General features: G+C 41.6%; 10 protein-coding genes, 1 long non-coding RNA gene and 1 pseudogene across 17 annotated transcripts; 3 read left to right on the top strand and 9 right to left on the bottom strand.

Moving 5' to 3' along the window:
* The first annotated feature begins 8,001 nt into the window (after nt 1-8,001).
* Nucleotides 8,002-13,337, top strand: LOC135521263 (RNA-binding protein MEX3A-like). The gene is made up of 2 exons (XM_064947186.1): nt 8,002-8,474; nt 12,117-13,337. Exons 1-2 carry the CDS (start codon nt 8,054-8,056, stop codon nt 13,244-13,246), a joined length of 1,551 nt encoding a protein of 516 aa, XP_064803258.1. The 5' UTR covers nt 8,002-8,053; the 3' UTR covers nt 13,247-13,337.
* An 8,155-nt stretch (nt 13,338-21,492) lies between these two features.
* LOC135520238 (ras-related protein Rab-11A-like) lies at nt 21,493-31,825 on the bottom strand. 3 transcript variants are annotated; one of them, XM_064945638.1, is made up of 6 exons: nt 31,747-31,825; nt 31,479-31,535; nt 28,716-28,911; nt 28,046-28,239; nt 27,003-27,083; nt 21,493-23,246 (listed from the first exon to the last, which is right to left on the bottom strand). In XM_064945638.1, exons 2-6 carry the CDS (start codon nt 31,516-31,518, stop codon nt 23,107-23,109), a joined length of 651 nt encoding a protein of 216 aa, XP_064801710.1. In that variant the 5' UTR covers nt 31,519-31,535; nt 31,747-31,825; the 3' UTR covers nt 21,493-23,106. The 3 variants fall into 3 exon arrangements, with proteins under 3 accessions (XP_064801710.1, XP_064801712.1, XP_064801709.1); XM_064945640.1 differs by adding an exon at nt 30,463-30,549 and having other exon boundaries at nt 31,479-31,808; XM_064945637.1 differs by having other exon boundaries at nt 31,479-31,808.
* A 1,394-nt stretch (nt 31,826-33,219) lies between these two features.
* On the bottom strand, nt 33,220-39,305 carry LOC135520236 (ras-related protein Rab-25-like). Its single transcript, XM_064945635.1, has 5 exons — nt 38,907-39,305; nt 35,508-35,703; nt 34,599-34,792; nt 34,078-34,158; nt 33,220-33,810 (listed from the first exon to the last, which is right to left on the bottom strand). The coding sequence occupies exons 1-5, from the start codon at nt 38,941-38,943 to the stop codon at nt 33,683-33,685; spliced, it is 636 nt and encodes a 211-aa protein (XP_064801707.1). The 5' UTR covers nt 38,944-39,305; the 3' UTR covers nt 33,220-33,682.
* A 420-nt stretch (nt 39,306-39,725) lies between these two features.
* Nucleotides 39,726-44,564, bottom strand: LOC135520237 (ragulator complex protein LAMTOR2). The gene is made up of 4 exons (XM_064945636.1): nt 44,370-44,564; nt 44,038-44,200; nt 42,039-42,128; nt 39,726-40,258 (listed from the first exon to the last, which is right to left on the bottom strand). Exons 1-4 carry the CDS (start codon nt 44,435-44,437, stop codon nt 40,202-40,204), a joined length of 378 nt encoding a protein of 125 aa, XP_064801708.1. The 5' UTR covers nt 44,438-44,564; the 3' UTR covers nt 39,726-40,201.
* A 613-nt stretch (nt 44,565-45,177) lies between these two features.
* On the bottom strand, nt 45,178-51,310 carry LOC135520234 (ubiquilin-4-like). Its single transcript, XM_064945634.1, has 11 exons — nt 50,960-51,310; nt 49,782-49,933; nt 49,534-49,685; nt 49,138-49,400; nt 48,663-48,821; nt 48,341-48,566; nt 48,036-48,175; nt 47,839-47,922; nt 47,572-47,687; nt 47,288-47,468; nt 45,178-47,057 (listed from the first exon to the last, which is right to left on the bottom strand). The coding sequence occupies exons 1-11, from the start codon at nt 51,104-51,106 to the stop codon at nt 46,899-46,901; spliced, it is 1,779 nt and encodes a 592-aa protein (XP_064801706.1). The 5' UTR covers nt 51,107-51,310; the 3' UTR covers nt 45,178-46,898.
* Nucleotides 51,311-53,009: 1,699 nt separating this feature from the next.
* LOC135521261 (transmembrane protein 176B-like) lies at nt 53,010-59,269 on the top strand. Its single transcript, XM_064947185.1, is given in 9 exon segments — nt 53,010-53,783; nt 53,901-53,993; nt 57,131-57,329; nt 57,456-57,520; nt 57,522-57,564; nt 57,836-57,892; nt 58,078-58,287; nt 58,589-58,709; nt 58,901-59,269. Coding segments are annotated over 7 exon segments (738 nt in total). The 5' UTR covers nt 53,010-53,783; nt 53,901-53,993; nt 57,131-57,155; the 3' UTR covers nt 58,969-59,269.
* An 11,543-nt stretch (nt 59,270-70,812) lies between these two features.
* LOC135520233 (protein rapunzel-like) lies at nt 70,813-90,484 on the bottom strand. Of its 3 annotated transcripts, none has more exons than XM_064945632.1 (3): nt 90,322-90,484; nt 72,744-72,833; nt 70,813-72,359 (listed from the first exon to the last, which is right to left on the bottom strand). In XM_064945632.1, the coding sequence occupies exon 3, from the start codon at nt 72,307-72,309 to the stop codon at nt 71,134-71,136; it is 1,176 nt and encodes a 391-aa protein (XP_064801704.1). In that variant the 5' UTR covers nt 72,310-72,359; nt 72,744-72,833; nt 90,322-90,484; the 3' UTR covers nt 70,813-71,133. The 3 variants fall into 3 exon arrangements, with proteins under 3 accessions (XP_064801704.1, XP_064801703.1, XP_064801705.1); XM_064945631.1 differs by lacking the exon at nt 90,322-90,484 and adding an exon at nt 85,486-85,607; XM_064945633.1 differs by lacking the exons at nt 72,744-72,833; nt 90,322-90,484 and adding an exon at nt 85,486-85,607.
* LOC135520232 (uncharacterized) lies at nt 85,988-90,268 on the bottom strand. The gene is made up of 2 exons (XM_064945630.1): nt 89,744-90,268; nt 85,988-88,075 (listed from the first exon to the last, which is right to left on the bottom strand). Exon 2 carries the CDS (start codon nt 88,004-88,006, stop codon nt 86,822-86,824), a length of 1,185 nt encoding a protein of 394 aa, XP_064801702.1. The 5' UTR covers nt 88,007-88,075; nt 89,744-90,268; the 3' UTR covers nt 85,988-86,821.
* A 5,068-nt stretch (nt 90,485-95,552) lies between the features above and the next one.
* Nucleotides 95,553-121,475, top strand: LOC135520231 (uncharacterized). 2 transcript variants are annotated; one of them, XR_010452359.1, is made up of 3 exons: nt 95,553-95,708; nt 120,627-120,703; nt 121,183-121,475. It is a non-coding gene; the product is annotated as an uncharacterized LOC135520231 (long non-coding RNA). The 2 variants fall into 2 exon arrangements; XR_010452360.1 differs by lacking the exon at nt 95,553-95,708 and adding an exon at nt 119,049-119,260.
* On the bottom strand, nt 101,383-103,055 carry LOC135521260 (protein rapunzel-like; annotated as a pseudogene).
* A 1,066-nt stretch (nt 121,476-122,541) lies between the features above and the next one.
* LOC135520230 (uncharacterized) lies at nt 122,542-131,323 on the bottom strand. 2 transcript variants are annotated; one of them, XM_064945629.1, is made up of 8 exons: nt 130,877-131,323; nt 130,621-130,695; nt 129,896-130,183; nt 129,599-129,695; nt 124,765-125,674; nt 124,547-124,616; nt 124,109-124,283; nt 122,542-123,118 (listed from the first exon to the last, which is right to left on the bottom strand). In XM_064945629.1, exons 2-8 carry the CDS (start codon nt 130,673-130,675, stop codon nt 122,965-122,967), a joined length of 1,749 nt encoding a protein of 582 aa, XP_064801701.1. In that variant the 5' UTR covers nt 130,676-130,695; nt 130,877-131,323; the 3' UTR covers nt 122,542-122,964. The 2 variants fall into 2 exon arrangements, with proteins under 2 accessions (XP_064801701.1, XP_064801700.1); XM_064945628.1 differs by having other exon boundaries at nt 130,621-131,323.
* An 81-nt stretch (nt 131,324-131,404) lies between these two features.
* LOC135521259 (uncharacterized) lies at nt 131,405-133,349 on the bottom strand. Its single transcript, XM_064947184.1, has 4 exons — nt 132,766-133,349; nt 132,251-132,667; nt 132,067-132,163; nt 131,405-131,836 (listed from the first exon to the last, which is right to left on the bottom strand). Exons 1-4 carry the CDS (start codon nt 133,136-133,138, stop codon nt 131,635-131,637), a joined length of 1,089 nt encoding a protein of 362 aa, XP_064803256.1. The 5' UTR covers nt 133,139-133,349; the 3' UTR covers nt 131,405-131,634.
* Between the last annotated feature and the right edge of the window lie 9,215 nt (nt 133,350-142,564).

The following is a 142,564-nucleotide window of genomic DNA, read 5'->3' as shown; positions in this document are numbered from 1 at the left end:
GTTAGAACCATAATATCCTATGGTTCTAAGATGAATTTAGCCTTAAGATGCCCATCTACCATGGGTTAGATGACATTTTCACTTTTTCCCATTGCACTGATCAATTTTCCCATTGCATACAGTATAACAGCATTTGGTGTCATCAGATTTCCATAAAATGCAATAATTGAAATCTATCCATAATGTTGTTTGTTACAAGGGTCTGGATTTAATATACCTATTCTAATTGCTAGAAAATAATGACTATGCTCATAGAATTTAAATAAAAAATGTGTAAATACAGAATCTGCATTAACATTAATACTGGAGGCTACACTGACTACTTTATTACCTACATTTATCTGTGGTTCTCTTTTGTTTTCAAAACTGGTCGCCAAACAACCTATGGGATCTCCACACGATGTGTAATATATGTAGGGTCACAAAGCCAAGCCTTGGCACACATATCCATGGTCTCACATCACCTCTGAGTTGAGACTCAATTAACTTGAAAAATAGTTATCTGGTCCCCACTCCATGTGCATTCTGGGCTTGACATTGGACAACCAAATCATGCGAGCAACACTCTCCAGAAAGAGTGGTATCTTTGACAAATTGTCTTTCGACATTCAAACTGAGGAAACAGGTGACAGCGCTAGAGAGTCAGAGGCTCCTAGGACACCTAGCTGCTGCAGTCCATTTTGTACCATTAGGTTTGCTCCACATGTGGCCAATACAGCGCTGGTATAACAGAAGGGACAAACACAAAAAGATGACCATTTCAATTAGTTGCTGGAGAGAAATACAGTGGTGACCCCTAGCACTTCAAACTCCCAGTTCTCCTAGCCACAGGTCACAACCAGGTGTGACGAAGACGCAGGAAGTCAGGAATCAGGAGCAGTCTGAGTTTCATCAGAATGAACATAGAGTGAATACAAAAACAGGAGTAGCATCTGAAGATGAAAACAGAACAAAATACTGCCTGATGGGTGATACATCAGAGTGCTAGATAAAGGGGAAGTAATAAGGGTAGTGATGAAGTCCAGGTGTGCCTAATGATGGGGCACAGGTGTGCGTAATGATGAGTTGCCAGGACCGGTAGTTAGTATACCAGCGATGTCACGAGCCGGAGCAGGAGTAGACGTGAAACCCGGGTGACTTTGACCCCAGATGCCTTCCTACATGGATGGGGAGCAGTCTTGAACCAGTCAGTGGTCCATGGTGTATGGTCAGCACCATGGACAATGGCTACATAAACGTACTGGAGCACCAGGAGGTTCACCTTGCACTCTAGCACTTCCTCCCAGTACTGAGAGGACAACATGTACTGATAAGGACACGGCACATCCTGTCAACCCAGATAAGTGAGCGTACTGTGAACCTTGTACTTATCAACCATCAGTGAGATGGACGTAAATAGTGACCTTCCACTCGTGATGCTGTTGCACCCAATTGAAGCCTCATGTCGTAGGTTCTAGCTTTCAGCTTGCTTGTGTATACAGTTGTACACAACAGTTGAAATGTTGTGTTACCCTGTTTGGTAATTATATTATGTTGCATCCTGTGGTGGAAATAAGGACATCCCAGGGACTCACCTGGAATAAGTTAAATGGTGATTTATCCCACTCTGCTGTCTGAAAGACAGCCTTTCCCATGGGTCTTTTGGTGACCAGTTACGAAAATGAAAGAAAATGTTAGATTATGGATGTAGCCTTGGTTCTCTGAGTCGAGTAATGGGTCGCCAACCTTTCATGTCATTCCTCCACCTCCGTGGAGTTAAGTGAATTAATAGACAGTAGGTTATGCCACACCGCCTTTTATAGTGACAGGTCATGTAGGTACAGTAAGGGTGTGGCGTGACTGTATACATCTTTGCTATTAAGTATCATCACGTGAAGGGGAAGGAGTTCCCATAAGTAATTTGGCGGCCCCTTACTCTACTCAGAGAACCATGGTTACGTCTGTAACCCAACGTTCTATGTATGTACACTGCTTTGTTAAGCATTATGACTTTGTTCACCTAGAATAAACACACAAAAAGACCAGAAAAAGTACAAGAGATTAAAGTAACTGTCAGTGGTGTAAAGTACTTAAGTAAAAATACTTTAAAGTACCATTTAAGTAGTTTTTTGGGGTATCTGTACTTCACTATTTATATTTTTGACTACTTTTACTTCATTCCTTAAGAAATATTGTACTTTTTATCCCGTACACTTTCCTTGACACCCAAAAGTACTCGTTACATTTTGAATGCTTAGCAGGACAGGAAAATAGTCCAATTCACGCACTTATCTACCAAACATCCCATGTCATCCCTACTGCCTCTGATCGAGCGGACTCACTAAACCAACATGCTTTGTTTGTAGATTATGTCTGTGTCACGCCCTGATCTGTTTCACCTGTCTTTGTGCTTGTCTCCATCCCCCTCCAGGTGTCGCCCATCTTCCCCATTATCCCCTGTGTATTTATACCTGTGTTTTCTGTTTGTCTGTTGCCAGTTCATCTTCTTTGTCAAGCTTACCAGCGTCTGTCCTGTCAGTGCATGTCTTTTCCCAGCCTCTCTGTGAAAGGCTTATTTAAGAGTCCTTTCCCAACAATGCAGCGTTAAAAAGTACGAAAAAATGTATAAATAATAATGAACTAAAAATGTAATAAAACAAGAAATAGTAACACAATAAAATAACGAGGCTATATAACAGTACAGAGTCAATGTGCAGGGGTATGAGGTAATCTCCTTTTCCCGTCCTCTTGGTTATTGACTCTGCCCGTCCCTGAGCCTGCCTGCCGTCCTGTACCTTTGCTCCTACTCTGGATTATCGACCCCTGTCTATCTTGACCTGTCGTTTGCCTGCCCCTGTGGTTATTATAAACATTGTTACTTCACACATTCTACACTCGGGTCTTACCTTGATCCCTGATGGTCTGAGTGTTGGAGTGTGACCCACGCTTTCCGGAAATTAAAAAAACAAGATAATGGTGCCATCTGGTTTGCTTAATTTAAGGAATTTGAAATGAATTATACTTTAAGTATATTTTAAACCAAATACTTTTACTCAAGTAGAATTTTACTGGGTGACTTTTACTTTTACTTGAGTCATTTTCTATTAAATTATATTTTACTCAAGTATGACGGTTGGGTACTTTTTCCACCACTGGTAACTGTCTAGGGAAAGTCTGAGTTTTAAAAGTTTATATTCTGTTAACATATCCAAAATAATGGAGAAAAAACACTTGTATCTCAAACAGACCACTTCAAAAAATGCTTGCTAGTTCCCCATAGAGGATGATGAGCTGGCCAATCAGTGGTCTACTATCATTAATATTTTTAATGATCGGTATACGCCCACACCGTTCTGTTGGGGTACTCCCAAAACATTCCCAATCTAATCCAATTGTATTTGTCACAAGCGCCGAATACAACGGGTGTAGACTTTACTGTGAAAGGCTTATTTAAGAGTCCTTTCCCAACAATGCAGCGTTAAAAAGTACGAAAAAATGTATAAATAATAATGAACTAAAAATGTAATAAAACAAGAAATAGTAACACAATAAAATAACGAGGCTATATAACAGTACTGAGTCAATGTGCAGGGGTATGAGGTAATTAAGGTAATATGTACATATAGGTAGGGATAAAAGTGACTAGGCAATCAGGATATATAATAAACAGAGTAGCAGCAGCGCATGTGAAGTGTGTGAAAGAGTATAAAAGAGAGTGTGTGTGTGTGTGTGTGTTTGGCGTGTATGTGTGTGTTGGAGTGGTGCCATCTGTGGTGTGTATGGGTCTAGTGAGTGTGCATAGAGCCAGTGGAATCTAAAAAAAAATAACACAGAGAAGCTGCTTTTTAACATAATTCATTACCATTATTTTAAAGGAAAACTATTTTACACATAGTAATTAATTATAGGCCATATTTGATAGAAATCTAGAAACACTGGACAGTTACTGAAGTCAAGCTCAGCCTTAAAGTATCTTATGGGTGATATCATCAGAGAGTGGGAAACATGAGGTGAGGTGAACCATACTCATCACTAGGTGTGTCACTACCTGCTGAGCATCGATGTGGTCAGTTTGCTCAGAGAGAGAGAGGGTGGAGTGGGGGGGGGGTGACCTAATACCCGAGAAAAGCGATGAAGTCATAGCCACCTGACTCATATTCCCAGCTGAGACTAGCTTTGTGTGTGTGTGTGTGTGTGCGTGCAGAAGAGAGAAAGTGAGTGAGTGTATGCCTGTCCAGGGAGTTGTTGGGGGGATCATGCCTTTAATAGCGAAAGAGGGTGTTGAATAAACCTTGGTGTGGATATGTTTGTCATACCAATCCTACCACTCTCCTGTTAAACACATTCCCTCACATACAGTAAATGGAGCTTGCCTTGTAGTGAGAGAAACTCATTAACAGCCTCACTTACAGAGAAGGTTTATGGGTATGTATTTATGGATTGCCGTTCATTGAGAAAATGCTGCCGTTTCATTGACAACTTCTACCGTGTTCAGTGAACAAACACAATCAATTGGATAAAGTCAGAGACAAATAAAACCAGCAAAGACCCGGTTTAAGTGAATAACATGATAAGTGTCATGTTTGTCTGAGTCAAGCTAACTGATTATGGTTTATGTGAAATAATCTGCAATATTAAACTGATCCTCTTACCAAGGATTCTATTGCCGTCTTGTCTGCGCAAAGATGTTGCAACGCAGGGCTTTTTAGGCTATAGTCGGCTTAGAATGAGATATTAGTGCAAGATATGACATGGTGACATCATATGCAGGACGTGTTACGTCATCCACATGTGCTGGTTCACTGTATGACATCAGCATGAGGCGCCAGGCCAACATCTCCATTGTGCTTATAGCATCATTCAGGCAACAGCAGGGGAACCAAACATGTCATGAAAGGACATCTGGACATGAAAGTCAAAGGGATGCCCCTTGGGGGTTTCTTAAAGATGTCTTTACACTCCATTAAGTCCACTTTGAGAGACAGACACTGTCCATAGGTGGATACGGTGTTTGCATGGGTTGTTGGACAAAGAGATTGGTGTCTGTCTCTGTGGCACAGTAAACCAAAGCCCGTCCCCACAGATGCAGCTTCCCTTTCAGAGGATGCAGAAGGGAGACAGGCCTAATCAAACAGCCAGATGGTCAAGATCCTTGAGAGTTTTTTATGTGGGCATGTAGCATGACCTCAGCACTCTGGGTTTTATCAAGCATCCTCCATACACGCGCAGCTGATGAGTTCGTACACTCAAACTACTAGGTAATAACGTCTGGATGTAAACCAGACCTGCTGTGTCTGAACTTTTAGCAGCATACTGAGTACTGGGGGTGGGTTCAGATCCGTATCATCACAAACAGGCCCATAACCCAGACAGACTGGGATGGGGGGAGGGATTATCCCTGATCAGTCCTCATTATTGATTGGGCCTTGGGCTCCCTGCAGACCCCATTAATGGAGGCAGATGACCTCTTGGACAACACCGGCTCTGTGTGTCACTGAGAAGCTGTCCCTTCTCCAGTGTCTGCCCCAGAGTCTCTCCCCCCATCCTCACACTCTCCCCAGTTCTCAAGCCTCTCCGCTGGGTTAGGGGATACATACCCCCCAGTCCTTTATTCATCCCCAGCAATCAGGCTGTTGGTGCTGTTGTTGTCATAGTTGCATTGGGGTTAGGTGGACTAATACAGAGTTTTGAAATCCTGTATTCCTTTGTACATATTAGTTCCCTTCTCCTCATGGGCCAGCCTTGGGAGTTTAGACTCTCTCCTATGATTATGCACAGGTGCACCTGAACTGACCTTTGTTGTGACAATGTCTTTCAACACATGACATAGCCTACTCATCTGTAGTGACTCAGTCAGTGTCTCATGTGAACAGAAGAGAAAGTTTGGGGATTTCATTCAAATGTCTTTACAAGGGATTAATTTAACTATTTACTAATTACAGAGATTATGGATGAAAAAATGTGCTAATCTGCAGACTCTGGCACATTTACAGTACATTGATGTGAACACTGAAATGTTTACCGATACATGCAAACTGTCCCTGCTAAATAAATGGCGTATAACTATATAATTAAATAATTAAATAATTATTCATTCAGTAATTGTTTCTCAGTTTCAAACATACTCAGATTTTAAAGGTTGTAAAAACAATTATGGCGTAAACATCATCATGGTTATAAATGAGTGTTTTTATCAATGTATTAGGCTAAACATTCATTATGAACACGTATTCCTGCTCAACCACATTATTAGGTATAGCTATTGTATAGGGATTTGTGCCCATGAAATGAGTGGCAGACTGTCTTGATCACATCCCAAACGAAGGAGAGTTGTTGTTGTTATCAGTAGTGTAATGCATGACAAGGCCACATACAGTATATGGTGACAAGTGATTAATTGAACTCACTCAGTGGGGTTCAAGTCCTCAGATAATCTGTCTAAACTAGTCCAGCCAAACCATATCCCCTCATGAGAATACTAAGAGACCATCAAATCGTCCGATGATATTCATAAACGGTTAGGCTAACTATAGTTTTGTCAGTGCTGAACATATCACCCATTTGAGGGTGGCTTTTGTGACAAACGTCAAGGTTTCCACAGTTAGTTCGAAGGACACCAGAAACAGCAAGATAACATAATTGCTTATGCGAGATGCACAGTCAGAAGTAATGGAAACAGTCAATTACCGATCAAATGAACCGTATCATCGTTGGTAAGAGAGCAAGCACAGTGATTACCCCCACAGCCCTGCCATGCGCACCCACACTGCGCCCGCGACAGGCACGATAGGCTACATTAGAGATAGGATACTGTTCCGCTCCATTTCACTATTGAGAGTTTGTTTTGCTCACTTGTGAAATGAGACGTTGCGACCGTTTAAATTAAAACACTGGAGATGAATTAATTAATTAATGAATTGTACTATTATTTGTATTATTATTATTACTACTAAGCACATGTGTCTTTGTGTTATTATACAACCATGCCGCCAGGCGTGGCTTCTCTCGAGGACATTTTGGTATGTAGATTTCGCGAGGCAAACGCGGTTCTTTGTTCGCGCCAGGCAAGCAATGCTGCAAGCAAGAGCTCTGCTTACGGGAAATATGTAAGGACCTTTTTTAAGATCCCTGCTGCACAGGGTCTGCAACGCCTGTCTGACAACTCCCTTTCTCCTCTCCTCTCCTCCTCACCCCCTCCTCCTACGTTACAGCCCCCATGCGCAACGGCGCCCGAGACAACAACGCGGTGACCTGCCGCAACCCACGACGAGTGGGGTGGGCGGACCCCCGAAATGCCACTTAACTCTTTCATTCACGATAGTAAAGAATAACGCAAATCCTCCCCATACGGTGAACGAAGTCGTTAAGATTCCACAAATAAACTCCATCCAAAGTCCATCCATCCCTCCATAGGCTACTGCTGTGCGTCCCACCATAGACAATACAACATTGGAAATATACCAAATCAGTACACTCTGGTGCCCAAATAGTCACTTGAATCGGGAAACAATCCTAAATGGATCCACTTTTGACATTTTATTGAGGGGGAATTATTAGGCTATAGTCCATGCATCCTTGTGTAAGTAGCATACAGCACAAAGACCGTTGCGGTCTCGCATTGCAGGGATGTGGAATGAGTAGCGTGGCTTGGATCGAACGCATGGCTGATATGGACAAAGAAAAGGTGGAGGGGATATTTTTATAGTTTTTTCTATACGTGGGGAAAAACGCGAGGGTTGGTTTCTGAGATGCCACAGGCTTGGGAAACTGAGACGGAATGGTATAACGGGAGGACGGCTCGTTTTGTCTCAGCAAGGAGGGGACTGTATACCAGACGGGGTGGAGTGATACATCGCCTAGCCCCTCTCGGTGCAGACGGCCTTGTGTCCCGTTTGCCTAGAGCTGGGAGAATACTGTATCGCAAGTAGGCCTATAGCAGACAGAGAGAGAGGCCGGTCTATGGGAGGGACTAGCGCAAAGGGAGAATTGGAAGAAGGAGGGGGCGGGGAGGCGGCACGGGTGCTGTTTCTCCAGTCTCTTTCCCCTGTCTTTGTCTCACACTCTTTTGTTAGCCATGCCTAGCCTGCTGGTTCTAGCAGGGATCATGGAGAAAAATGGGGGCTACGGAGGGGATCTAGCCGGCTCCGGGTTCGGAAGCGAAGGTCTCCTAGTGCCACCGGACGAGGAAGAAGACGAATCCCGTGCCCTGAGGGTCGCGCTGGGCCAGCTGTCTCTACTGGGGCTTGGTGAAGGCGAGGACGGTGGCGGGGCTCCTGGAACGGGAGTACAGGATCGGAGTAACAATAACAATAACCATCACAACCATACCAATAATATTGGCGGAGGTGGTGGTGACACAGGGCTTTTGCAAGGGAAGAACAAGTTATGTGTCCTGTACGAGGGTTCAAGTGAGACGAAAGGACGAGGCTGCAACATAACAGAATGCGTCCCCGTGCCCAGCTCGGAACATGTGGCCGAAATAGTGGGGAGACAAGGTAAAGATTCCAACCAAATGTTCCTATTGAAAGTTATGTTGCTGTTCAGAGGTAAATGTGTCTCCCAGTAGTTTGTAGGGTGTTTTGATAATGCTCTAACTGTTACGTTAGCTGGTGTTATTGATATAGAAAAGGGAGTGGTGTTATTTTTTGTTGTATTCTACCACTCTTTGACCATGGTAACAAATCTGTTTCAAGTTAACACACAGTGGCAGAAACTGCAACATTGTTGCAACTAGGCTCGGTTCAATTGTCCGTCTAGTGAATTTCAAATGTGGGGAGACACAAAGCAGGACTGTAACCGTTACCTCATGGGCGCATTATTCTACATCCAGCCATCAATGTCAGCTCACAGACGCACACTTCAGGCAGGGATAGCACTTGCTTCCTTTGTCGTCTGAACGCGCGAGACTGTTAAAAAAAAACGCAACGTGCTACGGGTAACGGAGGAATCTCGTTCGCCCTGAAATGTTTACAAATTATGTATTGTCTTTATTGTGAATATAACTTGTATTTGAGTGACGATTGGCGTTTTCAAGCTGTTGTTTTCGGTTTCGTAAATTCTAATTATGTTCATTGTTTTTGTTGCTGACTGCCCCAGTGACACAATTAGACAATGGCAAAAGTGTTTCTCTGTTTTCTCTTTTCTTGAGCAGTTTAAAAGTGAATTCCCAGATTTAAGATGGATATATCTGTATATTGAGTAATTGTCGAAGACCTCAACATGAACTTGCATGACAGCAGCTGTCAAACAAAGGTGTGAAAGTGAGAGGGGGGTGAGGGGAGGGGTACATTATTAGGCAGTGTTATTCCTATGATCCTAGGAATCGAAGCGTGACTCAGCCAGAAGTTGAACCAACGTGTCGAGTTGAATGTTGTGTGGTTCTTCTATTTTCGGATATAAGATAAGAAAAAATAATAACAAAATATGTGGCCTTTTTAAAACCTATTGCCCATATTGTTAGTGATCAACTCAAAATGGCTATTTATCAGACTGTAAATATATTGATTCTCCAGATTGCTTGTAACCTGTCCAACTCTCAGAACCAGCAGCTCAAGGTTGTTGATTTTTATTTATTTCTTTGTGCTTACATGGGTTTTTGTTTGACTGCACCTATTGTTGAGTGGCTCTGTTGTGATGAGTCCAAAAGATACAGAGGGGTTGGTTAGACAAGCAAGGATAAATGGGTGGGTCAGAGGCACTGGGCACTGAAAGGGAGTCACACCCAGACACCCAAACCAAGGGCTCCCTTACCTAATGGGAGGGGAGGGGAGGGGGGTGGGGTGTAGGTAAGGGAAACCAATTCAGCCAGTGAATCCTAATTCAGGTCCCCACAATGTCAAGTGGGTCCAAGGCAACAGAGACCATTTGCTTCAACTCCATTTTTCCACAGAGGTGGGGATCTGGTTTTTGTAGTGCCGTTAAGTGCCCTCATCTTCCTGTGCGTCTCCTGTTCGTTACTCTGAAGTGTTTTAATAGGGTAACTGAAGACAGCCGGAGGGTGGATCCACTGAGCACAAGTGCAGCAGAGAGCTTTGTGTTGACTGAGAAGTGCTGATTTAGGGGATTTGGGATGAGCTCCTTTTGATTCAGGGTCTCGTTAGTTAGTTCACATTTAACGCCCTCCTTCCCAGGGTCGACTACTGCCTGGTGAATCTGGCAAGTTGATGTCCTGTCCTGGAGAGGCAAGTATTAGCGTTTTGTCCTTTGTCAAAGTCATTTGAATTGATTCTGGAGGATGATTTTGTGTCGTCTAGGGCTGTATTATTACGACTTTAGGTCAAGGGTGGGTTTGCTGTGCATGCGCCACTAACAATGCACACAGTACTGGAAAGCATGCTCTCCAAATGAAAGACATGGCATACAGTTGTGGAATGATCTAGAATGATCTCATTTGCCTGAAGGAAATTGTAAAGGTTCCAGTGGAGTACTTTTCTTTGTCTCCTCTGTTCATAGTTTTAAAGTTTTACGTCGCCTAATTGCTCTCAACTTAAATATCTATTCACCTTCCTGCTACAAAGGATCACAAAAACTTACATCTATCCTAAGTTAACACATGGTTTAATATACTAACATTGTGGTTATTACATGAGTTATAACTATCATACATATTATAAAGCTTGAGTGTTCCATCTAACACCATCATGCTTGAACCCCAACTAGTATCATCACCGCCATCGTCCTCAATAAATAAATAATATATGTAGTTTGAACTCTTCAGCCCTTAGAGCCTCACTGAGTCACTCAGTCAGTGCCATCCAGGCTTCGGAAGTTGGTGCCCTAGTAAGTGGGGCTATTTAGTAGCATTAGGGAAGCACATTTCCCTCGGTTAGAGGTGATCATGACATTTGATCCACACTGCTAAAGTCCCTGCCCAGGGACTGCAGTTGAAAATAAGCAGGTTGACTAAAACGGGCACTTTTACAGTAATGTTGATTAATGTGCACTGTCCCTGGTAAAACAACATTTAATAAAGTAAGTCAAGTAAAGTGCATTTAGGCTACTGATGTAATGGCGTGCTGTGATTTGTAGTGCTACTCAGAAAGACGAGCTGAGACCTGACCATTGAATAAATTGATAGTTATTGTTACCAGACCACGGACATACATACGCCTCTTAAAGACCCTGCTAAGGGGAGACACTCGGGGATTCTTTGGGGTGGAACGTAAACTTGCATTTCAGAATGAGAACGGTAGCTGCACACCTGCGTATATATGTCACCACAGGCTGCCGTAGTGGGGCGTTGCATCCTGTTGGGTGTAATATACAGAGTACGGCTGTGTTTACCATATCCCTCTTGACCTCAAGTGCTCTTAACAACCCTACTCTACAATTATATATTTTTTATTCTCCTCTTTGTATTATTACAACGTCTCAGTATTAGAGACTAAGGTAATTTGACACGAAATAGCATTAACCTGTACTCTCTCAGATCTAGGATCTCGCTAAAAGCACTTAATATAGTCAGCCTTTACACACTGATCAAAAACAGAGCAAATGCACTGCAATAAACGACCCAAAAATGATGCATGTGTGGGCCGGAGGTACCAGACTTGTCAGTTCAAGGAGAGGGGCTGGTTGTTCGTGGCAACACTGTTGATTGCATCCATAACTGTAGCCATAGCACAGAATAGTTCTGATGTCCTTTGGAAACAGGTACAATATCTCATCTGTTTATCAATGTTTGTACATAGGAAATCAAATAAAGGGGTATTCTAAAAAGAATTTGACGTCTACAATCTCTTCAATTATTTCAGATTGTACAGCCGATTGAGACTTGATGCCATGTGAAAACATGTGACTTAGTAATGATAATCAATGCAGAAATGAAAAAAAAGTGTAATACTGTAAAATGTTGTAAAGGGGATAAAGACTGGTGACCATTTCTGGACTGTCTAAAAACTCTGAAGTTGCAAGCATTTTAGACCAAAATTTGCCATCTTTTAAAAAGGTATGTCAAAGGTCAACTATCAATTCTGTCTTTGTTTCCATAGAAGAGGAAACCAAAAAAATAGCTTTGTATTACCAAGTAGTAGTAACAATCTCAGCTTTTTCAAATTCCTTATATTTGAAAATTGAACAGAAAATTGAATTCATTGTGACCTTGGCCATTTTCAAACTTTGCATTTTTGTTTCTGCAGGTTGCAAGATCAAAGCCTTGCGGGCCAAGACCAACACCTACATCAAGACCCCCGTGAGGGGCGAGGAGCCTGTGTTTCTCATCACGGGCCGAAAGGAGGATGTGGCCCTGGCCCGGCGCGAGATCATCTCTGCCGCCGAGCATTTCTCCATGCTCCGAGCGTCTCGCAACAAGCTTGGCGTGTCCTTCAGCGGTTCCCCGCCTGCGCCCCTGCCGGGCCAGACCACCATCCAGGTGAGGGTGCCCTACCGCGTGGTGGGGCTGGTGGTGGGGCCCAAGGGTTCCACCATCAAACGCATCCAACAGCAAACCTGCACCTACATCGTCACCCCTAGCCGAGACCGTGACCCTGTCTTCGAGATCACGGGATCACCCAGCAACGCCGAGAGGGCCCGTGAGGAGATCGAGGCGCACATCGCATTCCGAACGGGAGGTCTGCATGACCACAACAATGAGAATGACTGCTTGGGGCCGGATGGCGGCAGCCCAGTAGGCTCCGGGGGTCTGGAGAGCCGCCTGCAGCAGGTGTGGGGTCTGCAGGGGGACCAGCGCAAGCCATTGACCAGTAGCTTCCGCCAGAATTTCTCAGATGCCATGGTTGGAGGAGGGGAAGGAGGTGGGGTAATCTTCAGCAAGGGCAACTTCAACAGCCCTGGAGAGAAGCCCTGCTCCTACTTTGGCTCAGAGGGCACCCAGAGTTGGGGAGACCCAGACTACCCAAAACAGGTGGCCTTCTATGCCCAGCAGCGCTCCAAGAGCTTTGGAGGCCTGCCCCTGCCCCTGACCAGACTCTCTCCAGGCCTTTCTGACCCCTGTGGAGGGAACAACGGCAACTCCTCGGGCACCAGCATCACTATTCTGTCTGGCTCTCCTCATGCCCAGGCCCGTCGTGCCCACAGCGAGCCAACCTCGGGCGTGGGGTTCCCTGGACGCCTCCCTGTACCGGACTCGCCACCGGCCATCCTCCGGGACTGCATGACCTGCTTCGAGAGCAAAGTGACGGCCGCCCTGGTGCCCTGCGGCCACAACCTCTTCTGCATGGAGTGTGCCATCCGCATCTGTGAGCTCAACCATCCAGAGTGCCCGGTGTGCCACACCCTGGTCTCTCAGGCTATCCGAATATTCTCCTAAAAAACACCACGTCAGTTTTTATCATTCGTTTTATCACAGTGTTTGTTTGACAATTATTTACTATTATTATTATTATTATACTTTTCTCAGAAAATTTTAAACAAACAAGCAGATATTTTAGAAGGCACTGCTTGCTTTACTAAAAAGTATAAGAAATATTTTGACTTTTTTCTTTTATATATATATATATATACATATATATTTTATAAAAGTTTTGTTTATAAGAAAAGTATAGTACCTAGCATTTTTTCTGTTTTTTTTACTGCTGCTGTTTTTCATTCACGAATCACAGTGTGGGCGGAGTAGATAGGAACGTGAACAGTTTACGATTCAGATTTATTTTTACCATGAAGTTGTTTTATATGGAGGAAAGGAAGGAGGTGATCATTGAGGTTCAGTTTAACTCCCTGGTATCTTATCTGTACCTGAATGATATAGGAAGTCAAAATCAAACAGAAGGAAAAATATTTAATCTTTCATTGCACCTTACAATCGTCTTAGTTTCGGATAGTCAGATTAATGATTGTCAATCATCCAGAAAAATGACGTAGCTGATGAAAAGGTAAATCCCCCAATGTGGCAACAAAAAAAAATGGAACAAACTGTGATATTGTCATTGAAAGTCTAAATTTGTTCCAATCAAAAGACAGACTATTCCATCATTGTCACCTTTCTGACATTTGTATCCCTTTACAAGCTCGTTGTTATACCTGGTAGTCCTCCCTAAACACCTGTAAGAATGGTAACAATATAGGACAGAAACGCCTTTCTTTATGCACATATGTTTTATAGATTTCGTTTTTCACAAAGAGGTGAATGAATGCTATACATTGTATTGCTGAAATGTTCACTTCTGTCACACCTTGAATATCACTGCAGTTTGGTGAAAAGTTTCAGCGATGACTGTTCCTCGTGGCAATTGAAAAGCATGTTTCTTTCGCCGGTGTTAAGCACTGATTTCATTTGTGAGGCCAAAAGCCTTGGAATTCGTCCAGTTGGCTAATTTGGGAGATCCGTCTCCCCGACGGACTAGTTTCAAAGCCAGCTAATACCCACTTTATTGTCTTATGTGGTAATTTAGCTGTTATCTGAACGATGTAAGACAAAAACGAGAGCCACTTTTGACAGGCATCTCTCTGAGGTTTGCGCAGTTAGAGCAACAGCCATTAGAGTGGACAGAAGCTGAGGAAAACACTGAGCTGTTCTCTGAATTGGTAATAGAGTGTGCCTAAATGGGCAAAAAGCTCCTAGAATACAGTACCACCATCCACAGAGCTCCCTCGCCACCCCCGTCCAGCAGCTTTGTATTTTAGCTCAGAGGCCTATAATTATCAGAGCTGTGCAGGAGCAGGTGTTTAATAGTGCACTGTGGATGTGACCTCAACTTGGAGGTCTTTTTTAGCCCCCTCTTTTTCTATTTTCTTTGGGAGTGCCCCCCCCCCGGCTTACTGTTCGATCGCTGGCTATTGAAGGTAGAAATGACTGCAGCCGACCCACAATGCATTGCCTCCCTGTGTGGGGCGTATTGTCTATGCCCAGTGGTGGCGTGGGCCCGGAGTGCTTGGACACGGCCCGGAGAGACTCATTGAGAATTAGGCAAATTGTCCGGTCCAGGTGCGGACTGTGCGGGGGAACCTGGTGCTGACCGCCCCATCCCTCTGTCACAGGCACAGAAGGTCCAGTCTGGGTGCAGCTGGGCGAATGGGACCCCTCCTTCCATATCCCCCTCCCTCTTTCCTTCTCTGCTGCTCTGAGATATCCCTACTGGGGAGAGGGGCCTCCTTTGTCCCAACACTCAGGAAAAAAGCAGCATATGAAATAAAGAGACCAACTGAACAGGCTGCCAGCTCTGAAATGAGAGTGAGGGAACTTTGGAGAAAGAAAGTGTCAGTAGATACAGTAATTACCTAGTGTAAATTCTGCCACACAGATCCAATTCTTTGACATTTCCCACTGAACTAGATGTCTCCATGTGTTCTCAATAAGATAAGGGTATGAAAGCATGCAGACATATATCATTTAAGAGTACGGGGAGTCTGATCACCCCACCCCAATTTGGATAGAGGCCTTTGTGACAGAGCGAGTGCAGATCGAAGTTTCCATAGAGAACCCCCCCCCCCTTTATCTCCCGTCTGTATGGGACATCCTGCAGCTGCCCACTCACCACAATCACACAGGCTTAGCCAATGGCAGGCTAGCACTGGGCCTTCAGAATGAAATCAGACGATTGTAATTGACAGGAAAGCGGAGGAAACGCCCCATTTAGCCACCACTCATGCTGAATCAAATTACACACCCTTTGCCTCTGCCTTAGCCCCAGCCTGGGGATTTCATAGGGAGGGGGTGGGGATTAGAGCCGTTGGAGGATAAGAGGGGGGCTTTTGGGGGTGGAGAGAGAGATGGCTGCTCCCAAAGAAAAGAGAACCTGCAGATCTAGTCTTTGTGAGAGGGGTTAATTCTGTGTCTTCAGTGAAGGGGTAGTTAGAAAGCTGCTGCCTCATGTTTGCTGGTGGTGGCAGGTGAACAAGGACATGCTGGTGATTCAGCTGGTCTCCCACTAACACTGCATCAGATCGCTCTATTGCGTTTTTTCAGGAGAACACTTTTGCTCAACTTTTGTCCATCAAAATATGACGAATAGTTACAATAGACTGTTGTCCCTAGTCTAGGCAGCAACAGAGCCCCCCTTTTCCCCATTGTATTGTCAGCAGACCACTCCTGTTGTCCGTGGACTGTGAAGAAATTGTACTTTCAGAGTATCTAAATTCTATGACATATATAGAAATTAATTTAATATTTATGAATGGGGAGAACTGCACAGTGGTTTGGTCTGAACTTTCAATGACAATTTCAAGGCAGTATAACGCTGTTAAATGAATATAGTATTTTCTATTATTTTTTATTTTGTTTTAAGCCTTAATATTTTGTATTAAAATATTAATATTTCTTTCACTTTGGCATGAAAGTTTAGTGACATACAGTAGGCCTTCAATAGTATTGCCCCTTAAAAAAAAAACTTTAACGTAACTATTTGTCAGAAAAGAATGTGAATCAACCGGGTTGGGTGGGATTAAATGGAATTGGGAAATTAGGCTCATAAATTTAATTTTAATTTTACCTTTATTTAGCTAGGCAAGTCAGTTAAGAACAAATTGTTATTTTCAATGATGGCCTAGGAACAGTGGGTTAACTGCCTGTTCAGGGGCAGAACGACAGATTTGTACCTTGTCAACTCGGAGGTGTGACTTTACATTAAAATATAGAGTAAAGCACCTTATGAGAAAACACATAGAATTATTATCAAACTGACCGCTGATGGTGAATATTTCTTCATAGATTTTGAAAGCCATGCACATACTGTAAGGTTTCCCTTTCATGTTTTTCTAATATAATTATTGTTATTCCTTGTAGTAGTGGTATTATGGGAGACCTCTCATCCATTCAGTCAGTACTGATGACTTGGTTGAGTTTGCACTGGTTTAATGAGGGCTTTTTAGAGAGTCTCACTGTTTTAGAGGCTGTGGGAGAAATTTGCATTGTGCTTTGAGAAAGGATTCTGTGCATCTGTGTATATATATATCAGTAATTTACGTCCAGTCAAATGCCTGCTATATAAGTGGGATTCTGATTACTTTTACAAGGTGAAAATATCATTTTGAAGTTGTTTGTTTATGGACTTTGAAGATCACTTTATATATATATATATATATACATATATATATATACATATATACATATATATATATATATACATATATATATACATATATATATATATATATATATATATATACATATATATATATATATATATATATATATAAATCAATGTCCCCTCATCCTTAAACATAAAGACTATATTGATAGGCTACTTATATGTATGGATCTATTACACTTAAGCATTTCATCAAGTCAAATATATAGATAAGAATACCACAATACCACATACTGTAATGATGAATACAGGGCTGTATTGATGTTTCCACTGATATATACCGATACATTCTCTCAAATATGTAAAGACACATGTTCTAAAATATTCCTAGATCCTTTTGGATGAATCAGGTTTTATGTACATTAGGATGAAAAGCAATAATGTCAATACTGCAACAGTAAACAAAAGAGCCAGTTTAGTAAGTTCAAAGAATTCAGCGCCATCCATAACACAACCTTGATTCATTTGGATATTATTCCATTTTTGTCTATCTTCTAAAAACGCATATGGATTTATGCCAATTTAGGATGAGAAATGTAATTAATTAGTATCGGTGTCAGGCACAAGAGCATGTTTTTGTTGCTTTCCTACGTCTTGCTTTTAGAAATTTTTGACTGCTTAATCCCGTCTTTTTCACATTGAATATTAATAAGACAGCAAGCATACCTCAAATACAGGGTGTGCCAACACCAGTGCAACCTCAAGATTTCCTCTTAGTATCTGTGGAATTTTGAGAACACAATACCTATTATTTGGAAGAAACCAATTGCATTGTAAAAGTAAGCTTTTCAGTGTACATACAATGCTTTTCAGGAACATAACATGAACAATTGAGGCATTTCCTGTCTGTCGAAAGCAGGAACTCATAACTCCTATGGTGATAGATTGGTGTTTAAGTGACAACTTAAATCACACACTAAAGTAGACGCAATGGTAAAACAGAAGGTTGGATTATTTCCATAGGATCTGTCCAAGACCTCTTCCATATGAACGTATACTGATGCCCAATGCATTGAGCCAAACATTTATCACTTGACAAAATAGCATTTATTTAACATGTATTACTCTGTATTTATTCATGTTTAAGGAGAAACATTTATAGTTACCATAAGCATATTTTGAGAATATATTTCAGTTTTTAGATTGGTTCCAAAACATGTTTTGTAACTGATTTGATGGCACAATTTAATTATTTCTTTATGCTGTCTGTTATAAGTAGTTGTCATTATCCAGCTTTTAGCTGATTTAAAATAAAAGGTCAAAAGGTAGCCAAAGAACAAAACCTTGGGAGAGGTTCGAGGACATCGATAGGAATTATATTGCTGATCATAAGCTTATAATTCTACGAATGTTAACACATTTTGCCCTTATCATAGTTTGGATTTATTGATGAAGGTGGCTGAGGTCAATACAATAATAATCAGTGTTTGTTTTTAATAACCCACTAGTGATAGTTTTGTCAAAGTCGTACAGCATACAAGCTTCAGTCAATATCTGTGAAATGGAGCTTGTCTCAATAAAGACATCCTGTTTCAGTTTGGTCTTGTTTTATGCTACAATAGCTTCAGTGATCAACTACCCAATCACTGCCCAAAGACACCAATCCTAATGCGTCACCCTCTTACGTTGTGTTTATATTGGTATTATTGCCAACTTGGATTTATAAATAATTATGTCAATAAGTTTTGTTTCATCATCACAGCTGTTAATGTGAAAAGGCTAGACTTGTCTTGGAAAGTTGATGTTTCTTCAGAATGGGGCAGGAAAACATACTAAATTAGAAAAGGAAGGGGTAGAGATTTGTATTTGTTTACAATTCTGCTCAAATTCATGTTATATTGCAGCTGAAGGGCTAGATTCGTCTCAAAGACCCCAGACTGAACAATAGTTGAATAATGCATAAGATAGTTAAGATTACACAAATACCCTGCAGTACCTTGTTTAAAAAAACAATACTGTGGTTTTCATTTAATATTGTTTCTAGTTAACTTTATTCACCATGTCAAAGTATGATAGTTGAAGTTCAGTACAGTACATAAGAGTAACAGTAAAATTAAGATCCCATGGCATTAACATATTTCATCAACATAACCACAAGGTGTATAAAAAGCTTTAAAGAAATTAAGATGGACATTTATTTAATTCCATATATTTACCTTGAGGTGTAATTGGTATAGAAATTAAAATAATGACTGTCTTATAAGATGAGGTATAGCTTGATATATGCACCCACTCTACCAGAATATGAAGTACTCCACTTCCTTTATTGGAGAAACAAAGATGGCGGTGAGATAACTCTTAGGGGGATTTTTTTTCAATTGTTAGTGTTCTTTACAATATATTAAAGTAACCATAGAAACTCTGAACAGTTTTCTTCTCTTTAACAAATGTACAACTCTTTATGCATTATTTATAACAATAATAGCACCCCTTTCAAGGAGTGATAGGAAATCCTTTAAATTGATGCACTTAAGCAATTATTCCGACCTATCATAATCACAAGATGAGCAAGTAATGCATTTGAATGTAAAATAAATTACCAGTGCACTCCTTTTACCTATTGGTTTATACATTTTAAAGTGAGCTGAAAATAAATTGTGAGAAGGTTTCATCGCAGTCTATATTTGAGTTCATCCACATACATTTATAGAAAGCAACTTAAAAATAATAATATTATTAGTTTCTTAAATATATTTTGCTAACATGGGTTATTATTTCATAGAAAGACGGGGAATAAGTCAGTTTCTGGATGTTATTTATGAAAATCTTAAAATGAAGAAAACATATGAGTAACCTCAAGAAATGTGGTTTTTAGTTAAAAATTCAAAAAGTTAATATATTTCTAAAACACAGGAAAGTTGGTTTCTGCTAACGGTAAAGAAAAAAAAAAATTATTTATGAAAGTTATGGACTCGCCTCCACTATATTTCATTGTAAATGAAATAAGAGTTGATGTGGGTTCCCCATAGCTTATATTTTAACTTCCGATATGCACTATTTCAAAAAACACCAGTGCATTCACAGTGGAATTATGACAGAAAATATATTTTTAGGATTTGGAGGTATTTTAGTCACTGAGCATCAATTCCATGCCTCAATTACACCTTTTTTTCTTGCATCAGCACTCTTTCTCTATGCTGCCTGCTTACCTTTCCCCTTTGACTAACCCCATACTGACTGGCCCCATTACACATTTCCTCTGGAGTCTTAACTTGCTTTTATTATTCTCTAACTTTTTATGCTAACACAGCTTCAGTTGTGATTGCAATGCTGAGAACGAGTGATTAAGGTGTCCCGCAGGGGCACATGTAACGTATACAGATACAGACACATTCATGTCTACTACTTGGGACCCTTTGTGATTGGTAAGGCAAGAGAGGGCATCATCAAAGCCTTAATGAAGTATTACCTAAAAATTGGTCTCAAATTTCTTTGTGAAAACATGACAGGGTGGGAACTGAGCTGAGTGATCAATAGATTAGCACATAGGCACACTGTGTAGTAGATCTATGGTAACCAGCCACACACACCAACACATTCATATCCGTACTAGTTTGCATGTATCTTGTATGGTCACTTAGACTGGATAAACACCACAGATGCTATGTGTTTGGTTTTAACACAAGGGGTCTGGGGCTGGTTGTTCCTTGTAGATTTTCATAGTTGGCGCCCCTTCAGAAACAGAAAAAAAGGACAAGTGTTTCAGGTGAAGCAAAGAGAGACCGTTTCAGTCCCCATGTGACACTCAGTATTTTGTCCTTTTCATTTTCTCATCACAGTTTTATAAAAGGGGAGGAAAGCTTGGTTGTCATTCCTTCACATATGGATGAACCTGAAATGTATTTATTTAAATCTCAAAACTAGGTAGTTAAAAGTGAACATTTGTCGTACAATTCAACATGCCAGGACGGTATATTTTCCGCCACCACTGACCGAAGCATGGGGACTAAACTGACCTTCCGGCCTTCACGTTGTCCTCTTCTGAAGGGGCCACCGCAGTCTGACAGTTTGTCTTTGGTAGTGTTTCTTCAGATTCTCCCGGCAACGTAGAAGTGTTTCATACCGGTCTTATAGTGGTCTTTGTGCATTAGTTTTGGGTCAGCATCTCCTGGCTTTAGTTTCTGGTTTCTCTGTGATCAGTGAGAGAGGGTTTGCCATGTGGCTGGCCATCACTTTGATAAAATAAAGTCTTCTTTGAACTGTTACAGTGTGTCATGCCCGCAAGAGGCATGTGATATTGCAGGTTTATTTCTTAGCACATGTTGTGAATCATTTTTGACATTTTATTATTGTATCTGCGCCATATTAGTTTTGGTTTCTGTTATTTTTTCAAAGATTCAAGATGTATTGTAAATGTTTCTAATAAAACAAAAATGAAATTGTTTCCGATGGATGCTCTTTGCTTTGTCTTGAGTATTTAAAAAAGTTGCAGTTGTGAAATGGCAAACAAGTACCATAAGTGAATTACCATACAGTAACACCACAGTATGTCATTTTTCATTGAAAAGTAGGCAAAAATAAGAAGCAAGACTTAAGAAATTACATTTATTTATACATGTGCAATCTAAATGTATACATGAGAATTAACATTTTAAAAACCTAACCTTTACATCCCAATTTACTATTGGGAATGCCACAAGGGGAAAAAAAACTCAGCAGGATAATGACTGTTTACACTGTTGACCTTCGGCTGTGGTAATAGCACCCTCAAACTTTACCCACACCTCCCCTCTTTTGCCAAACTAGCAGATCTATAAGGGCTAGTATCCTCCCTAGTGCTTACCCTTACCAACAGAACTACACACACCCAGAAAAAAGAGAAAATATAACCATACAAAGAGACCTGGGAAACTCTTAAGGGATATCCCAGAAGGCATGATATGGGTCCAGTTACATACAGTGGATAAGGGGGGGGGCAGTAGAGGAGTTCATTTACAGTAAAACAAGCCATCTTGTGTACATCAGAGACGCAGCAGGGCTGAGTGCCCTTACTACCCATCTCTTGCAACATGAGCTGTCCATCCATCTAGGACAGCAGGCCGCAGGGAGGGCTCCACTCAGACCATGGTATATGACCACCACTCCAACCAATATCCCCTCATCACCCTCACATATCTCCACAGTCAAGGAGAAAGCGACAGTAATTCAGTTAAACCGGAAAAGGATGGTTCACGGTGATAAAAGGATAACACCCAAAAGAGCAAGACTGTCTTTTTTGCTAACAAAGAATAGGCCTATGTGAGAAATATTGCTGTGCACAAAGTACTTTGTAATGAGTTTCAACAGGGAGGAAAATGTTGATCACAAAAAAAATCTGAAGAGCAAACTGAAAAGTTCTTCACGGACCCCCATTTTGTGCAGTTTAGATTGGCTTGACATTCGACCAGGAACATTTGGGATAAGATGGCTTAACTCCTCGGTTCCCCATTAGCCAAGAGTAGTTACATTTAATAACTGTATCATAAAAGGATTTGATTACCAGTGAAATCAAGAACAAAAAGAGAGAGGACACCCGTCATATATATATATATAGTAAGCAGCTTCAGATCAAACCCACCCAGCGTTGCATGTTAGCACAAACCCTTTGGTCAAACAAGACCTCAATATAGTGTGAAATAAATATAATTGGGACAAACTCAAATATGTTTGGGAGGAGCTGCCTGACAATGGAGAGGTGGTGGTTACATTTCAGTGAAATCAGGTCTTCACTGCCGAATCTTATTGCCCCTTCTCTGTGCTGGGGAATTGGGTGTGTTCACAGGCTTATTAAATTGAGCAGACAATATGGGGGGGGGGTCAGTTCCCAATGAGTGAGAAACTGGAAAGATATGGAGGACCATATCCAAACATGCTTCATTTCTCAATTCATGTAAATTAATTCATGTCCTCTTTCATATTTAAAACCAATCAAGCCAAGGCATAACCATAAAGCTTATTGAATTAGATGAGGACAGACTTCTCAGAGGAAACAATGCATAGAGGCTATGGAAACACTTGGTTGCCCCCTTGGTCTCCCTGTCCTTCTGTCTCCCTGTGTATCTCTCCACTTGTTTCTGTCTGCCTGTATCCTTGTCTCTAGGTTTCTCCTCCTTGTCTCCCAGTCCTCCCTCCCGTCTACTCGTCTGTCCCTGACAGTAGTGAGGCATCAGTTGTTCTGGCAGCAGGCACTCGACTTGGCAGCGTTCTGCGTGGGCTGCACCGTGATCGGCACCACATTGGAGTTGGGCGAGAAGTCGGCGTCACTGCGGCCCGTCATTTGCCTCTGGGACACAATGTTGTAGATGGCTGCAGGAGACGGACAGACAGGTGAGGACACAACAGTTGCTGTTGGGTTGTTTGGTGATGAGAAACGGAGAGTTTCGTCAAAGACTACAGTGGATACAAAACTGAGAACAAGATGGTCATGCAATTGGGACCTAACAGCATTTCACTTTCCAGGGTTGTGTAAATAAATAACAAAAACATGAAATGGAGACAAGCTATCATAGAAACCAGCAGCACCCCGTGGCTCCTGGGGATTGAACTTCTGCACCTTCCCTAGGATTACTCTTGAGTCTGGCAGGCAAATCTAACTTCAGACTGACTCATACATGCCACTGACTGGCTGGCGAATCCCCAAGTCAGTTCCCTGCCTCTAAATCAGCAAGAGATTGAAAAAGAGCAGACAAGATGACCTCAACTAACCCGTGACCTGGTATTTCAACCACTAGCTACAGTCAACATGCTTCCCAGGGCAGGGAGTCTCTAGTTCAATTCCTGTGCTTGAGCACTGCTATGCACTCTGTTGTTCCCTCTTAAATAAGCTAATTAGAACTTTCTATGAATAACACATTTGTTTAAGAGTAGAATTATGAAGTGTTCAACTTCGGGCAGCGGGAATTGTATGTGGAGGAGGAAAGCAGAACACATAGCAGGGAGCATGCCGACAGCCCTATATCAATTGATTTGAAGGCCTCACTCAGTGAGGCTTGCTCCTCAGACACTCTTGGGTTTGAGTCGGCCGTTGCCCATTTTTAATTTTATAGCGGCCATGCATTAACAAGGGCCTTTCTAAGGTGTGGCTAATACGTCAATGCCTCTCAGTAAGTTGCTCTTGTAGAGGTACTTAATGTGAGTTGTGCTGGGTATGAGGGACTAAATTGTGTCTTTTTAAAACGATGAGACTTCTGGAAAGAAGCGCTAAACTACTTCTATACTCGAGTCGAGGCAAATTACACTGAAACATGCATGAGAGCACCAGCTGTTCCGGACAACTGTGTGATCACGCTCTCCATAGCCAATGTGAGTAAGGCCTTAAAACAGATCAACATTCACAAGGTCGCAGGGCCAGACGGATTACCAGCATGCGAGCATGCACTGATCAACTGGCAAGGGTCTTCACTGACATTTTCAACCTCTCCCTGTCTGTAATACCAACATGTTAAGCAGACCACCAGTGTTCTTGGGCACAGGGACTAAGGTAACCTTCCTAAATGACTACCAACCCGTAGCCTTCACGTCTGTTGCCATGAAGTGTTTTGAAAGGCTGGTCATGACTCACAACACCATTATCACAGAAACCCTAGACACAGTTCAATTTTCATACTGCCTTAACAGTTCCACAGATGATGCAATCTATTGCACTCCACACTGCCCTTTCCAACCTGGACAAAAGGAACACCTATGTGAGAATGCTATTCATTGACTACAGCTCAGCGTTCAACACCATAGTGCCCTCAAAGCTCTTCAAAGGACACTGGGACGAAACACCTCCCTCTGCAACTGGATCCTGAACTTCCTGACAGCCCCCAGGTGGTAAGGATAGGTAACAAGACATGCGCCACACTGATCCTCAACACAGGGGCCCTTCAGGGGTGTGTGCTCAGTCCCCTCCTGTATGCCCTGTTCACTCATGACTGCACGGTCAGGCACGACTCCAGCACCATCATTAAGTTTGGCAATGACAACAGTGGTAGGCCTGAACAACGACAAGACAGCCTATAGGGAGGTCAGAGACCTGACCATGTGGTGCCAGGACGACAACCTCTCCCTCAACATGATCAAGACAAAGGAGAGGATTGTGGACTACAGGAAAAAGCGGACCGAGCACGCCCACATTCTCATCGATTGGGCTGTAGTGGAGCAGGTTGAGAGCTTCAAATTCCTTGGTGTCCACATCAACAAACTAACATGGTCCAAGCACATCAGGACAGTCGTGAAGAGGGCCCGACAAAACCTATTCCCCCCTCAGGAGACAGAAGATTTGTCATGGGTCCTCAGATCCTCAAAATGTTATACAGCCGCACCATTGAGGGCATGGTTGCATCACTGCCTGGTATGGCAACTGCTCGGCATCCCACCGTAAGGCACTACAGAGGGTAGTGCGTACGGCCCAGTACATCACTGGGGCCAAGCTTCCTGCCATCCAGGACCTCTATATCCGGTGGTGTCAGAGGAAGTCCCTAAAAATGGTCAAAGACTCCAGCCACCCTAGTCATACTGTTCTCTCTGCTACCGCACGGCAAGCAGTACCAGATCTCCAAGTCTAGGTCCAAGAGGCTTCTAAACAGCTTCTATCCCCAAGCCATAAGACTCCTGAACATCCAATTAAATGGATACCCAGACTATTTGCATTGACCCCCCCCCCCCTCTCTCTTTTTCTCACCACTGCTACCCTCTATTATTATCTATGCATAGTCACTTTAATAACTCTACCTACATATTACCTCGACTAACCGGTACCCCCACACATCAACTCTGTACCGGTAGCCTCTGTATATAGTCTCGCTATTGTTATTTTACTGCTGCTCTTTAACTACTTGTTACTTTTATTTAACTGCATTGTTGGTTAGGGGCTTGTAAGTAAGCATTTCACTGTAAGGTCTACACCTGTTGTATTCGGCGCATGTAACTAATACAATTTGATAGCTCACAGTTGTATTTCAATGTACATATTGCGACCTGGCCAAAAAAAAAAATGCTTCAGTCTTTTCCTGGCAAACAGCAGATCTGATTGAGGCTCACACAAAGTGTCGTTGTCTGAGTGTGCCAATTACAGATGCTTTTGACCTTTAAAAAATGTCAGGTACTGTTCAATTTACTGCAGAGTAATCTTACAGTAGAGGCCTTGTAATAACCTGAATTTTGCTGCCATCTACTGGCGGAAGATGAGCCACCACTGAACAAATGGACTACAAAGCTGAGTACAAATCATTTATAAACTAAAGAAACGTTTGGTATGGCCGTTGAAACGTTTGGTATGGCCATTAATAAGATGTGTGAAGAGGAGACCTTTACTTGGACTAGCAACTCTTTTTAAGCCTTTTAAGTTAGAGTAGGCCAGCTCTTTCACAAGATGGCATGATTCTGTGTGCACTACAGGGTGAACACAAGTTGCTTAGGGGCAATTTCACTTCAAAAATGTTTACCAAACAAAAACCATAGATTTTTTTTATGCATAGACTAATTTTAACTATTTCCACAGAAAAGGACTGCACAGATACAAAGTTTGGTAATAATAAAAACAGATTTTACTGTAATTCTGCAGTTTCCAATAAATGTTATTTTATAATTTACTGTATAAATTGTTAAATGTAGTTACTGTGCATAGAATTGTATGGTTTGTTAAACTTTTAAAAATCAATGGTTTTTGTTTAGCATACATTTAAAAGTAAAAATTAGAGTCGGGGCAATTCCATCATTACCGAATTACACTGTTAAAAACCACAAGCAGTCCTAGTGGATATGGTAGGCAGCGTAGCATGGTATATTTAAGCAATAAGCCCCGAGCGGGTGTGGTATCTGGCCAATATATCACGGCTAAGGGCTGTTCTTAAGCACGACACAATGCAGAGTGCCTGGACACAGCCCTTAGCCGTGGCATACTGGCCAGATACCACAAACCCCTGAGGTGCCTTATTGCTATTATAAACTGGTTACCAATGTAATTAGAGCAGTAAAAATAAATGTTTTGTCATACCCATGGTATACTGTCTGATATACCACGGCTGTCAGCCAATCTGCAGTCAGGGCTAAACCACCCAGTTCATAATGTACACTAACCTGTGAGAATAGTCTGGAAAGCCAGCTCCACATTAGAAGAGTCTAACGCCGAGGTCTCCAGGAAAGACAATCCATGCTTCTCTGTGAAAGTGAAAAGAGAAAAAAACGAATAGAAAAAAAACAGGTCATATTCATTGTCCGTACTAGTAGGCACTTCATAAAAACAGCCACCCAGTCATCATACATCAGCAATGAGGCGATTTGCAACAGCCACCACAGTGTAGACTAACTGATAGAGCAAATATAAAAATGGCAAAGGTGACCCTTTGTAGTCGTGCTGCATGAGCCAACCTTAGTAACCCTAGTAACAAATCAATAGCAGAAATTGAACGAGAGCCTGTGGATTCACATGGCATGCTTGTTTACTCTACACAATGACGTCTTCTAGAACAATTTCATTCATTCATTCATTTATATTTATATATAAATAATCAGACACTCTTATCCAGAGCAATTTACAAGTCAAAGTGTATTCCATGCATGAAATAAGACTCAAGGTCATAAGCACTTGAAACATTATGCAGAGCTACAAAGGAGAAGTGTGATAAGCTGCAAATGTCACATTGGAGTGTGGAGAGAAGCTAAAAATCACAGTGGAGTCAACTTGACTGGCTTTTTTTCTATTGCTGGGGATGTGAATTCAGAACCATGGGCTGTTAACCACTGACAGAGGCAGCCTGATGTGGAGACAACAGAGCTCCCATCAAAGAGCAGCCCCTAAGGGGAAAGTAGACAGTGGAAGGCATTCCCTTGTCCACTGCGAGGCTCAGGTGCATTACTTTCCGCAGATTATTTTTTAAATGTGTTTAAAATGCCCTTATTCCAATTTTGAAAGCAAGATTATGGCCATATTTACCAAAACATTGGTATTGTATTCAGATTGCCATATCGCTTTGTCTACTGCTATTGCGAATGTAAAAGCTAAAATTATTGAGGGAGAAACAACTCTCCTGTACTGTCCCCTTGGCTTGTAATGCTTTGGAAGAAACAGCACAAAAAGATTAACAAGATGGCGATAAAAAAACTATATGATGTGAGGATACCTGCTAAGGCCTTGGCCTCATCCGTGGGCACAGCCCTGAGGTGGCGCAGGTCACTCTTGTTTCCCACCAGCATGATGACAATGTTGCTGTCAGCGTGGTCCTGCAGCTCCTTCAGCCAGCGTTCAGCGTTTTCATACGTCAGGTGCTTGGCGATGTCGTACACCAGCAGAGCCCCCACTGCCCCACGGTAGTACCTACACAGGGGACAGGAGAAGGGAAATAAGTTTTACTGGGAGCAGTGGTGAACAGAACAGCTGAGCATGGGCTGAGTCAATGGAGTGGTAGATTTAGTTTGTCGTTCCCTACATGAAATGCTATTGCATACATCATAAGCAAAGGACTCAGTTGTCAACAAGATGAGAACATTTGAAAATTAGCAGAAGTAGGCTGGAATGTTCTGTACGCACAAATATCCTCAATGGCTGGGTTTACACAGGAAGCCCAAGTCTGATATTTTTTCCATTGATTGGTCATTTGACCAATCCCATGAGCCCTTTACACATCAAATCTTTCAGAGCTCATTTGTGAAAGGGATGAGGGTATTGGTCAAATGACCAATTAGTTAAATAAAGATCAGAATTGGGCTGCTTGTCTAAACACTGCAAATATGTCAAAAGGTGCCTAACATAAAACAAACAAATCTATGCGTGTGAGCTGTGTTAATACTCACGCTGAGGTGATGGCTCTGTAGCGCTCCTGTCCTGCCGTGTCCCAGATCTGGGCCTTGACAGTCTTGCCTTCCACATGGATGCTGCGCGTGGCAAACTCCACCCCAATGGTGCTCTTGCTCTCCAGGTTGAACTCGTTGCGGGTGAAGCGGGACAGCAGGTTACTCTTCCCCACTCCAGAGTCCCCAATCAGCACCACTGGAGCACACAGAGAGGATCGAAGGCATGAGTCAGACAGACACCACCAGAATAACAATACATTACGCTACCCACTGTACAGGGGTCTACAAACAACTTATTTTCAACGATGTAGGAACAGGGACACTCAGTAGGGTTAAAACAGGCGTGACAAAAAAATAGTGGTAGAAGATACGACAGCTCCTGATTGGGTCGCACCATGTGTCTGCTGTTCTGTTAGTGATTAACGGTCTATGAGAGGGCCTGACTATACTTGACTGTAGTTCAATAAACAATATTTGTGTTTTTGCTGTAGACAAAGCCCCATGACGTAAAGTTTTAACCTTTGCGAGGTAGCACCTAGGCAAAGTATTGTCATGAATGACCGAAGTTTGATTTAATTGACCAAGAAGATGATGCCTTATGTAGTTCAGCCTATTCACTTAGCACCACCACTGAACAACGCCCTTATGGAGCAATTAAACATTTGGCACCTGTTCCCGTTGACACCCATTAATTTCCAAATACAAGGTGGGGTGTTGGGAAAGAGAATTTTACAATGACTGAAATCCAGGTGAGTCAGGAGGAAAACCCTAACTCAAACTCACCACCCTGTTATTAGGAAATGCTTGTGTGTTGATGAGGCCTTATTGACAAATAGCCTACATTCTGTGGGAGTAGGACATCATACAAGCTAAGCATGGAACCTCATCACATGAAAATGCTACAGTGGCGCAACAGACAGTTAGAAACCTGCCTACCAATTGACAATTGTGCCGACTGACTCAAGCTAGGAAAACCTAACAAACGTTCCACAGGAAATCCATTGGCAACTCTTCACATCAGCTCGTAACATGAGAACTGGGACTATGTAGTTCCAAGAACATCCTTGTCATTTGCAAGAAGGACTCTGAACTACAATTCCATTAGGCTAGTCTATCTGGTAACAGTGATAATACGGTGGCAGAGGAACTAACAGCAGCATTATGCAACTTTCATTGTACCCGTCACCAGAAACATATCACCACCAATTTAGGCTAAGGTATTGTGGAGGCTGCATTCCAGAGTTCTGAGGGATACAACCATTCCACAATAATTGTTATATTCTTGAACGCCATCACTACATAGCATAGGCCTAAACAGTGTAGTCTAGCTTCCTTACAAATCCTAATTCTATTTCCCAATACAGTATAAGGAAGTTATTTTAAGAAGGCCTATCTTATCTGGAAGTCGAATCAACAAGAGAGCATATGTTATTTTTAAAGAGAGCACTCAGTAGGAGTCCTTTAAACAAGAAAGCTGGTCAACTTGCTGTGCAACACTTACAAGCGCCTCGTCGGGAGTAGTGATTCAACCACTCACCTGACTGACTCATGCCTAAACACTGAGGGTGCAGTAAAGAAAGCAATTAAAAGCAGGAAACTGGAGGGGGATGAACCTACTGGTTATGTGGCCTACTGACAGTCCTCACTTTAGGCTCTATGGGGCAGTGCGTTCTAGCTGTGTAATCTAATCAAACTTCACTACGGTCAGAGGCCTTCTGTATAGGGACAGACAGACAAACACACTCACTTGATTCATGCAGGTCTTTCCAGTTTGACAACACATGCTTGTTTGCGGTTCTACATTTGAACAAAGGACCCTGTGCACTTTATTTCCCTTGGTCCAGGACAAAACAAACCACGAGGGAAGTAGTTAGTGTAAGTAAGTACAGGTGAGCAGTAAGTATCCACTTATTGTAACATACCAACTGTTGAAGTCTTACAAAATGTAGGCCTACACATTCTCATATGTAAGCCTAACAATAGGCTACAGTGCATGTGCATAGAAAAGTCTGGGAAAGGTACAACTAAACATAAAACATAAGGTTCAACAAGTCATGTTGAGTAGGGACCAATAAGCTTTCACTCTGTGCTATCTGTTAGATGAATTAGGCCAAGGTCATCTTCATTCATATGTGAACAGATCGTGGAGATGACTGCCTTCTCTAAACCTAGAGTGACCCACCACTAAACCAGGTCAATGGAATCCCTACAAACAGAATGGTGCTTAAAGGCTAAACCATGTGGACACTGGTCACCTTAGGGCAATCCGTTTGAGTAAATGTAGTATTTTGAGGTGTCATCCTGCCATTGTCAGTGGGCTATATGACTCCTGTTGACCAATACTTCCTCTCCTGATGATTGCGTCATAGGCCCACCACAAGATGACTAAACAACAGATACCACTTAATGGATAGTTACTTGGTGCTTATTAACTGAGTGTTTAGTGCTGTTGCAATCAATTAAGCCTACTACAGTTGTAGCCATATTTCTACTGAATGGAAACAATAGTTTCAGCAATTCAGAGTAAAGTTGTTACTGTAACTGGTACCGCTACGCATTTCCTCGTGTCATTGAGAACTGATTTTGGCAGCGCTCGTTACATATTTGCAGCAAAACAGTCCGAATAATTTTGACAGGCCGGAAGCGGGGACAAATTAAATGTATTACATTGAAAGCGGTGTGCCGCTGAACCAACTGTCGGTCGAAATTACTACACTCAAAAAAATGGCAAATGTCCTAGTAAAGTATCGTAAAAACACTCACCTTTGAAAAGATAGTCATATTCGTCTTCTCTATTCGTCATTTCTTCAACGTTTCTACCTATGGAAATGTGAAATGTTCAAACCCTCCCGTGGTCGTTTCTCTGTTCAATTCGACAAAACTTATTGACCATTTATCTCGCGACCGACCGCTTCCTTAGAACGAATAACCGAGTCAAAAAGGTACATTCGCACTATATCAACACCTGTAATATATTATTCGATTATATGTATCCTATTTCTCTATGAACATTTTAAAGACAACAAACTACCTTTCACAAACTTTCGACTCCTCTTCCCGACCACTTGTAATGTGCCATTTCCGAGCGACGTAACGTCGAGTCTCTAGCACCGCCCTTTACCCAGTTTCGACTGGCCAATCGAAGACTGATACCTGTCACTAACTTTCCTGTGATTGGTCTACATTGTTGTCATTCATTATTTGCCTCCACTGATCCTACTCATCGCTTCTTGGGTGACGTCTTCAGTCTCAAGCCTTCCCAGGTATGCTGATGCCGCGTTCAAAACACCTGGGACCTTGGATCTCGGGAATCTCCGACTTCGGACTTCAGTGCGTTCAAGACAAATGGGAACTACTGCACACAGCTCAGACACCCATGCATACCCCACAAGACATGCCACCAGAGGTCTCTTCACAATCCCCAAGTCCAAAACAGATTATGGAAGGCGCACAGCGTAGAGCCATCACTACGTGGAACTCTATTCCACATCAAGTACTCATGCCAGCAGTAAAGTTAGATTTACAAAACAACTAAAAATACATCTTATGGAACAGCATGTGAAGCAACACATACATAGACACATGCATACAAACACACGATAACATACAAATGTACACATGAATTTTGTGTTATATATATATATGTGTGGTAGTAGAGGCCTGACGGAACACACTTAATATGTTATGAATGTATTGTAATGTTTTTAAAATGTATAACTATCTTAAATTTGCTGGACCCCAGCAGCAGCTAACGTGGATCCATACTAAATACAAATACAAAACTCGGAAAAAACGAGTTCCGACTGGGAAAAATATTTTTGAACGGTCATCCAACTCGGAATTCCAGGTCGGGAACTCGGGCCTCTTTTTACAGCTCCGACTTTCGACCTGAAGATCACTGACGTCAGGATTTGAACACGTTTTTTTTCTTCCGGGTTCCCAGTTGTCTTGAAAGCACCATGAGCCTCAGGTTTAATTGATCATTGGCACGGTATCATAATGACGTCACAGCACTGCAGCAGGTGAACTAGGCTACGCTTATGCAACTAAATATATACAATATATACTTCTTTGTCAATCTGGATGTAGGCCTATCAGCCTATTTGTTGTATTTTTTTGCACCTTGGGTCTGAAAAAAAGCTCTATAAATTAAATGTATTATTATTATTATAGGTTTAGCCAAGGGCTACTTATGAGATCAATATGGTCAATGTCTGATCATTAATGGGATAACTTCATTAGATTCAAAAGTGATCCTCACAGATTGAAAATGTAGGCTATTCCATCATATTCTCATCAATCAGTTGCTGTTTGTGTATTATACTTATTGGCATATGCATTTTTAGATGTATTATAATGGAATGTGTGTATAATGGATTGGCTATTATTGTGAGGGAAATCAAATGTAAAAAGTTAAGTAAAAAGGCAAGCAATAATGCACCTGGCACTTGAGTGCAAAAAATATTCCTGTATTGTTGTAAAATCACCTCACAATAAGAATAAGCCGTTTTGGAACAATTTAAGCATAAAATAAAACAATTACATGTTACTGTACATTAAGTAAACAGAGCACAAACAACAGTGACAGCATATTTAATTAATCAAGTTGTGTGTAAAATTATTAACATGGTTTTGGCACCTGTTGTCCAACCTCAGTCACTAAAAATACAAATATTCTGTACATCAGTTGACCACCTTAAAAAAATGTATCCTTCCAAACAAAGTTGAATCTTAAAAGTTAACAATCTTTGTTTGAGACATTTTTTATATTCAAATGATTTCTAGATTCTTTGGGGAAATGTACCATGGACATCTAGCCATGTACTTACATCATCTTTAGGAATGGAAAACTCATTCTGTCTGCCACCATGTAAATGTGTCACATCAGAGGTCTTGCTCCGCACCATTCTTTTGAAGAATGATGCGCGCGCGCCCCCCCACACACAGTCACTGGGTGGTTTGTCCCATCAGAGGTTCCTACAGCAGGGCTTCTTCTCTTCGGGGTCGCCTGCAGCTCTGGGGACAGGGCTGGCCAGAGACACGGCACTAATGGACCCCCGGGTCACCTCTTTACTGCTCACCTTCCTGTGGATCTCTGATGGAATAGGCACAGGGATACAGTATGAAATGTGGTGCAACAAACAGTGACAAAAAACATTGACCACAAACTGCCAGTGACACAACTGCTTACACAAAACAATAAATGTGGCACAAACAATTTGTTCTGCAATGCCAACTTTCCGGATGAATTACTGAGCATTGATTGCGCTACTATTACACCAAAAAAACAAGGTTAGCTAGAGAGCTAAAAACAAACAAATCGATAATAGGGTTGGTACTGTAAATATATAAAGTAAATTACCTCCAAGGACATTTTGGAATGCTGTCTCAACATTTGTGGACTCCGAGGCTGATGTCTCTAAGAACAATAGGCCATTCTTTTCTGCAAAGAGCAAGAGAGGTAGTGTTACAGAGTATTTTGTCATAATTTAGGTTTGCCAAATTTGGGGTGAACTAGTGACTCAAGCCCAGTGCTTGACATGGACTAAAATAGACTCTGGTACTCATTTTGGGTGCCGGTACTGTTTATATTTACAGTAGGTGCAGGAGCTCAACAATACCTTGGAGCTAATATTCTATTTGAGGAACAGGAGCTCAAGCAGTAGAACATTTGAGGTGCCGGTACTCAGCTCCCAAGTCAAGCACTACTCAAGCCTTGGACCAATAAGTTTTGACCAATAAAGTCTATTGGTCGATTGGCTGTTGTGAATATTAGTATATTAGCAATGCAAAAACACAATTCACTATAGAAGGGAACAACATTTTGAAGTTATATGCTTTGTGTTTATCCTAGGATATATTCATTGTGCCTGGCAGCTGTACCTGCAAAGTCCTTCGCCTCCTCAGTGGGCACTGATCGCTCTGACCCCAGATCAGTTTTGTTGCCCACCAGCATGACTACGATGTGAGGGTCTGCATGATCATAGAGCTCCTTAAGCCAGCGCTCCACACTCTCATAGGTCAGATGCTTGGTGATGTCATAGACCAGTAGCGCTCCAACAGCTCCTCTATAATAACTAGGTAGAAAATATGAAAGCAAAAGAGGTGATGAGAAAAGTCAACACCTTACCAATAACCTGATGTTTTTATTCATATTGATACAGTATGTGATGGGTTATGCCTCCGAGTATCCATATCCCATTTTTCTCTTGAAATGCCATGGAGGCCTCCATAGTATGATACATGATTGAATCGACAAAAGATTTATAATATTCTAATCGACTTGTTTTTAATTATAGAAAGACATTTCTAGGGAAGCAAATGTACATGAGGGAATTATTCAGTAAAGTAATTACTAAACTCTGGACAGAGAAGAACTAATCCTGCAGTGGTATAGCATATCCTCAGATTTGTCTTGTCATTAAATTGAATGGACACAGTTTTATTGTTTTGAAACGTGTTTCCATGCCATTAACCCTTCCAGAGTCTTTATAAAATAACAAGTCAGGAATTTCTTAAGTCAGAGAAGAAACATGTTTGAGTCTGAATGTTTATTGAGTATGTCCAGCCAAATGGATATTTAGACCAAAATGCACAAGTAGTAAATGACTGGAACAGTGAACCTGCTGTTTGTTCCTCCAGGCTATCTGGGAAAAATGTGAAACCAGTGCCTGTCCACTTGGAGTGTTTGGGGCTATGATACCACCCAAGATGCCCACACAATAGTGAGGAATTGTCCCTTTGTGTGTGTGTGTGTGTATGTGGGTCCACAGTTTCACCCAGATTACTCACGCGGAGGTGATGGCCCTGTACCGCTCCAGCCCAGCCGTGTCCCAGATTTGAGCCTTGATGGTGAGACTTTTCAGTTGAATTGTGCGTGTGCTGAACTCCACCCCGATGGTGGTGCGGCTGTCGTGGTTGAACTCGTTCTTGGTGAAGCGGGAGAGCAGGTTACTCTTGCCAACGCCGGACTCACCTATCAGAACCACTGGAGAAGAAAGAAGGGGGAGAGGAGGGCATGAGTTCTAGTGCACCAGAAAGATGTTGTAATATGTGCTTTACATCCCCAGTAAGTCCCCATTATGTGAATGAATGGTATGTCTATCATCTAGAAAGGGGACTAGGCGTGTTTCATCCTACACATAGAGTACTTTATTTTGCCATAGTGCAGATGCACAACAGTATCAGGCATAGAACCTCAAGGTGCCATTTCAGGGCACAACACGTATGGAATTACAATGATGAGAGTAAGTAATGGTTTTTACACACAAAACAACGATTCTTCAATGTATCTCTTTTTTTACTGTTATAATCTCACTCATGTCATCCCATTGATTAATACCAACTCATAACTACAATAAGGCTGCTCCCTGCACTTCATGCACATAGTGTAACTCTTAGGTGAGGCCTAGGTGTGTCCTCAAACAGCCCACTCAATTTCACTAACCCTACCCTAAATCCTCAGTCTTAGTCTGCTGCTCATTGTTCCCATTATATCATTAGGACTCTCTTCACAATGGTGTTCTATGACAGAAACAGCACAACACCCGTGCAAATGGTTAATTGGCTAATTATGTTAAGTGAGGAATGTAGAACAAACCATCTGAGAAGTAGCATCAAAATCATGGCTCAGGTGTCTTTAAAATGAATTATCATGCTTGTTCATGTTAATTATAATCCAGCAAATGGGAGCTAATATGATATTATTACGCTGTGTAGGTTAAGAGATAAGAGGTATGTAGTATATACAGTGATGAGGGGTCAGTTGTTGAAGAGAACCAAAGGAGAACCAGAGAGGAAGGGATTTATTGCATTGCTCTTGGGGAATTTCCTGTAACAGGCCTTCAAAAGAGGAAACAACTCAAAATCTGGTGGTACAGTTTACGCTGATACTTCCCTATATCTATCTTGCTGTGAGCAATCAGTCTACTGAGTCCAAACAGAAGAGGTACAAGGAGAAATAAAGCACCCTTGTATGTTTCAGTGACTCATGTCTTTGCTTAGAGTGTGAGCAGCTGACTCAAGTAAGCCAAGGCTGGCTTTCTGACAAACATATAGGAAAATATGACCACGTCACAATAATGACACCATGATTTCAACACAGCCGACTGAGCTGAGCCAAACACCAATTCCTGCTTTACTCTCAACCATGAGAATGTGAGCTGAACCAAGATAGACATCCAAGTTCCATGACGCACCAGCAAGGAAGATCTAAGAAATAAGTACCCTGGAAACCAAGAATGTGAAAAAGAGCAGTGTGCAGAAGGTTAAAAAAAGTCAGTTAAGAACAAATTCATATTTACAATGACGGCCTAGGAACAGTGGGTTAACTGCCTTGTTCAGGGGCAGAACGACAGATTCTTACCTTGTCAGCTCAGGGATTCGATCTAGCAACCTTTTGGTTACTGGCCCAACTCTAACCACTAGGCTACCTGCTGCCCCAAATATGCAAGTATATGCGAGTATTGATTATCTTCCCAGCATGCTGATTTATGCTGCAGAGCTTTAAACAGGCAATACCTTATTTGTCAAAAGCAAAAATGTTGGAGTCATGCCTGTTCATGTTCCCAGATTTACATTATAAAGCAACTATCCAGTTTCTGGTCTCCGAACCCAGGTAAGATTTAACCTGAGGTGTAAAGCAGCAGGAAAGAATGGTTATGATGTTCTACTTTGGTTTGTTTTGGGTAATTGTTCACTCCATTGGCAGATCATTGTTCTGCTTTTAGTAGGTGAGATGAAAATGTGGCCATTTCCCCTCCCATACTCAGTAACCTCTTATGCAAACAATACCCCTGGTTTCCATGGCAAATAGGACAAGAGGCCTTGAAGCACTCTACTGGCCTGGTTTGACTTTATTCTGAGGAAAAAGGGGATTAAGTAAATTGCAGAAAACTCCCCCTTATGTAATAATAATTCAGTTTTACGACTGAGCAGTTCCCTCAGCATATTTACACACAAGATGCATTTACTTTTAGACAATCAAAGCAGGGAATCAGTTAGATTTTACTTCATGATGTCTGGATGGTTTCAAAAATAAAAAGTTATAGTAGAATTAGGCCTAGTCCTTCGTTCCAGAATGAATGGCAGAAACTTACATGTGGATCAGTGAAAACAAACTAAATTTGACTTTGTCACCTTCCCCCTGGCCCAACCAACTGGGTTTTCTTGTTTCCCTACCGACAAATCACTTCACCTCATCATGCACAACATCATCTCCTCTACCATGCCTGCAGCGTATAGGCCTTAGGTCATTTAGTGTAACAGTACACATGTTTCTCTAGTGTGACTATAGACATAATGGAAAGAGTGATAGGCTCAAACATTCAGGAACGTGTGTTTTCCTGGAATGACATTGACAAGCTTGTGAAACGCACCACAATAACAGTTGGAGGTCGAGAATGTATTCAGTTACAGAGAAATAGCATTCAAGTTCATAGAAATAGCAACATTGTTGAAGTAGCACTGTACTGACTTGTAAAATACCAACAGTAGCATATTAATGAACCTTAAGAGGCATTCTTAAAAGCACTGGATAAAACTCCTAGACCTGGGCCTTTATCCATAAACTGTCCCAGAGGGAGTGCTGATCTAGGATCTGTCCATACAGGGTTATTCATCATGACCTAAAATGCTAAACCAATCCTAGAAGAGCACTCCTACTCTGAGACGCCCTGCACTACAGGACTGGCGTAAACATAATTGCCAATATTTATTGAGTGCATGCACTAGGCAAGACAACTTGCTTCTGAAACAGGGTGTGTCCTAGACTTTTTCTGTAATTTCAACACAGGTGAGAGTGACCTGCATCCTATTTGTGTGGTAGATGTGTTACTAACAATCTACTGTGTGCTTTTGATACTGTGCTGGCACTTAACTTCTAGCCTTAGCATACACACACTAAGTGACAGAACCCAATGGTTGTCTGTACTGAACAACACTGCACTAGCTCTACTACAGAAACAGTAGGTTTCAGAGTCACTCTGTTGACATACACACTATATCATTATTGTGGCTCAGTTAGAATAGCATGGATCTTGCAATGCCAGTGTTAGGAGTTTGATTCCCATAGAGGACCAGTAAGCAAAAAAAAAGTCTGACAATGCATGCATTCACTATTGAATAAGAGTGTCTGCTACATTATGTAAATGTAAGACATCAATCTGTTAAATGTGAAAGAACAAGACTCACCCTTAAAGACAAAGTTGTAGGCCTCATCTGATCCCATGATGTACCCCTTCAGTGGTGCCACAATGTGAAGCCTTGTCTTCAAGTCGAGCTCTCAAAGTGTGAGGGGAGAAAGGAAAGATGACACTGGCCCAGAAGCCACTCACCCTAATCTTCAGATTTAAAAGATCTGAACAAATACTTTGCAAGTCACCTGCCCCCCTCTATGTTTAATATAAACTTAGATTGTTTACAAGGAACTTGCTCCGCTCTGCAATCAGGTAGTTCTGCTGAGGAATGTTGGGGGTTGGGGGAGTGGCTTGGAGTAAGTCTTTGGCAGGTTGAACAGGTAGGACAACAGCATGAGCAACTGTATGAAAACAATTGCTACATGCCACCTGGTGGACAAACCAAATTAGTGTCTTCAGGAAATTACTGTTTCCCTATCCCTTTTTCATGGTGAGAGACAGTTCATTGCTTCCTCTGAGGTGCATTCACTATGAACCAAACGGAAGCAAACTAAACAGGGAGTGACCTACCTGCCAAATAGAACCTAATTGTTGCAAAACTGTTTCCCTTGCTAAATGTTTTGCTACAGTATGCAACTAATGAATTAACCAACCCCTGGTTCTGTTAATCTCAAACCAGGAACACAAAGCAACAGTAAAAAGGACCTAGAAACAGTGTTGATAAAGGTCTGAATTGTCAAACAGAAACAGATATATAAGTAATAACAATACTCTCAAACAATTGGCAAGGTAATGCAATCTTACGTCTGTTCAGCAAACCTGTAATGCAAAAAAACAACTTGGTACCCCCGGAACAAAAAATCTAACGTATAAATCAAATACATAAAACCATTTATTTCATATCCCTGAAGATACATTTTTCAATTGATTTTTCAATTGAAAAAAACAACTTATGGATAGCCTGTTAAAGGGTTATCATACATTTTATTGCGTGGCAGCAACAGACAACTGTAAGATTCTGACTAGGGTAAACAGTGAATGCCTTAACGTTAAAGTGTCAGCATTTTCAGCAGTCCTCTTGAATCTCAAAGATTTACCTAGCCAGCCTTACACAAAGTATGAGCTTGACTTTTGAACTGCATGCCACAAAAGGCCAAATTACTAAAAACTCAAGCATTAAGTTAGAGCATATTGAGTATAAATATAGTAATCAGAAGATAAATACTCAGTTCATTCATACACAGACTGCAGTGGTTCATGAAGACCAGGTAAAGCATTCACATCAGCAATAAGAGTTCATGTATGTTCAGGAAAGACAAAATGGAAGACAACGCTCCAGCCAGACTTCCCCTATGATGCAGCAACTTGGGTTAAAGGTTCCTCCAGATAAAGCACCAGTGCTTCAGCCTAAAAATACCACACAGACAGGAGAAATATGCTTAGTATGGTATTCAGACATGATCTGTGCTCATGGCTCTTTAAATTACATACAGTTGAAGTCCAAAGTTTACATACACCTTAGCCAAATACTTTTAAACTCAGTTTTTCCACAATTCCTGACATTTAATCCTAGTAAAAATTCCCTGTCTTAGGTCAGTTAGGATCACCACTTTATTTTAAGGAAGTGAAATGTCAGAATAATAGGAGAGATAATTATTTATTTCATCACATTCCCAGTGGGTCAGAACTTTACATACACTCAATTAGTATTTGGTAGCATTGCCTTTAAAATTGTTTAACTTGGGTCAAACGTTTTGGATAGCCTTCCACAAGCTTCCCACAATAAGTTGGGTGAATTTTGGCCCATTCCTCCTGACAGAGCTGGTGTAACTGAGTCAGGTTTGTAGGCTTCCTTGCTCACACACACGCCATCTCAGTTCTGCCCACACATTTTTATATAGGATTGAGTTCAGGGCTTTGTGATGGCCACTCCAATACCTTGACTTTGTTGTCCTTAAGCCATTTTGCCACAACTTTGGAAGTATGCTTGGGGTCATTGTCCGTTTGGAAGACCCATTTGCGACCAAGATTAACCTCAAGACATTAGTCAGGAAGTTGTCGCTTCAATATATCCACAGAATTTTCCACCTTCATGATGCCATCTATTTTGTGAAGTGCACTAGTCCCTCCTGCAGCAAAGCACCCCCACAACATGATGCTGCCACTCTCGTGCTTCACGGTTGGGATTGTGTTCTTTGGCTTGCAAGCCTCCCCCTTTTTCCTCAAACATAATGGCCAAACAGCTCTATTTTTGTGTTTATTTTTGCGGACATTTCTCCAAAAAGTACGATCTTTGTCCCCATGTCCAGTTGCAAACCGTAGTCTGGCTTTTTTATGGCGGTTTTGGAGCAGTGGCTTCTTCCTTGCTGAGCGGCCTTTCAGGTTATGTCGATATAGGACTCATTTTACTGTGGATATGGATACATTTGTACCTGTTTCCTCCAGCATCTTCACACGGTCCTTTGCTGTTGTACTGGGATTGATTTGCACTTTTCGCACCAAAGTACATTTATCTCTAGGACACAGAACGCGTCTCCTTTCTCAGCGGTATGACGGCTACGTGTTCCCATATTGTTTATACTTGTGTACTATTGTTTGTACAGATGAACATGGTACCTTCAGAGCTTTGGAAATTGCTCCCAAGGATGAACCAGACTTGTGGAGGTCTACAATTTTTTTTCTGAGGTCTTGGCTGATTTCTTTTGATTTTCCCACGATGGCAAGCAAAGAAGCACCAAGTTTGAAGGTAGGCCTTGAAATACATCCACAGGTACACCTCCAATTGACTCAAATGATGTCAAGTAGCCATGACGTAATTTTCTGGAATTTCCCAAGCTGTTTAAAGGCACAGTCAACTGAGTGTATGTAAACTTCTGACCCACTGGAATTGTGATACAGTGAATTATAAGTGAAATAATCTGTCTGTAAACAATTGTTGGAAAAATGACTTGTGTCATGCACAAAGCAGATGTCCTAACCGACTTGACAAAAACTATAGTTTGTTAACAAGACATTTGTGGAGTGGTTAAAAAACAAGTTATGACTCCAACCTCAGTGTATGTAAACTTCCGACTTCAACAGTACATACTTGTTCTCTTCAGGAATAAGTCATTAGTGTTTTGTAATACAACACAAATCAAATACCTATGTTACCAATGTCACCCACACTCAAAGTGTTCTTCCTCACCTTGGCTTTAAGCATTCCAAAGCCCACAGTCTCTTTGGCATACATGCACAACAGTAGGTTAGCTACCCGTGTAATAGCCACCCTGCCTTCCTGCAAAGACAAGACAAGAAAGGAATAGATAAAAATGCATGCACATTGAATTTCAATTGACCTTTGATGGTGATTAGAGGTAAACCGATTAATCGGAATGGCCGATTAATTAGGGCGCTATTTCAAGTTTTTCATAACAATCGTGTGTTAACTGCCTCGTTCAGGGTCAGAATGACAGATTTTTACCTTGTCAGCTCGGGGATTCAATCTTGCAACCTTACAGTTAAACTAGTTCAACGCTCTAACCACCTGATTACATTGCACTCCACGAGGAGCCTGCCTGTTACGCGAATGCAGTAAGCCAAGGTAAGTTGCTAGCTAGCATTAAACTTATTTTATAAAAAACAATCAATCAATCCTAATCAATAGTTAATTACACATGGTTGATGATATTACTAGTTTATCTAGCGTTGCATATAATCGATGCGGTGCGTATTCGCGAAAAAGGACTCTCGTTGCTCCAATGTGTACCTAATCATAAACATCAATGCCTTTCTTAAAATCAATACACAGAAGTAAATATTTTTAAACCTGCATATTTAGCTAAAAGAAATCCAGGTTAGCAGGCAATATTAACCAGGTGAAATTGTGTCACTTCTCTTGAGTTCATTGCATGCAGAGTCAGTGTATATGCAACAGTTTGGGATGCCTAATTTGCTAGAATTTTACATAATTATGACATAACATTGAAGGTTGTGCAATGTAACAGCAATATTTAGACTTATGGATGCCACCTGTTAGATAAAATACGGAACGGTTCCGTATTTCACTGAAAGAATAAACGTCTTGTTTTCGAGATGACCATATTAATGACCTAAGGCTCATTTCTGTGTGTTATTATGTTATAATTAAGTCTATGATATGATAGAGCAGTCTGACTGAGCGGTGGTAGGCACCAGCAGGCTCGTAAGCATTCATTCAAACAGCACTTTAGTGTGTTTTGCCAGCAGCTCTTCGTTGTGCATCAAGCATTGCGCTGTTTATGACTTCAAGCCTATCAACTCCCGAGATTAGGCTGGTGTAACCAATGTGAAATGGCTAACTCGTTAGCGGGGTGCGCGCTAATAGCGTTTCAAACGTCACTCGCTCTGAGACTTGGAGTGGTTGTTCCCCTTGCTCTGCATGGTTAACGCTGCTTCGAGGGTGGCTGTTGTCGATGTGTTCCTGGTTCGAGCCCAGGTAGGAGCGAGGAGAGGGACGGAAGTTATACTGTTACACTGGCAATACTAAAGTGCCTATACGAACATCCAATAGTCAAAGGTTAATGAAATACAAATGGTAGAGAGATGAATCGTCCTATAATTCCTATAATAACTACAACCTAAAATCTCTTACCTGGGACTATTGAAGACTCATGTTAAAAGGAACCACCAGTTTTCATATGGTCTCATGTTCTGAGCAAGGAACTGAAACGTTAGCGCATATTGCACTTTTACTTTCTTCTCCAACACTTTGTTTTTGCATTATTTAAAAAAAAATTGAACATGTTTCATTATTTATTTGAGGATAAATTGATTTTATTGATGTATTATATTAAGTTAAAATACATGTTCATTCAGTATTGTTGTAATTCTCATGATTACGAATAATATTTTAAAATTGTTTAAATTTTAAATCGGTCGATTAAAATCGGTATCCTTTTTTTTGGTCCTCCAATAATCGGTATCAGTATTGCCGTTAAAAAATCATAATCGGTAGACCTCTAATGGTGATACTACCTCCCAAGCTGCCAACTAGCCGAGGTCATAATTTTCTACCACTATTTAGATAACGTTATATGGCATACAACAGATTTTCTCTGGAGCCTCTGACTGTGATACTCAATGGATAATCAAAGCAAGGCAGAATTATGAAAAAAATAACATTTGGTTCATGCATAGTAACTAGACCATATAGTTCAAACTCTAACCATGCAATCCATCAGAATGAATTTGAGTTTATCTTCGTTAAAAGCTTGATGCCCATTCTTGTCATAGGCCGACCAGATGTTGCTTGCGATGGCAGCGGTCACACGAGCGTCAGTGTCCCCATAGCCAGAGTAAGCTAAAAGAGACCCTTCATTGTTTAACAATCTGCGGGGAGAACATGCAAATACGTTAGCCAAGGAGAGTGTTAGCTAAGAGTTACCTACATGTAGGTAGCTGTCGTTAAAAGTCATCTTAAGAACAAATTATTAGCCAACTTAGCTAGATAGCAAAAAAAGAACGCTATATTCACGTGCCTCTGCCACTCAATACTTACAGTGTGCTTTGTACTCCGCTTGTATTTGCCTGGCTGAGAACTTGCGTCAATGCTTTTGGCCGCAACATGGTTGGAATGAGCAATACTTTGCAGCAACTCGATTAATTTAGGAGAAATTATGATGAAATGTATATTATCACCCAGTTCAGTGACTTCTTCAATAACAACACAATCCAGTCAGCTGACCTCTTCAACTTCCTGATACAAATCGTAATGCATTATGGGAATGGCACTGGCAGTGGGCGCGTTCCAGACGATTGAAACCGGTCACTGGAATAATATATTAAAATGCACCAATTCAGCTCAGATCTGCCCCAATTATAGAACTGATATCCTTTTCATGTTGCCCCTGAGATGTTAAACACTTGTCCAAGTAAGGGGACTGGGGGAAAATCTGTATTAGAAGAACAGAGTTAGCTACAGTATCCTGACTGGAGCTAATTGCAGTTATTGAATAAAGTCACAATATGGTATATCAAGGGCACAAAATGTCATATATCCCCATCATATTTTCAGACATGAGATTCCGATCAGTTAAAAAATTATAATAGCTACCCCGAGTAACCTCTGCGGTGAGGCCGGATGAATCTAACAATTGCATTGCTCCCAACTTCACAGCCCAAGCATAATTGATGAGATTGAACTAGCCCCAGTCATTTGTTTATAATTTACACAGCTTTCCTTTAGCCACCATTTTAGACCAGGATCTTCAAAGTGATATGAAATTATCATAAACTGAAGATCTAAGAAATCCATGCTTTTATACATTTTGTCATCATGGAGGAAAATAAACAAATCCAAGCTCCTCTCTGGTGAATGTTAAAACAGCTTAATGCTTAATTGCCATTAAGATATTTCAATGTTTATTTCAGTTCACAATTTATATTTTCAAGCTTGGTCCTTTTATGATCTACCAAATATGCATGGTCACCACTATAACTTTCCCACCTCTCAAACTACACACAATTCCCATTCAAGTTGAACAAATCATCCATATCAAGTTCATATAATTTCATAACATACACAATGTAGACAAGTGTTAATCACACCTGGTCCGAGGGGGTTGCAGTCAGTGTGAACAGGCTAAGTCTACAACATTAACTACTCATCAAGATCATGAATAGCTGAATCACATGTGATTGCGCACTCAATTCCAATTTCACTTTGCCAAAAGGGTGCAGATTGGCATAAGCTTGGGCTAAATGAAGTTTCCACCACATTTCTCACTGCAGTCCAGTCCAGTGCTTTTAAATCTGAGGTGGGGTGAACAAGTGTGCATTTTGAGGATTAAGAATCTGAATTCAGCATAGGGTGCATCCCTCCAGGATCAGGAGTGAAGACTACTGGTGTAGACCATGCTTCTGAACTAAATGAATCACCACCACACACTTGATCATGTTTCTTGAAAGGTATTATTAGAATAGATAACAGAGTGACTCCAAGAAAAAGGCAGCGCTGAACAGATGTTCTTTAACTGTAGGTACTGCAACTAATATGTATGGGTTTAAGAAAAACTATTCTCTATGCTATTAGTACACTTTGTCATTATAGATTTCACAAATTATTTTTTGAATATATTGCTGAACCCAATACATACATTTTTATCAGGCACTAAACCGCTGCTTGTATGAAACTAGACAAAATGGTTAACGTAAAAGGTGTCTGCATTTTTATCATTGCTCAGATTAAAACATTGAGGTCTTATCACAACCCATAATCAGAGCCTAAACGGTTGAATAATTTACACTCAATAGCATTCATTGACTCAATGTAGCATTAACTACAGAGCTCACCAAGCTACCTTGCCTGACCTTCCAATCTGAAAATCATCCCTTCCAAAAAAGCTGAAAGTGTACAGCTGAACCAGGGGCACTATAGTGCTCAAACAGAGAATTCAACAGCCAGGATCAGTTTTGAAGGATGTCGAGAAATGATTAAAGCAGAAGGTAAACTGAAGGTGAGTGGTAAAGAAAAGAGAAGGTAACTTCTACAGCTCCTGTAATAAATACTAGTCAATCAGGCATGATAGAGTGAAATTAAGTATAAACAAGCAGGTTCTCATGACAATGAAAGAATGAGTGATTCCTCTGACCTATGATTTCAACTCTCATATTCCTCCAAATTTCAACACGTTACCGGCTAAACACAATCCATTAAGATGGGTTAAGTCGGCAACCTCATGCATGTCCAGCAAATGGGCAGTCATTTCAGAAATAATCTCCCATAGTCAACAGAGGAAGTAGTCATGTTAGTGGTGGTGTCATTTTGCAGCGATGTCATCATTCCACAGGGTTGATATGAGATTTCTCCAATAGAAACTTGAATCTGAACACCCACTTCCTGCCCCCATATCTTTCCTACTTTTCACAGATCAGCCAAAGAGATGAATAGTAATTGGAATTCAGTTGAGTCTATCTGAGGGGCTTGTCAGACTGTGATGAAGGACTGTGTTCATTTGTAAACTCCCACACCAGCCCTCAACCCCCTACCTAACCCCTCTCTCCCAGTAATTTCAGGGGGCTAAGGGAGTTAGGAGGGCTGGGAGCCCAGCAGTCTCTCAATGGCAGCGTTGATGTCTCCCCCCGTGGCGATGAGGGCCTGCAGGTTGGCCTCGCGGTTGATGAAGCCCATGGCGCTGAGCTGGTCCAGCTGCTGCTGAAACCGCACCTCTGGGGTTACGGTCTGGGTCTGCGAAGGGGAGCATAACCAAAGTGAATTTTTATATGAGTCTACATGGAAAATGTTGCTGGGGTCCTATTTGAGTGACTGTTAGGAGACAAGTCTCAGTACCAGTATTAATTGGTTTTAGGTCAATGAGGCCAGTAGAAACACAAAGCTAATGCTAACCCACTGGATAATAGCAAAGTATAGTTACCAAGTAGGAAGTCAGAAATTATGTTTGCAGCTCAATGACATACCGATGAGCCGCCTCCTCCTCCAGCAAACATCTGTAACATCTGCTGCATGAGCTGCTGCTGCTGTTGGGATGGGTTAGTGGCAGCAGTGGGATTTGAGCCCTGTGTTGGGGGAGGAAGATTTTCTGGGGCCACACTGCCTCCTGTGGTTGGAGGGATCACTGGGATCCCACCAGGAGCCAAACTAGGAGAAGAATCATAGTTTAAGTGGCATCATCAATAAAATCAAATGTATAAAGCACGAGTCTGTCCAGTAAGCATCTACTGGATAATAGATGGTACAGTACCTGGGCATGAGTCCGGGGGCTTCCGTCTGTAGGGTCTGCAGGCCCTGCTGGATCTGCATGAGAGCCTGCATGGCCCGGGGGTTAGTCATCACAGACAGTGACTCAGGATTCTGCATCTGTAAAATAACCATTTAGTTGGTCAACCCAAATGATGTTCCATTTAGTCACAGTCAGAAACTCAGCACCTTCCATAACAGTCTGTCGTCTTTTTTGTTGTTGTTGTCAGTATATGGAACTAAAGTGTATAACTGGAGACAGAAATCTGACCTGTTGGAGAAAGACCGGCATCTGATGTCTCAACTGTTCCTGTAACTGGGGGTTTCCGGCAAAGAGGGGGTTGTTCAGCATTGCCTGAGGGAATTAGTAAAGAATTAAGCAATGATTCTACTCTTCACACAAAATAGCCTAGAATATTCATCAGGACTTCTGAATCCTACTGCAGAGAGGGCTGAAGTTGTGCAGACCTGCGAGGCGAGGTCAGGGTTCTGCGCCAGCGACTGCATCATACTGCGCATGTAGGGCGCAGAAAGCATGTTCTGCATCAGCTGGGGGTTCTCAGAGATCTGCTGCATCAGACTCTGCATGCCAGGGCTACCGAACACACCTGGACAGATTATAGGGTGTGGAGTGAGAGATACAGACGGATTAGCTAAGCAGCAAAACAAGGGTTATACTCAAATGTGGTATGTTAATACAGGTGTAAGGGGAAATATAGTTTTTGCAGATTGACTAAAAGGTGAAAGTGCTTCATCTGATGTGGTGGTGTTACCGTTGCCCAGCCCAGAGGCGTTGATGCCCAGGGGGTTCGAGGCACTGGGTGCAGTCCCGCCAGCGGAGGAGGTTGTTGTCGTGGAGGCACCAGTCCCCCTGATCTCTGAGGGGGTCGTTCCAGGGGGTCCCCAGGGGTTTGGTAAGGGCTCCCTGTTCTCTGTTCTGGAGGGCTGCACGCCAGAGTCCAAGTTGCCCCCCAAAGCAGAGAAGGGATTGTTTCCAAACTATGGATGGGAAAAAAGTGGACTAAGCCACACAACCAGACTTGGATTCAAGACAATTAGATGTCTACATATGGTATTTGCAGGAATAATAGCTACCTGCTCTCTAGCGGCACTGAACATAGGCTCCTGGATGTCTGTGTACATCCTCCGGAGGGCGTTGTAGCCCCCAGGGATGCTCTCCAGGTTGCTAAGCGCCCGGTCCTGGTTACGCATCATCTCTTGCATCATGGCTGGGTTCCTTGCCAACTCCATGGTCTGAAGAGAGGAAGGGAGTTAACATTATGCATCTGTGCATGATCCTCCTCACATCCATTCCTCCCATCGTTCTGGGAGTGGTGCGGTGTAGTTTAAGGGTTTGGGCCTATGTAAATTGCACTGTTACATAGACCCCTTTTTACATTTCAACTACATTGTAAGCTAACTACATAAACAAGCAAAATGGTTTGAGTAATATGCTCTTCGAGCATAGGTTCTTAAGAGAGATTCAAATAAAGCCAAGACACACTATGATTCCCCAAAACCAATTCTATGACACCTTGAGCAAAGGACCCATCTGAGCTCCAGACTTAACCTGTCTCATAAGTTCAGGGTTGTTGAGCATGTGGGAGATCTCAGGGTTGCGCTCCATCAGCTGCTGCATCTGAGGGTTTGTCACAATCATCTGCCTCATCAGGTCTGGGTTGGACATCATGTTCTGCACCAAAGGGTTGTCCATGATCTGAGACAGCATCTCCGGGTTGGACATCAGCTGTCTCTGCATCTGCTGCTGCATCTCCATGAAGTTGGCCGAGCCCATGCCCATGCCTGACAGGCTAGATAGGTCACCAAACCCACCTATGCAGACACAAGGGGGCGGTGGATTACTGGAAGGATATAGGTTAGTGCCTAGTTGTGTGGATGTTGAGTAGTTGTATGGCGACATGGCCGTCTTTCTGTGAGATGGTTTGGTGGGGACTGGGTCACTAACTCAGTAAGTTGGGTGGCTGTGTGGAGGCTGGGGTAGGCCCAGTGCCTGGTGTTGTGCTGTCATTGGGCGCTGGGCTGGGGTTAACGCTGCTGTTGGCCTGGGGGGTCCCAGAGCTGGATGCCGAGGACTGGGATGTGCCACCAACTGTAGCCCTGGAGAAAAAGTGAGGTCATTATCAACCTGAATGTTCCCATTATCTCACACACAAAATCGTGTCACTAGAATAGTGGGCAAGAAAATCTTCTTACTTGGGAGCAGTCTTGATGACAAGATGAACAGTGAGTCCGTCCTTGATGCCGTGTTGGTTCAGTGTGTCTCCATCCTTTAAGATTTTGCCAGCAAAAATCAACACCAGCTGGTCCTGCTTGGCATTAAACCTTTTGGATATCTCCTCTTTAAACTGTATGCACGAGACAGAATGAAGTGGCCGGTGAAGACAAATGGGAATAAAGAGGATAGTCACACACCCAAATCATTCAATGTTGGTCAAAATAACAAGTTATCTTGGCTTAGCTAGCTAACGTTAGCTAACGATGTGAATCTGCTAGCTGTCCTTTTAGTTTTATAAAGAACAATGAGGTCAAATATGAATGGTTTATGGAATCACCAAATACAACATTAACCATGTCGCCAGCCGTGAATTTAACGATCAGTTTCCCGAGTGTGGGTATAATTTGTGAGACGTTCCAACAGGATTCTGTTCCAAAAACTTCGTAAATAACAAGGTTGCCAACAAACAACGCATACAAAGTTGTATAGCGGCAGAATAAGATACCGGGTAGGGAGCGGGCTATTTCATAAAAATAATTCACTCACCACGTTTATTCCGAAAAATGTCTGTCCTCACTTTGGTAGCCTACGGACAAACATTAAGAGTAAGCTACGTGGTGAGTTGATGCCTATTCGGCAGCTAGGTGAATTGATCCTGCTACTTTGTATGCGTTGTTTGTTGGCAACCTTGTACTTTACGAAGTTTTTGGAACAGATTCCTGTTGGAACGTTAAACAAATTATACCCTCCCGTTTCCCGATCGGCTTTCACAATGGCCGGAGCCTCCGTTGGCTACCCGGTTATCAGCTAACCTGATCGCAGCTAAAGTTAGCTAGCTAGATGAGCCTGACAGAGACGTAGCTGGCTAGCTTACTCACAGGCTAACGTTAGCTAGTTGCGTAGTTAGCTAGCTCATGCTTGCTTTACATGTCTTTACACAGTGCCGATTGTGCAAAACATTAGTAAAACTACTATTAGGAACCGACTTAAGGAAATGGACAAGTTGAAAATAAATATTACTAGTCAGGAAAATGAGATGATTCTTCCCTGTTAACATCGTAAACCTGCTCGGTAATAGTTGGCTAGCTAACTTCGATTTATGCTTATTAGCCACAGCATGACTTGCATAACTGACTGTGTAAACAAATGCGAATACCTGTGCGACAGAAGAATCCTCCGATATCGCGATCTCCTCTTTATCTTTCGGAGTTTTTACCGTGACCACGATCATGGTCCCGTCTGAGGCAGCATTTTCAACAACGTTGGAATCCACAGTGGGATCTGTGCCGCTGTTCTCCGCCATCTTTACTCCTCTTCAAATTCACTACATCCAGAGAGGAAGAGGTGAAGCGAGAGGTTTTACTCAGCCCAAAATCTGTCCACGAAAATACGATTTGTTTGTATGGTCATTAAGTGTCGAATTTGGTCAGCAAAATTTTTTATATTTTATTTGCTATGTGAGGATTATTTGATCAAATAGAAGTTTCGTAATGGCGTACCAGACGTGGCATTTCGCCAACTTTGAAAAAACGACTTTATCGGAGTTGTGCCTGTTGTCATAGAGGTAGATAGAGGACTCATCATATAACACGTTCAAGCATGGACATTGCCATTGAAGGCTTCTACCGTTAAAGCGGCCAACTAGGTGGGGATTCCTATGAGTTGGGAGTTTTCAACCGATGAAGAAGAAAATCATGTACTACTTTAAATGGAGTTAGCCTCAAATGTGCTGCCAATGCTGTTACAGACGCTATAATATCACACACACAAAGATGAGTCCTCTATCTATCTCTATGGCCTGTTGTTGACACTCGTATCGGCCCTCTCATTGGCTAGAATTGTGCCACGTGCTCTCGCATCGCCCGCCTTCCATCTTTGAGGACATGTAATTCCATTGTTATAGCGGTCACTTTACTATCTCGTCAATAAAATAATCTTTGCTACACCACAAAACTAGCTAACAAAATTCTCAAGCTGAGATGAAAGCAGTATTACCTTAGGTTTTTGCCAACGTTGAAGTCTAGTGGTGTGGAGGTGTCATTGCATTTGGCCAAAATTTATGTGTACTACTCAATTATGTATATAAACCCAGTTCTAAATCACTGTCAAATCTAAAATTGTAATGCTGAGAAAAAAAGTGGGCAAATACTTTATATATTAAATATTATATTTAAAGGGGCAATTTGCAGTTCCTACGTACATTTTTGGACCCCTAAATTGATTCTTGAAGAATATAATTTATGCTTTAGTTCAACTGTCACACCCTATCAAACCCAAAATATATAAGATTGTTTACAAACATTGGAGTAAAACAATGTAAATGTAAACAAACACTGCAGCCTAAAAACTTGGTTAAAAATAAAATGTTAATATCATGGATGGTCAGTCCTTGCACCATCATGTTTATGAATGTGAGAGTGGTTTACATTTCTCCAGGCCCATCCCACAACTTTTTACCACACCATAACATTTACATTTACATTTAAGTCATTTAACAGAGGCTCTTATCCAGAGCGACTTACAAATTACATAGTTGGGGTGTATACCTTATTGTTTTAACTGCAGATTGTCCCTTTAAAGTATTGTAGTTGTTTTGTGCGGTAATGAACATAAAATCCCACATGCATTCATTTAGTTCTTTAATGACATGAACATTAGGGTTTGAAGGTGAATAACAGCCTATCATGCCTAATAACTCAATCAGAGCACTGCACGACCTAATGCATTTTTCCTAAAGTAATATCATATAAAAAAAATATTAATGAAAGCTGTGACGGAAACAGGACGTTTCGGTAGTCTTCAATTTTATAAATGCCAACAGATAATTTGTTCATTGGACATAGTGGGATCTTTTTGTGTCGGTAAAATTAATTACGCGAGAAAAGGCGGCGCATGGAAAACGCCTTTATGCGCAAATATTGATTGGATATAATAATTGTCACATACAAGTACATTTGGATGTGGAGTGCGCGCAGTGGGTCATGAGTTAAAAAGTTTGGGATCCCCTGTAGATAATCATTGTAGGCCTACCATCTTAACCAGGGGTGTCAAACTCATTCCATGAAGTGCAGTCTGCAGGCATTCGTTTCTTTCTTTCAATAAAGACCTAGACATCCAGGTGAGGGGAGTTTCATACTAACTACTAACCTTAATTAGTCAATGGAGTACATGGGTGGAGCGAAAGTCTGGCGAGAATCTGCCCTCGGTGGAATGAGTTTGACACGTGATCTAAACTGCTGTGAAATACATTTTCCAAAACCAAAAATATTGCATTTTCAGCTGTTTGAAGCTGGTGTAGCCTACAAAACCGAAAGTAAAAGACGCAAAAACTAACCTTAAAACCGGGAGCCATAGCCCACATAAAACAAGTCTACCGCTTCTTAGTATGAAAAGAATGCACTCACTACTGTAAATCGATCAAATATGTAAAACATCTTAGACTTACTTTCAATGAGAATGACAGTAGCAAGTTACCTACTGCAGCTTTAAGCGAAAAAGTACATTGTGTGTACACTACATCCTCACGCGTGGACTTTTATCCGCAACAAATTTGTTTGGTGGGAAAATCATTTTTCTTTCTGTGGATTTTAGAATATTCGCATGACAGTCTGTATCCAACTGGCTGGAAACCTACCGACGTGGGAAAATCTATATATTTTTCTTTCTGTGGATTTGAGAATGTCCATATGAAAATCTGTCGCCAATTGGCTGGAAACCAAGCTAATGACATTCTTAACCAGGCTCGTCTCACATTTGTGACTGTAGATCAAGGCTGAGAATGTACCATTTTTATTTAAAAAAAACATGTGATTAACCTTTGTCAAAGACGAAGGAAAAACACTAGGTTAACACTATTAGACCAGCCTATCCTTTATCAGTATGCTATAATTTCTTTGCCAATCTGCAGAGGTCAGACCACCAGCACTTTTGTGAAACTCCTTAGGCTGGAGCTGTATGTGATTATCCCGGTCTTTAGCCAGGTGAAACATTTTATTTCAGTCTTGGTAGAGGAAAGCCATCTAGAAAAGTTAGGCTATATAGAAAATCAGGAGTATGATTTTTGGATTTGCATTATATTATTCATCTTTTTTTGGCAGGTTGTTGCATGTTTTCCTCCTTTAACATGACCATGAGGACCACTGAGAAATGTCTGTTGTGCCACCTCTACAGTACATGTTACTGCTTTTTGTGTAAGTATGGCTACAGGTATTTAAAATAAGTCCCCATTAATTCCAGAACAGATATTATAGCGGTGATCTGTTTGTTATTCGATGCAAATGCAGTACGCCACAAGAGGTTTTTGTGCTGGTCAAAGGCAGTCAGGTCTGGAGTGAACCAAGGGCTATATCTGTTCCTGGTTCTGTATTTTTTTTATGGGCCATGCTTATTTAAGATGATGAGGAAAGCACTTTTAAAGAATAACCAGGCATCCTCTACTGACTGAATGAGGTCAATATCCTTCCAGGATACCCGGGCCAGGTTGATTAAAAAGGCTTGTGTTTTAGGGACCGCTTGACAGTGATGAGGGGTGGTCGTTTGACCGCAGACCCATTACAGACGCAGGCAATGAGGCAGTGATCGCTGAGATTCTGGTTGAAGACAGCAGAGGTGTATTTAGAGGGGAGGTTTGTCAGGATGATATCTATAAGGGTGCCCGTGTTTACAGATTGTACCTGGTAGGTTCATTGATAATTTGTGTGAGATTGAGGGAATCTAGCTTAGGTTGTAGGATGGCCGGGGTGTTAAGCATGTCCCAGTTTAGGTCACCTAACAGTATGAGATCTGAAGATAGATTGGGGGCAATCAATTCACATATGATGTCCAGGGCACAGCTGGGGGCAGAAGGGGGCAGATAACAAGCAGCAACAGTGAGAGACTTGTTTCTGGAAAGATGGATTTTTAGAAGTAGAAGCTCATTGTTTTGGCACAGACCTGGATAATATGACAGAACTCTGCAGGCTATCTCTGCAGCAGATTGCAACTCCGCCGCCTTTGGCAGTTCCATCTTGTTGGAAAATGTTATAGTTAGGGATGGAAATTTCAGGATTTTTGGTGGTCTTCCTAAGCCAGGATTCAGACATGGCTAGAACATCCGGGTTGGCAAAGTGCCAAAGCAGTGAGTAAAACAAACTTAGAGAGTAGGCTTCTAATGTTAACATGCATGAAACCAAGGCTTTTACAGTTACAGAAATCAACAAATGAGAGTGCCTGGGGAATAGGCGCTGCAGGGTCTGGATTAACCTCTACGTCAACAGAGGAGGAGTAGGATAAGGGTACGGCTAAAGGCTATAAGGACTGGTCATCTAGTGCATTTGGAACAGAGAGTAAAATTAACAGGTTTCTGGGTGTGGAAGAATAGATTCAAGGCATATTGTGCAGACAAGGGTATGGTAGGATGTGAATACAGTGGACGTAAACCTATGCATTGCGTGACGATGAGAGGTTTTGTCTCTCGAGACATCATTTAGACCAAGTGAGGTCACCGCATGTGTGGGTGGTGAAACAAAAGGGCTAGCTAAGGCATATTGCGCACGACTGGAGTCTCTACATTGAAATAAGACAATAATCATTAACCAAAACATAAGTGGACAAGACATATTGACATTAGGGAGAGGCATGCGTAGCCGAGTGATCATAGGGACCAGTGGGAGGTTCGGCGAGCTGGAGACACGGCAATCCAGACAGCTAACAGGCTGGGAATAGCAGAAGGGCCTTAGGGGGGAATGTTGAGGAGCTGGTTGGAAAAATGCTAAAGATGTAAGGGTGAAGTCTGACCTGCCAACTATGGCTGAGTCAAGAGGAAAGATGATATTTGTACAGAAATCCAGCTTTAAGCTGGGCATTCCTCTCTTGGAAACAGACAGCAAGGGTTCTTCAGTTTGTCAGGAAATGACAGGAATTCATTGTATGTTTATTATTCATTGAGGGAAGGGTTAACCTCTCAGTTCCTCTAAACTGAGGAGGTACTGTTGGGAACTAGCTGAGACTGGTTGAGCCCTCCCTATCAGCTACTTCCCTGTAAGGAAACCAAACTGTGTATCAAGCAGACTGGTCTACCACTGATCACATAGGACCTTAGAGGTGTCCATCTCAATTGCCAGGAATGGAGGAGCTCACTTTCTCTAAAAATATGCATTTGTTGTTGAATAATACATTTTGAGTGAATTTAAATGGGTGTGTAGTTTCATGCTCTCAAAAAGAAATGTAATCAAATGTAATTACAAAATAGTAAATAAATAGATTATATTGAACAGTTCATACTGCACATTGAAGCTCAGCAGTTATAAAATCTATGCAGACATTTGTCATGGTTTACATTCTCTCGTGAGTCAGCGGGAGGGATCTGAGTGTTTCAGAACACCCAATGGTTGAGTTCGTTTTGCATGGCCGAATGCGCCTGGTAGGCAGAGTATGCTCATTTTAGACCATTCCATTGTTCTTTAAGTGAAATCTCCAACCACCCGGGGCACCGGGACATGCAAAATGAACTCCACCACTGACAGACACATATGTAACTCCTGGATAGTAGTTTATTTTACAGTACTGTTTAAGCTGTTTTACTGGGACATTATATGGTATGGGTACTTTCTGCTGCTAACTAAAAATAATTAAACACTATTTGTACGTACGTGTAGCCTACTTGGTACAAAATGGGTGGAGCACTTTCTAATGCAAAATGGCTGCCATTGATGGCATCGCCCAGTTGGGTGCTATACATTGAATGTGAGTTTCTCCCACATATCTAAGTAAACAATCGGTAGCCTAAATTCTTTACTGTAAAGTGCTGCAGAAATTTGAGCTGTACTGAATTGATTGAATTCATAAGTTAAATGAGCAACATGGTCATACAATTGCTGTTTCAAGTAATTTCCCAGAAGAGGGGGTTTTATGATGTGCACTTCCTGCTCAGGCATAGCAGAGGCTCTACACCCACTCATCACCACACTTTATGACATGCCCTATCATCTTTCAATGAGGCAAGAGATTACCGCAATGAAGGAAAGCAAAGCAACAAAATAATGGGTAGATTAACTTTAATGTTGTCTACATGGGATGGAACCTGTTTGCCACTATGACCCAATTAACACTGTAGCAGTAACAACAAGAGTGCCCTTATTTAGGGCAGATTCAGAGCTGTACAATTCCAGAAATTCTCTAACAAAATGAATAGTTAGTCCTTTAAAAAAAGGTGTGCCCTACAGATGCAACACAGACATTATCAGATGTTATTGGAATGAATGTGCACCTTTTTGACCTTTGATTACTTATACAGCATACACACTTATTTTAACATTACGATTATTGTTCTGCCTTCCTTTTGTTTTAGAGCTATGTAACCAAGAGTGGCCAGCATGTCAGTGACCGTGACCAATGGCAAAGGGGTGGCTGTATATACCGTGAGCGCTAAAGAAGGAAGCAGTTGGCCCCTGCTGTGTCAAATACTTGGGACCCTGTGCTACAGCCCGGCAAGCTCTGTGTCCCAGGGACCTTGGAGGCTCCAAGCAAATTGCCAGTCAGCTCTAGGGGTGGGTGAACTAAAATACACACACACACACACCACACCACAACATACATGTCTATCACCACTAGGTCACAATTGTCATCAGAAGTGAGAGGGAGTTATCTAAAATGATTATTTTTTTCTTTCACAGACTATACAGATCATGGTGGGAGTACTCAACATTGGCTTGGGAGCGATCCTTGTTAGCACTGATTATTACACTGGCAGGGTATAGGGTTCCTTATTGGCTTGGTGGTGTGGTAAGCTTACTTTATTTTGTTATCGTTTACCATGTTATCATGTTTAGTATGAAAGCACATGATTTCACTTGGAGTTATAACCGCAGTAAACAAACCAGGAAACATATAAGTAACTTTATTTATTTAAAAATTTTTTTTATAGAAAATGAAGGGTTGAAGTCAAATGTCTGTGTATTTTCTTGTGAGTTTTTTGTTATTTTTGTCAGGACAAATAATGTGTTGATTGTGTAGGTTGTGCGCATTTGATTTTGATATTTCGGTGCCTTCTTAGTTTATAGCAGTTGGCATCATGTGTATATTGGCTGAGAAGTTCCCCAGTCCCTGCTTGGTGAGTTGTTCATTGACCTTAACTCTCTCCTGTCAATCCTTAGCCTCATTTCCTTCCTCCATTGAACAATCATTCAATCTGATCCAGTTGAATTATAATCATCAACTGAATATTTGAGAAAACTAGTATTCAGTGGTTTACTCAATTGAGTCAAACTGGTTTTATATTCCCTGATTGTGTTTTAGGTGGGCATCAATATGTTGACAAACATGTCAGATGCTTCTCTGGCCATTGCTGGAATTGTGCTGGCAAACTGCCATTTCTGGTGGAGTTGCAATGATGACGACTACATCTGGCGAGATGACTACTATGGCGGCCAGGTGAGACAACTACCAAGTCATCTGCAGAGGAATAGACTCTTGGCGAAATGCAAAGATGCCAAGCAGGTTTCACTGGTGAGTGCTTTTGAATGAAGTTTTTTAATGATATCCATCATGTGAGGAAGGTGTCCCTTCTCTGTTCTAAGTAAAATATATTAACATTTGATTACATGGATCAAACTGCTTAATTTAGTAATGAATATGTGTGTTCTTAAACAGAGATGGTGGGTTCCATGTTTTAAAGCACATTCTAATAGCTGGTATGCCAGTCTGTTTCTGTATTTTTCAGTGGTCACCAACACCGCTATTTAGGTAGACAATCCGGTCAACTGTCAATATCTTCAAATCCACCTCCATGTGTCTGTTCTACCATTAGATGTTGATGAATGCCTTGGACATCGTGCTCATCGTCCCTGCAGTCCTTCAGCTTTGTGTCACCATCAGCTCTGCGGTGTTGGGTCTCAAGGCTTTGTACAAGGATGGAAAGGAGGGAAAAGGTATGAACAGAGAACCCTTGAACAGAGCGAATACAACGGCCATACAAATGGAAGTAGAATACGGATTTGTACACACACACACACACACACACACACACACACACACACACACACACACACACACACACACAACCAAGATAGTGTTTGTTGTGTCCTCCCAAGTAATGTGTAACTTTGCTCTGATATGTTGCAGAACATCCAGGACCTGGAGCAGTATAAGCCTCTGCTGGAGGAGGTCACCACTAACCATGCAGCTTAAAGAGCACAGATCTGATATACTTTATTGTCCACGAGGGTAAATTTTGGATGATTTAGTCGTGCTGCTTCCACATGAAATCCATAGAATCAAATGTATTCTACATCAATGGAATATCATCATCATACACGCCCCCACACATTTTTTGTTTCATACATACAGTATGTAGTACATATAGTTAACATACAACCAGTGTCAAGTCACAGTAAATTAAGTATGTCTTCATGCAGTTTGAGTCATGTTTTTTGTATTTGTCATTTTTACAAAACTGAAAGGAAAAATAAAGGGGAATATATCAAGTTAATTACTGAATTGATTGTTGTATATTATTTATTTTTTGTATTTTGATATTTTCTTACTGTATTACCCCTCCCCCCCTAAAAAAATATAATAATAATAATAATAATTAACAAACTGTCTTAGCTCAACAGTTTCAAAACCGGTTTCCTTAACATTGCCATCAGGTGGCAGTCATTCCCATACAAACATACACCATTGGTTGCTCATAGGTTATCTTGGAGGCAAATACAGGTAACGAAAATGCCAACATAAAGTGTCTTCAGGTCTAAGCCCACAAGGTCGCAATATCTACTAAGTTAAGATATGGAATTGTTTTCAGATGGTCATAAAATTAATAAGTTTGCCATTTGAATTTGAGTACCCCTGTAGGTATATATATTTATATATATATATATATATGCATATATTTGATGAAACATTGAATTTGGCCTTTACTGCTATAACCCATAGAAACAATCTGATTAACACATTTGTATATGGCAAAACAGACAGTCCAAAAATAAATTGTAAGGAATAAGGTTTTGAAGTGTCTGTCCTATACACTGGCGTAACACAGTTTCTCTGGACCCCCGCAAGGTTGGAGTGGAGTGGGGCTCCCACTCCCTAAAATAAACACAATGTGTCAGCCAGAGTCACTCACAAAGTTTAGACTACCAACCACTGTCCATGGTGCTGAAATTAGGACATATCTATGTGGCTGCCTATCGGATCGATGATAGTCTTTCTGTGGCGACGGCATGTAGCCAATAACTTTGCTTTAGCAAATGGATACATGTTTATTGGTAGGCCTATTTGGTCGTCATTTTCTCATGTTAAGCTTAACATTTCACAAAACTGTACACAGTTCCGCAAGTCTGCCATCATTAAAATTATGTCTGGTGGCAATAATATAATCACTGGTTCAGTAATTAAAGTTGGAAATTTAAACATTGCAGATTGTCCACCCTCAAAGCACTAGTTTACTATGGATTGTTTCATTTTGCAGTGTACGCTACTATCTATAGCTATGTACATTATTTAGCTGCCATTTCGCTGCTATTATAAACTTTTTATAAAAAATTACACATCAAATAGCCCAACAATGAGGAAAAAAGTATTCAGCTCAAGGATAAATGTAGTCATTACTTATTGTTGAACTCAGCAGGTTTTGTCTGGCTAATAGCATACACAAATGAGCTGCAATCAAAGTCAATTAGATGAAATCCAACTTGAGAGGCTCCTTTGGTCTTCAAAATTCTTCCTGAGATGTTGTGCATTATACTGCATGTCCATTGCGCTGCACACAATTGAAACGTAGTCTTGAATGATGCATGTATCACAATTCCAGTGGGTCAGAAGTTTACATACACTAAGTTGACTGTGCCTTCAAACAGCTTGGAAAATTCCAGAAAATGACGTCATGGCTTTAAAAGCTTCTGATAGGCTATTTGACATCATTTGAATCAATTGGATGTGTACCTGTGGATGTATTTCAAGGCCTACCTTCAAACAAAGTGCCTCTTTGCTTGACATCATGGGAAAATCAAAAGAAATCAGCAAAGACCTCAGAAAAAATGTAAGACCTCCACACGTCTGTTTCACCATTGGGAGCAATTTCCAAACGCCTGAAGGTACCACGTTCATCTGTACAAACAATAGTACACAAGTATAAACACCATGGGATGAAAGTACTTTAGTGTAAAAACTGCTAATCAATTCCAGAACAACAGCAAAGGACCCTGTGAAGATGCTGGAGGAAACAGGCACAAAAGTATCTATATCCACAGTAAAATGTCGACATAACCTGAAAGGCTGCTCAGCAAAGAAGAAGCCACTGCTCCAAAACCTCCATAAAAAAGCCAGACTACGATTTGCAACTGCACATGGGGACAACGATTGTACTTTTTGGAGAAATGCCCTCTGGTCTGTTGGCCATAATGACCATCGTTATGTTTGGAGGAAAAAGGGGAATGCTTGCAAGCCGAAGAACTTCATCCCAACCGCGAAGCACTGGGGTGGCAGCATCATGTTGTGGGGGTGCTTTTCTGCAGGAGGGACTGGTTTACTTCACAAAATTGATGGCATCATGAGGGAGGACATTTTTTGTGGATATATTGAAACAACAACTCATGACATTAGTCAGGAAGTTAAAGCTTGGTTGCAAATGGGTCTTCCAAATGAACAATGACCCTAAGCACACTTCCAAAATTGTGTTAAAATGGCTTAAGGACAACAAAGTCAAGGTATTGGAGTGGCCATCACAAAGCCTTGACCTCAATCCCATAGAAAATATGTGGGCAGAACTGAAAAAGCGTGCGCGAGCAAGGAGGCCTACAAACCTGACTCGGTTACACCAGCTCTGTCAGGAGGATTGGGCGAAAATTCACCCAATTTATTGTGGGAAGCTTGTGGAAGACTACCCAAAATGTTTGACCCAAGTTAATCAATTTAAAGTCAATGTTACCAAATACTAATTGAGTGTATGTAAACTTCTGACCCACTGGGAAATAAGAAAATAAATAAATAAAAGCTTAAATAAATCATTCTCTCTACTATTTTTCTGACATTTCACATTCTTAAAATAAAGTGGTGATCCTAACTGACCTAAAACAGGGATTCTTTACTCGGATTAAATGTCAGGAATTGTGGGAACCTTAATTTAAATGTATTTGGCTAAGGTGTATGTAAACTTCCGACTTTAACTGTATATGTCAATAAAAATAAATTATGTGCCGTTTGCTTAATATAATTAATTTTAAATGATTTCTACTTTTACTTTTTATACTTAAGTACATTTTAGTAATTCCATTTACTTTTGATACCTACGTATATTTAAAACCAAATACTTTTACTCAAGTAGTATTTTACTGGGTATTTCATGTGAAATATCATCACACGTGAAGTGTTCCAAAATCACATGGTTCAACATGATTTCACAAGTGAAATAAAATGTTACATGTGCAAATCATAACACTCAAACTCTGAAGATCTTCAATCCTTTTCAACTCAGGTGTGCAGAGTTAAATCACATTTTATGTTTGATGACAACAACAGTTGCAAGCCTGAAAATGTATGGACCTTGTGCAGAAAACATGCTGCACTTCATTTTGCCCCCAACAATCTTACTACCTCAAAGAAGCATTGGCAGAAAAAGAGAGCAAAAAAAAGGGAAAAAAGACCCCAATCAATGTATGAAGGATTGGAGGAAAATTACTCTATATACTGCAAGCATGTTGTAATGTTCAAAGGATAGACTGTAACTTAGGTAAACTTACATTTAAATCAGTTCCCTTTGAAGCTTCTCCGAGGGATTATCTGTATTCCTCTTTACATAAATAGACTGTCAGGTTCCTCATAATGAAAATTCAATACATTCTCTGCAAAGGGTTTAAACTTGGCTGTACTTAGTCCCATAACCTTGTGATACATCTCAGAAAGCCTTAACTTCCTAGTTTCTCTATGCAGTACCTCTGTGAGGGCCTTGTGATGCTGCCAGTGAATTTCTGGAGCCCACCATCTGATAACCATTCAGTTATTTCCAAGGAGACAAGATTAAACAAGAGACAGGGTGACGTTAAGGTGATAAGTGCCAGCACAATGTATCCCTGCATGGCGTACACATCTTTTCGTTGCCTCGTGATGTTTTTCTGCGTTCCTGAGGTCACCTGATGGGCCGGCTCAATTATGGACTGTGTGGACAAATCATATTCATGGAAGAGTAATTTTGGTCTGATTGAAAGCATCTCTCAGCCTATTCACCAGTCTAGCATGGTCAGCCCCCTCTTGAGTATGGACAAAGTCTAGCCTGAGAGTGGAGCCATCCCATGAATGCAGAGGACACTTTGTGTTAGGTCAGGGATGGGCAACTCCAGACCTCAGGGGCCTGATCGGTGTCAGACCTTTGACCCAGCTAACACACCTGACTCCAATAATCAGCTAATCATGATATTCAGTTTAGAATGCAATTAGTTTAATCAGTTGTGTTTGCTAGGGACGGGGGAAAAATACATCACTCTGGTCCCCAAGGACTGGAGTTGCCCATCCCATTGTTACTTAAAGAATTTAAACCAAAAAGAAATGCAGATGTCCGCAGAATATTGCATCACAATTAAATTCAGATTGTTCAAAAAGTTGTTGAAGAAGCGATGACCATGGTGTCACAATATGGACACTGAAATCAAAAGGCAGGCATTAAGTCAGTCTAATCAACACTGTTCTTGATTTCAGATGGTTTATGACAAGAAGAAATGAACAATGAGTCTAGAGGTAGACACAAAACGGTCTCTAGACTGCTAGGACAAAAAGTCAAGTCTGATCTATAGAGAATAGTCAAAATTACTTAACAGGTAAAAGAGAAATTAACCAGGATTCAGATGGGAAAGAGATGGGCCTTCAACAGAACCCTGTGGTGCTCCAGAATCTCCATCATGATATTACATTAAGCAAATAATGATCATTCTGCACAATTCCCCCCCATTTAGACAGGCCCACTTAGACAGGCCCATTGGCATTTACCCAAATTGTCAGGATCTGACACATACCTATCAAATATTTTCATGACCTAATGTCTTAATATGTGTTCATTATTAGCCTGTCTGCAAGTCTGTCTCTGATTTGGCCAATATCTTGCCAAAAATGTCAATGATGCTGTGAAGCATTGCTGAATTCTAGAGACTATTTGTACCCATGCTTAATCATTGAAATGTTTTACTGAAAATAAACTTCACAGCAAGGTTATTATAGTTTTGTGATTTTCTATGAGTTTTATCTAAATTAGTTTTAAAAAATATATTAGAAATTCAGTTTCAGTTAGTTTTCAGACTTGGATTTATTAGTTTTTTATTTAGTTTGAGTTTAGTAAAATAATTTATATTTTGTTATTTATTATTTATTTTCAGTTTTAGTGTTAGGGACAGAAAATAACCTTATGTGTGGGAGGTTCGGAGCCATTCATGTGTTGTAGGCCTATAGTTTGTGTTTTCTGGGGATGTCACTTCTTGCCACTGGGGATCAATAATACATAAGGTCAAGGCATAGATTTGATTAAGTGTAAATTATGAATCAATCTTAATATGACGTGGATTTAAAATGATAATCGTCGGTTCTCCACTCAGATTCAAACATTTCTGTTGCGCAGTTCAAAGCTATTGCTAGCTCTGGTTGATGTTGGTCATGGGTATTCTCTTGCCTGTTCTGTAACAGCTTGATAGCCTTGACTATGTTTGCCACGTGATCTTCTCTTCTCGTATGTCCTATGCGTCTATTTGCAAAGCAATCAACCCATTTACTCTAGCAACGACAGGAGTTTTACATTTGGGATCAAGTGATTGATTGAATTTTCTGAAGGCTGGTTCATCGCACAGTCTCGTGGACTTGCCAGACTGGATGAATAAATTAACCAGTGCTGCCTCTCTTTTTTTTACTCAAATAAATTGGGTTGCCATATTTCTGCTCTTTTCATGCAAACCGCTAAAGTTGGTTATCCTAGCAATGCCGTTGACGTGCATCTACTAATAACTGGTGGCTGTCTCACCTTGTCTTTATCCTGAAATTGTTTGTATGGTTCTTTGTGGGCACTGTTCAGGTGAACTTTGAGGTTGGTTGGGTTTTCCAATTTATCTCTGTTCCACACATGCTGCTGACACTACAATACATTTACTTTTGTCTTTTCCTGCAATGAACTCAAAACAATCTCATACGGGGCTTTACCTTTTGCTACCGCCATTGTTCAGGCTCACAGTCAGCGATCAGATTTCTTCCCTGTTAGCGACTGATAGCTATTGATAGTGATGCACAAGCTAGGCCTATTTGAAACATCGCCATATACTGGCAGCATTTATCACCCAGATTCAGAAGCTTGAAAACCCCATCAGAAAAAAACTTGAAGACCCCATTTGAGAAGGAAAACAATTACAGCTAAACATAATTGATTGTCTTGCAGTTAAAGATAAGTTTCACTAAAGTTGAAGTTTTTCAAATGTTTTTCTGAATTATTTTATTTCAGTTTACTAAATTGTTTTTCCAGTTGTGGTTTTTATTTTAGTTTCAGTTTTCGTTTACTATAACAACCTTGCTTCACAGGTTTTTCAAATATTAAACATAGAAAGTAAAACATATTTGATGTGAGTTGGTATAGATATAGTAGTTTATGTAACATAACAGTTTATGATACATTCGTTTCATAGTTATGCTAGGAAAATGTGAACTAGCTAGCTGGTGTGCTAGTAGTAGCCATTGTGCAATAACTTCACATCCCCTGAGACCTGAAGTGGTGTTGCTTCCAGTCTACCACAACCATGGGTTGAGTGTACAAAACATTAGGAACACCGTCCTAATATTGAGTTGCACCCCCTTTTCCCCTCAGAACAGCCTCAATTCATCGCAGCATGGACTACAAGGTGTCAAAAGCGTTCCACAAGGATGCTGGCCCATGTTGACTCCAATGCTTCCCACAGTTGCGTCAAGTTGGCTGGATGTCCTTTGGGTGGTGGACCATTCTTGATACACATGGATAACTGTCATGCGTGAAAACCCCAGCAGCGTTGCAGTTCTTGACACACTCAAACCGGTGCGCCTGGCACCTACTACCATACCCTGTTCAAAGGCACTTAAATATTTTGTCTTGCCCATTCACCCACTGAATGGCACACAAACAATCCATGTCTCAATTGTCTCGACGCTTACAAATCGTTCTTTAACCTGTCTTCTCCCCTTCGTCTACACTGACAGAAGGGATCAGAAGGGATCAATAAGGGATCATAGCTTTCACCTGGAGACACCTGGTCAGTCTATGTTATGGAAAGAGGTTGTGTTCCTAATGTTTTGTACAGTCACTGTAGATTTGAGAGTACAAATTGTAGTGTGAGCTTGGTCAAACAGAAACAAACTCCAATACAGTTTCCTAAATATATAGTCTAATTTTCATGTAGAACACATAATTTATATCAACAAAACAGAAACATTTCTATCAGTTGATTCATCGTGAGAATAGTTTTGACCCTGCTCTTTCCAAAGAGGGGATATGCAAGTTCTGTGCCTAAGATATTAAAGCCACATGGCTTACAGAGCACGTTGGGTGTTTTCAAACTATAATGGCATGGCCACAGCTTCTGTCCCTCAGATAGCTCTACCCTGTGACTCTGATTGTTTTGCTATGTCATTGAAAATACACTGCCCCAAAAAATAAAGGGAAAATCTTAAATCTATAATGTTAAATCTATGGGGGCGCTATTTCATTTTTGGATAAAAAGGCGTGCCCGTTTTAAGCGCAATATTTTGTCACAAAAAGATGCTCGACTATGCATATAATTGATAGCTTTGGAAAGATAACACTCTGACGTTTCCAGAACTGCAAAGATATTGTCTGTGAGTGCCCCAGAACAGATGCTACAGGCAAAACCAAGATGAAACTTCAACCAGGAAATGAGCAGGATTTTTGAGGCTCTGTTTTTCATTGTCTCCTTATTATATGGCTGTGAATGCGCAAGGAATGAGCCTGTCCTATCTGTCGTTTCCCCAAGGTGTCTGCAGCATTGTGACGTATTTGTAGGCATATCATTGGAAGATTGACCATAAGAGACTACATTTGCCAGGTGTCCGCCCGGTGTCCTGCGTGGAAATTGGTGCGCAAATCTCAGCTGCTGGTATTTTTCCATGGGATTCTGAGACGAAAGCAGGCTTCCACGAACGGCATATAAATGAAGAGATATGTGAAAAAACACCTTGAGGATTGATTCTAAACAACGTTTGCCATGTTTCGGTCGATATTATGGAGTTCATTTGGAAAAAAGTTTGACGTTTTGGTGACTGAATTTTCGGTTCGTTTCGGTAGCCAAATGTGATGTACAAAACGGAGCGATTTCTCCTACACAAAGAATCTTTCAATAAAAACTGAACATTTGCTATGTAACTGAGAGTCTCCTCATTGAAAACATCCAAAGTTCTTCAAAGGTAAATGATTTTATTTGATTGGTTTTCTGGTTTTTGTGAAAATGTTGCGTGCTAAATGCTACGCTAAATGCTACGCTAGCTATCAATAGTCTTACACAAATGCTTGATTTGCTATGGTTCAAAAGCATATTTTGAAAATCTGAGATGACAGTGTTGTTAAGAAAAGGCTAAGCTTGAGAGCAGGCATATTTATTTTATTTCATTTGCGATTTTTAGAAATCGTTAACGTTGCGTTATGGTAATGAGCCTGAGGCTGTATTCACGATCCCGGATACGGGATGGGTAAGTTCAAGAAGTTAAACAACACAATGTAACTCCAAGTCAATCACACGTCTGTGAAATCAAACTGTCCACTTAGGAAGCAACAGTGATTGACAATAAATTTCACATGCTGTTGTGCAAATGGAATAGACAATAGGTGGAAATTATAGGCAATTAGCAAGACACCCCCAATAAAGGAGTGGTTCTGCAGGTGGTGACCACAGACCATTTCTCAGTTCCTATGCTTCCTGGCTGATGTTTTGGTCACTTTCGAATGCTGGCGTTGCTTTCACTCTAGTGGTAGCATGAGACAGAGTCTACAACCCACACAAGTGGCTCAGGTAGTGTAGCTCATCCAGGATGACACATCAATGCGAGCTGTGGCAAGAAGGTTTGCTGTGTCTGTCAGCGTAGTGTCCAGAGCATGGAGGCGCTACCAGGAGACAGGCCAGTACATCAGGAGACATGGAGGAGGCCGTAGGAGGGCAAAAATCCAGCAGCAGGACCGCTACCTCTGCCTTTGTGCAAGGAGGAGCAGGAGGAGCATTGCCAGAGCCCTGCAAAATGACCTCCAGCAGGCCACAAATGTGCATGTGTCTGCTCAAATGGTCAGAAACAGACTCCATGAAGGTGGTATAAGGGCCCGACGTCCACAGGTGGGGGTTGTGCTTACAGCCCAACACCATGCAGGACGTTTGGCATTTGCCAGAGAACACCAAGATTGGCAAATTCGCCACTGGCGCTCTGTGCTCTTCACAGATGAAAGCATGTTCACACTGAGCACATGTGACAGACGTGACAGTCTGGAGATGCCGTGGAGAACATTCTGCTGCCTGCAACATCATCCAGCATGGCCGGTTTGGCGGTGGGTCAGTCATGGTGTGGGGTGGCATTTCTTTGGGGGGCCACACAGCCCTCTATGTGGTCGCCAGAGGTAGCCTGACTGCCATTAGGTACCGGGATGAGATCCTCAGACCCCTTGTGAGACCATATGCTGGTGCAGTTGGCCCTGGGTTCCTCCTAATGCAAAACAATGCTAGACCTCATGTGGCTGGAGTGTGTCAGCAGTTCCTGCAAGAGGAAGGCATTGATGATATGGACTGTCCCGCCCGTTCCCCAGACCTGAATCCAATTGAGCACATCCGGGACATCATATCTCGCTCCATCCACCAACGCCACGTTGCACCACAGACTGTCCAGGAGTTGGCAGATGCTTTAGTCCAGGTCTGGGAGGAGATCCCTCAGGAGACCATCCACCACCTCATCAGGAGCATGCCCAGGCGTTGTAGGGATGTCATACAGGCACGTGGAGGCCACACACACTACTGAGCCTCATTTTGACTTGTTTTAAGGACATTACATCAAAGTTGGATCAGCTTGTAGCGTGGTTTTCCACTTTAATTTTGAGTGTGACTCCAAATCCAGACCTCCATGGGTTGATAAATTTGATTTCCATTGATAATTTTTGTGTGATTTTGTTGTCAGCACATTCAACTATGTGAAGAAAAAACTATTTAATAAGAATATTTCATTCATTCAGATCTGGGATGTGTTATTTTAATGTTCCCTTTATTTTTTGAGCAGTGTATATATCACATTGAGTACAATTAATTTTTCTGATCTGTAACTCCTCACCTTACATGCAGATTCAGGCAATCCTCCAGTGCAGTATCAGCCCTTTCCTCAAACATACTATACTGTGGTGACCAAAGACAGCAAACCAAATAAATCAAGATAATCTATTTTAACATAGTAATATCCATCTTTGATTTTATTTAATACAGTAATTTGTGTGATAAGAGTAAGGCATATTGATAGAGATACTAGAATAAAACAATTCCTTTTCGATCAGAGAAAACATCTTGAACATTTTATTCCCCTCATTTTCTAAAGAAAACCACACTAACATGCTACTCTGTATGATGTGATGATAGTGCCTTGTAGATTAATTATATTATCATTTGTGTTGTTTAGGGCTCAGATACTCATATGCTGACAAAGTAATATAGACATGGTTTAAAATTATGCAATAATGCCTGAGGGGATGCAGTATATGGCCAATATACCATGGCTAAGGGCTGTTTTTATGCATGATGCAAAGCGGAGGGCCTGGACACAGCCCACAGCCCCCATGGTATATTGGCCATATACCACCAACCCTTGAGGTGCCTTATTGCTATTATAAACTGTTTCTCAATGTAATTAGAGCAGTAAATATGTATGTTTTGTCATACCTGTAGTATACTGTCTGATATACTATAGCTGTCAGCCAATCAGCATTCAGGACACAAACAACCCAGTTTATAATGTTGAATATGGAGTCCTTATTACTTAGTTTAATGGGGTGCAATGAATTGTGTTCTTTTCATCCCCTTTAAAAGGATTTAAGTTATTGCCAATGGCTAGTTTGTAATATGCAGGATAAACCACCACTTCATAATCATTAATTTATTGCATTTACAGTACCAGTCAAAACTGGTACTGTATATAGCCTCTTTCCAGATGCTCCAAGCGCTGTAAGGAGGGTGTGTGAGTGGGGGGGGGGGACTCACCTCATCCACCACCAATGTGAAGCACCCACTTCAGATCAACATGTTTTGTAAAATAAAATATAAAAAAGTAGTAACATCCCTCAGAAAATAAAAGGTGCAAACTACAGTGAATATATGGAAAGTGGAATAGGTTAAACATTATGATACTAAATGTAAATACTTCATAGGGTTGTGGAACTATGGACTGAGTCAAGATGACCTGTGATACCAACATTTCTGTTGCACATGTGACGAGCGTATCTATGCTAGGCATTCATGAGCACATCTTCACAGCAATAATGTCTTAGCATGCCTTTGTAGTGGGTTGATTGATCTAATCACATGGAATGGGAGCAGGTTCACTGAAGCAGTGTGTTCCAAAATAACAGAGACAGGAATAACAAAACACAATGTCAGTTGAGTTGTTGTCATATCACAGGAGGTTGGTGGCACCTTAACTGGGGAAAACAGGCTTGTGGTAATGGCTGGAATGGAATAAGTAGAATAGTGTTGAATATATTCCGTTTGTGCCGTTCCAGCCCTTTCTATGAGACGTCATCCCCTCGGCAGCCTCTACTGTGTCATAGGAATGTAAATTGCAGCAGCTGAAAATGATTCAAAGGTGCTGTTTTTTTGTTGTCGTTTTTTTTTTTTTACATATAAAAATATGTTTTTATATGCATTTCTAGTTATGCAAACTTGAGGGATTTCTTTTGACAAACATTAGGATTTTATATTTACACACTTCATAAACATTATGTGATTTGGTCAATATAGAACATGTATCAAGACATAGATTAATTTAGATTCACAGAGGCGGCATAAATCATGACTAACACAGTTATTATGTGTGGTTTATTTGAAAATGTAAAGCAGATTTTATTTACACTATTTTAGTAGGGGGCATACATAAAAGAAAAACATTACAAAGAATAGATTAACAGGTAAAACAGTCTTTGGTAAGTATCATGCCTTATAAATGTTAGCCTATGTTCCTCCTCATTAGTATAGCTGGGGATTAGAACTCAACTGAGAAAGAGAGAAAGTACTTGGCAATGTCAGTCTTAGTGTAAAGATCAAAATTGGACTGAATATAACATTGGGTGCTAAGGCTACTTATTCATTCATTTTTAGGTAAGAAAAAAAGTCAATTGTAGTGAACACAAACATAGAAGTTCTTGTGCTCCTCCCAGTAGTGTAGCTCTTCGGCAAAGCTCCAGACACAGGCCAGGTCTTTGCAAGTCTTGACCGTGTGGACTGCACATGGACCTGGCAACTGCTCAAACAGGAGCTCAGCTGTACCCACTATGGTGAGTTTCTTCTGACCCTGGATCAGCTGCTGGATGTGGGCCTTGTTCAGAGGCTCGGGCGAGGCACTGTAGGACACCATTACGTTCAGCTTCTCGTCTGTCGCTGGCACCTGAAAGCGATTTTTTCCTGTGGGGCACTGGATGTCTTTTTTGCTGGAGAACAGGCCTGAAGGGGAGCTGAATATACGGACAGACCAGCACACCCAGTCATACTTTCTCTTCAGCTTCTCCAAAATGGCGTCTGCCAGCTGCTGGTTGCTCAGGTCAGAGTGGTCCCTAACCAACCTCCGGGAATCCAGTTCAGCCTGCTTGGGGAAGCTGGTGATGCAGTCCTCAATGACAGCATTCATTTTCACCTGTACATCCTTCATCTTTTCACCCCAGTCTTGAAGAAGCTTCTCTTCGTCATCGCAGTCCTTTAGTGCGGTGTAGCCCATCAGAGCGATGAGGCCTATGCAAAAGAGGTTCTTCAACCTGGCACAGAAGTCTTCCATTGCGCGTCGACTTTTCTCTTCATAGTTAAGAGTAATTTCCAACACTGACTCTCCAGAGAAGTTGTCTCCCGTCACGGCACTATAGAGGGTGTGTAGGTTTTTGTCGCCACCTGTTTTGACAAAATGCTCCATGAAAAGCTTCTTCTTGACCTCACGAAACTTGGGTTTGGCATTTAGGATGTCCATGTACTTGCGGAACTGGTTGGAAATGTTCTCCTCTACAGAAAAGTAGGCAGCGTCCGCTCCGCTCTTCTTGATCTCCTCGTTAATACGCTGCATCTCCTCTGAAACCACCTCCAGGCGTTCACGAACCTTCTGGAACTGCTCCTTCATGAACGCAGCTTCCTTGCTCTCCACATTGTCCAGGGCCAATTTCACGATGGGAGCAGCGATGGCGAAAACAGGGAAGAGGTCACCTGCGATACTGGCCACCACCTCAGCTCCCTGTTCAAACACTTCCATTACAGTCTCTACCACGTTCTTCTTCTCTGCTACGATCTTCTGTAGCTGGCCGGCCATCTTTGCTGGTATTGTTATTATTCAGTGCACAACAAATAACAGTATAACATCTGAAAGAAAGAGCATAAGGACATGGTCAAAAGGATGTGTGAACTCTTATTTACATTAGACATGATAAAGTCTATGGTCTACAGAATGACTCGACTAAACTGACACTTAATAATAGCAGTTTACCAAAGTCAGTCCTGGGGCAGCACTGAGTTTGTGAAACGCTGGTCTATAGAATGACTCTTGACAAAGACAGAAACCTTTCTACTGACACTTAACTAAAGCATTATTGAAGATCCATTTAAAATATAGACAACCAATCATCCCCCAGTTCAAGCCCTTAGTTAAAATTGAGGAAATGTTCAACAGCAATACCAAAGTCTTAACAATTAGGCCCATATAGTTGATTACCTACCTCCCTATAGAATATTAGTATCTGAACTTACGTAGAGCTGTTCAGGTATTGTTGAACTGTGGCCTGCTTCCTTGCTCAAACTCTCAACTAGAGTGAATCCCTGCTGGTCTCACAGTGAGAACTGATAAAGAAAGAAAGAGGGAGCAGTGTAAATTGCAGTACACAAGCAAAGCCTGCTGGGAATATAGCTGGACAATCAAAGTGAGCAATGAGGCAACAATGCAAAGACAATTCACCAGTGAGGGAAGACACGTAGGGGTAGATACTCTATGGAGTTTGAAATGTGTACTTCAAGGCAGTGTTTTAATGGTTTTATGGTATAGAAATGTTTTTTAAGTATTTACCATTTACTGTCTGCGTTATACACTCAATTCAAGTGTGTTGTATATCACATCAACAAAGTGCCAAATGAGGAAAAAACAACCAACCAATGAAGATCTGAAATACGGTTTGAAGTATGCACAGCAAGCAGGAAGCCAATTAGTAACTTCAAACACTATGATGCACTAGAGCAGACTATGACTGAAGGGGTGGTGGATTGTAACTGTACATTTGAAGAAATCACATGCAGTATCTAGCATTAGAATAACATAATACAAGCAGGAATTAAGACTAATTTCAGCCTGGAGGCCATTGTAGATTAAATACTATCATTGTTTGTTACAGAAGTAGTGACAGAACATTTATTATACCGCATTTAAAAAAAAAATGTAATACAGTATAACGTATACACCTCTGCTGCAATAAATCATTGCAAATTGTATTTGACAACTGGCATGAAATTACTTTCAGGTCAAAGTACACGGTTGCTCGCTCAGCCAGTCCAGTCAATGCCACGGAGAGTGTGGGAGTGATAAACTGTCTGTTAGAGATTAAACTTGCTGAGCAGGAGTGCATTTTCCACAAAAATGCAAGTAACCACAGCAACTAGACAACGGAAACTATTCTGTCAGCGTCTCAGTCTGCCTTTCTCTGCTGCTGAGGTCTGGCCCAAGGGGGTTTACACTGCAAAAGATCAGGGAAGATGTCACCATCATTTCTCAACCTGATCTATCACCTACATCTACAGCTGTCAAGGGAGGCACAGTGTTTATGGCCGTAGAGATTGGTCTAAGAAAATGCAAGAACTCTAGAACAATCTCAATACAGCCAAAGCTGACAACTCTCACGCATTTGACCCTCTTCTCACACCACACATCTCGCATTGAAAAGTCCAGATTTAATTTTTTTAATTAGTTAGTGTGTTAACATTTCAACTGTGCTCCAAATTGTTTTGAAATTGGAGAATCTGCGCCACTGAGGTATAATAAGAACTGAAGAATGCGTCCAAGATGTCCGACCGTTGTTTTCAAGATAAACCTACTCAAGTTCACATACGTCGATTCATGGACCGTTAATATCCAAGTGGCATCACATTTATACGGACAAACATCACATGTGCACAGGGAGCAGTGTCGACGTCATACAAACCCATAGCAGACATTGGATGAATATAAAAATGTACAATTGGCCTCAGCAGCAATTATTTGAATAATTTAATGGATGTTTTGTGCACAATGGCGATGACTAAAGTGTCTTATTAGGAATTTTCAAATCTAACTTCTCTATGTATTCGACCCCGAGTGGCACAGCTGTCTAAGGCACTGCATCGCAGTGTTTGAGGCATCACTACAGACCCTGGTTCGATACCGGGCGGTATCACAACCCGGCCGTGATAGAGTCCCATAAGGCGGCACACAATTGGCCCAGCGCTATCCGGATTAGGGGAGGGTTTAGCCGGGGTAGGCCGTCATTGTAAATAAGAATTTGTTCTTAACTGACTTGCCTGGTTAAATAAAATACAAAAAACAAAAAAAATGTGGCAGTGTATGGAAAATTGTCTTTCTGGGCTGGCATCCGCTAAACTACAGTCCCGAAGCAAAACTGTAGGAGCAGTAGAAACCATGCTTCTAGACCCGAACCCTGGCCCCTTGATCTGCGTCTGCAATTTAACATTACAAGCGGAACCTCTATCATTGAGGGGATTAATCTCGCCTGGGTGCGCAGGTAGCCGTGTTTTGCATAGGCTGAAAGTTGATTGCATTTGGAATCAGGATGTACCCCGGTGCCCCGTTCAAAGCCCAGGGTTAAGTCGGCTCAAAATGAATTAAGCACGTGTAGTAATTAGTAGGGTCCTGTGTTTGCCCATGCAAAAGTGATTGCTTTTGATAAACAAAAGGCTTTATCTGCCTTCCCAATGAAAAATATTTGAGAATTTTCTGACATTTATTTTATGGAAAAGAGATTTCTAGATGATGCACCATGCCGTCTTGTCGACAAAACGACAGAGCGCCACAGATTATTCTTTGATTTGAGAATGGCGCTCCTTCTTCCCCGCTTTCGCCCGATGGCGTGACGGCTCCGCATAATCGAATCCATCCATTGTCTTGCCATAGCACTGGGAGCTGCGGCACATTGAAGCATTTGATTGGTCTTGGTTATGTAAAGGATCAAGGGGACTGGATGCGCATTTTAAAGAAACGCTCCTCAAGATGAGAGTGGAGTTGAAAGGAGAGAGAGAAAGTTCTCTGCTGAGTTTATAAAACTGTAAAAAGAGCAGCACGGTAGCGCTGTTTTATGTACAATGTTGCCAATAAAATTAGGCTTTGTTTGGGCTCCCGAGTGGTGCAGCGGTCTACAGCACTGCATCCCAGTGCTAGAGGCGTCACTACAGACTCTGGTGCGATTCCAGGCTGTATCACAACCGGATGTGATTGGGTGTCCCATAGGGCAGCCCACAATTGACCCAGCGTCGTCCGGGTTAGGCTGGGGTAGGTCGTCATTGTAAATACGAATTTGTTCTTAACTGACATGCCTAGTTAAATTTAAAAAATATAAAATGTTGCTGTTATTCCCGTCCCTATAGAGAGAAATAGTAATGCTGTATTTTTGTGGGCACTCCGCCATGGTTAGTTGGACAAAGCCTATGGGAAAGATAAATGAAGTTTTTGTAGGGTTTTTGTAGAAGTGCCGAAAATAAGGTCTGTGGTAAACAAAGACTGAGGAGACCTTATATGTTTTGTTCTATGAGATAATGTTCCTCAGCTAACGTCACTTTTTGAGAATTTTTAACAAATTAATTAATAAAAAGGTCATGTTAACTGACTGCTATTATCTCATAAGACAAAATGTATAAGATCTCATAAGCCTGTACCTCAGACCTTATTTGGGACGTTTATAAAAAAAAAAAATCCCCATAGCTGAACGAACTAGAGGTAACTAATTTCCGGGTTTTAGGACTATAAACTGGCGAGCTCTATTGCAGAATGCAGCCTTTTGACAGCACATACTAAAGTAGATTTAATCCGCACTTGCAAGAGTCCCCTTGTTTTAGCAGGGAAGTTTGGTAGGGTGACCTTTTTGGTCAGATTGTGAACTCAAAAGTTTGATTCAAGAAGAGGGGGGGGGGGACAATACCAATACCAATTATTTGATTAGAGAGGGTGTAGGGGCAGATTTATGTAATCTTGTCTTCAGGAGATTTTATCTATTTAATTTAGCCTGATCAGTGGAATAATTGTAATTCTTAACAATGGGGTAAAATATAGGGTAATTAGTGTGCTTGACAACAATGACACTTATTCCCCATGCTTATTTTTATTATTCCACTTCTTCCAATTTTGACAGTGTAATCACACATTTGAAATCTGATATGCCTATGTCTGAAAATTAATGATGAAGCTATGTATTTTTGCAGCCATTAATGGACAGTTTTGAATAAGTCACACAAATAAGCATTGGATGTTAAATACTCCAGGCCTCAAATATAATTTTTCACATTTTACTATTGTGCAGACAATAACACAAAATAAAATCTGTATATAGCGTGTGGAAATTAATTAAGGAGGTAAGGCAATAAATAGGCCATGGTGGCAAAGTAATTACAATTTAGCAATTAACACTGGAGTGATATATGTGCAGATGAGGATGTGCAAGTATAAATACTGGTGTGCAAAAGAGCAGAAAAAAAATAAAAAAAATATGGGGATGAGGTAGGTAGTTGGTTGGATGGGCTATTTACAGATGGGCTGTGTACAGCTGCAGCGACCGGAAAGCTGCTCTGACAAGCCGATGCTTGTAGTTAGTGAGGGAGATAAGTCTACAACATCAGTGATTTTTGAAATTTGTTTCAAGACTTATTTCTGGAAAGATTTTTAAAAGTAGTAGCTCAAACTGTTTGGGCATAGATCTGGATAGTAGGACAGAACTCTGCAGGCTAACTCCGCCCCCTTTAGCAGTGACAGAAAATGTTGTAATTGGGGTTGGAAATTTCAGAATTATCGGTGGCCTTCCTAAACCACGATTCAGACAAGGCTAGGACATCAGGGTTGGCGGAGTGATCTAAAGCAGTGAACAAAGCAAACTTGAGGAGGCTTCGGATGTTAACATGCATGAATCCAAGGCGTTTCCGGTTACAGAAGTCAACAAATGAGAGCGCCTGGGGACACACAGAGCCTGGGTTAACCTCTGCATCACCAGAGGAACAGAGGAGGAGTAGGATAAGACTAAAGGCTGTAAGAACTGGTCGTCTAGTGCATTCGGAACAGAGAGTAAAAGGAGCAGACCTCTGGGCGTGGTAGGATAGATTCAGGGCATAATGCACAGACAAGGGCATGGCAGGGTGCGAGTACAGTGGAGGTAAACCTAGGCATTGAGTGACGATGAGACAGGCTGCATCTCTGGAAGCGCCAGTTAAAACCTGTTATGGCTGCGATCCCCGTACAGGGACCAACATCAGGGGACATTTCAGAGTGACAACTAAAAATACAACTTCGTAACATTAAACATTCTTGAAAATGCAAGTGACTTACACCCTTCAAAAGATTAGAATATTGGTAATCAAACTATGTTTTCCAATTTAAAATGGCTATTTTAAATTGAGAGAACAAATCCCATGCTTTTGTTTGAGAAGAGCAATCAAGAACAGAAACATTTTCCGCCATGACAGTTTTTACACATTCACATCTGAAGGTAAAATTATGACTTACATTCTGATATCTTACTCTTATTTCTCTTCCTGAGTGTCCCATTGATCAAATGAAGTGCCGTTTTCTTTGATAAAATCCATTTTTATAGCCTAAATCGAAACATTTTGTAAACCGATTGTGCCGTGAATTCCATCTCTATCAATTTTTTACGGAGCATTCGGCGTGATTCGCCCCTGTAAACAATCGTTTATCTAGTCATGGTGGGTTTCAGTGCATTCCTCTGGATGTTTGCAACACAGCCAAATGTCATTGTTTTTTTCTGCGGGGAGAATTGACCGAAGTGAGCTGATTTGAAGACAACGATAAATGACTACCTTACGCACCAATAATTTTAGTGAAGCTTCATTGATTGACTATATTTCTGCCAAATGACCACTGATCTTCTTGAAATCTAGCTGTGTAGATAGCCAATGAGCTGAGGTAAACGCCAGCATGTAATGGTTTGGGGTTGAACCACAATTCCTTGTTTGTAATCGCACGCGCAGGCAACTCCATTCTCGCCTTGACGATCAGAGGATTTGCTGTAAGGCTTTTTACGCGCAGCTGTATTTCGGAAAGTTGTAGTTTCAACGATTTCATTGAAGATATCATGGCAAATAAATCATGTAAAGCGAAGTCAAACTAAAGTGAAAGTGAGACTGATTTTTTGTTTGAGGAATCTTGGAGTGTTATGACTCAAACAAACTGAGGAGCTGTTTATGCAAGGACAGGACGTACTTCTGGACGGGTAAGTGCTAATGCCGTTTTATGAAATATAAAAAGATATATATTATATATATAAAAATAAAATAATTTTTTTTTTGCAATGAAATGTGTAGTGTGTGTGTGTGTGTTGGTTTGTTTGGGTGTGTATATATATATATATATATATATATATATATACACACACACACACACACATACAACAATGGCCGGAGTTGAATGGAACACCTTAGTGACTGTTCCCTCTGCTCTATACAATACATATCTGTTTATTTTATGTGATGATAAAAGGCTCATACAATACAAATTTTTTAAATGTTTTCTTTCACAGTGATAGCGACTCCGACTGGGGGCCCCCGGTGCCAAGCTGCCCGCTCAACCTGTGCCCCCAGTGGTGTTCATATGCCACAGTTCATTACTGCAGGCATGACTGTGCCTCAGGGCCAAAAGGGCACAGCATGGAGGCGTCGTTGTGTTCTGTGTCGCATGAAATGCACCACTTGTTCAGTTTGTCTCTGCTTTACATCAGAAAGAGACTGCTATGGGACATGGCACAGGCAGCAAAATATTATGACGAGGACTTCCAAGGGGTGTAGTGTTTGTTTTGTTTTTTTCTAATATTTTTTTAAACATTTTTTTTTGTGTGTGTGTGTGTGTGTTAGAATTTTTGATATGTTGTATATAGTTATTTGCACTACTGTATATAGTTATAGGTAATTTCACCAATTCGGCCACTTGGGTACATTTGGGCAACTTGTGTGGGACAAGGGTGACTTCATGCTAAATGTCATATAGCTCACCCATTACTGAAGTTATCAGTCTGAAACTTTGCACACCTACAGTTGCCCTCTTGTGTTATCCATCAAAATTATCTCCAGCATCCTATCTGACTGTGTGGCTATTCTAGTACATGTGAAAGATGATACTACAACAATAAAAAACAGAAAACGTATGCTCTTTCTCTTTTCTTCCACCACATCTACTGTGTTATATTCTCCTACATTACATTAACAGTTTCACAAACTTCAGAATGTTTCCATTCAAATGATACCAAGAATATGCATATCCTTGCCTCTGGGGCTGAGCTACAGGCAGTTAGATTTGGATATGTCTTCAGGCGGAAATTGAGAACAAAGGGATGCAGCCATAACAGGTTTTAAACTAGGTGTGGTCTCCGCATGTCTGGGGGGTGGGGCAAGGGAGCTAACTGAGGCATGTAGAGCGGAACTTGGGGCTCTGCAGTAAAACAAAACAATAAGAGCTACCCTAAACAACAGTATACAAGGCATATTTACATTGACATAGGTAGAGTAAGATTATGGCAATGATCGTCAACTAGTAGGGTTAAACCACCTTAATATTGATATCTATTAGATTTTTCTTAAAGGTTGGTTGATTGAGAAATTAATTGTTATAACAAGAACATTCTCAAACACCCAACACTTGGGAAACATAGACCAGGAGTTGCCAACCCTCCTAGAGTGCAAGCAGGATTTTCTTCCAGCCCTATTTGAAAGAGTTCACCCAAATGACAAAATCCAAAATGGTTGTGTCTTCAACTAGACTGCAATCTATGATTTGGTTTCACACTGCCTTCAACCATTAATATTAGAATTTCTTGTGCAGAGCGTTTGTGTTGTGGTAACACTCCCATCACGTGTCACATACAACTGTCCACCTGGGAACAGGTATCAATCCCTGCTTCCAACCTTCCCACTGCTTTTCCCAATGTGCCTGTCTCTCCATCTCATTTCATTACCGTCTGAATAAAGTGTCAAACTACCCCAAAAATCTAAAAGTAACAAAGTCGTTGAATTTTGAGTGTTCATTTAATGTTCAAAGATTCCGGAACACACCTGACCTGTGGTTTTCATTTTTAAAAATGTTCCACTCTTAGGCCTAAACCATGTCAAAATAGGTAGAATAGCAGGAAATGGGCTTTAAAACAATACAATTTTCATGGGGGAGGACCCCCAGACCCCACATCTAGGGGTTGTGTTAGGGGGCAATGAAATTCACATAGCAAAATGTCTTCAAAGGTTGGCAGCCCTGTCAATATAATTGATTAGAATGTATAATCCAGCATACTAAATATAAACAGATGGTCTGATACTATTAGATCAGCAGCTATCATAAAACAGATGGGGCAAATGGCTTTGAAAAAGACACGCCTCTCATTGATACAACATCTGCATTAGAAGCCAGCTCAATGATGGAAGCAGAATGTCATGCATTAGGATAGAAAAACATCCATCTAATTTGATGTAGCCATCCACACTGCCATGCTAAAAAAACTAGACATTTCAGCTTCCATTAAAACCTTAACTCCCAGGGGTTGTCTCATTGTCTGAGTGTATGTGAAGTATCTCTACCTCCGGCGCCGACAGAGATGGCCGCCTCGCTTTGTGTTCCTAGGAAACTACAGTTTTTTTTACATGTTATTTCTTACATTAGTAGCCCAGGTCATCTTAGGTTTCATTACATACAGTCGAGAAGAACTACTGAATATAAGAGCAGCGTCAACTCACCATCAGTACGACCAAGAATATGACTTTCGCGAAGTGGATCCTGTGTTCTGCCTTTCACCCAGGACAACGGAATGGATCCCAGCCGGCGACCCAAAAAAACGACTTTGTAAAAGAGGGAAACGAGACTGCCTTCTGGTCAGACTCCGGAGATGGGCACATCGTGCACCACTCCCTAGTATACTTCTCGCCAATGTCCAGTCTCATGACAACAAGGTTGATGAAATCCGAGCAAGGGTAGCATTCCAGAGGGACATCAGAGACTGTAACGTTCTTTGCTTCACAGAAACATGGCTCACTGGAGAGACGCTATTGGAATCCGTGCAGCCAGCTGGTTTCTCCACGCATCGCGCCGACAGAAACAAACATCTTTCTGGTAAGAAGAGGGGTGGGGGCGTATGCCTTATGGCTAACGAGACGTGGTGTGATCACAAAAACTTTCTGTTCACCTGATTTAGAATTCCTCACAATCAAATGTCGACCAAGGGAATTCTCTTCGATTATAATCACAGCCGTATACATTTCCCCCCAAGCAGACACATCGATGGCTCTGAACAAACTTTATTTGACTCTTTGCAAACTGGAATCCATACATCCTGAGGCTGCATTCATTGTAGCTGGGATTTTAACAAGGCTAATCTGAAAACGCTAATCTGACTCCCTAAATTGTATCAGCATATCGATTGCGCAACCAGGGCTGGCAAAATCTTGGATCATTGCTATTCGAACTTCCGCGATGCATATAAGGCCCTGCCCCGCCCTCCTTTCGGAAAAGCTGACCACGACTCCATTTTGTTGATCCCTGCCTACAGACAGAAACTAAAACAAGAAGCTCCCACGCTGAGGTCTGTCCAACGCTGGTCCGACCAATCTGATTCCACACTCCAAGACTGCTTCCATCACGTGGACTGGGATATGTTTCGTATTGCGTCAGACAACAACATTGACGAATACGCTGATTCGGTGTACAAGTTCATTAGAACGTGCTTTGAAGATGTCATTCCCATAGCAACGATTAAAACATTCCCTAACCAGAAACCGTGGATTGATGGCAGCATTCACGTGAAACTGAAAGCGCGAACCACTGCTTTTAATCAGGGCAAGGTGACCGGAAACATGACTGAATACAAACAGTGCAGCTATTCCCTCCGCAAGGCAATCAAACAAGCTAAGCGTCATTACAGAGACAAAGTAGAATCTCAATTCAATGGCTCAGACACAAGTGGTATGTGGCAGAGTCTACAGTCAATCACGGATTACAAAAAGAAAACCAGGCCCGTCAAGGACCAGGATGTCTTGCTCCCAGGCAGACTAAATAACTTTTTTGCCCGCTTTGAGGACAATACAGTGCCACTGACACGGCCTGCAACGAAAACATGCGGACTCTCCTTCACTGCAGCCGAGGTGAGTAAAACATTTAAACGTGTTAACCCTCGCAAGGCTGCAGGCCCAGACAGCATCCCCAGCCGCGCCCTCAGAGCATGCGCAGACCAGCTGGCTGGTGTGTTTACGGACATATTCAATCAATCCCTATCCCAGTCTGCTGTTCCCAAATGCTTCAAGAGGGCCACCATTGTTCCTGTTCCCAAGAAAGCTAAGGTAACTGAGCTAAACGACTACCGCCTCGTAGCACTCACTTCCGTCATCATGAAGTGCTTTGAGAGACTAGTCAAGGACCGTATCACCTCCACCCTACCTGACACCCTAGACCCACTCCAATTTGCTTACCGCCCAAATAGGTCCACAGACGATGCAATCTCAACCACACTGCACACTGCCCTAACCCATCTGGACAAGAGGAATACCTATGTGAGAATGCTGTTCATCGACTACAGCTCGGCATTTAACACCATAGTACCCTCCAAGCTCGTCATCAAGATCGAGACCCTGGGTCTCGACCCCGCCCTGTGCAACTGGGTACTGGACTTCCTGACGGGCCGCCCCCAGGTGGTGAGGGTAGGCAACAACATCTCCACCCCGCTGATCCTCAACACTGGGGCCCCACAAGGGTGCGTTCTGAGCCCTCTTCTGTACTCCCTGTTCACCCACGACTGCGTGGCCACACACACCTCCAACTCAATCATCAAGTTTGCGGACGACACAACAGTGGTAGGCTTGATTACCAACAATGACGAGACGGCCTACAGGGAGGAGGTGAGTGCCCTCGGAGTGTGGTGTCAGGACAATAACCTCACACTCAACGTCAACAAAACGAAGGAGATGATTGTGGACTTCAGGAAACAGCAGAGGGAACACCCCCCTATCCACATCGATGGAACAGTAGTGGAGAGGGTAGTAAGTTTTAAGTTCCTCGGCATACACATCACAGACAAACTGAATTGGTCCACCCTCACAGACAGCATCGTGAAGAAGGCGCAGTAGCGCCTCTTCAACCTCAGGAGGCTGAAGAATTTTGGCTTGTCACCAAAAGCACTCACAAACTTCTACAGATGCACAATCGAGAGCATCCTGGCGGGCTGTATCACCTCCTGGTACGGCAACTGCTCCGCCCACAACCGTAAGGCTCTCCAGAGGGTAGTGAGGTCTGCACAACGCATCACCGGGGGCAAACTACCTGCCCTCCAGGACACCTACACCACCCGATGTTACAGGAAGGCCATAAAGATCATCAAGGACAACCCACCACCCGAGCCACTGCCTGTTCACCCCGCTATCATCCAGAAGGCGAGGTCAGTGGAGGTGCATCAAAGCTGGGACCGAGAGACTGAAAAACAGCTTCTATCTCAAGGCCATCAGACTGTTAAACAGCCACCACTAACATTGAGTGGCTGCTGCAAACACACTGACTCAACTCCAGCAACTTTAATAATGGGAATTGATGGGAAATTATGTAAATATGTCACTAGCCACTTTAAACAATGCTACCTTATATAATGTTACTTACCCTACATTATTCATCTCATATGCATACGTATATACTGTACTCTATATCATCGACTGCATCCTTATGTAATAAATGTATCACTAGCCACTTTAACTATGCCACTTTGTTTACATACTCATCTCATATGTATATACTGTACTCGATACCATCTACTGTATCTTGCCTATGCTGCTCTGTACCATCACTCATTCATATATCTTTATATACATATTCTTTATCCCCTTACACTTGTGTGTATAAGACAGTAGTTTTGGAATTGTTAGTTAGATTACTTGTTGGTTATTACTGCATTGTCGGAACTAGAAGCACAAGCATTTCGCTACACTCACATTAACATCTGCTAACCATGTGTATGTGACAAATAAAATTTGATTTGATTTAATCACTAAAGCAGACAAATGATCCAGGGTAAAGTGATGGTGATTGTACATTTTCAGATGTGCAAGAATTAGGCTTAGACACTAGCCAACACATAGGTTGAATCAAAGTCGTTTACACATGATTTCAATTACATTACGTTGAACCAACGTGGAATAGACGTTAAATTTACGGCTGTGCCCAGTGGGTACAGACTCAAAAGTGCTATAGCTGTAGCTCTACAAGGGAGGCATATCTCAGGCCAAATAATTCACCAAATAACAAGCAGGCCAGTCAACCTTAAAATGTACATTAACTGATGTCCACTGAGAAGTAGTTAGGCCTACTGAAGTAATAATTGTCAACATCATAACTGATCCATTTGTATATTAATATCTGGCCATCAAGATAGACATTTTATAGTGTCTTCTTTTCATGGTTTGAGTCCTAAATTAAATACAATCATTCAAAGCTGCAAGAATAAATGGCAACATTTGAGTGGCCCAAACAATCAGTAAGCTACAGTATCTTTGTCGATTGAGGACTAGTTGAGGGAGGTGGCCAAATCATCCTGTGAAACTTGCTCACATATACACTGACCAGCCATGACTGGCTGCATTTAACAAATGGACATAGCTCTTTGCAAGCCGAGAAGAGAAAATCATATTACACTTGTTGTTGTTAAAAGCTGTTCATGTAGCCTCTTAATGGGAACTGAATCGATTAGCTCGTTCAACAAAGGCTCTAATTGCTTTATTTCAGTACCTTGTTTAACTCCCTATATAGTCTGCATACCTCGTGGTTTAATATGATAAGGCCTTGCAACAATATGTCAATTGATTAAATTCAGCACTGTTGCCACCGCAGTCGTACTTGTATCGTGACAATATATAATTATGGCCACGAGAAACACTTCCTGGAAAGGCCTGCACATTATGTCACCGATTCTAGGCTACCAACGCCCAACCACTGTTTTCACAGAAGTTGTGCACATAGTTACATTGTGTGTTTTGCGCAACTTACAGTAAAACATTGCGCATTTAAATAATAGCCTCATGACATGATAAAGTAATGTTTTCAAAGATATCGTAGGATCTCAAAAAGTCATGACCATTTTGACCAGTCTCGTCGTTAAAGAACTGCGCAACTAATGAAAACAGCTGCGATAACTTTTGGAAAATATAAGACAGAACTGTGTAAGCCTATTGAAGAAACTTTTAAATGGTCATATGCAATTACGTTTGGCTAAAAACTCACCTTTTCATTCGCTTTAGTTTGAGGAAGAAAAGCAAATGATTTATCCGATCTGTTTTTCTCTTCCTATTGGTCTCATATTACAGTTAAAGTGGCACACCCATCGACAGAAGCTAAACTTGGGTGGTGGTTAGACAAGTTGTTGAACAAATGATAGCATATTTTCCTGGTCAACATAGAAATTATAATAAATTACGCTCCTTTGACAAATAACTGACAAAAGTATTTTACCAAGACTATTATAACATTTGCTGAGGATAATTGTGTTTATATTGTGTGAGCTAGTGATTGTTTAGGGAGTAATGTAAATAAACTGTCATATATTATCAGTATCAATGTTTATGACTACATGTACCTCTGCTTAAACGTTTTAACATACAGTACCCTCGTGTTTTTTTTTTACATTTCTTCAGCTGCAGATAGAAATATAACTTAGACGTCCTAATTTACTATTGCATAAAATTCCTACTGTACTCTTGCATAATGATGACAAGCGATAACAATGTCCTTTATATTGTGGTTTATTATGAATAAAGAAGACCAAAAACATGAGAAATTATAAGGATATCAAATGTGTGAATATAGACAGAGATGTAATGTTGTAAGGATATAGATTTGGACAGTGTGATGCATCTATCAACAGCATTTTCCAACAGAGCTTGAGTAAGTCCTCAGTACATTGATGAGGAGAAATGGTTGTTTGCTGAAAGCTTACATAACACATTATTACGCTGACTGGTGTGCTAATTACAGTATGGTCATCATGAAATACTGGAATGCAGGTAAAATAAGGTATCTTACTATTCTATTTGGTAGGAGGAAGTACTATGTTCTCATATGTTGGCATTGTTGTTGAGTAGCGCCACAGCCTGGCATAAAATGTCTCATATATGTCCATTAATACACATATACAAATCCTGATAGTTTAAACCAGGTGTGCCAAACTCATTTTGCCCAGGGGGCCGCATTCTGTCTTCAAAGAGATAGAGGCGCCGTACTAAAAATTGGTTATATTTCTTTGCCGTGAAATTTTGCATAAGACAGTCTACTATCCATTGTTCCCCCCCAAAAAATCTGGACCCTGCAGGCCATGTGTTTGACACCCCTGGTTTAAATTATCACAAACTACACAAAAATCTATGAGGCCAATAAACAAATAAAAATGTTGCAGTCTGTAACAAGAGATTATATTTCACACAACCACTCTAGCTAAAGCATCAGCTAGGTTTGCAATATCAATAAAAACACCTCTAAACTCAGTTATAAACATTCATGAATTGTATTTGTAGTTTTCCCCATTATAACTACTCTATTTTCCATTGCACTGTGTAACAAAAGGCTACTCAGGATGAACACATAGGTAAGCTTTTTTGTGTTTTCCATAGTAATAACAATCCTCTTGGAAGTTGTTGGACTCCACCACTTCCTTATAGTGGCTGACAGCATGGACCAAGCAGTTGGGGAGACTTCTGCTGAGGACCTGAGCCACATTCATCATGTTCCCCTTCAGTTTCTGCCCCTCAATCTCTTGCTGGATCTGACCCTTGTTGATAGGCTTAGGCTGAACACTGAAAGAGATCACCACTTTGATGTTGTTCTTGGTCAACACATCAAAGTAATTAGCTCCTCCTCTACTTCCATGGTACTTCTTTCCAGCTAGCCAGTTGAAAAAGAAAATGCGCTCCTTGTCATTGAAGACCCTGATAGACCAGCTCACCCAGTCAAATTTCTTAATAAGGGTGTCTAATAGGGATTTGGTGAAGTCAAGGTCAACACTGCCAGGTTTCTCCTGAAGATGATGTTCCATGTCCAGTTTGGCCTGATCTGCAAAGTTTTCAGTGCAATCGTCCACCGCTGCTTTCATGCGGTTCTCAACATCTTCCATACGCTCCTGCCACTTCTTCACCATCTCATCCCCCACAACCCCTTCCTTGAGGCTGGCGTAACCCATGACAGCAATGATGCCCACCACAAAGAGCTTCTTAAGCCTGGCGCAGAAATCTTCTACCGCCCTTCTACTCCTTTGTTCTGTGGAAACCACTGTCTCCAGCATGGGGTCACCTGAGGTATTGTCCCCGGTAACGGCATTATAGAGCGCGTCCAGGTTCAAGTCCGCGTCCGTGTTCTCATAATGGCTGAGGAACTTCTCCATCTTCTTCTCTTTGAACTTGGGCTTGGTGGTGACAAAGTCCTGGAACTTTTCGTACTGGCTGAGCATTTGTGCCTCACGGTCAAAGTTCTGCTTATTCAAGGAGGTCCTCTGCAGCTCCAGGGCGATTTGTTCGATCTCAGCCTGGATGCCTTCCAGTTTCTGGTTGACCATGCTGAACTGCTCAGTCAGGTAGCGAACATCCTGCCCTTCAGGGTTGCTGAGGATCTCAGAGGAGGCTACGAACACAGCCTCAAGGACGGGATGGAGCTGGCCCACAGTGACTGCCAGGACTGCGGAGGCCTGTCCCATGATCTCCACTCCTTTCTCGATTTTGCCTCTGTTCTGCACGAGCCATTCTGCCACACTGGTCATTTTGAGGGGTCTATCACAAAGTAACAATAGCCAACAAGGTCTTCAAAGATTCTCCAACTATGTTGATGTCTGAAAGAGAAACAAGAGGAACAAACCATAAAGCTCTTGTGGAGGTTTGTTGAGGTGAAATAATACATTTGTTAAGGCAGCAATATCCGATTTTGTGTACTTTTTTCTTCTTCTAAGGATTAGCTAGCTATTAGTTTGAAAAAGTTTGTGTTGGAGATTGGAGACTCGATCATCATCATCTCCAATGGTGTAAAGAACTTAAGTAAAAATACTTGAATGTACTACTGAAGTCATTTTTGGGGATATTTGTACTCTACTATTTATATTTTTGACAACTTTTACTTTTGCTGGACTACATTCCTAAATAAAATAATGTACTTTTTACTCCACACATTTTCCCTGACACCCAAAAGTATTCGTTATATTTTGAATGCAGGACAGGAAATTGGTCAAAGAACATCCCTGGTCATCCCTACTGCCTCTGATCTGGCGGACTCACTAAACACACATGCTGCATTTGTAAATGATGTCTGATAAAAACAATTTAAATGGTGCCGTCTGGCTTGCTTAATACTAGGAATTTGAAATGATATATACTTTTACTTTTGATACTTAAGTATATTTTAGCAATTACATTTACTTTTGATACTTACATATATTTTAAAAACCAAATACTTAGACCTTTACTCAAGTTGTATTTTACTGGGTGACTTTCACTTTTACTTGAGTCATTTTCTATTACAGTATCTTTACTTTTACTCAAGTATGAAAATTGGGTACTGATCGTATCCAACACAGAAAATATGAACAGCGTCTAACACAGACACCAGACAGTTGGAGTCAAATAGAACAAGCTACTCTCAGCAATAAAACAGATGGAGAACATGTTGGGACATGCAAGAGTCTAGTTTCATGCCACACCCAGAGTCTCAGGTATATGACAGGACTCGATCACAGCTTCGGTGGCACTGACTCACTTCAAAACATGATTTAAAATAAACATACTGAATGTTTATGGCAACTCAGAGCAAACATAAAAAGCAGTGTGTGTACTCTCGCTTTATGACGTGGAGAGTTGCGCAACATTGCAGTGCTGGCTTTTTGGAGTTGAATTGACAAGCCTAACAATAGCCAAGACCCAAATCAAACACAGATGTCCACAACCTGGGAAAAAAGGGGATTTTCAATGTAAAATACACAAAAGAGATGAGCTCACACATATCTCATTCCCCTGAGACAATATCTACTACAGAAAAAAGGCACACCCAGAAGGAAAAAAATTCCCCACTGCACTTGTTCTGTAATGAAAAACACACTTTTCTCCCACACACTAAAATATAAGTTAATTGAAATGCAATTGTGTCATTGAATTCACAGCATCTCCATGTACAATGTAGCATCAGTCATTTACATTTTTATGAAAAACACGAAATACAGATTCATATGTACACCCATAGACCATGGGCTTACCAGTAATTGCTGGATGGCAAGATGAATGGTGTCATTTTACATGCTTTCCCAAGGTCTACCACTGTACTAATTACGTCAGTACGTCAATCACCAGTTATTGCTATCCTATTTTTAAATTACACAATGTCCAAAAAATGGTGTTAAGAGTATATTCAATAATTGGAATTTTGATGTAATTTGTAGAATTCACTTGTGACTCATCACTACATTGAACTGAAAGCATTTTAATAAAAAATAATAGTGAAGAAAAATACTTACTGAGAAATTGTCTTGGTTTAGGATATGTCAAGTCTTCACTTGTAAAACAAAAATAGTTGACTGTGAGAATGCTAATCCAAGGGTACAATTAAGAGGAAGAAAAAGGCGAGCCCCAAACTATTTTTGTAACCGAGGAGGTATTTTGCCTTCTTTTCAATATCACTCAACTTCTCTCAAATCCTTTGAACATAGGAGTGCTGAATAAAATCTTATTTCTACCGATTATTTTCCATTCTACTGGGGGAAGAAACAAGCCTAAAGAACTCTTATTGAGACCACATCCTTGAGTGATGAGATACCAGCAAGACCACATCCGTTAACAATGGTATCCCAGCATCTCAAATTGCACTTGAATTTCACCTGTTTGCCTTGTCAGTGCACAAACAAAGTGGATCTTTCAAAACCAGTTCCTCACTTTTTCATATGTCTCAGAGGTAGCCTCTACTTCTCAAACAAGATCAGTTTGTCAAATGATAGAAATTCTGGGTAAATAAAAGTTGACACCCTTGATGCTAATTCAAACTGCCCAGATAGTTAAACAAAATGGAGCACGATAAAGAAAAGAGGAAGAAACTCACCTCTGATAGTCCAATAAAGTATACAGGGGTGCAGTCCAGTTATCCAACAGTCCAACTGTGCCTCTGAGCACCAGCCTCCTAGTGTTGGGATGTATATGTAGTCTCTCTCTCTCTTCTCTGTCTCTCTCTCTGTCTCTCTCCCTCGGCACTCCCCCTTTGGAACTCCTCCATCCCCTCTCTGCATTCCAACAGGAACCCACTCTGAGGGATGAGGGGCAGGCACTGAGACAGATAACATCTTGTAAACACAGCCCATGCAAGGACACCACTGCCATTCACACAAGGTGTGAAGGATTGTGTGTGTGTCTGTGTGTGTGTGCATGTGTATGTCCAAGCGTTCAAGTGAGCAAGAGAGCCACAAACAAAACCCTGCTTGTTGTGTCTCCATTGAGGTTGCTATGGCCACTGCTTCTTGCCTCTTTTAATAGTGTGCCTGCTAAATGCCACTGAGTTCTGTAAAGTAAGCATGATGTTTTACAGATAGGAAATTGCAGTTCCCTAAACAGAGGCAGTTCTTAGTATTTTCAAAATAGCACACATAAGGGACATCAGAGCTAAAACATGTGTAATTTTGAACTCTTTTAACCTTGAAAATGCATTATCACTGAAGGCAAGCTATTGGACATTTGGATTGAGGCGTAGTAATTTGGAAAACACCCTGTATAAGTTGGAATACACCCTGGAGCTGCAGTGCTCTCAGAGTCACTCCGTCACAGTGCTGAGCAGAGCAGTGAAAGGACCTTTGTGTCTCTGCATCCACACCATGGGAGACAGAGCTCAGCCACTGTCTTTGTGCTTCAGCTCTGACTGTAACGCACACTGTCTAATATGACCAATCAGTCCAGTTAACACTGGAGAGAAGAAAGAGGCAGAGATAGAAGAAGAGGAGAAGGGGTTATGTGTCGTGAAGTCAGGACGGTCAGTCATATTGAAGAGGATTTGGTACCCCCCAGTGTTTTTTGGGTCTCCCTGTATCGTTCCGCTGTCAGATGTCGCACTCTGCTAACTCATTACCATCGGAAAGGGGAGGATATGCTTAGCAGGGACTCAACGGTATGTGGCGTGATGGGTGGTATTGACTGACGCTGGGAAACATGCTGACTATGAGGTGTCAGTGTGATGAAGCAAAGCTTACTTCCTGAATCTTACTTCCCAAATATTCCACATTACGTAATTTGAGATGTCCCCTATCCTGTCAAAAATTACAGTTCACTATCCAGTGTGCTAAAATCCTAAATCATTCATCCATTACCCATTTACCAGCCGGTTTTGTGGTTCATTTTTGAAGAAAAGTGAACTGAAAACTACCGATTGGAAACTTCAGAAAGATTCCATCTCACGTAAAATCTTTTCAATGGAAAATAGGGCCTCATTTAAATAAACATGGCATTTGAAGGTGGATTTAAGCATACAAGGTGGAACAATTGTAAAGTCTTTAAAGTAATGACAACTAGGTGAACAAGGTGTGCCAGATAGGTCAATATATTTTTAGCTGATGTTTTGTCTGGTTTTACTCAGCTAATAGCCATAACAGCTTAATAATCCTGTTCAACAACTTTAATGTTAATAAACAGGTCGAATAAGCATTGTTTTGTCTTATTATTTTATGTGCATAGTGAATCTGCAGACATTATGGCACACTTTGAACCTTTTTGTCTTCTCTTTTATGATCCTTGGATGCCGGTTTAGTCGGTTTAGGTTTATAACTAAAATCTCAACAGAATCTCATGATTGATGGTGAGGCACAGAGGCACATGTCCAAATGCTTATGCTGCTATCCCTAATAATTCCAGACTTGATTAGTATGTACAGTATATTTCCTCAAATGAAAATGAAAGTGTATGGGAAATGTTAATGCTTGTGCTATTTCTGTGTTCTATTCATGTGCTGTTCTAAGTAACACATTTCTGTGTTCATGCAAGTGGCTGATTGTACAAATCCTCACTATTAGTAGCTGCAATTTGGCAGTACGCCCAGATCTTGTTTTGAGAACGAACAAGAAATCTCAGTTTCAAGGTCTCAACTTAGAGAGAAAGAAGCCTCGTGAGGTATTGGTCTGTCACATGTAATGAACCAGTATTGGTCTGTCACATGGATGAAACAAAATGGTAATGGTTAATTAATTATGTTAAATTATGCAAATATAACTTGTCTGTGTATAGCCGTATATAAGACAACTGCTGGGTCTGCCCAGGCAGAGCTCCTGATTGACATGTTTACTATGGTTCATTGAGTTGGTTGGAACCTCTCCAGCGCTCTAACAATAAACAATGATTCATTAAGATTGACTTCGAGTGCCCCTATGTATGAATTTCCACGACAAAAGGTTATAGAAGAAGAGGGGGTGAAGATAATGGAAGGCTGTGTTTGGGCAATAAATACACATATTTTTGGGGATAGACATGATGTCCTTGGTCTATAATTTGTTAATGTTAATTAAGAGAGGACTTAGCACCCGTCTTTCCTGGATTTGAGCAACTCCCATGTGAAAACAAATGTGGGTTGGTATGACAGTTTACTAGAAAAAGGGTTGAGCAACAAAAATGAAAGTGCTTCTTAGGCATAGTGGCTGCTATGAGACGTGAGATACTGCTGGAGGCTCCAAGGTTGGGTCACAGCCAGATACTGTAGGTGCATCAACATCATATGTCTGTATCATCAACATATGTGAGTGCTAATATGAGCATAAAATGTGACACCACAATATAATATCACTTCATGGCACGGTATACTGCTTAGTTGATCACTTGATCACTTGATCACTCTGTTGTCGCTAAGAATTTTCCGGCACTGCATTCAAATGAGCCTCGTGATTTACATAAATTCACTGAAAACCCACAGTTTTCCTTCTCTCTTGCTCGATCAAATGCTAAAGCACCAGACAGAATAAATGTCCTACTACTGTAGATCCTACGACTGCAACATTGAAAAGTACAAAAATGTATCCGAAATGCAGCCATACACAATAACAACCATTGTTTTATATAGCTTAATAAGACAAGATAGATATTGGTCTCCACTACACATAAGTATATTTGAATTGCAGCTATAAGCTACACCTAAACTATAGCCTAATGTAGCATATTAAAACTATTTTCCTGTTACAAATCATCATTTCCTGCAGCAGGATTATTTTATACCTGAGATGGAACTGGACAAATTAAGATCCTACATCCCACTGGGCACAACTTGTTGGATCAACGTTGCTTGAAGGTAATTTGTCAAGGTATTGTGACATGGAAATTTCAACCACAGGGTTATGTCATCATGGTAACCAAATTCCAACATAGACAAATATGTTGAATTTGTACCTTACTGTATATCCGCCAACAGAAAAAAACCGCAATAAACTGGTCAGCAGCTACTGGAGAATTGATCTACTTACAGATATTCATTTGGTCTCCCATCCAAGATTATAACCAAGCCCTTCTTATGTTTGTTACTGACTATTACCAATGTGTTATCGTGTGAATGATTATTGAGAGATCTCTTAATAACTAAATAGATTCCCTGTTGCCATCAGAGTAATTTCAAAGGGTAGGTTTAACAGAGCAAATTAAATGTAACCATACTTTCTAAGTCATATATCATCAATATTTAGGCCTATATTGCATTTGCGAAGTCATCAACAGCGATTGTTTCAATTCAACCCAGGGTTCAAGAAAAAAATAGACAATAGGCTACATACACTGAGTATAACAAACATTAGGAACACCTTCCTAATATTGAGCGGTGTGTGGATTTGATTAGCATGTACAGTATATTTCCTTAAATGAACGGTTATCAAAGACGCTTGTGTCTTATCATGTTGAATGACTGTGGAAATAGAAGATTACCTCAATGATATTGACTTTACTTGATCTTTCTGACCTTGGCCTCTAGCTCTAGTGTTTCCTCTTTGCCACAAGATGTCACTTTAGCCCACTGGAAACCCCCCCAGTGTCTCATCCAAGACAGAATGTACCACTTTGCAGGAGAGGGGGTAAAATGTATGCAGGGTGGTTGTTTGGGCAATAAATATACACTTTTCTTTGCATAATGTGGATAGACATGATGTACTTGTTCAATAAATAGTTTGTCCTGAATATGGTTGTGTGAGGGAAAACTGGAAGAGTCTTTCATGTCATGATGAGAGGTGTGTGGATTTCACACTACCCCCTGATTGACACAATAGTCTAGTTTGTGGGTTATTGTTGCCCCTGACTTTACTAGTATTTCATTTGCAGGCAGTTTAGAAAGATTATACAGTCATTTACTATGACTTATCAGCCTTTGACAAACACATGAAAATACTGTCACAGGTCAAAACCATTTGCTGTTTATATGAAAAGAAACCATCCTTTATTCCGCATGACCACAGTTGTGTTACTTGGAATGAGGGATTGCTATGCAAACAAAAAGTTGTTACTTTTCAGAGAGGACTTAGCACCCGTCAACCCAGATTTGAGCAACTCCCATGGGAAAACAAATGTGGGTTGGAATGACAGTCCGTTAGAAAAATGGTTGAGCAACAGACATGAAAGTGCTTCTCAGGAATAGCGAGTGCTGTGAGATGTGAGATACAGCCGGAGGCTCCAAGGTTGGGCCGCAGCCAGATACTGTAGCTGCATCAACTGTGTCATCAACATACATTACCTTCAGGAAGTATTCACACCCCTTGACGTTGTCCACATGTTGTTGTGTCACAGCCTGAATTTACAATGGATTAAATTTAGATTTTTTTTTTGGTCACTGGCCTAAACATAATGTCAAAGTGAAATTATGTTTTTAGATTTTTTTAAACTAATACAAAATTAAAAGCTGAAATGTCTTGAGTCAATAAGTATTCAACCACTCATTTATGGCAAGCCTAAATACGTTCAGGAGTAAATATTTGCTTAAAAAGTCACACAATGGACTCTGTACCCCACACATACAATTATCTATAAGGTCCCTCAGTTGAGCAGTGAATTTCAAATACAGATTCAACCATAAAAACCAGGGAGGTTTTCCAATGCCTCGCAAAGAAGGGCACCTATTGATAGAGATGGTAAAAAAAGCAGCATCGAATATCCATTTGAGCGTGGTGAAGTTATTAATTACATTTTGGATGGTGTATCAATACACACAGTCACTACAAAGATACAGGCATCCTTCCTAACTCAGTTGCTGGAGAGGAAGCAAAACGCTCAGGGATTTCACCATGATGCCAATCATGACTTTAAGAGTTTAATGACTGTGATAGGAGAAAACTGATAATGGGTCAACAACATTATAGTTAGATACAGTTATACTTGTACCAGTGTTGTGTTCCAGAATGTTAATTTGTTTTACAGACAGACAGACAATCTTACACCATACAAGTTGCAAAGGTGGAACTTGCAATGATATCATTCTCAAAGGACAAGGTAAGGAACTGAAACAATTTGACGGATCTGTATTGTATTTTATCACTGCTAAAGTTCTGGAGTGACTAGTTGTACATACAGCATGTAAGAGAGTGAGAGGTGAGTGTGTGTGGGGTGAGTGAGAATAAATAGAGAGAGAGAGAGAGAGAGAGAGAGATAGCTAAAGTGAGAAAAAAGAGAAAAAGAGAGAACAGAGAGAGCGAACCGAGAGAGCACATATCAATATACAGATTACAACTTTAATTTGCTAATGGGTTTATGGACAGACAAATAAAAGGAAGCCCGGGGGGCTATTTATAGTCCTGCTACAGGGAACCACCCAGACTGAGGTTGAAGCTGGTTCGCTACTGTACATGTAACAATTTTCCTGAAAGTCTACCATCTAATTAGGAAGCCACACAGCCAGACGTGGATTGTTTAGATGGGGATTCTATGTATATTCGAAACTATTACTTCCCGTGTGTTGATGATCATAGATCGCTGCTGTGTGGTTTCCTGATTTCCCTTCCTCCATTTCCTCTTTCTCATGCTTTCTCTCACACTCCCTATACTCCCCGGGGGGAAGGCCTCTTAGTACAAAAGTGGAACTACTCTGTGTAGTTTGGGGAGGAGGGTAAGTGTGGGGGAGGAGAGAAAACAAGAAGTTCTGGCTAATATCTCATAGAGAGAGAGAGATTGGGGAGGAGGGTAAGTGTGGGGGAGGAGAGCAAACAAGAAGTTCTGGCTAATATCTCCTAGAGAGAGAGAAAGAAAGAACTTTTGTGAGTGTAATGTTAATTGTCCTATTTAACTTGCTTTGGCAATGTAAACACGTGTTTACAATAAAGCCCATTGAATTGAATTGAGAGTGAGTGAGAGATAGAGAGAGAGAGAGAGAGAGAGAGAGAGAGAGAGAGAGAGAGAGAGAGAGAGCACAAAATGAGGTGGAAACTGAGCACTTCCTAACCTCCTGCCAAATGTATGACCATATTAGAGACACATATTTCCCTCGGATTACACAGATCAACAAAGAATTCGAAAACAAACCCAATTTTGATAAACTCCCAAATCTACTGGGTGAAATACCAGTGTGTCATCACAGCAGCAAGATTTGTGACCTGTTGCCACAAGAACCAACCAGGGAAGAACAAATACCATTGTAAATACAACCCATATTTATGTTCACTTATTTTCTCTTTTGAACTTTAACTATTTGAACACCACTGTTTTATTAGACATTATATGACATTTGAAATGTGTTTATTCTTTTGGAATGTCTGTGAGTGTAATGTTTACTGTTCATTTGTATTGTTTATTTCACTTTTTTTTTGTTTACTACTTCACTTGCTTTGGCAATGTTAACATATGTTTCCCATGCCAATAAAGCCCTTGAATTGAGAGAGAGAGAGAGGGGGGGGGGGGCATATAGAGATATCGATGACACAGACAAATCTGCTGAGATTCTTGGCTGCTAACGTGATGTATGAACCGCTATGAGGAGAGGAATTTGTCTGGGGGAAGTCGAGGCTATACTACTAACACACACTTCATGGGGCCTTGAGGGGAGAGCATTGAGGGCTCGAGGGGAGACCGGAAGTGTTGCCCAACATGAGGGAACTGTTTGAGGCAGTGCAGATGGTGAAAACACATGTTTTGTATTCCCTTGACACACTTTCTCTATGGTATTTCACCATAAAGATGAGTTCTACAGACATTCCATTCACTATTTTATAGAGTCCCATATACCACTGGTCCTAGAGAAGTGCGTAGCTGAACACTCACAAGACTTCAGCCCCAACCTCTATATGCAGATCCTCCAGCCAGGAGAGAGACCTTTTAGAGAGTCGATCCTGAGTGCTGGGCTGGACCTGCAGCTGTGTGTCACTGAACAAATGTTTTAATGCTTGTTATGAGATTAGCCCACTTAAAGAGCAGCGGGCTGGTCAATGGTCCACTCCGATGGGTAATAACATTATCCTGGCTGGGATTGGCAGAGACAGCTAGGCAGAGCCATCCTGCCATTGATCCAGACCCTACAGGGCCACTCTGATGCTGCCCTCCATCAAATCATTCATTTGTTTATGTAATATTGATATTGGCTGAGATCTCTATACAGGCATTTGGACCTACTAGATAGAGTTTATTAGAATGTCTAAGCAGGTTAAAATATTAAGTCTAAGAAACCTGTTGCTGATTGTTCGTTAATGTCTCCTAACATTCGGGGGCTCAACCATATTGTGGAAACAACATGATGGATTTTGTTTCCTGTCTACTCAATGCTGATTTCCACAGAGTGGAAGTATAATAGGCATAGATTCCAATGGAAATGTCAGCTGTCGCTTCTTTTCTATTTCATCCGTATCTAGGGGAAATTTGGAGATGGAAGACAGGGATCAAGACTCTGATTTTCAATAGTGCCACTGCTTACATCAGCTACATGCGGTCCTGTTGAATTATGTGAATCTTCTAATTCTTTATGAAAGTGAAAATAAAAATCAAGCATTTTCAGGTTTGGAAAGGTTTAACATTTTACCACATATTGCAAATAATTTGCAAATAATCTGGTATTAAAAGTCAAACATAGTTATGCACAATATATGTTAAATAGCCTCAAATTGTAATCGCTAACTACTTTGAGACAGCTGTAGATTGTGGAGAATCACCATGCAAAACCTGTAACCCTGAGAGTCTTAGAGTTGTTAATATATTATACTGTATACTAATATACTGTTAATATATTTGTTGATAGCGCCCTCTGTCGTCAGAGTAGCACTTCTCATTCATGATGGAGAAATCCAGATAATCTTTTTAAACAGATGAACAAGGTAACCTTGGCTCCTTCACCACAATGTAGATTCCCTCAATAGAGCAGCCTAGCAAACAGAAGCTTTTGTTGTTCCATAGTGGCAGTTGGAATTCATGTGCTTTCAAAGGGAAAGCTCTTTATGCAGTAGTAGAGCTCCATGGATCAATGGATTTTACCCAGGAAAGCACACAGAACCACTAATGAAAACAAGAGGTACCATGTGCTTAAGCTGTATGGTTTTCTGCAATAACAGCTGAACTAACCACCAACCTACAGTAGAGATAAACAGACCATGGACAGTAACAACATGGCTCCAATCCTGTATTAAAAAACATCAACAAAAAAACACAAACTCAAATAACCTATGAATTGAGAAGTTGCAATTATTTCAATACTTGCCTTCGGAAAGTATTCAGACCTCTTGATTTTTTCCACATTTTGTTATGTTACAGCCTTATTATAAAATGTGTTAAATTGTTTGTTTTCCTCATCAATCTACACACAATACCCCACAATGACAAAACAAAAACAGTGAAATATCACATTTACATAAGCATTCAGTCGCTTTAATCAGTACTTTGTTGAAGCACCTTTGGCAGCAATTACGGCCTTCTTGGGTGTGACGCTACATGCTCGGCACACCTGTATTTGGGGAGTTTCTCCCATACTTCTCTGCAGATCCTCTTATGCTCTGTCAGGTTGGATGGGGAGCATTGCTGCAAAGCTATTTTCAGATCTCTCCAGAGTTGTTCGATCAGGTTCAAGTCAGGGCTCTGGCTGGCCTACTCACGGACATTCAGAGACTTGTCCTTAAGCCACTTATGCGTTATCTTGGCTGTGTGCTTAGGGTTCGCCCTAGTCAGAGGTCCTGAGCGCTCTGGAGCAGGTTTTCATCAAGGATCTCTGTGTACTTTGCTCTGTTCTTTGCCTTGATCCTGACTAGTCTCCCAGTCCCTGCCTCTGAAAAACATCCCCACAGCATGATGCTGCCACCACCATGCTTCACCGTAAGGATGGTGCCAGGTTTCCTCCAGACGTGTCGCTTGGAATTAAAAGGCCAAAGAGTCCAATCTAAGTTTCATCAGACCAGATAAAATATTATCTCATGGTCTGAGAGTCTTTAGGTGCCTTTTGGCAAACTCAAAGTGGACTGTCATCTACCTTTTACTGAGGAGTGGCTTCCGTTTGGCCACTATACCATAAAAGCCTGATTGGCGGAGTTCTGCAGAGATGGTTGTCCTTTTGGAAGGTTCTCCCATCTCCACAGAGGAACTCTAGAGCTCTGTCAGTGTGACCATCTGGTTCTTGGTAACCTCGCTGACCAAGGCCCTTCTCCCCCGATTGCTCAGTTTGGCCAGACATACAGCTCTAGCAAGAGTCTTGGTGGTTCCAAACTTCTTCCATTTAAGAATGATGGAGGCCACTGTGTTCTTGGGGACCTTAAATGCTGCATAAATGTTTTGGTACCCTTCCCCAGATCTGTGCTCCGGCACAATCCTGTCCCGGAACTCTACGGACAATTCCGTGAACTCGTGGATTGGTGTTTGCTCTGACATGCAGTGTCAACTATGGGACCTTTTATATATAGGTGTGTGCCTTTCAAAATCATGTCCAATCAATTGAATTCAAGTTGTAGAAACAACTCAAGGATGATCAATGGAAACAGGATGCACCTGAGCTCAATTTTGAGTCCAGTAGTAAAGTGTCTGAATACTTATGTAAAGAAGGTATTTCTAAAAAACTGTTTTCACTGTGTCATTATGGGGTATTTTGAGTAGATTGCTGAGGATTTTTTTTTATTTAATCCATTTTAGAATAAGGCTGTAATAACGTAACAAAATGTGGAAAAAGTCAATGGGTCTGAATACTTTCCGAAGGCACTGTATATATTATAGCAAGCTATGCTAGGCTGCATGAAGAGCACAATTACGTCCAGGGATGCCATGTTTACCCCAACTTCCCTGAGGAAAAGTTGCTAATGGAATTAAACTTTTTTGCATTGCATTTCACCAGTAGTCTGCAGGACAGGTTTGTGGTGTGTTTGAAGAGAAGTGCTCTTTCATGGTGACTATTTAACACACCCATTGGTCTGCAGCTTTTGATCTCTTTTCAACACCACCTGTTTTTCAATGGTGGTATATGTATGATCAATGAGACCATTCTTATGGAACTCATACCCTTAACTATGAAACTCAACCTTCAGAGAGGAGCAATGTTATCCCATAAAGCACCCTAGTAAACAACAAGAAAGATCCTAACCCCTGTTGTCCTCACACATCCCATAGACACATTAAGAGAGGCTGCATGGAAGATAAGGGGATGATTAAAATATATATATTTCCTACTGCACTGTATATTACAGACTGTACTCAATGAATTTTGACAGGCTTGATTAACGATAGCATAGCACTGAGGCTAAAGCCCTGGCAGAACCCTATAGCTACTCCACCGACCCAGAGCTGCTGGCCGTCTCCACCGCTCTCCACCTCCAACACGGCTAATGAGTGATTCCATCATGCTGATCCAAGTACTTTGGAGCTCATCTTCAGCATATTAGCGCAGCCAACGGTCATTCATAGACTATAAAACCAAAGCTGTGAACAGGAAATGCTGACTTATGTGTAAATATCAATTCAATTAGTAAGGGCCCCGGTGAGTGCAGGTGCACTAGCTTGTGTTAATGGCAATAGACATCAACATGTATAAACAAGACAGGCAAGACACACTCATATGTACATCCAATAAACAGCTGATGTGTTGCCATTTATTGTCATGAAGCATAATGACAGATGTAGAATTTAGATTATGTTTTTATTATGACTGAATTGGTACGAATTAGAAAGATTAGTCAATTCAACATCACTTCACATCCACGATCCATTGAGTTAAGCTATTGAACTATGAGAGAGTATTGAGTAACATCTGGTCATAAGCTATGGTAGGAGTTAGTCACTTATAATAAAATGCATATACAGTTAATTAAATACTCTGCAAACACTGGGCTATGTAACACTGCCTCAAATTAGCAATACATTCAGATTTCAATACAGTGAATCTAATTGCAACCAAAGTTTCTTGCTAGGACAAACTGCATGGTGTATTCACAAAACCTAATCACCATTTACCATAATTCCCCACACACCCTCTTTAAGGTGGTCAATTCAGAATTTAGAATAACCACCCAGGTTGATAACATAATGATCCCTATTTGTCTGACTTGTTGCACCTCTATCAGCGTCACTATGAGTGTACACACAGCGCCACATTCTTGTGCCTCTCCCAATAGTGGCAGTCCTCTGGGAAGCTCCAGTTGGCCCAACTTTCTTTGTGGTTACTGACAGCATGCACCACGAACCTCACCATCTGCTTCCCCAGGACCTCCATCATGGCCCGGGCACCGCCCTTCTTCTCTGGCCCCTCCATCAGTTGTCGGATGCAGTCGCGTGGCACCGGTTGGGGACCGGTGCTGTAGGAAACCACCAGGTAAGGTATCATTCACCTGCAGCCCCTCAAACAAGTTCTGACCGGCCATGTGTTGGAAGTGGTCCCTGGCACGCCAGTTCCAATAGCTGCTGCCAGAGTGATTGACCAGTCGGACCGACCAGCTCACCTAGTCGTATTTCCTGGTGAGGAATTCCTGTACTTCATGAGCCGTGTCCTGAAGATTGCGTTCCTCTTTTTCCTGGAGAAGATGCTGAGCGTCAAGGCAAGCCTGTTCAGGGAAGGCTGCTACGCAGGCCCCGATGCATGCCTTCATCTTTGATTCCACCTCCCTGATTTTGGTGCTCCAGTTATGGATGGTTTCCTGTTCCTCATCTGGTCTCCTGGTGAGGGCACAGAGACCCGGCAGGGCAATTAGGCCCAGGCAGAGGAGCTCCTTCATCCTCACACAGAAGTCCTCCAGTAGGCGCCTGTTTCTCGCCTCATACCTGAGACAGATGGAGAACCAACCACTGAACCGTTGTTAATAACAATAAAAGTAATCACCCTATTTTCCATAATCACAAGTGAACAGTTCAAATTCATGCCAAGTGTTCTGAAACTAAAATACTCAACAAAGCCATGCTTCACCAGTGCATAAAGGCTCATTTAGCATGGTTAAGAACACTTTACCTGTCCACCACCTCCAAGATGGACTCCCCAAAGCTGTTGGTGCCCATCAGAGCATCATACAGCACATACAGGTTCATCTCCCCTCCGGTGCTCCAGAAACAGCCTCTTCTTGACCACCTGAAACTGTGGCTTGGCCTCCAGAATGTCCATGTAATTCCAGAACTGGTTCCTGATGCTCTCCTCCACCGAGAAGTACTGGGAATCCAGTCGGCCCTTCTTAATCTCACAGTCAATGTCCTCCTGCTGGGTGGACAGTACATCCAGCTTGTTCCTCACCGCCAGGAACTGCTCTTTGACATAGCAGACCTCTTTGCTCTTCACGTTGTCCAGGGCTAGTCGTAGGACAGGGGCGGCTGCCTCACACCTCAACCTCTCACCTCAAAACTCTCCATCACAGCCTCAACGGCCTCTTTCTTCTGGGCCACCACCTTCTCCAGAGGACTTGCCATGCTCTGTAGGGAGAATCTGTAGGGAGAATCAATATGGCGCCATGTGTGAGTTTTCCCTCCATAGTAACACAGATAAAATTATCAATTTCGATATCACTATTGGACATTTACAAATAAGATTGAGAACCTTGTTTATATACCAAAACATACATTTATGGGCCACATCACAAATAAATCTTAAAGGGGCAATCACCAGTTCCTACACACATTTTTGGAATCATAAAGTAATGATATGTACGCATTGATTCCTGAAGAATATAACTTATAAATGCCTGAGTTAGTTCAACTACCTTACTGTATCAGAACCCAAAATATGAGCTGGTTTAACTCCAATGCTTGTCAATAAACTAAATATAAACAAACACTATAAAGTCTCAAAACATGGTTAAAAGTAAAAATATTATATAATGGATGGTCAGTCCTTATGACATTCTCCCAATCTTCTTCTGGATCATCCAAATGCTCTCTAGCAAACTTCAGACGGGCCTGGACATGTACTGGCTTAAGCAGGGCGACAAGGCTGGCACTGCAGGATTTGAGTCCCTGGCGGCGTAGTGTGTTACTGATGGTAGGCTTTGTTACTTTGGTCCCAGCTCTCTGCAGGTCATTCACTAGGTCCCCCTGTGTGGTTCTGGGATTTTTGCTCACCATTCTTGTGATCATTTTGACCCCACGGGGTGAGATCTTGTGTGGAGCCCCAGATCGAGGGAGATTATCAGTGGTCTTGTAGGTCTTCCATTTCCTAATAATTGCTCCCACAGTTGATTTCTTCAAACCAAGCTGCTTACCTATTGCAGATCCAGTCTTCCCAGCCTGGTGCAGATCTACAATTTTGTTTCTGGTGTCCTTTGACAGCTCTTTGGTCTTGGCCATAGTGGAGTTTGGAGTGTGACTGTTTGAGGTTGTGGACAGGTGTCTTTTAAACTGATAACAAGTTCAAACAGGTTTCATTAATACAGGTAACGAGTGGAGGACAGAGGTCTGTGAGAGCCAGAAATCTTGTTTGTTTGTAGGTGACCAAATACTTATTTTCCACCATAATTTGCAAATAAATTCATTAAAAATCCTACAATGTTATTTTCTGGATTTTTTTTCTCCTCATTTTGTCTGTCATAGTTGAAGTGTACCTATGATGAAAATTACAGGCCTCTCTCATCTTTTTAAGTGGGAGAACTTGCACAATTGGTGGCTGACTAAATACTTTTTTGCCCCACTGTATAACCTTTTTTCACTTTGAAAATTTTGAGTAGGTTGTGTAGGTAGATCTGTAGGAAATAAATATAGATTTTAATCACTTTTTAGTTTTAATTTTAAGGCAGGAAAATGTGGAAAAAAAGTTCAAGATGGTTTAGACTATATTGCATGCTCAACATTTTTTAGGGTAAATACATATTGATACCCCTGTTTTCAATACTCTAGCAGCCTCCCCTTGTGACGAAAACTACACCGATGTAAGGGGTGCATACTGGAGGCAGAGAAGTCAGACACAGCAGAGCAAAAACTGTGTTTCCAACGGTGCAGTTTAATAATAAAAACCCACCGGAAAACAGAACAATCAATAAATGGGTACATAACCCGATGCACACCAGAATAAACGTGCACAATCACTTACAATAAACAATACAGGACAAGGACATGGGGGGAACAGAGGGCTAAATACCCAACATGTAATTGATGGAATTGAAACCAGGTGTGTGGGAAGACAAGACAAAACAAATGGAAAATGAAAGGTGGATCGGAGATGGCTAGAAGACCGGTGATGTCGACCACCGAACGTCGCCCAAACAAGGCTGCCTCGATACCCAGAGGAACCAACCCGGCACCGACCGGCAGTGTGACCTCTGCGGCCACAGATGTTGCACGAGCTGGAACCCCCTCCGGTCTCCCTGCGCACCGTCCCTCCCAGCTCCATGGGTATCGTCAGAGAGGGGGTGCGGGAGGATAGATGCACCAGACCCAGATCTGAACGTCCGCGGGTAGCCAGCAGGTTATGGACAGGACCGCCCGCTGGTCGAACGTGAGGGTGGTGTCTCTGCAGGCCAACCTCACACAGACTGCAGAAATCCCCTGCAGTCCCCTGCCTCAGAAGGAATAGGCATTCACCCGCCGCTCTACCCTCGGGTGGGTGGTCGAAGACTGCCCGGAAGTCCTCAAACTGGTCATCTCCCTCTCTCCACACAGCATTAGCCCACTCCACTTTCCTGGTGAGGCACGAGACGAGGGCGGACACGCTCTCACGGCCCGAAGGAGCCGGGTGGACGGTTGCCAGGTACAAGTCCAGCTCGCAGTTCGCAGCCGTCCCATTGTATTCCTGGGAGAACTCCCTGTCTCTCCCAGCGGTCCATTGTCTGGACAACGTAGTCCATGGCGGTGCCAAGATGGTGGAGAATTGCTGCATGCTCCCAGACGCGCTCCTCCACACCTATACCTGGGGTACCTGCTCCTGCTGACTCCATACGTTTGGTCCGGTATTCTGCAAGGGGTGCGTACTGGTGGCGGAGAAGTCAGACACAGGAGAGCAAAACGTCCGCTGAACGTCGCCCGAACAAGGAGAGGGACTGACTTCAGAGGAAGTCGTGACAACTGATCCTTTTTCAAATTATATTATTTATTGTATAGTATTTTTTTAAATCACGGGTGCCAGAAATCATGGAACTGACAGCATGTATTGCCCCTCATCATCATTTTGAGATAAACCAAGTTAAAATGATAATACTATTGACTCAATATATTTTTATGCAAAAAATCTAATAGAAGTGATATTTTACATTCAATCTTTATTGATAATGCTGCATAGTACAACCATGCAACAAAGATCATAACAAGCATTAGAAAGCATAGAAATGGCATCAGTAACACTGGAAATCTGAATAGTGGGGTTAATAGCACAGAAGAGATCAAATCAAACTGCAGTGCTTTAGAGCACAAGAACAAATGAAGTAGAGAACATAACTTTGTGAACCGTTTCTTAGGCAAAGACACAGTTAAGGGGACACGGAACATGAACCACAGCGTAAGAGGAGACATTGTTGGTCAGTTATGAGAGGATACTGAACAAAATCAAAACTGCTATGGCAAATTAAGATATATAACATCCCCAAAACATCTAGAAAACATCCCCATAATGTCTTTTAGAGTGATTTTTGATAATCTTACGCTACTTTTGGTGTAAATGGCTTCAAAATATGAAAATAATACAATATAAGTGAAAAGAAAGAGGGTCACAGAGCAAAGACAATTCCCCAGAAATGTAGTTATTTAGGGTGTGTTCGTAATTTGTGCGCTCTGGACATTCGTATATTTAGAGCGTTGTCAAATTCTCTGTTTGTATATTCAGAGCGTTTCGCTCTTGGAGCATTTAGAGGGCACAGTGGACGCTCTGGCCAAGGTGTAGGGTTGATCTTACAAGTCATGCACCCAAACTAACTGGCTAAAGTTGACTAGCTTGCTAGCTACTTAAAGACACAAATAGGAGAAAACCTCACTCTGACCATTTTACTCGCCCTAGAATAGCTGGTTAGACTGTTTTCATGCTGTTTATAGTGTTGGTGACTAACTGTGCTGCTGGCAACAATCTAATTATGTTTTTTTTGCAGACGTTTACTGACACAGGTCATATTCAACAGGTGTTGCGTGTTCGTAGATTAATCAGTTATTCTACGCTCTGACACTCAGACGAGAGTGCTCTGAAATCGGAGTAGATGGTCAGAGTGAATTTACGAACGCACCCTTAGAAAAACAAACAAAGATTTGTTCTAATACTTAATTTCTCTGAGATACAAGAGAACACATAAGAGAGGAAGCACTTAAAGCTAATGTTTACTTTGACCTTGTATTTCTGTGTGTTTAGAATCATACTGCACTTGGTTGGTTTACAATCACAACCATCATAATGTAGTGTGTTCATGAAAACAAACTGATACACCTTACAATATGGTTGAAAAGGAAACAGTAGTGTTTTTGGACAGTATAGTAACCGAGTTTTGGTGTTACATTGAACAGGCTACAAGTGTTTAGTGTTACAGTATGACTTTCATCCCACTGACTTCATTATCTGGGTGTAAGCTTTTTTTAACCTTTATTTAAGCAAGTCAGTTAAAGAACAAATTCTTATTTTCAATGACAGCCTAGGAAAATGGGGTTAACTGCCTGTTTAGGGGCAGAATGGCAGATTTGTACATTGTCAGCTCAGGGATTTGAACTTGCAAGCTTTCAGTTGCTAGTCCACCACTCTAACCACTAGGCTACCCTGTTGTTGAATAATTATGGAAGCAACATGATGCTAGTGTTGTGTGTGTGTGTGGCATTAATTATTGGATTCCCTCCATAAATACATTCTTAGATAACTTTGGATATTTTAAGTTAGATTTTACAGTGCATTATTTATCAATACCTTTTAATGCTATTTCCAATTGAATGCTAAATAATAGTTAATTTAGGTGCTGAAAATAAGTAAAGTAATACTAATTAACCCACAGTAAAGTCCCCCAAAAATGTATTTAGATAATTAGCATGTTCTGTTAGTGTCCACAGTGTAGATAATGTTTATTTATTTATTTGATATTGAAAGTGCTAGGTTGCATCAGTGGCACTATTAGATTTGCATGGAGTGTATGTCTGTTCAAATAGATACCCATTATGGTGAATCTTACATTCATGGCCTAGTATGGTTCTCAATCAGAGGCAGTTGTCGTTCGTTGTCTCTAATTGAGAATCATACTTAGGTAGAATTTTCCCATCTGTGTTTTGTGGGTGATTATTTTTCCGTGTCAGTGTTTGTTCCACACAGGACTGTGTTGGTTTTCATTTATTTCTCTTGTTCCTTTTGTTTTCTGTGTCCAGTGATATTTCATTAAAATATATTATGGACACTTACCACGCTGTGCATTGGTCCGATCTGTCATACTCATCGTCAGAGGAAGACGAGAAACGTTACAACCCCATAGACTTCCAGTCATTGCGCTAATGCTAGTTAGCATTGACTCGCATAACTACATCTAACTTCCTTCATACTGGACACAGACATAAAAATGGTCTGACTCTGGTGAAGTAGATAAAGGGCCTCGTTGCCAAAATCCTAAAATATCCCTTTAAAGCCCTCATATGTCACCCGACCCTGGGAGTGGATGAGGATCAGTTCCCCTCACTCTGGGCCAGCACCTCAACCATCTTGGCCTGAATCTTCTCCACCCTGGGGGCCCATTTATCCCTGACTTCAACATTCACCCTCCCCTCTGACCCCGTATATGCCATTAGTGTCATCAGACCCATGCGAAAGATATTAGCCAATTGGGAACACTTTTTCTCCATGACGTCTCAGTTTTTCTTATAGTGCTCTAGGTACACCTCCAGCAAACCTCTTTGTTCAGAAGTGTTATGTGTCTAGAGCTAGGGTAAGCTTGCCTCTCTCATAGACCCTCTGGAACTCTGAACTCATTTTCGATCTGTTCCACCATGGTGTTGCGGGCGGTGTACTGGTGCTTGGTATACGCTTCATACTTTCTGTACTTATCATTGACCTCGTTCAGGGGAATCTGCTTCAGAATCTGCTGGTTTGTCTTGGAGATGCTTTCCAGCTTGGTGTGGATTTGGCCAAATTGTTGGACGTCCAAGTCTTGGGTGAGGTGTTTGGCTCATGTCTGCAAGTAGTGCCAACTTTATTGAATGTGAATTATGTGGGGTGATTTACTTTAACTTGTATTCAGAATATTCACAAACCTTGTGAATCCTTGATAACTTTTTATTGTGTACGCACATTCGGCAAATGCATCTGGAATTTAGCTGAATAATAATAGAATATTGTCATACAGCTGAAGAACAGATTAGTCTGCTCTTTAAACACCGACTGAGTCTTTACAACATTGAGACAACATTATACCCCTTATTTTTAACAAACAGAACAAGTATTCTGCTGCAGCCAATGGCAGATGGTTGCTGTCCAGTTCTGAAACTGGAGTTTAAAATACCATATATGCCCCACATTAGATGGAGATGTTAGTAAATAAATACTATTCTCAGAGTATTGATGAATGTATCAATTTGTATGCAATCATTGGAGGGGATTACGTCTTTTGATATCAGTGAGATCTACAACTAGCACTATTACATCTGAAATTGTGGACAAAAATATGTGACTGTGCTAGATACATTCAATGTCCATTGATTTAATCTAAAATTAGGATAAGTAATCGGCTCTTACCAGAGTCAAGTAGCTGTTTCCATTCTTCTGGTTCTGTTGTAGTACTCTTGGTAGTTGTGGTTCTGTAGTAGTAGTAGTAGAAGCAATAGTACTACTAGTCTTGGTATTGTCGTTCTGTAGTAGTAGTAGTAGTAGAAGTAATAGTACTAGTAGTCTTGATACTTTGGTTCTGTATTCTCTGAACTCGCAGCCTTTCATCCATCAGTAGACCTTGGCCAGTCCTCCGTGCCATGTAAGGGCAGGGTGTGGGAGTGGCTCATGCATACACAATGCTGATTGGGTTACGGGGTAAAGGCTACTCTTCAATCCACTTTTTATTGGTTCACTTTCCAACTTCGCCAACTTCCCTGGAAAGCTTTCAGTAATGTGAATGGAACTAGAGGAATGAGGAGTGACAATGACAAAGTGCAAAAAGATTTTTGAAATATTTTGTGCTTTTTGGGGCTGTGTCTTCAGAAGGTTCAGATAGAAATGATCTTGAAAGTTATGATGCCAGATGACGCAACTGCACACACAAAGCTACTGAGATGAGGATGTCCATGGTTGCTGTTTCAAGACAGCTCCTAATGTAGCACATGGGGATATGTAAATCTTACTCCTCAACCTGAAGTGTCCCCACTTGCGCCAGCTAGCTATTTGTGTGGCGTGACTGGTAAGACGCTTTGGGAGTGCGGTCACGTGCTAGCAAACAAGAGATCCTGGGTTTGAGCCTCTGTGTAAGGCGAATTAGGAGGAAGTGGTACTCGCTAAGCAGGAAGCGTGACGTCCATTATACTAACACCAGTACTACAGCTGTCGTGTAACTGATACCCATTGTCGGCTAAGGGGTGCACAGAGGTGTAGCAACAGCCAAAATAAAACTGTACACAGCACAGTAAGTTTACGTAAAACCGAAATGTAGGTAAAATAGTGAAAGATTTAATCAAAGTGGAGATGATATGTAGGCTACATTCAGAAGTGTCAGAGCCTTTGTATCATTGCTGTGAGTAAAATTCTGAGTGAGTGGAGGAATTGTAATGGCTTACACTGAGTCACAGCTCCTGGTCTGGGACTGTGATTGATGTAAATAAATAACATGCACATATTACTACTAATCACAGCTTAAAGTGTCCATTCCATTTCCAGTTGAAGGTGTTAACAGCCGTCTCTGTCAGTGAAACCTAAATCAGTGTGCTGCTAAGAGCTTTGCTTCCTCCACTGTCCCTGCATACCCTTACTGGGCTAAAACCAGTGGTGCTCTAATTGCAAACACACGTGACCGCCCTCCTTGATAATTTACCAACCAGTTGCGCTATGGAAAATGATCCGATAGCACTATTGGCGACATTTAAGCTAGCTGCGTGGAGTAAGCGTATGGCACTTTCTTACCTCCATTACATTAGCATAGCAGCCCTCCTTTCAGCACAAGGCCGATGTGAATGTGCCTTTATGGAGGGGTCTGGTAGCTCCAGTGAGGAAGTCATACATTTTGAGTGGTAGTTAGAAGCAATGGACGCTAACAGCCACTGGGCGGGACACTGAATCATACAGAGAAGCAGAGATGACAGAAAATCTGAGCTCAATTTTGGTGGAAGAGAAACCTGTTGCAGGGCAGCAAGGTTGACTTAAACTGTAGTGTCAGATGATGCAACTGTACAAAGAGACACTGAGATGAGGGTGTTAACCGCTGCCAACAACCGTAACACAGCTATCGAGCAACTGAGACATAAAGTTGTAGCAACAGACAAAATTATGTTATACACATTGCAGTATATGTTTCCATAAAACACCCTTATTATTATGACAGAAATGTAGGTAAAATAGTGAAAGCTTTAATCAAATTGGAGTTCATCTGTAGGCTATACTGTATAGCTGATCCTTCAGAGACTCAGGGCACTGCCCTGTTTGAAGCAGTTGGTCTAGGCCCATGTCCTGAAACCTGAAATACAACCAGTATTTCCCAAATAATTAACTTATTTCTGGTCATTTGGTAATTTGGTAATTTGTATTCAAACAACATATTTTGCCTCATGAGTACAAATAAAGCAGCTGCGATGGTGCTTCAATCAGGAAGTGGGCAGTTACTCTCACCACTCTCCCTAAGTGGAGCGGCCATCTTTACAGTCTCTAGACATGCACATAGCAGAGCAAGCTAAATACATTCTACATGTTATCTCACACTAAATCTTTACACAGTTTACCATTTGCATGTTTGCTCTTTATTTGAATAATTTTGTGTATCTTACTGTTCAATCATCACAGCTTCCCATCTTTCCTTACAGAGCACAGCCTGTGAAACAGTTTGGGCACTTCCCTTTGGAAAACAGCCCTGAGACCAATGTAGAGCTGGCAATAGCTGACTAATTAACACAATAGACAACAATACAGTTTCTTCTGGAGTTTTACTGACTTTGTGCGTACTAAATCCAACCCACATCTCCTCTGCAGTAGCACTGAGCCAGCAACTCCATTCCCTACCCAGCTATGGCTCCCCCTAGCCGTGCTTCCATATTTCCTTAAATATGCACAGCATAATGGCCTGTCCCGCCCTTCTCTATAACATTATAGAGAAGCACCTGAAAATCTCAATTTTTCTGGATACATTTTGAGATTAGAGTCTCTATATACCCCATTTCCATCCAACGGCACCCTAACCATAGTGGTACATAGCTTTTCTTACCTTTACAAGGTGCCTCTCTCTATACTTCTCTCTCCCCAAAGTCCCAACCTCGATAGCCTCGTTCTTCTTCCCAGAAATCCCTCCAAAAGAGGCACTTCCATGTAAGATTTATGTGTAGGAGTGCTCATATTGGACTCAACCATTATTGTAAAATATAGAAGGCCCCAGATGCTCAGTAAGGGCCTATTTGGGTACATAGTCCCAGAAGTGCCAACATGTCCCTTTCAAATGGTATGACACTGGCCCTATAGTAAATAACCCTCCCCTAACTCACTCTGTCCTCCCCCCCAATGGCTTTCACATCATATGGTCCATCCACCAGTCATACAGCCAAAACTGAGAAGAAATTGTCACTTGCTGCACAAATTAGCTCTCAGAGAGTTTCCACTGGGGTTTTGTAGATTCACCAAGCCTTGGAGCCTCTTAGAAAGGCTCAAAATCATTGCTAAGGGATATTTTGGACACACAGAGACCCCTTTTTATTGAAACTGACCATTTGAATGCAGAGGAAAATAAGCTGGTGGGAATATGATGCAATCAAGCAAAAAGACAGCACCGTCTCCAAGTGTCCATCTCCAAATGTATCCAGTGGGACACTGAGAAGGTAATTAAGCTCCTGAAGTTTACAATGTAATTTTTAAGAAAGTTTTTCTTCATATATTACTGAACAAATCGTCAATTTAAGGGGTGGTGGATGACAAATGACAATTTTGGGGTCCGCGCTTTGAAAGCCCAACAAGTAAGCTCACTAACTGACACGACACACTGTAGGTGCACAAGGTAAGGACTTCATTCTTGTTCAAAACTATATGTATATACATAAATAAACAATTTCTTTAAATAATTTGAAGGTGTCATAATATCAATGGTGTATCATCTTAAACTTAAATTATACATATTTACCATATAGTCTACAATATACACCTACCACTTTTTTATAATATTTTATTCAGCACTAGCCTTCAGTTGACTACATGGTCCTGAAACTAGATAACATGCTAACGTTTTTAAAATAAACTTACATAAACGTTGTCTTTAATATCAGAAAAATAACAAAACATAGCCTAGCAGTTTAAGACTTGACTGAACTAAATTTGATACAGCCTACCCTGAATAAGCAACTATATTTCAGGATCTGATAGTAGGCATCAAGACATGAAATGGGTATGCTTTAGAAATGTCCAGTGTTTTAAAAAGAAACACCAAAGTCTTATTTCCAAAGTAGAAGTGGTGGTAAAACAAATGCCAGTATTTTCCTGCGAGTCCAGACTTAAGCTGATACTTGTCCTAAAACAATAAGACCCCCAAACCAGTCGTCAACTGCCCAAAGCAACAGCAGATCAATCCAAACCTTCAGGGTCGAAATAGGGCGTAAAACGTGGTCTTCATTTTTATAAACCGTAAATAACAAACTCCTAAACACCTGCCCAGAATGAATCTCAACACTACAGCACAGATATGCTATTTAAATTAAATTATGTATTCGTAAACAATGACACATTTTATTCAATCGAATAAAAATGAGACACTAGGTACATTTACCTAGTGTTGTCAGAATATGGAGACAGGTTTCAGCGCAGGACTGGAGATGTCAGTTGCTGGCACGCACTGAAATGTATCCACAGGTACACCTCAAATTGACTCAAATTATGTCAATCAGCCTATCAGAAGCTTCTACAGCCATGCCATCATTTTCTGGAATTTTCCAAGCTGTTTAAAGGCACAGTCAACTTAGTGTATGTAAACTTCTGACCCACTGGAATTGTGATACAGTGAATTATAAGTGAGATAATCTGTCTGTTAACAATTGTTGGAAAAATGACTTGTGTCACGGACAAAGTAGATGTCCTAACCGACTTGCCAAAACTGTAGTTTGTTAACAAGACATTTGTGGAGTGGTTGAAAAACGAGTTTTAATGACTCCAAACTAAGTGTATGTAAACTTCCGACTTCAACTGTACCTTTTGAGCTGTCTGAATGCTCCTGACTAGTGGTTATTTTTTAAATAAACTAAATATGCTTCTCTGCTAAAATATGGGTAAAATATTGAAAGGAATGTGAGTCTTATTCAGTACATTTTGATATTGCTTGCATTTCTAAAGTCTACCAATCTTGCCAGCAGGCATGCCAGCGAAGATGATAATTAGACAAGCTAGCTACTCTAACTTGATTGATTGCCTCAACCTATCTGGGATAGCTAAAGCCAACTTCATATAATTACTAGGTGGCTAGTAGTATTCCTAATTTTATTACATTCAGATGATGTGTCACTGATCTACACAGAATACCCCATAACCTCAAAGTGGAATTGTGTTTTTAGAAATGTTAACAAATTCATTAAAAATTCAAAGCTTTCTTGAGTAAATAAGTATGTTTTTGTTATGGCCTAAACAAGTTCAGAAGTAAAAATGTGCTTAACAAGTCACATAATAAGTTGCATGAACTCACTCTGTATACAATAATACTGTTTAACATGACCACCCCATCTCTGTACCTCACACATACAGTTATCTGTAAGGTCCCTCAGTTGAACAGTGATTCTCAGGCACAGATTCAACTACAAAGACCAGGAAGCTTTTCCTATGTATTGCAAAGAAGGGCACCTATTGGTAGAGGGGTATAAAAAGCAGACATTGAATATCCCTTTGAGCATGGTGCAGTTATTAATTGTACACTGTATCAATACACCCAGTCACTACAAAGATACAGGTGCCCTTACTAAATCAGTTGCCGGAGAGGAAAGACACCCCTCTTGGATTTCACCATGAGGCCAATGTAACAGATTTTAATGGTTGTGATAGGATGTAGGATGGATCAACAACATCGTTACTATGCAATAGTAACATAAATGACAGAGTGAAAAGAAGGAAGCCTGTACAGAATAAGAAATATTCCAAAACATGCATCCTGTTTGCACTGAAGTAATACTGCAAATAAATTGGCAAATACATAAACTTTTTGTCCTGAATTAAAAGCGTTATGTTTGGGCAAATCCAACCCATCACTGAGTACCACTCTTCATATTTTCAAGAATGGTAATAGCTGCATCATGTTATGGGTTGGCATGAACTAGGGAGTTTTTTAGGATTAAAAGAAACACAATAGAGCTAAGCACAGGCAGAATTCTAGAGGAAAACCTGATTCAGTCTGCTTTCCAACAGACACTGGGAGATAAATTCACATTTCTACAGGACAATAATCGAAAACACAAGACCATTCATGCACTGGAGTTGCTTACCAAGACATCATTAAATGTTCCTGAGTGGCTTAGTTACAGTTTGGACTTAAATCGGCTTTAAAATCTATGGCAAGACTTGAAAATGGCTGTCTAGCAATGGCCAATAACCAACTTGATAGAGCTTGACACATTTTTTTTAAAGAATAATGGGCAAATATTGTACAATCCAGGTGTGCAAAGCTCTTAGAGGCCTACCCAGAAAAACACAAAGGTGTAATCGCTGCTAAAGGTGATTGTAACATGTATTGACTCAGGAAGTTTAATACTTATCCAATCAAGATATATTAGTGTTTTATTTTCCATTAATACAAAATGTATATACTTTGTCTTCCACTGACATTACAGAGTATTTTGTGAAGATCATTGAAAAGTAAATCAATTTGAATCCCACTTTGTAACAAAACAAAATGTTTAAAAAGTCAAGGAGTGTGAATACTTTCTGAAGGCTCTGAAGGCTCAGCAAAAAAAGACACATCATCTCACTGTTAACTGTGTTTATTTTCAGCAAACTTAACATGTGTAAATACTTGTATGAACATAACAAGATTCAACAACTGAGACATAAACTGAACAGGTTCCACAGACATGTGACTAACAGAAATGCAATAATGTGTCCCTGAACAAGGGGGGGATAACAGTTACAAAAGTAACAGTCATTATCTGGTGTGGCCACCAGCTGCATTAAGTACTGCAGTACAGATCCTCCTCATGGACTGCAGCAGATTTGCCAGTTCTTGCTGTGAGATGTTACCCCACTCTTCCACCAAGGCACCTGCAAGTTCCCGGACGTTTCTGAGGGGAATGGCCCTAGGCCTCACCATCCGATCCAACAGGTCCCAGACGTGTACAATGAGATCCGGGCTCTTCGCTGGCCATGGCAGAACACTGACATTCCTGTCTTGCAGGAAATCACGCACAGAACGAGCAGTATGGCTGGTGGCATTGTCATGCTGGAGGGTCATGTCAGGATGAGCCTGCAGGAAGGGTACCATATGAGGGAGGAGGATGTCTTACCTGTAACACACAGTGTTGAAATTGCCTGCAATGACAACAAGCTCAGTCCGATGATGCTGTGACACACCGCTCCAGACCATGACTGACCCTCCACCTCCAAATCGATCCCACTCCAGTGTACAGGCCTCGGTGTAACGCTCATTCCTTTGACGATAAACGCAAATCCGACCATCACCCCTGGTGATACAAAACCGTGACTCGTCAGTGAAGAGCACTTTTTGCCAATTCTGTCTGATCCAGCGACGGTGAGTTTGTCTCTGGTGAGGACCTGCCTTACAACAGGCCTACAAGCCCTCAGTCCAACCTCTCTCAGCCTATTGCAGACAGTCTGAGCACTGATGGAGGGATTGTGCGTTCCTGGTGTAACTTGGGAAGTTGTTGTTGCTATCCTGTACCTGTCCCGCAGGTGTGATATTCAGATGTACTGATCCTGTGCAGGTGTTGGTACACGTGGTCTTCCACTGCGAGAATGATCAGCTGTCCATCCTGTCTCCCTGTAGCACTGTCTTAGGCATCTCACAGTACGGACATTGCAATGTATTGCCCTGGCCACATCTGCAGTCCTCATGCCTCCTTGCAGCATGCCTACGGCACATTCACGCAGATGAGCAGGGACCCTGGTCATCTTTATTTTGGTGTTTTTCAGAATCAGTTGAAAGGCCTCTTTAGTGTTCTAAGTTATCATAACTGTGACCTTAATTGCCTACCGTCTGTAAGCTGTTAGTGTCTTGACGACCGTTCCACAGGTGCATGTTCATGAATTGTTTATGGTTCATTGAACAAGCATAGGAAACAGTTTTTAACCCTTTACAATGAAGATCTGTGAAGTTATTTGGATTTTTACAAATTATCTTTGAAAGACAGGGTCCTGAAAAAGGGACATTTCTTTTTTTGCTGAGTTTATTTATCTTTAAACAGGACAAATCTGAGTGGGCACGTGCCCTGTGGGCATGACACCTCTGCTATTTATGATTGTGTTATTATTATAATTAACAAGGGGAAAATAAATACATCAGAGCAATATTTTTTTTTTACCTTTATTTAACCAGGCAAGTCAGTTAAGAACAAATTCTTATTTTCAATGATGGCCTGGGAACAGTGGGTTAACTGCCTGTTCAGGGGCAGAACGACAGATTTGTACCATGTCAGCTCAGGGGTTTGAACTCACAACCTTGCGGTTATGAGTCCAACGCTCTAACCACTAGGCTACCCTGCCACCCCAATATTTCAGGGTAAGGTTCTTCTGTCCATGATATGCCATGCATATTGATGTTTCTATGACATTTTGATGTTTTCTATAAGCACTAGGGCTAGGCAATAGAAGATGGAGCCTACATGCAATAGATTATTACACATGTCTATACTGTATGCTGCTTTAGTGATGATATTCAATGCAAAATTGTACAGAGATTTTTTTTTTGTCAATAAAATGTAATTTGTCAAGTGTTATATTGTTACTATAACCTCTTCTTATATACATTGTTTATAATTCAGAGACCATACAGTAAGTGATATATAGTTCCCTTTTGAGTCTGTAGAATACTGTCTAATCAACCTATCATAATCAACATCTCATATCTCACAACCTGCCTTATTTCTGCTTGTGGTCCAAAAGGAGTTACTCCATTCATAAGGTTTGTCAAGATAGTTCATCTTCACAATGTTGTATCAAGCTGCATTTAGTTATGGTAAAGGATTCATAATTAAGTAATTTGTGCTTGTTCTTTTTGTGAGGAGTAGAGAGTAGAGTAGTACTTGATTGATCTCCACTTGGAAAATTGTTTTAGCACTCAGCATCATCAATAAATGTCTTGTCATTATTATGGCAAGAACAGCTTAAATAAGCAAAGAGAATCGACAGTCCATCGTATGTGTTATTTCATAGTTTTGATGTATTTACTATATTTCTACAATGTAGAAAATAGTGAAAACAAAGATAGACCCTTGAATGAGTAGGTGTGTTCAAACTTTTGACTTGTACTATATATATATTAAGACAAGGACAAGAGAAGACATGTAACAAACACATGATAAAAAAAAATCAGATAGACACATACAGTATGAAGGCACCTGCACCTTAGAGGCCTTAAAGTTCAATTCACTACAGTGCTGTGGAGTGGGTGCTGCATTACAGTGCTGTGTGTGTGTGTGTGTGTGTGTGTGTGTGTGTGTGTGTGTGTGTGTGTGTGTGTGTGTGTGTGTGTGTGTGTGTGTGTGTGTGTGTGTGTGTGTGTGTGTGTCATTGTCCATGATCATGTGTGTCTTAGCTTGCAGCCTTTTTATGAATATATCCTGCATTGATTCTAGATTGCAGCTGATTGTAGCACTGGCTTTCTTGATGATTTTGTCAAGCTGGTTTAAGTCCTCCTTGGCCATTCCAGCACACCACACTGCAGTAGAACATGCAAAGCATTTTGCCAACGACAATATCTAAGCTTCCCTAAAACATACAGTCTGGATTGGACTTTTTAGTACACTGTGTGAATTCTCCTTCCAGTTCAGCTTGTTGTCCACTATTACACCCACGTTCTTGTAAAAGTCAACAGTACTAAGGTCTTTACCATTAATACAAATTTGATTGGAAAAATAATTCCCCCCAAATCTACCACCTGCTCTTTGGTCTTTAGTAGATTCAGGTCCAGGTAGTTGGCCTTACACCACATTTCACAAAGGACTCTGTTGTTTCCCTGTGGTGAGTATTGTCTCATCTCGTGACACAGCTTACTATAGCAGTCATCAGTTCAGTGTTGTGTGTAAAGACATTTGTGTAAAGGATAAACAGGAAAGGTGACAGGACCGTCCCTTGCGGGGGCCCCCATGTTTGTACATATCCGATCCAATACTGCCTGGTTCAGTCTTATGAACCGTGGTCTATTGGTCAGATCACAATCTATTTGATTATGTGTGGGTTGACGTGAATGTCCTTTAGCTTTTGGGCCAGAAGGTGGGGTTGTATGGTATGGAAAGCACTGGAGAAGTCAAAGAACATTGTTGTCACCACATAGCCAGGCTTCTCCAGGTGCTCTGTGGAGGAGATCGAGCAGAACATCTTCAACACCAGTTTTAGGGTGGTATGCAAATAGCAAAGGATCCAGGTAGGATGCCACCTCGGCTCTTAATAAGGGCATTCAAATTTGTTCAATCATAATGTAATAAAGATATAAATAAGTCATATTCTTCCAAAATCAAGGTGTTTATTTTGGTCATTATTCTATAACACCTATCCAATTGTTTCAGATCAGGAGCATTTGAAATTCAGAAAAATACTTCAGTAAGTTAAATGTTATTAATGTGCAAAAGATGGACAGTATGTTTAAATGAAAAAGGAAAAACATTTGTTTCGCTTTATTGCTATTACAAACTGTACAATATTTTATGCTAAATTAAACACCTGATAGAATAACGCTGCAAGTATACATGCTAAGGTACACCTGTAAGTTCAACCTGTCAGGAAACTCCTGAACATGCACAAACAGTGCCTCCTGTTGATAGGCTCAATGACATCAATTTCAGAAATGAACCAGGTATCTATTCAGTCCTGAAACCGTTTGTTACCGGCCATGCTCAACATCTCATTTTAAGTAAGTGGTCTGTATGGAATGTCAAAAGAAGAAGCTATCCAAACTTGCCACCCTACTGCCTGCCCCTGCGTCGTCCCCTAGTCCCCCCAGGTGTCTGTGTTCTGGGGGGGGGTGGCAGAGCTGTGTGGGGTTCGTCTGAAGGGAGGACATTTTGCGGGCACGACGGCGTCTGGATGCTTCTCTCCAAGCCTCCCTCTGCTGTCTCTGGGTTTCTTCAGGTAGATCTGATATCAGCACCCTCTTCTGATAATACCTGAAGAGAGAATGAGTATGAACACAGGCTCCACAACACAGATACACACACTAGGGCTGTCATAGTAGAACCGCCCAACCTTTGCTTTTGGAGAATGTGCTTATTGTTTTCTAGGTATTATCACTGCACAAGCAATTCGCTGCACTTGCGATAACATCTGCAAATAAACTTTGATTTGACAACCCGTCATAAATACAGACCGTACACAAATTGATGTAAGCCTAAACCTTGGTGGACAGTCATTGTTTAACATTTCAGTAAATGTATTTATTTTGTTTGGAGTGGTACACTTCCACATGGAGATTAAAAGAACGAATGACGCTGTTTTGCTGCTTTAAGTCATTTATTTACCAGGCCTCTATAACCGGCAGATGCTTGATAGAAAACATGAACATGTATATACTATTACTATTATGGCTAAACAGAGTTTGGAGAGCACACCTCTGTAGTGTAGTGCAGCTCGCTCTACTTTGTCTTCTTGGCAGGTGGCTGTTAGTCAGGTTCCATGTCCTCTTCATCTCCTTCCGTTCTATCTCCATCGTCTTCTCCCACTTCCACATCTGAAGCCCTTTCGTCCACTCCTTCCCCAGTGCTAACGTCACCCTCTTCTCCCTCTTGTCCTTCCAGGAGACTACCACTGGTGGCTTCTGTGGAGTTGGTGGGGGGCTGGTTGACAGGGATATCTGTTTGAAGAAAAATGCAAGGTATTTTTTATGCAAGGTATATCTTCAATAAAATAAAGTTGCATTCATTCTGCAATCTTCACTTTGTGTTGCTACACAGAGGGGAGTTGTTGGTATATGTTGTTGTATGTATGCTGTTGAACGTATACTGACTGTACAAAACATTAAGGATACCTACTACCATACCCTGTTGAAAGGCACTTAACTCTTTTGTCTGTCCCATTAACCCTCTGAACGGCACACATGCGACAATTGAGAAATGGATTGTGTAAGGCTTACAAACCCTTCCTTAACCTGCCTCCTCCCCTTCATCTACACTGATTGAAGTGGATTTAACAAGTGACATCAATAAGGGATCATAGCTTTCACCTGGATTCACCTGGTCAGTCTATGTAAAGAGCAGGTGTCCTTAATGTTTTATACACTCAGGGTATTTTGTGTATGCTGTTGAGAGTGGAGAGTAACTTACGCTTCAGTAAAGATTCATCGTATTTGAGCAGCTCCTGGAGGCAGTCCTCCTCCAGACCTGGCCGAGGGTTGGTGGGCACCATGATTTCTACTCCCCAGCAGCCACCACGTGACTGCTACCCTATGAGGACGGACCTAAAGCCCAGAGCATGCACTTTCCGGAGCTGCAGAAGACAAAATGGTTTACAGAATTATAATTTCAATCAGGTGGCTGCTAATCATAAATAAAATAGGAATTAGTTCAATTCAAATGGAATAAAGCTAAGAATGTGTCCAGAAATATGGAGGGTTACCATTATGAAAAGTGAGTCCAGGAACCTGGCAACGTTGTTTTAAAGGATGGTCGGTCTTGTCCACTCTATCAGTGTCTTGTCCATTGCCTTATTTTGTCATTTGTGGTATTTCTTGAAAGGCTGCACGGTTTTGTAGGTCTCACATATTTTAGAAGCATAATTTAACAACCTTTTGCAGTTGTCACACACCTTCGTTGAGCCATGAGTTGGTTAAATTTGATAAACAATGAACAAAGAAACAAACAGAAAGGCGTCAAGGAGAGCACATGGTTAGCACATTTGATTTGACAATAAACAGAAGTTGCAGTCAATATTACCTCTTGAACAGGGACCCTGAGTGTGGCTTATTACAATCAGCTCGATTGGGTGGGTTTTGATAATATGATAATATGCCTTAAGCATAGCCTCCCCACTCCCTATTAATCCCATTCAAGGGCTAAAAAAAATGAAATAACCTACTCAGCAGCAGAGCGCACACATCAAGTACAGGTTGAAGGAATGGGGGATTAATTGAGATTTGATTTATTGTATTTAAACGTGTTTAACATTTCACTGTAATTTAAGGTGTGAAATTGATTAGCTACCAGTCACAGAAATACACTGCACTGTCAGTAAACAAATTCCAATCCTCAAGCTAGATCAGCAATGGCAAAATGCAGTTGAATCCAAAACAGGATGTTTTATCACAAATAAATAATATTGAAAAAGATAACAGCTTAAGGCCCCATGCAGTCTTTGTAATTCTATTTTTAAATCACCACTGTATGTCTAATAAATTACTGTGCTTATTTAATGAAAATAACACCAACATATACTGTATGTTTAACCATTTATGTCCCTGAGCCTCCTTTGGCCCTTAAAATGCTCAGTCTGTTTGTGTGGGCGTTAGGAAACACATTTGAAGATACAGTTTTTACATACACAGACCGATTGGCTGATAGGATGGTCGAGAACCCACTCCCTTACCCAGATGAACAATCATTGGGCTATTATAATCAGATCACATTGTGATGTCATGATGTGGGCCAAAAGTTCCATCCTACCTGAACAGGCTTAAATTCCAGGCAATTTTCAAACAGCTCTTATACAAAACAGGCATCATTTTTACAAATTCTGAGTTTTATTTCAACCTCATTGTGTGGAAATATAACAAAAAGCAGGACAATCAAGTTTAACTTCACTGCCCCTTTAACACTGTAGTGAAATGGGAACTCATTCTGAAAAAAACTGAATTTATCACACTGATTTTGTTTACAGTAAGTAAACAAAACGTCTTAAAGAAATCTGTCAACAAAAAAACACTTCTGGTAATCATTTAGAACATCATTATAACATAAAAGTCAGGGCCAGCCAACAGAAACATATAACAATTATTCCAAGATGCATATCATGATAGATGATAGAACTCAATTGCAATCTGTAGTGGTGATTGATTGATATTAAACAAGAGCAACAATATAACATTTGAAGCTATGCATCATGTATGTGCATCCTTGTGTTTGCATCTCCTATGAAACTGGTTCACCATTCAAATTCGGTCAGGTCTTTGAGGAAGGTGGCAACTGCATCGGTCTTCCTTTGCACAACTCTTCCAGTCCTGCGGCTCACCCCGACTTCTGAATCAAGGTATGAAGAGCATTTGGTTCCTTCATTTGGGTTGATCCCTACTAGAAACCTAAAGAGTCAACATGGAAGCGTTAGTCAATCCAGGCAATCAGGCATTGCTTTCACAACTCTTTCAATTCGGGTTGCAAAGCTATGGGTAATTTAAAAATGGAATCTTCAGTAATTTCGGTAATTAAGAGAAAATGTATGGCAATCTATTGTAACTTTGGTAATTTATACTTGAATAAAAATATATAGTATTCATTTTTTATATATCTGTGTCCATATTGTACATGAGTTTCTAGTAGATATGGTTCAAGAGAAAAGAGCCTAATTAATGAAAAAAGCATCAACGATGTACTTTTTTTTACAACTGTCACCAGTTTGACGCCAAAACATTGACAACAAATACATACGGGGCGGTAGGTAGCCTAGTGGTTAGAGCGTTGGACTAGTAATCGAAAGGTTGTAAAAATCTAATCCCTGAGTTGACAAGGTAAAAATCTGTCGTTCTGCCCCTGAACAAGGCATTTAACCCACTGTTCCAAGGCCGTCATTGAAAATAAGAATTTGTTCTTAACTGACTTGCCTAGTTAAATAAAGGTTAAAAAATTTACAAATGTAAAAAAAAAATACTGACATAGTAAAATAAATAAGTGTGTAAAAATATATAAAAAGGTTACTTCATGCTGAAACCCTCATATGAAACACCAATGGTATTCACTAAGTTAATGGTTTATATTTAGTATGTTTTACAGCTTTGTTTTTCTATTCTTCTTGAATTATTTCATGTATTTAAATGTGATAAGGCCACACAGAGGGCCAGAGATAATTACAGACACCTGTGATAATCTGAGGTACCCAAAAGGGCCCCTATATGTATTGTAATAGATTAAATAAAATCCTTGAAGATACCAAAAAGCTGGCAGTTTACTGGTAAACAAACGTTTCCAGTAATATACCCTCCCTTTGCAACACTAGGCAAGTCTCAACACTGAGATGCGCAAAGACGAAATGTAACTGCAAGGCAGTGCTGGATCAATAAATGTTCAATACTTGCCTCTGAATAAGCTCCAGTGTTGCTGAGGCTGTCTCCTGGTACTCTGTATTGAACACGTAGAAACATCCGAAGAGTACAGAGAGGGCAGCAGCAAAGTTGGACTGATTATCCAAAACACAGACCACTCTCCCCTCGATCGACACCATCCACTTAGATGAAGCCAGCAGGGAACTCCCTGAAGTACACAGTAATAATGAATGTTTTAAATAATATTTTTTTTAAAATATAGGCCTACACAATATATTTCTGTTCCACCACAATTAAAGATTACAATATTAGACTAGAATTAATCTTACTGTTCTATTCTTCTGTGCAGTATTAACATTGTGAAGTTAAGTACCAGTATGTATTTCTGGTGGTTTATCTAGCCCCACCGCCGACATAATCTGATTTATGAATATGATCATCTCCAGTCCATACACAAAATGCTGTCATTACCAAGCATGATAAGTCTTGGAGTGGCCGGCAAATGCAACTGAGCCTCTACATCCATCTGGGTGTCATTCACCTACATTAAACACAAAAAGAAGAAGGTTGTTGAATCCTGATATAATCAATCATGTGTGTAAAAGCACAGTATAATGTATATAGTCCCAGTATAAAAACAATCAGATTACGTTTTGTATTTGAATAAAATCACACACACAATAACTTACATCAGCCAAGAGGAAGAGAGAGTCCTCTTTCTCTCTGAAGTGGGACAGCACCAGAAGAATGGCAGCACAGGCTGTGAGGTTTCCACTGACGTCACCTTCAATGTCATTGAGGAGACTTTGGATGCCTCTCCTCCAGTTGGGTTTCTGACTTCGGAAGAAATTGATAATGGTCTTTCCTTTGCTCTGGAGAGCGTCACTGAGACTGCGGTCGATCTCAACTCCAGTGAGCATGTGGAAGTGGGCGCAGAGCCATCCCTTGGTAAAAAGAAAAGGCCATTGTTCCTTGATGTCACCAATTCTTGGAGCTGGCCATGCATTTATCATGTGGCGTTGGTTAATGTACGTAAGCCTCATGAATTCATCCACGTCTCCCCTGCCCACACCTCTGGGGCTTGCACTGTTGAAAATGGTGGCCATAATCTGTCTCTTATTTTCCAGGGAGTCAGGAGTTTCTCCTTCTGGAAGGTCCTGTGGGTGCCAGTTTATGCACCCATAACTGTCCACTTTTGTTCTTGCTGTTTTGACTTGTCTGTTGCCATTTTCCCCTTTTTTGCTCGTCTTGGGTCTGCGTATTCTATTTTCAGTGTTCCGGTTCACATGCTCCACTCTGGTCTTTAATTGGGTGAGCAAGGAGGAGTACCTTCTGCTAAGCAGTTCCCCTTCTTTTGACAGGTCTGCAAAGCTCTCTGGATATTCTGAAACTATAGCTTTGGCAATTTCTGCACATACTTTCTTGTTGGGGTTGAGGCAGTGTACACGCATTGCATCAACGGTGATCCTCACCATCAGCCGCCTATCTGCCGCCTCGACTCTTCGTCTCTCTGCAATGGCTCGCCTGAGGCTTTCAGGCGTCTGCTGCCAAGGGACATGAAAGTTGCTGATCCAATCCTCATCATAATCATCATCCTCCCTAAAAAGCAATACCAATTGCATGGGATAAATTGATGGTTGCTTGTGTTCACAGTGCTATACAAAGCCAATATGTTATTATATGTTTATTTTTGCCTGAGCCAAGAGGATTTGGTACCTCCAATGAATCCTGGTAGGGAATTATTGACAATGATGATGGGAGGCTCTTGTAAAAAGTCAATTTTCTTTCAAATTTGACCATTTGTCATGTCCTCAATAGCAACAAAGTGGATAATTTTGTACTGGTCTTTCACCGTTGACAGTCCAAGAATAGGTGTCAGTCTCTTTGATAGGGATCTACTGACAGAAGCGTATCCTGCCTGTTGCATCGGAACCAAGACATCTGAGCTGAATTGGCTCAACATAGTGTCCAGTTAGACCATATACCTTTTCCATTTATACTGTATGCAGATCTTTCGTGACAATCAATGCTTTTTTAAATATCTATTAAAATATTTGAATAAAAATATCTGAGTGTCTCCCGACAGTGAAGCACGGTTGATTTGAACACAATTGTAATTTATCAGACGCTCTTATCCAGAGCGACTTAAAGGATCAATTAGGCTTAAGTCCCTTGCGCAAGGATACAGACACATTTTTCACCTAGTCAGCTCGAGGATTTGAACCAGTGACCTTTCGTTTACTGGCCCAACGCTCTTAACAGTAAATATGTTTTTATGTGAAGTACAGTAATGTTACAGTAATATAACAGCAATATATTATGGAAGATTACAGTATTGTTTTCCCACCTTGAAAAAATGTGCTATACTGTAATTAGGGATGCACGATATATTGGTGAACATATCGGAATCGGACGATATTAGCTAAAAATGCCAACATGGTATCGGCCGATGTCTAGTTTAATGCTGATGTGCAAAACCGATGTTAAAGCTGACGTGCATAACTATATAACGTAACGACGACACGTAAAATTCTGCACAACGCATGCAAACACAGCATTCCTAACCTAGCCCACAATGTCTGCTTTGTGTATCGGGCAGTCAACAAGTTGAGAAGTCCTTTCAAAGAGTAAGAACATTTCTGCGAGACAACTCAAAGGCAAAATCTATTGACGCCAAGATAATGGAATTCATTGCCCTTGACAATCAACCGTTCTCTGTTGTGGGTGATGTTGGTTTTCGCCGACTGGTTGAGCACCGGTACACATGTTGCCCTACCAGAGTTACACAGTAATAATGTCACTGCTATTAGCTTCACGACATAATATGGAATGCCGTTTGGGTCTTTGCGTGTCAAAAAATATATAAACATAACACTATTTGATGTGTTAAATAAGCTTTTAATTTGACACGTCAAATAACAGTTCTATTGTAGAATGTTGTGTGTTCTGAATTTACACATGCAAGCCAAGCGCCACCACTACTATCAGTAGCACTGTCAAAGCTGTACAGAAAAAGTCTGCAAACAAGCAAACACCGGCCACGAACGATGTGTTTACAATAGCGCATTGGTAATAAAGCATTATTTGTTCAACCATAACTTCTGGGGTAGCTAGCTACCTTTAGCTTGGTACCTAGCTAGCATCAATACAACCAGCCTGAAAACAATGACCAGTACAAATTGCAGTCATTTTCATTATTCTTAGAAATGATTTAAGAATACTTGTGAGTAAGTATTAGCTAGGTAGCCACTTCTTGTTCACCTATTGAAATTGAACTTCAGTTCATGAAAATAAATAGCTAGCCAGCTACTTAACCCTGTTGACCAAAGCTAACGTTATAAGCAGCCAGCTAGCTTCATCTGGCTAGTGACGCTCGACCGGACTGTGGACCCGGGTTATGTGTAGTGAAGCTAGCCACAATAACGATTAAGCACAATAGTGGAATTTGCTGTTTGCCTTCAAAATAAAAGTACATATTTGAAAGTGATGCAGAAGGTGGAATCATGCCATATTTAAACTAAATAATGTTAAACAAGGTTGGAATGTGAATCAATGAAATGGGGTATCAGTCTACTCGGTGACACCCACAGAACACAAATGTGAAAATGTTACGCAAATATTAGCATTGTAGCTCTTATCCTTGGACTGTGACTGTGTGAAAACACCTCCCCAGTCAACCTATTGTGTGTATTGACATTCATATTGCACTGTACAGCTTTACCTAAGGATTGGGGGATCAATGAAATGTGGTATCAGTCTACTCAATACCCAATATAGTTTTCTACAACATCCTTCTCAGAGTTATCACACTCAAACATCCATTCAGTATTGTTTTTCCTAATGAATAGTGTTCACATAGACTGACAATAAATGTGGCTCAATTCACAGTTGTTTCAGAGAAACCCCACCTCTTCAAGGAATACCTAGGATAGGATAAGTAATCCTTCTCACCCCCCCCCTTAAATGATTTAGATGCACTATTGTAAAGTGGCTGTTCCACTGGATGTCAGAAGGTGAATTCACCAATTTGTAAGTCGCTCTGGATAAGAGCGTCTGCTAAATGACTTAAATGTAAATGTAAAAGTACCGCAATAAGAGCTACGACGCTAATGTTCTCTGGGTGTCACTAAGTAGACTGTTACCCCATGTCATTGATCCACAATCCATAGGTAAGGCTGTACAGTGAAATAAGTATGCCCCCAATGCAATTCTAAAGTTTAATACATCCAGTGTGATTTCAACAGATTTGTCAAATTAACAAATTATTGTCTTCTGTTGATTTTATATAACAAAATTCCAACCTCGTTTAGCATGATCTATTCAATTATGATTCTACTATTTGTATTAATTTGCATCATTGTTAATTATACTTTTATTTTGAAGGCTAACCGCAAAGTAGACTATTGTGGCTAATCCTTATTGTGGCTAGATTCACATAGATGGGTCTGACCACCATTAATCAGAACTGTCTTATAAATTAGGGTTATTTCAGATGATGACACATAGCTATATAGTTAGCTAGCTAACTATAACTACTGAAACGTTTTGCTATGTTTTAAGGGAAGAAAATTATTTGCATCCATGAGCTAGCTCGCTTTTAATGACCAGCACTGTAGGTGCGAGACAACTTTACCAGCATCATAGCATACGTATCAATGAATCGTTGTGACATATGAAATACGAGTGATAGTTATTATACATTGATTACACTATGTAAAAAATGTATGAACGCGTTAAATTATTATGTGACGTGCAGTCATGTTAGGTCCTGATTGGTCAACAAGTTTATTTGACACTTCAAATAGTGTTATTTAACACGCAAAGACCCAAATGGTGTTTCATAGTATGAGAAATCCTGGTTGAGAAAGACACGACTGAACAAATACACAACGAAACGGCACAGCAAGTAAGTGAAAGAAATAGGTTTTGATGTTTTACTGGTAATGGGGACATGCGTAAATTCCAACAAAATCAGTTAAGTCAGTTAAGAACAATTTCTTATTTACAATGACGGCCTACCCCGAAAGACGCTGGGCCAATTGTGCGCCGCCCTATGGACTCCCAATCACGGCCGGATGTAATACAGGCTGGATTCGAACCAGAGTCTGTAGTGACGCCTCTTGCACTGACATGCAGTGCCTTAGACCGCTGTGTCCACTACTAGAATGCTTAAAAGGCAGCAAAAAAATTGTAATATTGGTATCGGGGATTTTTTGGCAAGGAAAATATTGGATATCGGTATCGGCCAAAAATGTTATATCGGTGCATCACTAATTGTAATGTAATCTACTGTGTTACACTGCAAAACACACTGAAGGTATTTTACTGTGGATTTGTGACAGTGTTTCACAGCACTGATAAAAATAATTGACAACCCAGAATCCAGGCCTGTCAAAGCACTAAAATATGCTAGACATGTCAGAAATATTACATGCTCCATGTTTTGCAAGACAACTTAACTAAATTGAATCACAGTTTAAGTGTAATTGTGGACAGCCAGACTGTGTGGATGAAAGGTAATACCTGCATTTTGCCCTTTCCTTGTAGGCTCGCAACTTCTCAGGGTCAGCACGGATTCTCTCTCTGTACTGCCGCTGTGTCTCTGCGCTTGACAGCCTCCCTGATGTCAAGAGACAATAGAACCGTATTGTTATTGGCATGATCCTCTTAAACCTGAATTTAACTTGGAGTTTACCATGAACTGCATAGCAGACAGTTGTTTTTAAATCCATAAAACCCCTTACAACTTTACAATAACCCTCACCACTACACTATAAAAATAAAAACAGAAAAGGACAGAGACAAGACACACAAGCATACTTTTCACACGCTCTGTCGATGTCTCCTCAGACAGTTCTGAACGTCTATCGCCTGGACTCTGGCTACCAGCAACAGAAGACGTTCCATCAGACTCTTTCCCCAAGACGTGCATCGGGCCTAAGCCCTCCTGTTGTTCCGCAATGCTCTCCTCACTCATCTCCCATTTGATGTAGAAGGACCCAGTGTCAGCAGGCTCCTCTTTTATCACTGGGCTGGTGACTGGAGTGGCTGATGGGGATTGGCCTCTGGTTCTCTCTGCTGAAAGCCCAGGAGTCCCTGCATTGAGACCTGGGATTGAAACAAATACATTAAATCTAAAGCTGGGGTTGGTCTCAAACTGGCCAGGTTTAAGCATAGACATGTTCAAGTAGCCTTTACCAGCAGATCAGTTACCATGAACAAGAAGATGTCTCATCATAGGCGTTGCAATGCTAAACGGGGCAGTAACTAGAACACAGTGATAATCTGCAGAACATATACTGAGGCAAGTAGGGTAGTTAGCTACATGACATCATGAGAAAACATTTTCTGTCATGTACCAGATTTGTCCCAGTATTGGCAATGGCATAACTTTAGCATATGGGGAATATCAACTATGAATGCATTAATCATATCATAGTGTCTATAATGATGTACATACTGACATTTATGCACCGGTGACCTGAGTGGGAATGTACAGTATTATGAACTGCTGATAACCAAGCAAATAAGACAGAGCTACTCACTGGGGAAATCCATTCTCCAATCAGTTTCGCTTCCCACCTCGTTCTCATTGCACATCGGTTTCCCAAAATCTCTTCCTGGTGAAAGTGCAGAAAATTCAAAAGATAGGCCTACTCGAAATGCTGTTAATTCCTCTTCAGCTTTTTTAAGCTTACATTTAAGCGTTTCATTTTCTTTGTCCCTCTCTGCCACCTTCCTTTCATATTCCAGTATTTTGGTACTGTTCATATTGTAAATAACATCCATGACAGTATTTACCGCTTTTCTGATAGCATTTTCCACTGCACGAGCGTTTTCTTCGTTTTGTAAACAGGAATTCATTGCTCTACTAGGGAGATAAAAAAACAAAAAAAATACCCACACAGCCTAACGCTACCAAGTTTGCTAAATTGGCCAAGTCACTGAGAGTGAAGCAGCAATACCAAAGATACTGACAACTAGCTAGCTAACCCTCTTGTCTGTGGCACTGTAACGTTACTAGCTAGCTCAGCTGGCTAAACAGCAGCCAACAACTTTACCGATGTGTGGATCAGTTTGTAATACGTCAGTGACAATATTGTCGAAGAGAGAAATCAGACTAAAGTGTGGTATTTCAAATGCACTTTCATAAAATATTCGGGAAAAAATAATTTGACGTTTTAGAGAGCAACTGTATTTCAGCTAAATTACCTCGCACTTCACTTCCGCCGCGTTGAACGCGCGCGTCACGTGTCAAATGTGTTTGTGGTAGCTCAATCACAGCACTATCTAGTGGTAAATCAGTGAATAATCAAATAGCAATAGGTGTACAATGAACTAATTTATTGACATTTCTAAAAATAAAATAAAAAAATAACATACAACATTAACAGCCCCAACCAATTCATTGAATAACTGGATTGTTAGAATATGATACTGAAATCATTCCCTCAACAAAGGAGATATCAACAATTATGATCCCCAAATCCCCATCTTTGTTAAGTAGCCTAAACTCATCTGTGCAGGCCTAATCTCCCCCCCACACACCGAATTCTACCCTACTGCCTGCCCCTGCAATGTCCCCTAGTCCACCCAGGTGTCTCTGTGTTCTGGGGGAGGTGGCAGGGCTGTGTGAGGTTCGTCTGGAGGGAGGACATTTTGCGGGCACGACATCGTCTGGATGCTTCTCTCCAGGCCTCTCTCTTCAATCTGCGGGTCTCTTCAGGCAAATCTGATATCGACACCTTCCTCTGCTGATTCCTGGGGAAAAAAGGAGTGAGTATGAACACAGATATTATAACAAATACACATGATCACAACGTTAAACATGTCGCATGCTCTGTTTTCAAAGGTCTATGAAATGAACGTCTCCATGCAGGACAATGGAATTAAGATGAATTGTATTCACGTTAATGTCAATATTCTCCTCAAGACTGTATTGAAGGTGGACATCCAGACTGTGGTAGTGAAAGGTACTGTAACCTATTTACCTGCGTCGTTCCTTCTCCTTGTAGGCCCGGAACTTCTCAGGGTCAGCACGGACTCGCTCTCTGAACCTCCGCTGTGTCTCTGCGCTTGACAGCCTATCTGAGACAATAGAACCATATTGTCGTTGGCATGATCCTGTTCAACCTGAATTTAAAAAAATATATGTATTTAATTTCACATGCATACTTTTCAGATGCCTGGTTGGTCTCTCCCCATACTCATGTCCACTCTGGCTACCAGCAACAGGGTGAGTTCCATCTCTTTGCATGGTTGGAGTTCCACCCCTCTGCTGGGCTTCGTACTCTTTTCCCAGGACGTGTGTCGGGCCTAGGCCTTCCCGTTGCTCCCCAATGCCCTCCTCACTCATCTCCCATTTAATGTAGAATGTCTCAATGTCAGAGGGCTCCTCTTTTATCACTGGTCTGGTGACTGGACTGGGTGATGGGGACTGGCCTCTGGTTCGCTCTGCTAAAAGCCCAGACTCTTCTGCAGAATGGGAAATAGGGTTCTGGTGATGGGACATATAAATAGTTGATGCCCCAGTGGGAACAGCTGTGACTTTGCACTGGGAAAAAACCTGTGGAGGAGTCCTTCCACCAAGACCTGTGATCAAAACAAAGATATTTGAACAAAAGCAGGGGTTGGTAAGTGTATGTCAAAGAGATAAATATTGGGATAAAATCAATCGGGACAATACTCACTGGGGAAATCTATTCTCCAATCAGCTCTGCTTGACACCTCGTTTTCATGGCAAATTGGTTTCCCTCTTTGCATTTCTGGTGAAAGTGTATAAGTGCTTGACCTGATTTGATGACATTCATTTCCAGAAAATTCAAAGGAGCCTCGCAATGCTGTGATCTCTCGTTCTGCTGTTTTAACTTTGCGTTTCAGCGTTTCGTTTTCTTTGTCCTTCTCGGCCAACTTACTTTGATATTCTTGTATTTTGGCACTGTTGATACTAGAAATAACACTCACAACAGTATGTATCGCTGTTCTAACTGCATGTTCGACTGCACGAGCGTCGTCTTCATTTTGCAAAAAGGAGAACGTTGCTCTACTATGGAAAGAATTCATTTTTTTTCAACATGAAAGCCGGCCACTAAAGACTGCATGCGCACCCAGGTGCTATCCGACCGCTTCTAACGCAGGTGATGAGATAATAACAAATTGGTAAGAGAACGAACCGGCGGTATTTCAAAAGAACACGTTAATAGCAGAGAAAATAAGACAACAGACCCAGTTCATGTTGATTATCTCCAAACATTCACTTCCGCATGGATTTTAAAGATGGTGGCGAAGTCACAGCGTCGTCTAGTGGTAGCTAACTCAATACTGATTTTGTTTCAAGTTTCACGTTTTAATGTCACATGTGCAAGTACAGTGAAATGCCTTTCTTGCAAACTCAAAACCCAACAATGCAATAATCAATAACAATGTATCACTAGAAAGGAACACACGAGAAATACTAATAAGAAATATGAAATACACCGTAAAGCAAGTAAGTAGGCATACTATATACAGGACATATTTAAAAGGTCCGTTCCAATACTATGCATGTGCAGGGATACTGCAGTGATGGAGGTAGACAGGTATAAGAGTAAGGGGACTAGGCAACGAGATATAAGATAGACAGAGTAGCAGCAGCTTACATGTGAGTTGGCGTGCGGGTGTGTAGAGTCAGTATAAATGTATGTGTGAGTGTTTGTGTGCGTGTGTGTTGGAGTGACAGTGTGTGTGAGTGTGGTGCCCTGTTAGTGTGCATAGACATTGCAAATATTGAAATAAAAGGGCCAACTTGGAGTAGCAGCTTTTCTCCACATGATGGTAGTATACAGCAAATAATATGGACATAAGGGAAGAAAGTTGCCCATTGCTCCAATGCTGTAGGTACCAGCCTTTGACGGACGGTCCATCATATATGCACAGGTGCATTATATCATCAAAATAAAGCCAGACAGGTTTATGGGAATATCTTTATAAATTGATGTGGATATATGCATATAATGTGGTTTTCTGGCTCATAGCATTTCAGGTTATGGATATGCATGGATATCTAAATCAATTGTTGTGAGCAGAAAGTATGGGATAGATTGGGGTGGAATTACAAGTCTAACAATAGACAACCAAAAATATAACATGAAAAATTATCGCTTTGGACATTTCTTGATCATTAGAAGGATGGACCAATATGAGGTAAAGTCAGGTATGCTGTATACATATCCTGCTTAGGTCTTACTGTCTGACTGAAATAGAAAAGAAACATGGAGTCATCACAAGTGCAAACACAGTCACAGCATGTTAGTTTTGAGCCTTTTTGTGACCTGGGTGTTAGGGGAAGCGTTCTTTTCATTAGAAGTGGCTGAAATGACTCTCCCAGGTCTAGGGGCTTTAACGCTCTTGAGGCTGCTTCACCAAGTTGTTCTGTGACCCGGATACTAAAGCAAAGTGGTGAAGGTGTCTTATCGTGGGGGGTGGAGGACTTGTATGTTGAGAGTAGATGGAGGTGGTAGGGGGGAGATATGCAGTCTTGCAGCTGTGCGTGTGCTTGTGTGTCCGTGTGTTTGAATAAGGGGGGCAGAAAAGATTCAGAAGTGTTGGAGCAGAAAATCTCTCTCTCCCTCCTCTTTTCTCTCACTCCTTTTCTCTTTCTCTCCCTCTGTCGCTGGGCCAGACGTAAAGCAACAGCAATTTGCGCGATTTCACAGCTCACTGGGTCCCTAAAACTCTGACTGCCCTGCAATGACAGAGGGAGAGGAGGAGGAGAAGGGAGAGGAGGGAATGAGGAAGAGGGCAGAAATAAAGGGATGGAGAGGCAGGGTGGTGGTGAGGGTAAATAGAGGAGGATTAAGAAAAGCAAATGAAAAAAGAACAGAGAACATTGTGTAGAGATGGAGGAATATGTATTATAACATATACATATGTTTGGCTAAATGTGAGGGCAGGGCAAGATGTGTACTGTATTGTGACGGAAACAAGAATACATGTATGTGTAGCACTGATCCAACACTGAAACTGTCAAACCTTGATGAAGATATGGGGCTATTATATTCCCATCTGTAAGAGACTCCATCTTAGTTAAACAGTGTAAACAGTTTGGTATCTCAGGTCTATAAGGAAATACTTGGACATTTCATAAAAATACTATGGACCTTTCTGGTAATATGTGTAAGAAATAATAAGAGCCATTTTGGATGCTAATCCCAGCATCTGACCCGGAGTCCTAATCCGGTCATCTCTCCATGCCCTCTTAGACATCAATAGGGTTCCCTTTGGGTGGTCATTACCCTGCCAAGTGTCAGTCCTTTGCAGCAGGGTCACCCTCGAGACCCCTCAAGGACCACCATCAACTTCTGAAGACCTGCACCGCACGAGGTTAGCGCGGTCACAGACACATTCTTGAACAGTCACAGACCGGTATATATACAGACCAATTTTTCCTTTCTTCATTTAACTTCATACAGATAGAGGTTGTCTTTGTCAGTGGCTCTCGACCTTGGTCAGCTATTCTTAAACACCTTGCAGCAGGCATGCAGCGGAGGATTGAGACCAAGAGACTCATTTCCATCCTTAAGTCTTTCAGAACCCCAGACCGCGAGTCCAGTCGAGGGATAGTCAACACTCCGAACACCCTCTCTCAAGACTCGAGGGCAGGGAAAGCCGTTAAGAGGCTGAGCAAGAGAGAGAGAAAAGAGGGAGCCATTGAGATAAGGGGTGTCACCTGAATGCTTTGTCTTGAGAGAGTTAAGAGTGGGTTCAAGGGTGGTTCAGGACATCTGGGCAGGGTTTGAAGGGTCAGCCAAGGGACAGGAATCCCTCCTAATCCCCCAGCTGGGCCTGGAGGAGAGGATTTGGCCCCACTCGCCCTCCGGCCCCATTCCCAACACCCACAACAGTAGCTAATTGAGCCCCACTCTGATCACAGCACTCCCATGCTTTCACAGGCTTTTGGAGCGCAGCCTGGAAATCTGTGCTACTGTATCTGTTATGGTAGATTGATAACATCTATGTGCACAGCATATAGGAAGCCTGCGAAATGAATTCTAAGCACTTCACACAGATGTACAGATGGCTGCAAAGGCTTTGAATATGTGCTGCCTGCCTGTATGCATACAGTTAGACACTGTTGGCAGGCATGTTAATAATATTGATAACAAGATAGGCAGATGGATGGACTTAGAGTTCAATGAAGGAATAGAGGGCAGTAGTTTGTATACAAAGATGCGCAAACATAGCTAAGGCAGGCTGGCACATAGAGGACACTGGCCTTGAGCTCATGTTGTGTGGCCTCTCTCCTCTCAAATAACTGCCCCTCCCCCTACATGGCATTACCATACAGGCCGAGGGGTCAAGTGAAGGTGCTGTCCTCCACCAGCCAACTGGAAAACTAAAGAGTTCAGAGGTCATGGATAAGCAGCCCAGTTGGCTGGTTGGTCAGACAAATCAAATTTACATCATATTGTGTTCCCTCTAAAATCACGGTACATTTGGAATTAGGTTGGAAGACTGCACAGTTAATTTAGTTTAACCTGGTACTTGACCAAAATATTGATAAGAAATTACATTAGATCAATTGACAATGCTGAATTATGTTTTTCAAATTTTATTTAGTTTATCTGATATTATCAAATTTTATTTCAACTTTAATTTGCTGGTTCTCATCAAATCAAAGTGCTGTACAGAAACCCAGCCTAAAACCCCAAACAGCAAGCAATGCAGGTGTAGAAGCACGGTGGCTAGGAAAAACTCCCTAGAGAGGCCCAAACCTAGGAAGAAACCTAGAGAGGAACCAGGCTATGTGGGGTGGCCAGTCCTCCTCTGGCTGTGCCTGGTGGAGATTATAACAGAACATGGCCAAGATGTTCAAATGTTCATATATGACCAGCATGGTCAAATAATAATCACAGGCAGAACAGTTGAAACTGGAGCAGCAGCACGGCCAGGTGGACTGGGGACTGCAAGGAATCATCATTTCAGGTAGTCCTGAGGCATGGTCCTAGGGCTCAGGTCCTCTGAGAGAGAGAAAGAAAGAGAGAATTAGAGAGAGCATACTTAAATTCACACAGGACAATGGATAGGACAGGAGAAGTACTCCAGATCTAACAAACTGACCCTAGCCCCCGACACAAACTACTGCAGCATAAATTTCTGACTGGAGACAGGTGGGGTCAGGAGACACTGTGGCCCCATCCGATGACACCTCCAGACAGGGCCAGACAGAAAGGATATAACCCCACCCACTTTGCCAAGCACAGCCCCCACACCACGAGAGGGATATCTTCAACCACCAACTTACCATCCTGAGACAAGGCCGAGTACAGCTCACAAATATCTCCGACACGGCACAACCCAAAGGGGGGCGCCAACCCAGACAGGAAGATCATATCAGTGACTCAACCCACTCAAGTGACGCACCCCTCCTAGGGGCGGCATGAAAGAGCACCAGTAAGCCAGTGACTCAGCCCCTGTAATACGGTTAGAGGCAGAGAATCCCAGTGGAAAGAGGGGAACCGGCCAGGCAGAGACAGCAAGGGCGGTTTCGTTGCTCCAGAGCCTTTCCGTTCACCTTCACACTCCTGGGCCAGACTACACTCAATCATATGACCCACTGAAGAGATGAGTCTTCAGTAAAGACTTAAAGGTTGAGACCGAGTTTGCGTCTCTCACATGGGTAGGCAGACCATTCCATAAACATGGAGCTCTATAGGAGAAAGCCCTGCCTCCAGCTGTTTGTTTGGAAATTCTAGGGACAATTAGGAGGCCCGCGTCTTGTGACTGTAGCGTACGTGTAGGTATGTACGGCTGGACCAAATCAGAGAGATAGGTAGGAGCAAGCCCATGTAATGCTTTCTAGGTTAGCAGTAAAACCTTGAAATCAGCCCTTGCCTTGACAGGAAGCCAGTGTAGGGAGGCTAGCACTGGAGTAATATGATCAAATTTGTTGGTTCTAGTCAGGATTCTAGCAGCCGTATTTAGTGCTTTATCCGGGTAGCCGGAAAGTAGAGCATTGCAGTAGTCTAACCTAGAAGTAACAAAAGCATGGACACATTTTTCTGCATCATTTTTGGACAGAAAGTTTCTGATTTTTGCAATGTTACGTAGATGAAAAAAAAGCTGTCCTTGAAACAGTCTTGGTATGTTCGTCAAAAGAGAGATCAGGTCCAGAGTAACGCCCAGGTCCTTCACAGTTTTATTTGAGACGACTGTACAAACATTAAGATTATTTGTCAGATTCAACAGAAGATTTCTTTGTTGCTTGGGACCTAGAACAAGCATCTCTGTTTTGTCCGAGTTTAAAAGTTTGCAGCCATCCACTTCCTTATGTCTGAAACACAGGCTTCTAGCGAGGGCAATTTTCGGGCTTCACCATGTTTCATTGAAATGTACAGCTGTGTGTCATCCGCATAGCAGTGAAAGTTAACATTATGTTTTCGAATGACATCCCCAAGAGGTAAAATATATAGTGAAAACAGTAGTGGTCCTAAAACGGAGCTTTGAGGAACACCAAAATTTACAGTTGATTTGTAAGAGGACAAACCGTTCACAGAGACAAACTGATATCTTTCCAACAGATAAGATCTAAACCAGGCCAGAACTTGTCCGTGTAGACCAATTTGGGTTTCCAATCTCTCCAAAAGAATGTGGTGATCGATGGTATCAAAAGCAGCACTGAGGTCTAGGAGCACAAGGACAGATGCAGAGCCTCGGTCTGATCCCATTGAAAGGTTATTTACCACCTTCACAAGTGCAGTCTCAGTGCTATGATGGGGTCTAAAACCAGACTGAAGCATTTCGTATACAATGTTTGTCTTCAGGAAGGCAGTGAGTTGCTGCGCAACAGCCTTTTCTAAAAATTTTGATAGGAATGGAAGATTCGATATAGGCCGATTAGTTTTTTATATTTTCTGGGTCAAGGTTTGGCTTCTTCAAGAGAGGCTTTATTATATGAAGCAATGTGTGTGCTTATACAGTGCATTCTGAAAATATTCAGACCCCTTCACTTTTTCACCTTTTCCACATTTCATTACAGCCTTATTCTAAAATGGATTAATTTATGTTTCCCCTTCATCAATCTACACACAATACCCCATAATGACAAAGCGAAAACAGGTTTATTGGAGTCCACCTGTGGTAAATTCAATTGATTGGACTTAAAAAAATATATTTAAAAAAAATGTCACCTTTATTTAACCAGGTAGGCTAGTTGAGAACAAGTTCTCATTTACTACTGCGACCTGGCCAAGATAAAGCATAGTAGTGTGAACAGACAACAACACAGAGTTACACATGGAGTAAACAATAAACAAGTCAATAACACAGCAGAAAAAAAGAAAAAAAATAGTCTATACATTGTGTGCAAAAGGCAAAAGGTGGTAGGCGAATAATTACAATTTAGCAGATTAACACTGGAGTGATAAATTATCATATGGTCATGTGCAGGAATAGATACTGGTGTGCAAAAGAGCAGAAAAGTAAATAAATAAAAACAGTATGGGGATGAGGTAGGTAAATTGGGTGGGCTATTTACAGATGGGCTATGTGCAACTGCAGCGATCGGTTAGCTGCTCAGATAGCAGAGGTTTACAGTTGGTGAGGGAAATAAAAGTCTCCAACTTCAGCAGTTTTGCAATTCGTTCCAGTCACAGGCAGCAGAGAACTGGAAGGAAAGGCGGCCAAATGAGGTGTTGGCTTTAGGGTTGATCAGTAAGATACACCTGCTGGAGTTCGTGCTACGGGTGGGTGTTGCCATCGTGACCAGTGAACTGAGATAAGGCGGAGCTTTACCTAGCATGGACTTGTAGATGACCTGGAGCCAGTGGGTCTGGCGACAAATATGTAGCGTGGACCAGCTGACGAGAGCAGTGGTGGGTGGTATAAGGTGTTTTAGTAACAAAACGGATGGCACTGTGATAAACTGCATCCAGTTTGCTGAGTAGAGTATTGGAAGCTATTTTGTAAATGACATCGCCGAAGTCGAGGATCGGTTGTCACACCCTGGCCATAGTTTACTTTGTATGTTTCTATGTTTTGGTTGGTCAGGGTGTGATCTGAGTGGGCATTCTATGTTTGATGTCTTGTTTGTCTATTTCTATGTCTGGCCTGATATGGTTCTCAATCAGAGGCAGGTGTTAGTCATTATCTCTGATTGGGAACCATATTTAGGTAGCCTGGGTTTCACTGTGTGTTTGTGGGTGATTGTTCCTGTCTCTGTGTTTTGCACCAGATAGGGCTGTTTAGGTTTTCGCACGTTTGTTATTTTGTTAGTTTATTAGTGTATAGTTTCTTTATTAAAATGAAATGAATAACAACCACGCTGCATTTTGGTCCGCTCCTCCTTCTACAGACGAAAGCCGTGACAGAATCACCCACCACAACAGGACCAAGCGGCGTGGTAACAGGCAAAAGCAACAGCAGGAGCAACTTAAAAAGGAATGGACATGGGAGGACGAATTAGACGGAGAAGGACCCTGGGCTCAGCCTGGAGAATATCGCCGCCCCAACGAAGAACTGGAGGCGAAGAAAGCGGAGAGACGCCGGTATGAGGAGGCAGCAAGACGACGCGGATAGAAGCCCGAGAGTCAGCCCCAAAAATTTCTTGGGGGGGGCTCAGGGAGAGTGTGGCAGAGTCAGGAGTCAGACCTGAGCCAACTCTCCCTGTTTATCGTGAGGAGCCAAGGAGGAGACCAGAACCAGAGCCGGTGTTAGAGGTGAGCAAAACAGAGACTGTGAAGGAGTTAATGGGGAAATTGGAGGAGAGAGTAATGAGGGAGTTGCTGTGTTGGTGCTTTAAGTATGGAATTCGCCCGACGGAGCGTGTCGGGGATTTACCATACTCATCCTGAGGTGCGTGTTGGTGAAGTTGGTGCCAGGCTCACGCACCAGGCCTCCTGTGCACCTCCCTAGCCTTGCATGTCCTGTGCCAGCACTGCTCTCAAGATCTCCAGTACGCCTTCACGGTCTAGCCCATCCTGTGCCACCTCCACACACCAGCCCTCCGATGGCAGCTGCCCGCACCAGGCTTCCTATGCGTGTCCTCGGCCCAGTACCACCAGTGCCAGCACCACGCATCAGGCCTACAGTGCGCCTCGCCTCTCCAGCGCTGCCGGAGCCTTCCTTCTCTCCTGCGCTGCCGGAGTCTCCCGCCTGTTCAGCGCTGCCCGAGCCTTTCTCCTCTCCTGCGCTGCCGGAGTCTCCCGCCTGTTCAGCGCAGCCAGAGCCTTCCGCCTCTACAGCGTTGCTGGAGTCTCCCGCCTGTTTAGTGCTGCCAGAGCCTTCCGCCTCTACAGCGTTGCCGAAGTCTCCTGCCTGTTTAGCGCAGCCAGAGCTGCCAGTCTGCATGAAGCAGCCAGAGCTGCCAGTCTGCATGGAGCAGCCAGAGCTGTCAGTTTGCATGGAGCAGCCAGAGCTGTCAGTCTGCATGGAGCAGCCAGAGCTGTCAGTCTGCATGGAGCAGCCAGAGCCGCCAGTCTGCAAGGAGCTGCCAGTCTGCAAGGAGCTGCCAGAGCTGCCAGTCTGCAAGGAGCTGCCAGAGCTGCCAGTCTGCATGGAGCAGCCAGAGCTGCCAGTCTGCAAGAAGCCACCAGAGCTGCCAATCAGCATGGAGCAGCCAGAGCCGCCAGTCAGCATGGAGCAGCCAGAGCCGTCAGTCTGCCAGGATCCGCCAGTCAGCCAGACTCTTCCAGATCTGCCAGTCAGCCAGACTCCTCCAGATCCGCCAATCTGCCAGACCCTTCCAGATCTGCCAGTCAACCAGACTCTTCCAGATCTGCCAGTCAGCCAGACTCTTCCAGATCTGCCAGTCAGCCAGACTCTTCCAGATCTGCCAGTCAGCCAGACTCTTCCAGATCTGCCAGTCAACCAGACTCTTCCAGATCTGCCAGTCAACCAGACTCTTCCAGATCTGCCAGTCAACCAGACTCTTCCAGATCCGCCAGTCAGCCAGGATCTGCCGGAACCGTCAGTCTGCCAGACTCTTCCAGTTCCGCCAGTCAGCCAGATTCTTCCAGATCCGCCAGTCAGCCAGGATCTGCCAGAGCCTTCCTCTCCTGTGCTGCCGGAGTCTCCCGCCTGTCCGGCGCTGCTGCCAGAGTCTCCCGCCTGTCCGGCACTGCTGCCGGAGTCTGAAGAGCCCCTCTGTCCCGAGCTGCCCCTCTGTCCCGAGCTGCCCCTCTGTCCCGTGTTATTAAGTAGGGTTGCCGTGGCTAGGAGGTCACGGAAGTGGACAAGGTGGGGGAAGACTAAGGTGAAGTGGGGGCCACGTCCAGCACCAGAGCCGCCACCGCGGACAGATGCCCACACAGACACTCCCCGATAGGTTCGGGTCCGCACCTAGAGGGGGGGGGGGGTACTGTCACACCCTGGCCATAGTTTACTTTGTATGTTTCTATGTTTTGGTTGGTCAGGGTGTGACCTGAGTGGGCATTCTATGTTGGATGTCTTGTTTGTCTATTTCTATGTCTGGCCTGATATGGTTCTCAATCAGAGGCAGGTGTTAGTCATTAT

Source organism: Oncorhynchus masou, chromosome 29 (genome assembly GCF_036934945.1).
Source record: "Oncorhynchus masou masou isolate Uvic2021 chromosome 29, UVic_Omas_1.1, whole genome shotgun sequence".
NCBI classification, from domain to species: domain Eukaryota; kingdom Metazoa; phylum Chordata; class Actinopteri; order Salmoniformes; family Salmonidae; genus Oncorhynchus; species Oncorhynchus masou.
Note: the sequence above shows the minus strand (reverse complement) of the source record. Positions and strands in the feature narration are given on the sequence as shown.

What these genes read in the sequence shown, in the direction of transcription:
- LOC135520234 (XM_064945634.1), bottom strand. Translation starts at nt 51,106, where the DNA reads ATGGCGGAGAACAGCGGCACAGATCCCACTGTGGATTCCAACGTTGTT. An exon ending in ACCCTGACCTCGCCTCGCAG is followed by an intron (nt 47,923 to 48,035) that starts GTCTGCACAACT and finishes TAATTCCCTCAG; the next exon opens with GCAATGCTGAACAACCCCCT. An exon ending in TGCCGGTCTTTCTCCAACAG is followed by an intron (nt 47,688 to 47,838) that starts GTCAGATTTCTG and finishes GTTATTTTACAG; the next exon opens with ATGCAGAATCCTGAGTCACT.
- LOC135520232 (XM_064945630.1), bottom strand. Translation starts at nt 88,006, where the DNA reads ATGACCAGTGTGGCAGAATGGCTCGTGCAGAACAGAGGCAAAATCGAG.
- LOC135520238 (XM_064945638.1), bottom strand. Translation starts at nt 31,518, where the DNA reads ATGACGAATAGAGAAGACGAATATGACTATCTTTTCAAAG. An exon ending in ATATGACTATCTTTTCAAAG is followed by an intron (nt 28,912 to 31,478) that starts GTGAGTGTTTTT and finishes TGTGTGCTCCAG; the next exon opens with TGGTGCTGATTGGGGACTCT. An exon ending in TTTCCAGACTATTCTCACAG is followed by an intron (nt 23,247 to 27,002) that starts GTTAGTGTACAT and finishes CGTCTCCTGCAG; the next exon opens with CCATCTACAACATTGTGTCC.
- LOC135520230 (XM_064945628.1), bottom strand. Translation starts at nt 130,939, where the DNA reads ATGAATTCCTGTTTACAAAACGAAGAAAACGCTCGTGCAGTGGAAAAT. An exon ending in CTCTCTTCCTCTTGGCTGAT is followed by an intron (nt 124,617 to 124,764) that starts GTAAGTTATTGT and finishes TGTTTAATGTAG; the next exon opens with GTGAATGACACCCAGATGGA. An exon ending in TCCAAGACTTATCATGCTTG is followed by an intron (nt 124,284 to 124,546) that starts GTAATGACAGCA and finishes TGTGTACTTCAG; the next exon opens with GGAGTTCCCTGCTGGCTTCA.
- LOC135520233 (XM_064945632.1), bottom strand. Translation starts at nt 72,309, where the DNA reads ATGGCCGGCCAGCTACAGAAGATCGTAGCAGAGAAGAAGAACGTGGTA.
- LOC135521263 (XM_064947186.1), top strand. Translation starts at nt 8,054, where the DNA reads ATGCCTAGCCTGCTGGTTCTAGCAGGGATCATGGAGAAAAATGGGGGC. An exon ending in CGAAATAGTGGGGAGACAAG is followed by an intron (nt 8,475 to 12,116) that starts GTAAAGATTCCA and finishes TTGTTTCTGCAG; the next exon opens with GTTGCAAGATCAAAGCCTTG.
- LOC135521259 (XM_064947184.1), bottom strand. Translation starts at nt 133,138, where the DNA reads ATGAATTCTTTCCATAGTAGAGCAACGTTCTCCTTTTTGCAAAATGAA. An exon ending in TTGGAGAATAGATTTCCCCA is followed by an intron (nt 132,668 to 132,765) that starts GTGAGTATTGTC and finishes TTTTGATCACAG; the next exon opens with GTCTTGGTGGAAGGACTCCT. An exon ending in AAGGAGAAGGAACGACGCAG is followed by an intron (nt 131,837 to 132,066) that starts GTAAATAGGTTA and finishes TTTTTTCCCCAG; the next exon opens with GAATCAGCAGAGGAAGGTGT.
- LOC135520236 (XM_064945635.1), bottom strand. Translation starts at nt 38,943, where the DNA reads ATGGGATCAGATGAGGCCTACAACTTTGTCTTTAAGG. An exon ending in CTACAACTTTGTCTTTAAGG is followed by an intron (nt 35,704 to 38,906) that starts GTGAGTCTTGTT and finishes TTTCTTCTCCAG; the next exon opens with TGGTTCTGATAGGTGAGTCC. An exon ending in GGAGGCGAAGGACTTTGCAG is followed by an intron (nt 34,159 to 34,598) that starts GTACAGCTGCCA and finishes TGCTCTTTGCAG; the next exon opens with AAAAGAATGGCCTATTGTTC.
- LOC135520237 (XM_064945636.1), bottom strand. Translation starts at nt 44,437, where the DNA reads ATGTTGCGGCCAAAAGCATTGACGCAAGTTCTCAGCCAGGCAAATACA. An exon ending in AGCGGAGTACAAAGCACACT is followed by an intron (nt 44,201 to 44,369) that starts GTAAGTATTGAG and finishes TTCTCCCCGCAG; the next exon opens with ATTGTTAAACAATGAAGGGT. An exon ending in TCATTCTGATGGATTGCATG is followed by an intron (nt 42,129 to 44,037) that starts GTTAGAGTTTGA and finishes TTGTCTTTGCAG; the next exon opens with GAAGGCAGGGTGGCTATTAC.